The sequence below is a fragment of the Triplophysa dalaica genome, chromosome 24 (assembly GCF_015846415.1).
Source record: "Triplophysa dalaica isolate WHDGS20190420 chromosome 24, ASM1584641v1, whole genome shotgun sequence".
NCBI lineage: Eukaryota > Metazoa > Chordata > Actinopteri > Cypriniformes > Nemacheilidae > Triplophysa > Triplophysa dalaica.
The window spans coordinates 7,982,313-8,106,419 of record NC_079565.1 but is presented as its reverse complement, the minus strand read 5'-3'; the positions used below and the strand labels follow the sequence as shown (position 1 = coordinate 8,106,419).

The following is a 124,107-nucleotide window of genomic DNA, read 5'->3' as shown; positions in this document are numbered from 1 at the left end:
TTGGATCAAATTGATGTGAAATCTTAAAAGGATAGTTCCCCAAAAATGACAAATGTGTTTAACAAGCTTAGGTTCAACTTCTCTGTAAATATAACCAAAGGTATTAGTGATGTGATGTTTGCCATCGAAAACCAATCGCTGTATTCATTTTCTAACTCTACTTTGCAGACAGAGTATGTCTGTGACTCTTTGCATGCATGCGGGGGTCTATTTGCCAAGCAGTCTCTTCAAACAGAGAGTTGAAGTCCGTATTTAATTCTTTTGTTTGTTATATGCTGCCAGATTTCCATTAGGGCTAAAGAGAACATTGCGCATCGACGGAGTGATAATACTTCCGAAAAAATCATACGGCTTAATGTGTCATTATCTCTCAGATATGAATGTAGCTTGAAATGGACTTTGATATCATGTTATATTTACTGTACCCAGGAAGGCTCTTTGAAGCCAGTAAACTTGGTCATTGCAGCAGCGTGTGAGTTATTATAGGAACTTTTTCGACAATCATGCAACTATTTGTATAATCGTGGTGGGTGGAGCCATGTGGTAGATTGTAGTGTAAACAGATGGCATATGTTAGTCATATAGGTCAGGTAGTGATCAAATATGTACTCGGGTAATAAGAGTTTGGGTTGTGTTGTTTTCATCTCTGTGTTCACAAGTAAATGGGATTAGTTAAGTCTGTTTGCCGGGAGTTGATATTGCGGGGTCTGGTCACTGTCACTCTCAAAGACTGCAACACAGCCGTGTGTGTGTGTGTAAGAAACAGCATGCATGGTGATGTGTTACATATTCCCCTGTAAAGGACAAATGACAGTCCTCACAATGTTATTATGAACTAATCTAAGATGAATGATGTGAGCATGGTACATTCACTGGAAATGTTTAAACATTTGACTGGCATTTGTAAAACAAACATGATAGTATGACTGTTGTAAAGAATAAGAAAACAAAAATCCTTAAAAAAAATACTTACAGTTTTTCTTCAGTCTTCCTACGGTCACCTATCTTCACCTTTCTAGCTGATGCCACAAGTTCTTGTTAGAGAGCCCGGGGCATTCGGGGCAAGCATGTGGGAAATATCTCAAGGTTGTGACGAGGAACAGCAATCTTAGAAGCTGTGATAAAATTTGTACCTTCGACAAAGGGAGAGTGTGTATGTTTACACAGTACGTGTTTTGTTTTGGAGCGAATTCTTTGCATGCATTGTGTTTATCATGTGTACCGTAACAAGCACACGCTTACGATAAAAGACGTGTCATAAACCGATGTGCTTTTTTAAAAGTCACACAATAAATCCTACTGTAATCCCCTTAGTAAAATTGTTTTTAGTGAAGGGGAAACCATTTGCATTATAATTTTACAACAAATCTAATGGTTAAACTGGTTAAAGTAATAAATCATGATAAATTTATATAATTCCTTTTTGACCAATTAACCACTGTAATATTTTAATTTCAAATATATGTTTTAATTTAACGTTTTAAAGTCAAAACTGTTGTAACATTCTAACTTTTAACGACTCGCTACCCTAAACACAGCAAAACGTTTGTAAATCACTCTTTAATACCTTATATATGCAGTCAGGCGTCCTTTATCCATCGAATCGCAAGTCTTGGAATAGGTTTGACTGGGCAAATCATCAGTAGCATCTGTAGGACGAGGTGTGCGTCTGTTCTCCTCTGTGCCGGTGACTGTAATGAATAGCGTTCATGTGTAAACTCAAGGGCCAGGAGGGGTGGGCTTCAAACAGGCTTATATGAGGAGGCAGGAAACCTCGTCATATAAAAAAGATCGGAACCTTATAGCAAATGAGGGAAATATGTAACAATTTGGGTGTTCAGGACCAAGGACAGCGTGTATCTAAAACTCAGTTGTTGTGGTGGATAAATGCTTTTATGATACATGACAACACCACCGTGTTTTGTAAACACGCATGGGAGTTTTAACATGTGTTTATCAGCTGAACACTTTAAGCAGCACAGCTTTATCTAGAAAGGTGTCGCCTTGGTTACTCATGCCAACACATTTTGACTCATTGGAGGTAGAAGGGAGTGCCCGACTATACTTCTAGTGGTGGCACCAGACTCTGTAAATAATTTCTTTGTGGTACCCGCTTTGTATACAAGAGTATTGTCATGCTTGGATAAAATGAGCCCTTCCCAAACTGTTGTTCCCAAAATAAGAGACACACTTGTCTACTGCAACTATACTGGGTTAAAGTGAATTCGTGAAAAAAGACGAAAAACCGAGACAAAACAGTAGAAACTCAACCTCCAACTCTGTCCTATAAATAAAAATCAACCATCGCCCCAAAAGAAAAGCTGTTTCACATATAAAACAGGATGTTTTAATTAAAATCATTGCAACATCTACACATACAACATGCTTAATAGACCCCATACCAGCTGATATATTAAAAGAATTACAACCTGTTGCAATTGAGCCCATTTATAACATTATCAACACATCAATTAATCTAGGCCATGTCCCAGGCTCCTTTAAGATGGCCGTCATTGAGCCTCTTATCAAGAAACCAACTTAGACCCCAATGAACTAGGAATCTATAGACTGATTTCAAATCTCCCTTACCCGTCTAAAATACTAGAGTAGTGTCCTGTCAGTTGTGCTCTTTCTTACAAAATGATGACATACACGAAAAAATTCAGTCAGGCTTTAGACCGCATCATAGCACTGAAACTGTGCTCATTAATATAACAAACAACCTGTTTATAGCATCAGATAAAGGTAACATCTCACTACTTGTCCTGCTTGACATTAGTGCTGCGTTCGATACTGTCGATCAAAACATACTTTAAGCTCACTTACACAATTTTACCGGTATTAGGGGAGAGGCAATGCAATGGTTCAGATCTTATTTATCAGACAGATAACTGTTTGTCAATTCAAATGGGGAATCGTCAAATCTATCACAAGGAAATTACGGATTACCTCAGGGATCAGTTTTAGGACCCTTGCTATTTCAAGTTTCAACAAATGAAACTTCCTAAATCACAACTAATAAACTCTGCCTATTCTTCATAAACATTTACTCTTTTAATCAAAGTCACTAAGTGCAGCTGTGACACGTCAGAGGAGATCTGGCCCTCCCGGACTGGTTTCCCCGAAGTTTTTTTTTTCTCCATTTATTTATCATTGGAGTTTGGGTCCCTTGCCACAGGGCAGTGTTTGCTAACCGGGAGACTGTATTTATTAGATATTATTTACTAGAATGATCTTGCTTGTTCTATAAACACCATGCATTGTGCTGTGTTTTACATTTTCTGTGTTTTTATGTTTTCTCCTGTAAAGCTGCTTTGGAACAATCCTGTATTAAATAATATTGAATTGAATTAAAGTGAGCTAGTCCATTTAAAGGGACCGTTCACCCAAAAATAAAAATATTGTTATTATTTACCTTATTGGTATTTCAAGCTTCTATGACTTCGGCAGAATACAAAAGAAGATATTTTGAAAAACGTTGGTAACCAAACCATGTTGGCCCCTATTGACGTCCATTGTATATGGACACAAAACCACTGAGACTTTTCTCATATCTTCTTTTGTTTTCTACAGATCTACATTTGAATATTTGTTCTTTTATATGTAGCGTCTTTGAACATCACAGCACCATTGTCTGCCATGATGACAGGACTACAATGAGAATATTCATCTCTGTGTTAACAATAGAGATCAAAGAAGTATAATATATTATAAGCATGGATATAAAACTAAAGTCCTAAAGGGGAACCAAATAAATACCTTCCTCTATAGAAAGATCCTCTCTTTGAAAGTGTCTGTGTGTTTAGTATATCCAACATAGTTAAACTATGAGCCTTTGAATGATGGAGTCAAAAGATTCTCCGCCAAATATTTTTAGATGTTTACAAAAAATCAGTTCTTCCAATAATTCCTATAGTGATGTCATTGAAAGCACTAACCTGGACATTTTTTAAGAACTCATGGCTTAGACAAAAGTGTTGTATGAACGCGAGATTTACTGCTGGATGTGTACTTTCGAAAATAATGGATGACTTCAAACTCTTGTGAGGAGTGCCAGCCGCCCAGTGGAAACTTTGTCGGATTGTGCTGTCAAACACCTCATTACAAGCACCAAGAGACAAAGCGCAGTCTTAGTTCCTGTTAATAAATTCTTTAGTGTGGCCTTGATGTCAACAGACCATAAATGATCAGGAACAACAACTTTGCCAAGCTACTGTCTTTGCAATGTCACTCGGTGACGGTGTGGATAAAATACTTGTTTTTTATAGTTTTATTGAGTGCATTGAAAGACTTTAAATGGAAAATGCGTAAAACATGTTTTCTTAACCTCTAAATTTGTATATTTTTTAAAACAGACATTGGAAACATATGTTCAAAATTGGACAATTCTTGGAAAATCTGATTAGTTCAATACAATTTGGTGTTTGAGGTGTTATGACCGTTCTAAAATTGTCTCAAATCCTTCTGTAGATAATTAGGTTAACAAAATCTATTATTGTTGTCTGTATATTGCATTTTTATGTTTTTATAAAATATAAAATATAAATTAGTACAATTAATTAATTAAATGAATTAAACAGACTTTAAAAAAATATTTTTTATTGAAATCAAATAAATGAATGGCCTAAATATTATTAGAAAAACTTAAATTAAATGATAATAAGAAAAGTTGCATTAGACTGAAATAGCTTAAATTTAATTTAAGGCACTAAAATAACTGAATTGGAAAAAAACGAATAAACTAAATAAAAAAAAAAACTGAAATATGACTGAAATAAAAATAAATCAAACCTATATTGTAATATAATATAATATGATATGATATCATATGATATGGTATATGATATGATATGATATGATATAATGTAATGACAAAAACATGTAATAAAATAGCCAAAACGTGCAATAAATGTAACATGAAAACAAAAAAAATGAACTATTAAAGTTTGAAATATTCAATATAAATACAGTCCAAAACTATAACTCTTCACTGCCCTGAATAAAATGTAATCGTTTTTTGTACTGTCTGTTGTCCTGTGCACTGTATAGCCACTTGGTGACACTGCTGAGCAAGTTAAAATTGAACACTCGCCTCATGCCACCAAAAACTACTGAACAAACCTCTTCGTGAAGTGATAACAAAAAAGCTTTCCTTTTGATACTCTACAACAAGATAAGACAGATCCAAACTTCCTTTTTTTTAATAAAGTATTCATTTCATGTATAATTTGTCATTAATTAAAAGATGTTTGCAAAGAAAAGCAGATCATGGCGTGCATTTAATATTGCAAACATGCACATACGCAAACGTTTCCCCCGGGTCCTGATTCAGCAGTGTTTCTGCTCTTATGTAGCACAGCAAGCAATCAGTCTCCAGGTCTAACAAGTCTCACCATGTGCACACAGAACAATTATCTCCATTGTGTCTGTTATTCATCTCTAATAAAGACACCTACTAGACAGCTGTACTGTGCCAACCTCAGTGCAAACCAACATCTAAATATTTGGTATATATTTCATATATAATATTTATTTAACTTCACATCAGCACTTCCTATAAACATGTTTTTGATCTACAGAAATAGTGTCGGTAAAAACAAAAGCAACACTTTCAGTGTAAATAAATAAAAAGTATCTTCTTCACTTCCTTTCAAGTTAATTGTAAAAAATGATAGATGCGAAATAATAATTTTGACTAAATGAGTGCCTGCCTTCCATTGTGGCTCTTTAGGAAAATACAGCAGTCCTGGATGTGAGGGGAAACTTTGCTCTCTGGTTTGCATGCTCGTGACATTTGACATTTAAATAATATGTAAAATAATGAGGCTGTGTATGATAATATTTATAAAGCCTCTGCATGAGCTCATCTTATGATTTTCTCTGTGGTTTTCTTCCACCTAAGAAAATCTCCCAAATCAGGATCTATTTGAATATGGGTAGACCTTTGACCCAACCAACCAGATGTGGCCTTATTCAGCTCACCATATGGAACTATTGCCTCCCTAAATGATGATATCTTAAACAATATTGTTGTTCTTGAATATAATAAATTATTCAATTAAGATGCAAACATATATGAGCAATTACTACATGAATTATATTTTATTTATTATAGCCTTAGTAATTTCATAGCATTAATAAATATTGAAATATAAATATTTTAATTTTAAATATATTTGTATTGTAATCCGTTCAAAAGAAAGTATTTAATTTATCAGGGCAGCAAAGCAGCTGAGTCGATTTGATACTCATGTTTCAGTACAGTACAAAAGAAGAACAAATATAAATAAACCAACCAAAATTATAATAAATGCGTGTTTTCAAGCTTTTAGAAATACACGCGTGCGCATGCGCGAGGGATTGTGCGCTTCCAGGCGCGCGCCCGTGGAGGGGGAGCTTTATGTAGGAAAAGAAACAGGAAACTCGATTTGCTCAACACTTCAGACGGCGTCGGGAGAAGCCAAGCGCGAGGCTGGACGTTAAACCCAAATATCACTTTATTATACTTCAAGAATGTCTGTGAAGACACACGACTGACATTCTCGTCATCTTTTATATCGTTATAATTCTCCAACTCAAGTTTTGAAAAGCTGCACGCGAGCGCGTGTGTCTGCGAGAGTTGGGCGTGAGATTTCGGGGTGACTCCCTCATCTCACTTGTGCGTGAGACTTTTTTCTCTCATTTTCGGCTCTTCCACTCTTTGTATCGTCCGAACGCTTTTTTAACGCCTGGAAGATGGGGTGCACCCTGGGCACGGGAGACAAGAGCGCCAATAGCAGGAGTAAACTGATAGACAAAAACCTCCGGGATGATGGAGAGAGGGCATCGAGAGAAGTCAAGCTGTTGCTGCTGGGTGAGTTAGCCGCTCCGCCGATGACTAGCACAACAAACTTCATTTACATGTAAATGTTTGACAGATTACTGAAGAATACTGAGTGGGAAATTTATAGTGTGTGCACAATGAATGCGAGGAGAATAAAACATTTGAATCTTTATTTAGGGACTCCTAACTCTTAAACTTGTTGTTCTTAGTTAACGTTACCTTGCTTACTTTCCCGACTAGCATAATAAGCTAAATCACTCCCTCGTTGATATTACTTAAATGATATGATACTCCGCACTTTTTTGATGCCATTTTATATTTATATGTCACCGGATATTAAGACATCCCTTGATATGTATTTATATGTGTTATTAAACATTTAAAATGTTCAAACTAATTCGCGTGTTATGCTGGCTTTGACCTCTTCGGAGTTTTGGTTTATTCGTTAAAGGGATGGTTAGAAGCTCTCGAATAATCCCACTAAAAAACACCAGATTTTAATCTAATTTAATCTTAACCGGTTTACAGAGATAGATTACTAGATCAGCGAGACGTGATCCAATTATGATAAACGAACATATGGAGGGACATACGGAGTATTTTGAGTAAGCCTGGTTGTATGGTACTAAATGGTGTTACAGGATCTTAAAATGTAGACTATATAGTTTCATTCTTGGTTTTGTGTCCATTTATATAACCTAGCAGGTTGAAGAAAACGTAATAAAACATTGACAATAGCAACCTATTTATTTTTTGCCTAAGGCCAAAGCATTTGTTCATCAATAGTCCTAAAAGACTATTGTTGGACAGTCCCTGGTCTTTCACACAGTTGCTGTGTCCGTTCTATTACTTTAAAACAGTAAAATTGTAAATTCATTGTGATTTACATGTAAGCCACTTGCTGTTCACTTTCCAATTGATGCTTTGCATGTGTTTTCACTGTACCTTCTCTGTATTTGTGTACAAAGTCCTGCACCCAAAGTAATGACGCCAGGCAATTTATTCACTTGTGGTGTGTAAAGCATTTGTTTATTATGCTTGAAACGTCATTATGGATAATGTCTGTCTGTGGCTGAAAGCACATGGAAATTTCCATTGAAAAATGCTTAAAGTGTTAGTTCACTCAAAAAGGAAATTTCTGTCATCAATAACTCACCCTCAGGATGCTTTAATCCTGTATACATTTCTTTGTTCTGTTAAACACAAAGAGAGATATTTGTAAGAATGTTCGGTTCTGTGACATCATCGTCACTATAGAAAAAAAATGTTGTATCTATTTTTTGTTCTGTTGTACACAAAGTGAGTTATTGTGAAGAATTTAGCCTAACAATTTAGGATTCTTGGGGACTTTACTACCATTTAATTTGACCTACTATGGAAGTCAATGATGTCACAGAATCGAAAATGGCCAACATTCTTCCAAATATCTTTCTCTGTGTTCATCAGAATTTATAAAGGTTTAAATCAATGACATGCGGTTGAGTAAATGATGACATAATTAACATTTTGGGGTGAACTATCACTTTAAGGCTTGGAATACATACAATGACATTCAATTTATTGGGCCCGGTTTCAGTGAAAGGGCTTAGCTTAAAACGGGACCAACCCTTTGTTAAAATATGATATTAAATTAGTTTCATGGCACGTCATTTTCAGTTAAGACTACTCAAACTTTCATTTTTAGTCTGGGACTAGCCTTAAGTCTTGTCTATGAAACCGGGCAATGGTCTGATAAACCAGAACCACATTTTTTCAGAAATAACACTGCATTGTCTTTATATACGTAAGCGAATTACTCCTTGTCATGTCTGTCTTGTGCTGGGTGAATTGTGTGAATAAGAGCTGGTTTTATGACTTGGGGAATTGGCTGTCTAATTGACCGGTTAACTGGATTGCCCCAAGTGCCGATTCATTATCCAACCTCTGTGTACCTCGCCCTCTTCCAAAGCATTGTATTCGCAGGTTTGTTTGCTTTTTGATGCGTTGAATCGTCTGCATATGTGTTCATGCTTGCTGTAAAACAAGCTGGACTTCCTATTTAGACGGGACAAATAGAGACTGCCTTGCTGCACAGTTTGACTCGTGGAGAAGTGAAAGTGCTTTCACAGTTAGTTTCTTTTCTGTAACAAATGTAAGTGAGCATGGCAAAAATGGGTTTGATCATGTGAATTTCAGGCAATGGCCGGTTGCTCAGTAACCAATGAGCCATTTCAGATTACAGGCATCATAAACATGGCTGCAGGACGCTAAACAAAACCAGGAGTCAAGTTCACAATGTGGCCACTGTACACCCTTCAATTATAATCCATAACATTTTATGGAAAAATCATTTTACGTAAGTGGGACCTGCAACCCAAGCATCTCTATTGCAGTTCATCAAAATTCATACTCATCATATATTTAAAAGAATTTATGAAAATAAAACGGGAACCTGATCAAGTTATAGGTTCCATCATGTCTTGAGCTGCGTCTGAATTCACTCAGTCGTTCACTCATTCACGGTTCTCTATATAGGCAAATTAAGCGAATGCTAAATAGTCCACTATATGTGGAAGAAGTGAATAAAAATAACTGAATAATTTTGGACAATGACGTAATATATCCTGCGTCTGACAGTACTGTCACAGACATTTGTCATAGCGCTTTTATTACACCGGCGTGGCGTTGTAGATTGTTTTGTAAATTGTTAAGTTAATTTTCACCTAATTTGTCACGTTTATTGTATAAGTTAACAATAAAGAGAAAAAAACAAATGTTTACTTCGTTCATTGACTATTATGTTTAATACAATTATTTAGTATATTTAAAACAAAAGGCTACTGTATAACATTCATTTAATCTGTTTATTCTCAAAAAGTAGAAAATAACTGTCAACAAGAACAAACACAAGTGTATAAACGTACATTCGTGGCATTAACAGTCACTATCCTCCAGCTGATTCTAATCAAGCGGTCGTCTCGTGTTGCATGATGGGAAATAGTGAGTAAGCAAGTGCACATCGGATTGTTACACTCAAAATCAGAATGCATTGTGGGTAAAAAGTAGGGAACAAATTTAAAATTCGGACAACACCACACAATGACGAACACCAGATATAGTGCACTTCATAGGAGATAGGGGCGAATTCAGACACCGCTATCCACCCGATTTTTTTAATGCGGAAGTAAACGATGTGACCTACTTGTTGAGACTTCCATTTTAGTTGCCAGCCGGTGGGAAACAATGGAAGTGGTGTCGCGGGAGCACGCTCAAAACACTATTCAAAAGCGTTCTGGTAATGCGGGTAATAACCGCAATGTATTATATGGTGGGAGGATGAAGTGGCCTGATGTATCATATGAATATATATATTTAATTATTTCGTATTTTCTCTCAGAGTTGGTGGGTCTTCGATGTGCAACTATAAAAGCACTGAGACATACCAATACAAGCACAGTGAGAAAGTCTGTTGAAATTTGTACATGACAAGCAGATGTGAATCCCAGTCAAGGTGGAGAAAACATTCCTGGATCTCTACAACTAATAACGGAAGAATGGAAACGGCTGGTTGCTCTTGTATCGCCTGTACCCACCGAGCTGCAGTATCCATCCCAGCTTTTTTTTACCACTAACTATCTGTTTTTATGTCTATTAAATAAAAATGAAAGAAAAATCATGTTGTTTTTTCTCTCCCTTGCTTACTTCAGCTCTATTTCTCAAAGTAACTTGTAAACGAAGATATCAGTACTGTTTAGTGTGTTGACAAAATGTTAAATGTGCTTTGGATAAAAGCGTCTGCCAAATTACTGAAAATGTAATGTAATGACAGGGCAAGTGCTGTAACTGTGAGTCATGCAGCTGCGATCATCTGGCAGGATGGTTGGCTAACTTTGCGTTGGCCTATTACGTTTTAAACTGCTAAATACATATAAAAATGCTGACCGCTAATTACTGCTAATATGATTATACCTCTATTTGCATACTGGTTATTTATTCAAGCTTAATATGTTTTATATAAAATCAGATTTTTGTACATTTAGTGTCAGCCTACCCATAAATGCCTGCCTTTGAACGATGTTTGTTAGCTATTGTAGTCAAGAAGGTGAGTTGTCGAGGAGAAAGTGCATCCAGTAGACTAAAATAATGAATAATTGATGGAGATCATAGGATTTAGTTCAGGTGCATGGATTACGGTCAAAACAAATGTTTTTTGTTTTTTGCGTTTGCATCAGTTATTATGGCCATCTCTTACTGCACACATTAAGCTTGTACCTTTTGGTTCCATAATAAATATGAACTAGCCAGTCAAAACAGCACACTCGTCTCAATCACCGAACGACTGCAATTAGTTATGGTGGCTCCCCGGATGTCTAAACACCAACAGCTCAAAAATGACAGCGCCCACATTTACGCCCAAAAAACATGGATGTTTGATTTGGGATTATACACAGCTGCATCGCAACATCCTGGCAACCACACGCAAACACTTTAGTATCAAAGTAGTAACTTTTCTCCACTTATATTTGGTGTTCTACTTAAGTCAACACATCATGTATGTAAAGCTTTTGTCTTAAGATAAACTGCCGGACTTAATGTACTAAAAACTGATATTTACTTCTGGTAAAACACACCGCCATTGAAAGCAGATTAATGCCGTGGCACTGGCACAAATCTCTCATCCCCGCTTGTGGGATTTTTGGGGGTCTCTGGTGTAAACTCGGTGCTCCCGTGTTTGGTCTCCTCACAGTAGAGTTTGAGTCTGTGCGAGATGCTGATGTGGCCTAATTGCTGTGTTGGTGCTGCTGTGGGATCGAGAGGAGGAGACATCCACCCGCAGGGACCTCCTCAACCACAACTGAGATGCTTAATTGAAACGTTCGCCTAGTGATCACATGAATTTGAGTCTGATGGCAAGGCGGAGCTACTTTAGTAATACAATTTTGCTGAGTGTGGATTTAAATACTGGCTTGCCTTATTTTAGAGATTCGAAAGACGTGGATGGGTCTGCAGATTTTGTTTGTCACCTGCATGAGTCTGATGTGCCTATTAAAACAAGTATCTTCTGTTTACAGACAACTGCCTGTAATCCCGTTACACCAAGATCGTGTTTAATTAATCCATTCAGATTAACACATGCTATGGTTTAGACGTTGGCGGTGAGATGATTGTTTGGTTGCATTCGGTGTTGACATACAGAATTGAGAAATGTCCAATTTCAAGTCTGTAAATCAACTGAAAAACATCAGACTAGTCCTATAATATCGCTAATGTGCATATCGCAATGGTTTGCAATAAATAAATTTATAACAAAACGAAGTTCCAAATTGATGCAGTTAGCAAAATGTCTGAAATAGGATCAATAATCCAAAATAATTTAAAACTATGTATACTGGTTGTGTAATTTTAAGTTTTAATTATATTTTCATAAAGTTTAATTGTCTAGTGGCGAGGTTGCAAATTGCAACCAATGGCTCACTCCACCCCTCCCTTTCAAAGTACTACAGTGGCTGACACAGAACTAAGATGCCGTTGTGTTTTTGCTTCTTTGCCGAAGGAGATAACGTATTCACAAAACACTTTCTGTAGAGCAGTTTGTCCGTTTAGGGCTACTGTAGAAACAACATGGTGAAGTCCATGTTAGGGGACCCGTGGTGTATGTAGATAGAAATAGCTCATTTTAAAGTAATAAAAACATAACACTTCATTATATAAGGTCTTTATACACCTTAGAAGACATACTTATGTATATTATATTGCATTTCTGTCAATAGATAAAAAATAACACATTGATTGAAACATTAAGTTGATGTTACAGACTTAAGTGTTGTCGTATCACATATTTAGAACAACTTGACATATACCACATTTTTCTTAAATTTTGCACAGCCCTACTTCAGAATAGCATGTTGTTTTAGTCACTTGGATGTTATGCAACGTGATGTAAATTTCAGTTAAAATGGTCGTATGTGTTTGGTTTGAGTGGAATGGTCTCTGTTATGGTTTCAAAATAAGTCTTTGAGAGAATTCATAGGGTGAGCTAATGTGAAAGTTAGATTTGTACCATCAAACCGAAGCGCTCCATTTGTGGAGCAGGGAAAGATCTGGAATGCTTGGGTGTGTATCCATCTGGCTAACACACACATGCTCTCTCTCTCTCTCTCTCTCTCTCTCTCTCTCTCTCTCTCTCTCTCTCTCTCTCAGGGGCTGGTGAATCTGGAAAGAGTACAATTGTTAAACAGATGAAGTAAGTCCCCCCATTATGATACGGCCTATTCATTATTTGTAAATTACATCATTGACATAAATAAAAACAATGTCATCGTTTGAAAGCAAAATAGTTGAACAGTAACTATATGAAATGTTCGTTGCTTCGTAGTTGTTACTAGGTTTTGTGTAGTAAGGCACGACTGAATTATTTACCCATTAGAATCCAAGATTAGAAATGTATTACTTTAATGACTTTAAACGTTGTATTTCAGAATCATCCATGAAGAAGGTTATTCAGAGGAGGAGTGCAAACAGTTCAGAGCGGTGGTCTACAGCAACACCATCCAGTCCATCATCGCCATTATCAGGGCCATGGGCCGTCTAAAGATCGACTTTGAAGATGGAGTACGGGCTGTAAGTGCTGCTGTTACGTACTTAAATGAGCAAGCAACAATGCATTCAATGCCTGTTATTGATATCAGATGGGAAAAAATACTTGCGAAGTAAAAATAGCTTCTAAGAAAGAAGCTGAAACATCAAAGAGAAAGCCTGTTGTGACATCATAAGGAGGAAAGTGATTTGCGATGTGTTCCATTGGCTGTTTTTTCAGGATGATGCACGGCAACTGTTTGTGCTAGCTGGCTCAGTGGACGAAGGGTTCATGACGCCAGAGCTGGCCGGGATTATGCAGAGACTGTGGAAGGATTCAGGGGTGCAAGCTTGTTTCGCTCGGTCCAGAGAGTACCAGCTGAATGACTCTGCATCATAGTGAGTTGCCACCACTCTTCCCCTTTGCCGCCCAAATTCATTCCCACATGATGACCTCAGCGCTCTCCACATAATCTTCCCCTTCCACCCATTTCCATTGTGGCCACCAACCACGTCATCAGCTCGTTCTCATTTTCTGAGCTATAATCAATGTTATTTCATCCATTATGGGTCAAGATTCAAATACGCTTTATGCAAAGTTTTTAAAAATGCAAATTGGTACAGCGTGTTCTCGAGGCATGCGGCAAAACCGTACCTTTTGCATACGACCTTGGTGAACAAGGCATATTTGTCATAAAGATTTATAGCAACTCTTATAATAAAGAGAGAATAGAAATGCATTGGAAGGCTGTTGGGGGAAAAATTCAAGTTTTTTTGTAAGTGGTCCAAAAACGTATTTAAACTGACTGATGTGATCAGGCTTAAAACGATTCTTTTCACTTTTTTCAGCTACCTGAATGACTTGGACAGAGTATCCAATCCGTCCTACATCCCTACTCAGCAAGATGTCCTGAGAACAAGAGTGAAGACTACTGGTATTGTGGAGACCCACTTCACCTTCAAAGATCTTCACTTTAAGTAAGGGCATCTTTCATTCAAACAGACTATAATTTCATGTGAATCGCAATGTGTATTCATTATCTCACCATCTCTGCTTTCAGAATGTTTGATGTGGGTGGCCAGCGATCTGAGAGGAAGAAATGGATTCACTGCTTTGAGGGTGTGACCGCCATCATCTTCTGCGTGGCTCTAAGCGACTATGATCTTGTCCTTGCTGAGGATGAAGAAATGGTGAGCACTCAATGTAGGGAATGGAATTATGGGTGAACACATTAAGTGTGGATTCAAGACATTCACAATGCCACCAATAATAATACAAAAATAAGATAGCTTTTTATAATCTATGTCGTTTGAAAAATGAAACAATTTCTTCGATAGGTATGAGTCATTGTCAAAATACTCCGAGACGCTACGGATGATCCTAGTCTCATTCCCGATCTCGCTCCCCCTCTCCTTTAATGTTGTTTTCTGCCTCTGCATCCCCACCTCAAACACTTTCCCTTCAGTATTATTGTCCCACTCATATTACCGCTCTACCTAGAAATGTCAAAGTCTTTTAATGTTCTTGTCAAGTAGTGTATTGATTTTTGTATTTCTCTGGGCAACAGAACCGAATGCATGAAGCTATGAAGCTGTTTGACAGCATCTGCAACAACAAGTGGTTCAACGACACTTCCATCATCCTGTTCCTCAACAAAAAGGATCTGTTCGAAGACAAAGTCAAGAAAAGCCCGCTTACAATATGTTTTCCAGAGTATACCGGTAAGAACGGCTTTAAATCTCTGAATGACCTAACTGATCGGCAGCACAAGTTCTGATTTTGGGAAACTCTCTTTACAAGGATCCAGCACTTATGATGAGGCAGCTGCGTACGTTCAGTGTCAGTTTGAAGACTTGAATAAGATGAAGGACACCAAGGAGATCTACGCACACTTCACCTGTGCCACCGACACCAAGAATGTGCAGTTCGTCTTTGACGCCGTCACTGATGTCATCATCAAAAACAACCTGAAGGACTGCGGGCTCTTTTAAAGGAGCCATTTTACCGGTAAGCAGGAATTTGGTCAAGGAATAGTGTGCAAAATCCCCCAAATTACAATTACAATACTCTCAATTGATTCATTATCATATTACGTTTGATCTATTTTTTCCAATACAGTACCGAGTGGCCTGACAGAAGGATGAGATGCAAGGATGGGAGGTGGAACCATGAAGATGAATGTTGAAATTACTTCACTTTTTTATTTAGCCTATGTTCTCTGAACATTTAAACATTTTTAGAGCATTAGAAAAAAAGCCTTTTGTGTAAAATATTTGTACAACTGTACTTGTTGCTGACGTTTTCATCATTTTTAGGATTTTACTTTACAGGCCCTTTCAAAGGGGTATTTTTAACTCTAAGGGTTTCGGGGAACATATTTTTATTTTACTATGAAGGTGAAGGTCAAGCGCTTTGCATTTTGTTGCTGTTAAATGTTGCTGTGCTTCAACTGAGTTAGTTGATATTTATCCATGCAGCTGTTACGAAAACCTTTTAACTTATACACTCTAGACTAAGGACACAAGATAAGACCAAACAACTGTGTTAGAACTGTGAATTTGAAGGGCAGAGCCACCTTATGAGGTCAGTCTTGTTTGGTCATGTATTTATAAAACTGATCTGAGCACAGCCATTATTGCAAGGACAGTGCGTGCCGATGTCAGATTTGCCTGTCAGTGGAATGATGGAAAAACTGTGGTGAGGCTGAAATCTGGTGACGAATTTGGTTCTCTGCACCTGCAAATCATGAACTGTTTTAGTACTCTCTGAAAGGGTGAGGAATAGATTAATTTTAATATGTCTTTTTTTATTGATCGAAGGGAACAATTGTTAAACTATTAACGGACCAAAGGTTTTTTATACCTCAGAATTACTAAAACACATTTCCATTTTTGCACTACAGTAGATCCACACATCCATGCTATAGAACAAAATCTATCTGTACCATGGTGTGAAACCTTACAGGAGTATACACTGCTTTACTGATAGTAAAATGTTTGATCAATTAAAACTACACTTTCCCAAAATGTAATTTCTCATTGAATGGAAGCAAATGTTGACGACTGTCCACTATTTTGCTAATAAAACATGCTGTTGCAATGATGGCATCCTTAAATATACTATTCATGTGTCAAGTGATTGAGCCATATGATCTGTAGATGCAATCTGTATGTCTTATTACAATTAAAACAGATGAATGAACGTATGACCTATACTGGGTTAGAAACCAGAGGTTTGCTTAGACTGTGGATGCACAGTGCACTCTTGTGGTGACAACAAGAAAAGGCATGTTTTTCTGTCTACTAGCAATAAAGTGAGCATTAGAGTATTTCAGACTTTGCAGTGATGCTTAACACTTAAAATGTATCTTATATGTCTAAACTTCCTTTATAATTTAATTGGACTGTTAGAGACGGTTTTTTGTTTCAAATTAAAACTGAAAGCTGAATAACATCATCATAATATCAGTTATGATCCACACATTTCCAGTGATTTAAAACGATGTCTAGCCAGTTTCATTTTGGGATACCACGAGATGAATGATTACTTGGCAAAACTTGCATGCAAAAAAGGTAACACAGCCTGTAAAAAATTATATATGATAAAATCAAGAAATTGTTTACTTAATATTATGTTTATATTATTGTAAAACAATAAAATATAAATATCATAAAATAAATAGTTGTTTTGTTAGTCACTTGCCAGACCGGAAGTTAACTTTGGACCAGGAGCGTCTGATAAAACCATCAGTAGTACCTGATCAAACTAACTAAACCAAAAAAAACCTTGTTTGCTCGTTTCAAGGTGCACAATTGTTATACCTTCTCACCTTTCTGCACATCTTACACTTTTTAAAGCCAGTTCTTACACTGTTCTGTAAAATTGTTACAATCACATAAAATTTGTATTTTAATGCTAAAAAATTAAAAACCAAAGAATGTTAACAGCCCCCCATTCCCTAGCATTGGTGTTGTTGTCATACAATAGAAGTGAATGGGGAACTGTACTCATATTTTCCAAATATCTTCTTTTGTGTTCTGTAGAAGAAAGCAAGTCATACAGGTTTGAAATGACAAGAGGGTGAGTAAACAATGACAGAATTTACATTTTGAAGGTGAACTGCTCCTTTAAAAATACACTAGAAACACCTGCTATTATTGTCTCACCTTTATCACCTCTCAGTTTGCATCTCATTTAAAATTTCATCTAAGACTCCCTTCCTCCTACTCCATTTTAGACTGGAAATGTATATGTAAATAGAATTGTATTGTGTTTGCCTTTATTCCTGGATTTGCATTTGGTGTCATGCGCTATAATAAACCGTAAAATGACTTTGTATTGAAAAAGCAAACACACCAAAAATGATTTCTCCCACCAATTCATCCACAATATTTTTACTGAGTCAGTATTTTAATACTGTAAGTGATTTAACTATCTTCAATGCCTTGGAGATCAAACAGATCCTAAGTAAGTGACTACAAAGCGGATCCATATTTTACTGCACCGAACATCAAATATCCCACTCAGATGACACGAAGCTGAAGCATGTAATATCACATGATCACATATCAGATCTTTTATAATATCTTATATCTATAACTGTATAGGCCTAGAGGAAAGAACCATTTAAAGGGTAGCATTCTAAGCTCCTGGTAGGTCATACAACCTAGCTCACTAGGTCCATGGGTGCCGTAAAGGGTTGGAAGGTTAGGACGATTCTAAGGGCCCAGGCTGATTTAGGGCCCAAAAGAGCAGACCCCCTTTTTATTTTTCAATTTGTAGGGGGCCCAGAAATATTGGTTTCCATAGGGCCCAGAATTTCTGGCGGCACCCCTGACTAGGTCTATGCCATTGTCTCTGTGGCAGGGTTTCTCAACCAAATTCCCACATCATAAATGAATAATTTCAAATCATGCATTTCAAAAAGCAAAAAATAAAATAATTTCTTACTGTTTGGTTATTTTCATAAGTTTCAAGTTATGACAAAGCTCTAGAATATTATAAAGCTAGAAATAATGAGTGAGGAGGCTTAAGATCACATAAACGATTGCGTCATGTCTTATTCCACACCTTTATTTATTTCTGCAAAGATAGACATTTTCGAAGCCTCTCTGAGGAATGCGCTCTAACGTTCGTGCCGTCGCGCTCACGCCTCCTCCTCCAGACATCACATCCGGGTCACTCGCCAGTCAGCGTGTGAGCGAGCGTGCTTCTCCACACAGTTGCGTACTGCTGCCGCAGCTCCCAGCGCAACTCCACCGCACGCAACATGGACACTACGAGCAGCGGCCAGCCGCGCAGGATCTGAGGGAGCACGCGTCGGGACCGGCCACGCTGGGGCAGGGATGTGGTGCCATCCGACAGACGCACGTTGGTAGGCGAGTCATCTGTCAGCGATGTCAAAGAGTCTCAAGAAGAAGAACCACTGGACGAACAAAGTCCACGAAGCGGTGCTCTCCAGAAACAAGGAGGGCGAGCTGGGGTTCGAGGTGAAAGGAGGCGCCGAGAATGGCAATTTCCCTTACTTTGGGGAGGTGAAGCAGGGCAAGGTGGCCATCCAGAGCGGCAAACTGTCCCAGGACGAGCTGCTCTTGGAGGTCAACGATACGCCGGTGGCAGGGCTCACCATCAGGGATGTGCTGGCCGTGATCAAGCACTGCAAAGACCCGTTCCGCCTGAAGTGCGTGAAGCAAGGTGAGAACAAACGCCGCGTCGCAAACATCAGCGCGAGCGACCCCTCCGCCGTCTGCGCGTGCTGTCTGCACATTGTTCCATCACGCAAATCAAACCGAATTACGCGCAAAGGTGCGTTCAGATGTGGCAGCGCACTATTGTTGCCGTTTACGCAAAGCCGACGGCGCGCGTGGCGCGTTTATTGATACGCACATCAAAAACGCGAACGTTCCACCGTCGCTATTGGCAACAGAAGTTGCGCTTTTAGCGTTTTGTCACATAGACGTGTTTATGAAATCTGAGCCTTGTTTGGATCGTAAGGCTAGCGGTGTCGTTCGCAAGGGGGCGGGGGTTTTATTCCGCCCCATGTCGGAGATATTTTGCCCCGAGGGTCCGGCATGGGCAGACAGCGCGGATGTTTGTTGGGTATGTCACTGATGTGGTTATTAGCACGGTGAAAAGAACCGCTTTTAGGTGGAAAGCACGAGATCGGACGTGCTCGTGAGAATGGGAGGAGTTACACGCATACCGTTCTCTTCACAGATGTTACAGTGATGGGATTTGAGGGCGTGAAACTGTCTTGCCATACAAAGTTCGCAAGCTTGCTTATAGTGCAGTTGTCACCGTTGTTAGAACCAGACAGACATCAGCTGTAGGCAGTGTTCGAATCGAAGGGGGTCTGGGGGGTTCCGGCACCCCCCATAAGGCATTAGGGACCCCCCTTACGAAGTAAAAAATCGACTTTGGGGGGCCCTTAGATATTTGTATTTGAGGCAAAATTGTAATGACAAATGTGATTAAATTCGTGCAATGGATGTGGTACATTTTGTGAATTATTTACAATAATTTTGTTTATGGGCTAGTTGTCATGTCTCTTTAAAGTGGAAACGCCCCGTGTCTAAAGACCACTAAGCGCAGGACAGTGAAAAAAGCCTACTCTTCTATGTAAGCCTGTTTTAAAGATAATAGTATATAGTAATGCATATTATAATCAAATATATTTTGTATTTTGTATCAATTGGACATTGCGAGACCACCAAAAAAAAGTCTTATGAGGTGGACCCCCTATAAGACTCGGTTCAATTCGAGCACTGGCTGTAGGATAGTGCTTTGAAAAACATGGCGAGTTTGAGGTCAAAGCAAAGAAATGATCTAAGCAATGACCGATCAGTACAATGACTGAGGTTCGAGTATCTTTCCCTTGCTTTTGAAGTCTATTTAGTGTGTAGTACTTGAGGATCTATAAGGGAACGTACCATCTGCATTCTCACCCTGGTGTTGTTCCAAACATGTATGACTTGCTTTCTTCCGTGGATCACAAATGAAGACGTCTCGGTCACCATTCGCTGTCATTCTGTGGAAAAACATACAATGAGTATGAATGGTGACTTAAACATTCTGCCTAACATCTCACCAAGAAGATAAAAAGTCAAGACGGGTTGCAACAACGTAGGGTCGAGTAAATAAATGTTCAGTTTTGGCTGGAAGAAGTTGATGGAGAACCTCCAATCTGGAGGACGATGAAGGAATTTGGCTTTGTTTCAATGGAGGAGAGTGTGTGTTTGTTTGTTTGTTTGGCTGTTTAGGTCTCACTTATCTGCCTTGTTGTTGGTTAGAAGCCACTTTGATGCCTGGCTTTCATAATGACCCAATTCAGTCAGTTATATAAATATCAAACTAAGTTATCAACCAGAGCGGCCTTCATATCATCACCACCACCACCACCGTGTTTAATGCATAAATCATGTCTATATCTGTCTTATTTAAGAACTAGCTGCTCGTGTTTTCATTTAATCTACTGGGTCGGGATTCTCGTAATCGTGTGTCACTTTGGTGCCGCGACCTGTTTTTAACAAGACTGCCTCCATACAGTTAGTTTTTAATATCAGCAATATGATCTCATTAGTTTGCGGTCGTGCACTGCAATATTTGGTTACATAATGTGTTGTGTTTGCACGTGTGGATTCGCAAACCGAATAACACAAACATGATAACACTGAACATTGTTTCTCTTTGATGTATCATTTATCCGTTCCAGCCATTATTGTGTCGTCATGATTGTTATTGTCCTTGGAGACGTTTGATTGGTCCTGAAATGTGTGAGGTTTTACTCTCATGTACTAATTTCTAAAATAGAAGCCATTTTCTTTTATCTGTGCCTTTTTAATATTTCATCATCTCCTTTTATCTCAAGCGCTTTCATTTTGGTCTGCATCTACATCAACATACACGACGCGGTTCAACATCATTTGATGAATTCCCATCTGCACTTGTTAAACCATATGATGCCTGAAAATTAAACGCACAAAACAATGCCCACCTGCCTCTGGTAAAGTCACCAAACCGCCATGTCTACGTTTTCATAATTCTAGAGGCATCTGCTTGTTTACATGTGTTTCTTGGTGTGCTTAAACGGCAGGCAGATGATGTTTGTTTTTGCAAAAGAAGCGAAAAATGCCAAGCAATATTCCCTAAACTACCAGTTTGATGTTTTTCAAGCGCATACGCTCCAAAAAAAATCCTTCAAAGGGATTTTCTTAGATTGCATGGTTGCGGACCTTTTCAAAATTTATGCAAGGTTTAAGCTGTATCTGCCATTTTATTGTCTGGGTAATAACGCTACATATTTATCAGATGCAGACTGTCTCTTGGCTGGTTACAAATGTTGAAACGGTTCCCGGTGAGAGCTGAGTCTGTTGCCTGCTAAACCCACATCAGCACATTAAAGACTATAACTTTTCTTATTTATGGCTCTCTATCCATTTTCTGATCCTTATTCAACTTTGTGTGCAGTTAATCACAAATAAGAAATGTGCCATAAACCCTAATAGTCGAACATTAAGTTCTGCAGTCTAACAGAGTGTCACCTAATTTCTAAAGCAGATCCATCTGACGTCCCCCCGGGCCGCTATTTGGGATTATGATGCTGTTAATGTGTTGAATTTAGGAGTGATTGTAATCAACCGGACAACCGGAAGGTGCACGTTAGAACGTTAAACTGATGTTGAGATTGCCACTCGGAAGGAACCAATCATGACGCAGAAGCTTCTTGATCCATTATTAAGTCACGACTACAACTGTGCGGGATGTCAGAGACAGCTGTCTCGAATGTTAACATGACAAACACGGGTGCTGGTGCGTGTGAAGCAAGATTCGTGGTTTTATTTAACAGTTTCTTGCTGGTTTCTGTGCTGGGTGGTTTACTTTGATAATCCGCTGGAGAAAGCGTATATGGTGTATAATGAATTCTGGAGTTCTTATCGTGTGCATAAAAATGCTTGGCCATCTGTTATGATGTGAACAGTAGTGCGGTTCATTTCGTCTCTGTGCACCGTAGGGGCCTCGGAGAGCCCGCTTTGCCGGATAGCCTTTTTAAAAGAGTGCCTGTAATTTTCTTTAATGCGGAAGCGTTCACTCGCTCTTACTCGGCTTCTTGCATTGTGTTCTTTTCTTTGATACACACATAGCCAGTGTTTTTCTGTGTCATTTTGATGCTCAGTTCTGCATTAATTCAGCTGAAAAAAGGCCAAGGACTAATGTGAGCGGACACATGTTTTTTCAACTGTAATACATTAAATCTTCTGATTTTACTTGAATTTACTGATGTTATTTTCTATGAACAGCGTAGAACATTTCTTGCTTTTTAGTTTATTTCAAGATAGTAGCTATTTTTGCCAGGTGAAATGGTTTGACGAACAGTATTTGTTGAAACTAAGAAAATGAAATTAGATTATTGTCTTCCTGCTATGATGCTTTTTTGGTGTCAAAATCGTATGTTTTTAGAACTGGGCAGACAGTGTTGCATACAAACGGTGAAACACAATTTTAGGCTTGTAGTTACTAAAGTAAAAATTATATGAAGACATTTCATAATGTTAACATTCAATCTGGGGGTGTTGCAATATTCCGGTATTGGCAATAATCATGCTATTTAATAGTGTAATACTGCATGGTAATATTGTAAATATAAAAAAAATTGCCTGGAGAAACACAATGTTTACATTTTCAATGTAACTTCATTGGCACAAAAAAGACACAAAACAAAATCACACATTTAGATTTTCCAAAAAATTCTGAAGTTATCACAATAACGATAAAATATCACGGATATCGTGCGTTCCTCTAGGCATGGTAATCCTGCAGCCAATATCTGATATCAAAAAGTCCTTATTTTATTTAGCAAACGCTTTTATCCAAATCCATTTCTAAATGAAAGAGCATGGAACATTTAGTCAGTATGCTTGCATTATATTCTCCTTTAAAATGGTTAAAATAAGGTCTGTTAATAGGGCCGTCACGATTATGGATTATGGCTGACGGTTAATTGTCTATTAAAGCGGGCGTAACACACAGGTTTCTACCAATCTCATATTAATGTTGAGTACCTAAAGAGTAGCATTGTATACTTTGTATCTTCAAAGAGTATTTAGTTTGATCACATTTATAAAAGATAGATACAGTTTTCCGATTGTTTCCGAAAACATACCGCGTGCGAGTATGGGGGGAGGGGTAGGCTGAACCAAAGCACGTGCGCAACCATTGTCAACAAAACACAAACATCAGTTTCACTCACTGCATGCGGTTCATGTCCGGCATCTTTTAGCGCCGGGACGGTTCTATATATCCGTTTCAAGAGATCTCCAAATCCAGCGTTATATCCACAGTTTATGTAACATTCTTTTCCCAAATGCAGTGAACAAACAAACACCTGAACTTCACAAACTTATGCTCTCTCTCTCTCCTGCACACAAGTGTAAGTGACGTCTGCGCACTGTTGCACGGCCGCTTTAAATAATTGCAGTTATGGCGATTCATTGTCTGTCTAAAGGGTTTGAAAATGATAACGATTAAACACAATTTATTTATTCAATGAAAAAAATATAGATACATAAAAAATGTGAAAATTCTGTTACTAGTAACATACCCTTTAGAGTGACCTTAACAGAAAAAACAGAGAGATGAGGATGATGTTGTCCTGCTGTGCAGATGCAGGAAATCTGGAATCACTTTAATAAAACTCATAAACACAAGAAAACAAAATCTGATAAAACACAAATGATGAAGAAATGTCAATCGAACGAAACAGTAAGTGCAGATCAAGGACAGTGGATGTAAAATGCTGCAGATTCCCCTTGTTTGCGGTTATCTGAAACAATTGTGATTATGTCAGCTAATTGTGCTGAGATGATTATTTAATAATTATATATAATAATCATCCAAAATAGTTATTTCAATTAATTTTTTCTTATTACACCGGGGTTGATTTTTGTGATATATAATAACAGTTTCCCTGACGTCAGCAATTTGTTTTATTTATTTTGTAACGTTTGCATCAGGGAGATTCTTTTAATCAAATAACACAAAATAAGGTCTTCTTTTCTTTATAAGAAGTATTCTCAGTCAAGTAGATGTACATAATGCACACTCATCCTGTGTGTTTAACCAGCGAATGCAAAACAATGTCCACGAGCAACTAAACATCCACAGGCCTTCAGAGTCAGCCAATAACACTGTATTAAAGCGCTTCACTGTTATACATTGTGTATGAATTGTTGCTTATGTTGCATTCTATGTTTACTACAGCCTACAGTTTCTGTTTTTTCACCGTGGAGGATATGAAGATGAGCCAAGTGTTTGTTTTTGTATTAGAAACGCATGCAGAAATTAAAGAGGTATAGGCTGCTCTTGTGGAACCGCTCGACAGCGGGATGCAAAACAAAGGCGATGCTTTAAGAGCCTGGAGTCACAGGAGCTAGCAGAGAAAGGTCTTTTTGTGCAGTAATCACTATGTGGTTTTGGGCTTTTAATGTCTATTTCAATGCCCCAGAGTGTGTGCTTTGTCACAGAGATCCAGAATTGATCCCCGAAGTGTATTTACCTGAAATTCACACTGTTGTTTTTACTTGCGTTGGTCTGAGTGGGAGCGGAAAATGCTTTCAATCGGGACTGAGGAAAACAGGTCGTATTGGTGAACTGAGATATACATTGCAAATTATGTTTTTCTGTTGCATTCACATGCATATCTATACATTGGCACTGGCATTTTTAACTAGGATCACCTCTTGGGGTCATCTAGATACAAAAAATTTTGAATTTGTAAACTACGCAGACACCTTGAAATTAGTCCGTTTTTGTTCACAAGAGAACATGCTGCAGCACGAATCCAAGATGTTTTTCAGAGAAAAATAACAGTTGCGTTCCTCCAGCAGATGGTGGGAGAAGCAACGGTTGGGTGGGATGCAATTCCAGATGATTCTGCACGACCAGGTGACATATTTGACATGACATCGACATCTTTGAAATCTGTGTCTGATCTTTCTCATGAGGGCCAGTCACCCGAGCAGTGCTGTCAAACAAGTGATGATCCATTGGATATGGACTAATAATTTTATATTATATAATTTGAGAAAAATGGAAATGTTTTGGCCTTCTGGGTGGTTTTCAGAGTATTACTTTATTTTGCTTTGCAGTCGGATGGGTGTTCTGAGTTCTTGCTATGGTGATGCTTGGTACTTACTTGGTACTTACTAAAGAATTATATTTCTTACCTTCCTGTCAAAAGAGTTGTATGATTTGGGGTCATATGGACCATATTCATGTTATCTGGCGCCCTAGATAGAGCCTTCTTCAATGAAAGTCTATGGAACATTTTCAACAGTTTTATAGTCTACCAGGCAAATGTTGTAAGTTAAATTGTTTTTAAAAGTAATAGCACACTTTTCCCTTATAAGATGATAAATTGAATTTATATAATATTTGGGAAAACATCCGTAAATAAGAGCAATAGTAACGCTGGTCCTTGCTGTTTTAGTTATTGTGTTTTTGTTTCTCTGAAACACTTGCAGGCGTAATTTGTCATAGAAATGATTTAAGAAATTGAAACCTTGAACTGAAGCACTTAGATTTAACTTCTATATTTAGAAGAGGTGGCCGCCTAAACTCAGTGTCTTTTGAAGAGTCTTTGAGAAAGAAGTTTTAGTGGTTATTCCTTTTCAAAAAGTCTTAAAACCATATTTACATTTATGCATTTGGCAGATGCTTTTATCCAAAGCGACTTACATTGCATTATCCTATACATTTATACATTATACTATGAAAGAAGTGCGCACGTCATAGATATTTTTATCACTCATAACCGAAAGATCCAAGCGAACATCAACAAAATCTTTATCTTTGTACCTCCTGCTCTTACTTTTGTCAGATGTGTGATGGAGCATCAGCTCATACAGGAAAGACTCATTGGTCTTGGCTGCTTTTAAATGACCTCGTCGTCATCCAAATTATGGATAAACTCAGAGCTGTTCAACGATTATTCGCATCCGGAATAAAAGTTTTTGTTAACATAATATATGTCTGTGCACTGTGTGTGCATATTTATTTTGTATTTATAAACGCATGCATGTATATGTTTAGGAAATATTTGCATGTATATATTAATGTTTATATATAATTTAAATTATAGATATATACAGTACATGCATGTTTATGTGTTTATAAATGCAGTTAATATGCACAGTGCACACACATATATTATGTTAACGCTAACTTTTATTCAGGATGCGATTAATCAATCCATTTTTACATTTTCGGAAGAAAGGCGGGTAGATCTTGTCGCTTGCACAGATCCCCTCCCGTTGCTGTGTGTTCACCACGGTTGCTTAAGTCTCTCAGGTGGTTGCTAGGGTGGTGTGGGAGTATTCTGTGTTCCTGTAGCTCAACAGGTAGAACATTGTGTTAGGTTAGGCGTCATGGTTTTGACATATACTCATAACATGTATATCTTGAAGGCATTGTAAGGCTTTGAATAAAAGCATCTGTCAAATGCATAATTGTAAATGTCAATTCTGTACAAGCTTTTAAGATTTTAATCATTTGCAAGGCAAAAATCGCTTCGTAATCGTAATGAAACACCTTTCAGGAACAAACCACACAATATTAAGAATTATTTATGTGGTGTTCATAAATGATGCATGATTTTGCATTTAAGTAACTAATAGTTATGAATGTATATGCATTAAATTTTATATATTGCCATGTGCTGTTACATAAACATAAATGTGCTGCCTGCCTATGTGTTGTGTTGTTACAGTTAGAGGTGCGAGTGGTTTTCTGTTGTGAATCACAGTAACAGGATAAACAAAGTGAGTCAGATCTTCAAAACCATAATTAGCATTTCTCGCTTTTCTTGATTTTAACAAAGAGGAGAGATTGATCGCTCCGGAAACGTGCTGTGCGAACACGCCTGGTAAATGTGAAGTGTTCATGTCAAAAAAACCTAATGCTGTCATACCTCACGAAAGGGTTCAATGCAGTACCGCGGGTCATTTGGTTTCTTTGTGCTGATTGGGGGATTTCAAGCTGCCGTGTGCCGAGGAAGTACAATGTGCCCTAATGTGTTCTCTCTGTTCTTTTTTTATATTGTTCGCACACATGGTTTGATTCAGGATGGGGAAAATGTGCGACTGGGAAGAGTATGTATCTTATTTTTTGGGTGTTTTATTGATATAGATTTTGGCGAGAGGACAGAAAACAATAGGAAAAGAAAGGGAAGCAGAATCGATAAATGTTGTAAAACTCATAATGTTGACATTAGCTGTAAGCACAAAGTTTTTGATCAGGACTAAGTTCTTTAAAAGGAGATAAGCTGATTGGACTGGTGTTCATAAGAAAGTGTTTTAAACTTTTGTTTCTTTCAGATATCAGTGACCTAAATGAGGCGAGTTTACTTCTTTATTTCCCTTAAGAAATATGACAATAAACAACTCTGCGAAGTTGGTACTTTATATAGTACCCACCGAATTATGTTTCATTAACGTTATGGAAGAGTAACCAGGGAGCACTGAGCAAGGTACTACGAAAATGTACTAAGAAACAGGGAAGGTTTCCCTTTGTTTGTCACTTTTTAAACAATCGTATGAAGCGCTTGTGAATGACATCAAAACTTTTTGTTTACACATAGTTTTTGTGTACAAAACTGTTAGTGTTTTGTAAATTACACTTGTACTAATCGAAAACAACTATTAGTTGTTTACAATAACATTTACATTTTTTAGACCCCCAAAACATAAACACATTTTTCTGTTTATTTTTATTTTTTGTTAAAAGCAGTGTAGTGAAAATGGCCCCTAAGAGGGCTCCCTGAAATAACTGGAAATATCTTTTACATTTCTTGGAAAATCATGAAAAGCAGTATAAATTCGTCAACATTCTATACTACATTAAATTAAGTTTTGCCAACTTCCAAATATATTTGTGGAGAAACATTCATTAAAAATCCTTGTTCAGTAATCATGTCCAGTTACAAACGCCACAGAAAAGTCATGAAATGATTGGAAATAATGGTCTGAAAACTCTTTATTTAAAGTAAAGGAGGAACATTGTGTGTTGTTTATGTTTGTGCACATCCACTTCAAGACGATGCAGAATCTGACCTCTTGTAGGAGTTGGTGGCATAGAATAGGAGATATTGATTGGACAACATCACACACGGTTTTCCTCTCCGTGTCCGCGGATTCATCGGGTCTCTCTGTGTTCTGTCTGCGTTTTATCCGATGGGCTCCGCTGCTAAATAACTTTCAGAAAAACTTTCAGTCAATCGATAAGCTGCTCGCTTATTTTCCGCGAGGGCAACAGTGTCGGGTGGGATTATGCCGTCAAAAAGACACAGTTCAAACTCATTGGAATGTTTTATTAACCTCTTCTCCTGCGAGGAGAAAAATCAATATGGTGACATATTCCAGCCGCGTAGTGTTAACCAAATCGCACGGCAGGTGTCCCAGATATTCCCATTAAAAAAGTACAATTCTTTATTGTCTGGATTGTTATTCTTGGGTGGTTTGAGAATAAATTGAGAACAAATTGAGACTAGTCTCAGAATTCAAGGTCAACGGAAGGAACGTGGAGGAAAAAGTGTGCGTATGTGTGAACCAGGTTAAGTGTGTGCTTTGTGTACTCCTCCAAAACAAATGTGTGTTTTTGTGTGTGGATGCATTGATTGATTAATCAACAAACATCTGTCATCACTTGAAGAAGTGGCTGAGAGGTGTCAACAAAGAGGTGCCTTCTGGGATTGCGCGAGAGGTGGAGAGGGAGCGCGAGTGTGTCTTTAACAGCTGTCGAACTCGCCCTCACCCTCATGTCACGCTTTGCTCATGAGGTCACTCGATGCGCTGACAAATGATGCGACCTCGCTCTCTCGTGAGTCAAAGGTTCGTCTTCCTCCACAAAATCTCATCTGTGCCCTCAGTTTCTCCTTGTTAAATTGACTAAGTCATGAAGATTTATACTCAGCAGGGTTTTTTCTGGTCTCAGATCAGTTCTAAACATCTCCTGTGCATTCCTAACCCCAATTTCATCGCTTAATTTTCTTTGGCAGATGTTTGATGCACATTTTACTCATACCAGCTTGGATGGTGCTGTCTTTTGTTTGCCCAAAAGAATGTCATTTTTGAAGGGTTATACTATGGTTACTTGTAACTATGGGTTATTGTTGCTCCTGTGTGATGTGTCATTTTCATTCTCACATTTCAAGAAGTCGGACAATTCAAGCCTCACCCTCTTGAGAAATCAGGGGATACGCAAGAACGTCCTTGAAGAGTGACATTAGATCTACCAAACAAAATGTCGACCTTAGTTGAACATCAGGGTTTTCTTACGTGCAAGATTGCAGAGCGCCATTTTTCGACCTTTCGCTGTTTTAAGATTTAAAAAGGTTTGTGGAACTTGATTGTGACTAATATAGTTCACGTATGTCCCGTGAAAAAGTATAACAAGCCCAGTTTGTTTTTTTATCTGACCTTGTTTATGTCACAGTCTTGCAAAGTTGTTGGAGTAATATTTTTAATCTAGATTTTGATTAAATGAAGTTGAAATTATATCACTTGTATATTAATTATATATACAGAGGATGTACTTTATTATGTATTTCCAGTCAATTCATTTAATACATTATACAAGTAAACATTTCTTTTATATAGACATATTTTTCACACTAATTGTATATTTAGGTTTTGCTTTTCATTTAATTCTTTGCCTTTTGTGATGATATCCAATGTTTTTTTGTATAAGATGGCCATACAGATTTGACATGATCTTAAATCCACAAAACAAAGTGATTTAAAATATCTGAAAATTTAACTTATGATCAAACTTACTATTGTACATATATGATGTTTAATATAATGATTCTAGCTCTGGGAAGCAAAGTAACTTGATTTTTTCTCTGTAAAAATTGTGCATGGTTTTCCACCAAAGACTATAACAAAAAATCCTAAGGGCAAAATGCCGGTTTAATGGTAGTTTTTTCCTCTAACATATATGAGAAGTGTTAAATAGCCTATACGCAAGCAACTTGACACGACGCTACAACTTGACACGATTTTTCTACAACACTTCAAATGCTATTAGATTGTTAATGATAATCTTAAATCTATAATTTAACTTATTCGTAAGTTTATTTATTTTTTATTTAGCCTTGTTGTGCAAGCACTGTTGAGCTTGTTCAGCGGCAGAGGGGAACTGGAATCCCCTGGTTGGGCCTGAGGTTTTTTTTCTCGATTGGAGTTTTGGGTTCCTCGCCACCGTTTGCATATTGTTTTGCACTATTTGCCTGGCCGGGGGGGCTGCTTTAGAATTTAGAAGTTAGACATAATTAATATTGCATATAAGAAATTATAGTCTGTTTAATAGTTGACCTGTGGTTCTTTATCTCAAATGTGTGCTTTCACTGTGCGAGTGTGTGTGCGTCTATGTCAATGTGTGTAAGCATGTATGCATATTGTGTGTGTGTGTGTGGAGCATTTGTATGTCTGTCTTTTGTTGTTTTCACCTTTTTCTTGTTTTTACAGGTTTCCTTTAGTTGTTTTTCTTGTATTCAATGTGTCTCATGTACAGCTGCTTTGTAACAATGAAAATTGTAAAAAGCGCTATATAAATAAAGTTGAGTTGAGTATACCCTATATTAGCCAGGGTGTAACTGTAGCAACCGTGGATGTATATATTTATTGATTTATAGTAAACCTATTGTAACCACAAATTAAGCGTAGTTTAATGATATTTGTAGTAAAACTGGTTTTACAAGTGGTATTCAATTTACTATAATCTGGTCAATTTTCTTAAATGGCATTTCCAGCTTAATTTCCTACTCCTATATACCCCTTTGCTCGCGACACGGATGTCTTCACGAGGTCAACAAGTTCGCGGGTTGCCAGCTAGCAGGAAGCATCTGGTGTGAACAAATTGGCCTTTTCGGTGATGTGTCCGACAGCATCTGTATCACAAACACAAGCATCGCGATACCATCGCGCGCCGACAGGGGGCGACGCGAGACTTCAGTATCCGTCAAGCCAATGAGAATACAGCCTTTATTGTGACAGGCTTTTCTCCGTTGTCTCCCGGCTGTCTCATCATCTCCTCCTCCGTTTCTCCAGTGGACTGAATTAGCTCCATCACCGCTGCATCCAGTGATGTATAACGGAGCGCTTTATAAACGGGATCGACACTATAAGGGGGAATGAAAAGAGGATTTTTGAAGGGGTGAGTAGAGCCGAGACGGAGACATCATCTGGACCGCTGGAATTGCGAGGGGGAGACAGCGGTTATAAAGGAAAGGGATTGTGATAATGGATGATGAAGACAAGTGAGATATTTATTAAGGATTTTTAAAAGAAGTTTGTCGGTTGTGATTTTTCTGATGATGTGTGTCGGTATGTCGAGGTCGCAGCGAGCGTCATCGAGGATCGATTATTTACCAACATCGAGTGGATATCTGACAGTGTACCTTTAAGTTATATGCATTTTTATAACTATTATATGTTTGTAATCGTTGGACGAAAATGTCTAAATATTTACTTATGCATCAAAAATGGTTTGGACTCGATCGTCTCTGAAGTGATGCTGATGGAGCCGCGTTTGCCTTTGTTAACCGGTGACAATAAGACATGAAGTTGTGAAATGATTTAAGTTGATTTATATCGTAACAAACACTTATTTGCGCTTGATTTGTGCATTTTCGAGCGTGCTTTCTCATGCATCTTCTCAAAACGGTCAAGGTTATGACTGGAGCTGAAAACGGAAAGGGTGAGGAGACCGTCTCTCTTGTGGCATGGCTGAAAGACAAGATTTGTCATTATGTTGTCCTTTGTTCACCTTAAAATACCTCAAGAGCTACATTTTATTGCATTTGTATGCGTGTCTCTGGCTTCAGACAAACATCTGGTCGGATGCATCAGTGACACATCTGTACTGTATGTTGTGATGCATATGTGCCCTTTCCAGTCGTAAGATAAAAGTCACTGACAGTTCTCTCTTTAACTTAAGCATTGTTTATTTGTGCTTTTTCAGGAGGTGTTGTGGATAAAGATCTTCGGCATTATCTTAACCTACGGTTCCAGAAGGGTTCGGTGGACCACGAGCTTCAACAAATCATTCGTGACAACCTCTACCTCCGGACGGTGCCGTGTGAGTGACACGTTTTATTTTGGCGAACAACTTGGACTTCTTGGCTTTTTGGTATCGCATTTTCATAAAATAAAAAATAGTTTGTTTGTAGTCTTGTTTGGTTGGCAGGTTTTGGAAATGTGCTAGCTGGTCAGACTGGTTTTCGGCCCATTTTTATAAACAATCTTTCAAGTAAATCTGAATTTTTGATCTAACAAGATGCAGCAGCATCATGTGCAAGCCACTGGATGTTATGCTGATAAGCCCCGCCCACTGTGCAATTTCATTGGTTCAGCATCCTGCTCCTCAAAATAGTAACATGTAGTTTTTTTCTCTTAAGACCTTTCAGATGAGCTGTTGGGGAAGGTAGATGAAACTGAAATGAGTTGACCTATAGTTTTATGGATGTTGTTGTTGTTGGTGGATTATGGGAAAGATGTGCAGACAAATCCACCCCCATATGTCTGGGTAATGTCTCAATGTATGATGCAACCAGATAGAAAGAACCGTTATGGCTTATTTTATTTTTTTTGAGACAAATGCAACTTGAAATGTGGGATTTTGTGGAAACCTTGCCTGCAGGTATAGGTAGATGACATGAAGATATAACAGTCTTGTGTTGTGCCTCAGTTTACACGCAAACAGTGTTGACCTCATATACAGCTGCAGAAAAAAATGCGTGAGACCATTCGGGTTTTGTGGCAATTCCAGCCAAGTTCTGTTGCATCTCCCAACAGACGTGTTAACATAATGCAAAAATGGAGGAATGTTGAACAAATCTTGCTTATTCCATCATTCCATGTTTGTTTTCAACTGATCTTAAAATATGTGTTGTATTGTACCAATTAGTATTGTGTTTTTAATAACGTATATAAACTTGTTTTCTTCACAGTATTCAAGATCTGCCAACGTGGCATCTTTTTGTTATTTTGGCCAGTTTTATCCACTTAAACAAATCGAAATATTTACTATTTGGAATATAGGAGGACACTCTCACAGAATAAAATAAAAATGGTGATTTTACTTGGAGGCCGTCCACACGGAGACACGCTTATATAGCAGTATACGTAAAGATTTTGTGTCTGATTTTTTTTCTGATATGGCATGTACACTACATTGTTTTGAGTCCGTTTAGCGGTTTCGTGCGTACGCAGAATCGTGATATTTCTTGAAACGACGCTGTGAAAAGGAAAAAATAGATCAGCTAGGGGAAGTGTGGATGTGGGATTAAAGATCATTTTTAAAATTGTAAATTCAGATAAATTTAAGCTATTCTGGTGTTTTATTTTCTGTATTTACTATGAAATTATATTTTATTTTAGTTAGTATATATTGTCACCTTAGCGATTCTTACACAATGTTTTAAGCTCTGTAGGGCGTATAAGTAATTGTGAATGTTTTTCAAGGTGTTTGGTTTTGGTCGCTTTTTGGGGGGTCAAAATGCGTTAAAAGGAGACAAATGATTATGAAAGAAAATTTACGAAAAACTATATGCAACCCTGACTAGTTGATAAGTGTTTTTTTCATGCATTACCTTAAAATGACTTAACCAGTTAAATACACAAGTGTGCTGTTCATCAATGCAACGGCATTACATATTTGATCTGCAACAACTACACAGTGAACTGCAGAGATGTCATGTGGAAGTTTCCTTGAAAACAACTGCTTATGTTTGAGGACATGGTGGGGCGTATAACCGAATGAACACGGTGTTGTTGATGTTTGTGTCTAGCACTTGCTCTATGACAATGTATCAGACAACTTCAACATATTGAACTGGAGAACAAATTCAGAGACACTATAGTAGTGGTGTCCTGGTGGTTGACACATTGATGCATTAAACAGTGGTGATCATGCAGGCAATGCGGGTTCGGACCTGGCTTGCAGCATTGACATTTTTCCCTTCTCGCTATCGATATAAAACAGACATAACTTGATTTGATAATTTATTCTAGTCTATTCACCCCAAACTCTTCTGTTACCTCCGTTCGCACAAAACAAACCAAATGGAAACAAACAAAAACCTACTAAATGGAAACGAACACAAAACATGATGCATCTGTTTCTATAGCCTCCTCACCCTTTCCCTCGTTCCTCCTTCCCTCTCTGGCGGTCCTCTCTTCCTCAGCCTAGGGTTTCCAAGGCAACCACCATTTCCTCTCCAGGCTTGCCTGCTGATGTTTCCCCCTCCCCCTTCATAGCGGTGCACAAACACATCACAATCACCAACCGGCTGGATAAAATGATGCCTTTGATTTATGCCCGTGCGGTTCAGTACTGTTTCTCCCATACAGAGAGTCATTAGTGTATCCCGACAGCTTGACATGAGACGTTACAAAGGCCGGATTGGAACAGACATGGCAAGAAAGGCGATGTTAAACTGTTCATTTGTCTCTCATATGCTAAAGCAGAAGAGGGGAGCTGGAACACGGCCTGTGTAACCGAAACTGTTAGCTGTGGTTTATTATAAAAACACGTCAGATGGAGTTCGACTATGGTTGAACAACACCACAGGGCAGAAAGAAATGGGTGCATTATTAGAATAAACAGCGGTGTGGGGGTTGAATTTTTGTTAGTTGGTTTTCTGAAAAGTTAGTTTTAACAAAGTTCTTTCGGGGTGTTGGGAGCCTCCATATTAAACCCCATGGGTCAAGGTACCCAGAGACGGTAGATGTGTGATGTGTTATTTCGCTCTCAGCTGGGGTGCTCTGCATTGACATAGCAAATGTCTGTCTCATTTCACAAGTCTCTTTACTGCCGCACTTAAAGTCAATCATTTCATGACTGGGTTTGTAGAACTTGCCGTTTATCATTCACAGCAGGCGTGCATGTGTGAAAATCTGTGTGAAACACATAAAGCACATATAGATATGTGTAGAGAAAGTCACATATGGAGAGTATTTTACAACCTCATAAACTGCCGACGTGCCGACAGTGCCTATTTTTTGCAATGTCATGCTAGAATAAGTTCTAGTGCAACATTATGTATGTCTACTGTGTGTAAGGATGCAAATTATCTGTATGTGTGGAATACCTGGATGAACTTTACCGATCATACTGTGGCCAATAATGTATCCTTGCATCACCAAGAAAATACAATTCTGTTATCATTTACTCAGCCCCAGAACTGTTTGGTTGCAAGCATTCTTCCAAATATCTTCTTTAGTGTTCAGTGCAACAATAAAATGTATACAGGTTTGAAACAACATGAGGGCGAGTAAATGATGACAGAATTTTCTTATTTGGGTGAACTTTGAATGCAATGGGATATAATTGTATTTAGTCATTACGGTAGGACTGGAGTATATATCAAAATATTGCAAATGTGCATATTGCTATGTGCAAGAAGACATGTCTCTGAGTGTGGAATATGATCAGAAAGAATGTGAAATGTATCTTGGTTATACTTTTTATTTCGCATATGGGCAATTCCAGTCTTATGGATGTGACATTATCAGTCAAGACTTGAACTATAAATTCTCAAAGAATGTATCTGCAATATATTGAATCATCTGTTTATATTTTACTAAACCCCTGAGTCCAGACATCAGAGAAATCAGTCTATGCATGAGTTTTCTATTTTAAAAGAGAGGAAAAAGTATGTGTTACGGATGTGACAAGAAAGGACGCACGTTTTTGTGACCAACACACTTTCTAGGATTTCTGTCAATTAAAATGTGCAAATCAGAAGCAGTAATACCCAACAAATGGAGAAAAGATGAGTTAGTAATGGGATTTTAATTTTCACGTGCCCATTTATGAGGAGCATGGAGCATCACAGATTTGCAATTCATATACCAGACTAAAAAAGTGTTTTGAAAACTTTGAGACTTCACAAGAGTATTTAAAGCATCAAATATTGACATCTAACCATCAGTTTGGTGAAAACCTTTGGTTAAAACTGGATTTTGTCATCTTGAGGTCGCATTTTTCTTCAATATTGTGCAGCCCTATCTGTTAGTCTTAACTCTTATAAATTCTTAAAGGCACAGTGTGTAATTTTACCCCTAGAGGTGGCAAAATATCACAGGCGTAACTTGAAGACTGTATGAAGGAGCATGGAATGATGGGAGCAAGACCGCCTCAATTGTGATTTTGACACAACAATAGACATGTCTTTTGCATTGCGATTCTTCTGGTATTTCTGTGTTTCCGCATCAGCTGTTATTTCCACCAGCCAACCAGTGACAGTGCAAAATCCTTCTTTCCTCTGACCGCAGGCCGCGGCGCTGTCGGATCACGTCAGTCACTTTGATGAGCGAATGACAGGACGCATCGCAAAGGCCTCGTCCTTCCTCAGGGCAGCCGGAGCTCTGGATTGTACAATTAGACTTTCGTATACAAACACCCCCCCCCCCATGCGATCTTCAAATCCCACTGCTGGTAGGCTTGTACTTCCATATCAGTATCTGCCAGCAATCATCAAATGATATATAATCTCATTAGACAGTAAGTTGTTTGTGAATTTGATGATGAAGGCACGTTTGCGCGGTGGTAACGGAGGGGGTTTTGACTAGACTGTGCTGCTTTAAAGTTGAAGAAATGGTGTAAAGGTAAACAGAGGACCTTCACGAGTTTTACAGAAGTAAGAGTCTTACAGGTTTGTAATGACATGAGGGCGAATAAGCCATGAAAGACTTTTATTTCTTGTGTGAACTAACCATTTATTAGAATAGTTATGATGTTTTGTGAAAAATCATATTATGCAGATAAGATTTTGTTGGAATGAATGTGGGGGTCTCATGGCCTGATTTAAGTCATGTTTTTGTAGTTGATCCTGAAATGTGGTAACTCTTGCCTTTGAGAGTCGATGTTTTTCAGAGTTATAGTGATGCATAGAGAACGATCTTTCATTGGATGTGTGAATTATGCATGGCGCTGCTTTGCTCTATCGGACTGTCAGCTGGGTAAAATTTGGGCCTGTGTCTCACACTGAGAAACACTTCAGAGTGAAAATTGGCATTTCCAGGACACAGAAGCAGGCTGCTGTGATAAACCTGTCATATAATCAGTGGTTTTAAGGAAATTGAAAATGGAAAATAAATGAAAATGAATTCCAACCACAGGAGATGATTGATGGTGTCAGGCAGGCGACATCATTCACATGAAGTTCACATTAGGTTCACCCAAAAAACAAATTGTATCATCATTTACTCACGCTTATGTCATTCCAAACCTGTTTGACTTTCTTTCTGCAAAACGCAAAAGAAGAACGTTAGCATCCAAACAACAATGACCAACATTGACTTCCATTATGTGGACCACTGAAATGTTTCTCAAAATATTTTTTTTGTTTTACACAGAAGAAAACACCCATGGGTCAGGTTTGAGTTTGCACAGGTGAACCGTGAGCCTTTGATTTTTATTTCCCTGCCTCTTCAAAGCTCTATAATATTATCGAGCAGGACATTTGAGCGGTCTGTTCTTGGATCACTGCCTCCATTTTTTAATGTCTGAGTGGATTTAGGTCATCCATAAAATTTACAACAATCGGCCTCATTAAGGTCGTGTCTGCGCTCGCGTGAGCAGAGGACATTCCTTGTGGCCGTCAAAGCCAGGGGTTAGTGAGAGAGTACGAAATATATATTTTTCTATATTTTAACTGAGAATCCGTGGACAATAGATTTGCCTTGGCTTTGAATTTACCAAGACATCCTGTTTTCAATCTGAGGTTCTTTGCTTAATTGACCAAAACACAGAAGGAACAGCAAACTTTAGGGCAAACAGCTGCGTGTCATTAATTTAATTTCTTGTAGCTGCTGTTTCCTTACTTAGATGATAATTAGTCTGAATGGCAGATTTGTTGAGAGATTTTGTTTACAAGAAGTAATATTGGACAGGGATGTGTTGACCTTTTTAGAGTCTTACACCGTGTCTATACGGGATGTGACGCGGCGTGATGCGATGTGGCACAGGTCTTGTTTTGCTGGGACTGTCGTGCCGCACCACTTGCGGACAAAATGTAAAATTATAATGGGTTCTAATGCGTTCTATCATCTCTTGTCACGCGCATCCGTTGTAGAAACTGTGTAGTCCAGGGGCGGTTCTAATGTGAGTGGATATCCGGGGCTTAGCCCAGAGACCTCCACATATGTGTTTGAAAACAGTTGCGTAGCAAGTTATTTCGGGGCACATGTGCCAAAAACTTTTAACGGTTCACCTCTGTCTGTTCGTGACCGCTTTGCGCATTACTCGACATCGGTTGTCTACTTAGGTTTGTTATTTAAATATTAATGCACGTCAATCAGGCTAAAATAGTAACAGCAGACCCCAAAGAAGCGCAAACTCCCACGCGCCAGAAAGAGGGAAAAAGCATCGGCCCTGTGGTTAGTGCGCCGTTTACATATGACTTGTATTGCAATATACTATACATTTGTTTCCGAGTATCTGCAATCCCTGGGATGGAACATATGACCTTGGTGTTCCTAGCGCCATGCTCTAACCACTGAGCTACAGGAAAGCTAAACAGAAGATGTTAAGCAGATATTTTTAAGATATATATGTAAGGTTTAAAACATCAAAAAAATTAAATCGGAAGTGCTTCTTGACCCTTGTTTACTTCTTGCAACGTCAACTTTAATCCGTTTCTCGAAATATTGATAATGATGAATTTGGATTTGAATCTTAACATTATATTGTGCGCCTGAAAATGCACATCTGAGTGGTAAATTATTGCTTTTACATGAATGCAAGTTTGTTATAATCCATATTTATTCACTCGTAATTTTTATGTTTTATAATCCCCAAACTTGCCCTGCGATGGGTTGGCACTCCATCCAGGGTGTATCCTGCCTTGATGCCCGATGACTCCTGAGATAGGCGCAGGCTCCCCGTGACCCGAGGTAGTTCGGATAAGCGGTAGAAAATGGATGGATGGATAATCCCCAAACTGTTATTGTCAGTTGTAGGTGTTGTAAAAAAGTTCAAGTCTTCTAACAGTTAAACATAGCAACAAACTAGAAACTCAAGCTAGCTTAAAGTGATAATAATAAAAAAAAATATTGGAAGTATGCTTGTAACCAACAGATTCCGCCCCCTATTGACTCCCATATAAGAAAATTTGCTTTATATTTTCTTTGTTCTGTTGAAGACAAAAGAAGACATTTTGAAGAATGTATGACAGCAAATAGGTGCACTTTTGAGTACCATTGTATTCTTTCATACTATGGTAGTAAACCGCAAAAATTAATAGACCAGCATTTCTAGATGTATCGTTGTCATCCAGTTCGGAAAACAGAAAATAATTTTGAGATGGATTCTTATTGATTTTTTTAATCTTTGCGTTTTTATTTACATCCCCAAATCAGTTTGAAAGAAAAAATGTGTCTATGTACTTGCTTAATAACTGTTTATTTATCTTAAACCCAAAAAATGTACAGAATGCGACTTTAAGCATCTCATCAAGTCAACTCCCAAGGTTGTCCTAACAACTTTTGCTTGTACTTTTAAGTGAGAAAAACTCGTAGATTTCACTTTAAGTAACTCACCTCCACAGCAGTAAGCATCGGCCTAAGGCAGGGCATATTCCCAATACGCCAGAGATCTTGTGTGGTTATGTCATATTGATTATTCCGTTTGTGCTTGAGTTTATTTATTCCGCTATACTAAAAAATGGATGATGTGCGCGTCGTAAGCCCTCTCTCCGCATCTGCGGCGTGTTACCACTCCTGGTTCTGCAGATCCACTTTGATGTGCTCACGGGCTCCAGCTGTTTGATTGACAATCCGGATCAGTGTCAGTAATCCTCAGCAGCGGCTATTGTAACAGTCAGTGTCGTCAGTAATGTACGATGTCCTAGTTGTCTCTCTTATGAGCTGACCAATCAAACAAGTCCTTAGTATTTTCCTTAAACTGTTGTGGGCGGAGCTTCCGCGCAGCTGGAGCAAACCCACTGCTTTTCTGGAGTTTGTTGGGTTTTTTGATGAAAAAACGTTTTATTAGTTTCACATCTCTCCTGTTTTAGCTTCCGGCGAACGTCTGTTACATAACATACACGAGCTGTGCGGATGACTCACGGTTTAGATACTGAGAGCGTTATTGCATTCAGTCTACATATGGATGTAATCAGGGTAGTGAAAGCCACAGATTGTCATTTCCTCACAGGTGTGAAATGTACTGAAAACAATAGCAGCTATACTTTAGAACTGATTGCACAGTGTACCGACACAAGTGCTGATGTGCTCTTTGTTGATTTCTATAGGTATTTATCTATGATGATGAAGAGACTGTTGGGTAATGTCACATCTCAGAATTTGACCTCTGTCTGAAATGGTGAAGATTCACTGGTATTGGTTTCGACTGCTTAGACTCCGGTTTTACGAGTTCCGACAGCCGTAGACGAAGAAATTTGATCAGAGCTTATGCGAGTTCTTCTCCATGAGAACGCGCAGCTTTTCCATTCGGGTGTGCATGGCGGTTTGAGCCGGCTTACGGCTGTGCTGGGTGATGGAATGAAACTTTTAAATGGCCTTTCAATCCACCAGGGGCTCTCTGTCTCGCTCTCTCACTCTTGCTGTCTTTCTTTCTTTTTCTTTCTGTCTATCTCTGTCTATTTGTCATTTTCTGTCTATTTCTTTTTGTGGTCTCTCTCTCTTTTTGTGGTCTCTCTCTCTTTTTGTGGTCTCTCTCTCTTCCATGTCTGTCTGTCTCTTTGACTTTTTGTCTTGTATATTTCTGTCTATTTGTCTGTCTATTTTTGTCTGTCTGTCTATCTCTTTTTCTTTCTTTCTCGGTCTGTCGTTGTGTCTCTCTCTCTTTCTTCCTCTTTTTTTATTTCTGTCTGTTTGTCCGTCTTTTACATTCTTTCTCTTTTTTTCGCTTTCTGTCTTTTCATCTCTCTCTCTTTCTTTGTCTTTCTGTCAATTTTTGTCTCCTGTATTTCTGTTTATTTATCTCTCTTTTTCATTCCGTCTCTTTCTCTGTCTGTCTTTCTTTTCGACTCTCTCTCTCTTTCTCTGTCTGTCTGTCTTTTCGACTCTCTCATTCTCTGTCTGTCTGTCTTTTCGACTCTCTCTTTCTCTGTCTGTCTGTCTTTTCGACTCTCTCTTTCTCTGTCTGTCTGTCTGTCTTTTCGACTCTCTCATTCTCTGTCTGTCTGTCTTTTCGACTCTCTCTTTCTCTGTCTGTCTGTCTTTTCGACTCTCTCATTCTCTGTCTGTCTGTCTTTTCGACTCTCTCTTTCTCTGTCTGTCTGTCTTTTCGACTCTCTCTTTCTCTGTCTGTCTGTCTTTTCGACTCTCTCATTCTCTGTCTGTCTGTCTTTTCGACTCTCTCTCTCTTTCTCTGTCTGTCTGTCTTTTCGACTCTCTTTTCTCTGTCTGTCTGTCTTTTCGACTTTCTTTTTCTCTGCCTGTCTGTCTTTTCGACTCTCTTTTTCTCTCTCTGTCTGTCCGTCTTTTCGACTCTCCTTTTCTCTGTCTGTCCGTCTTTTCGACTCTCTTTTTCTCTGTCTGTCTGTCTTCTCGACTCTCTTTTTCTCTCTCTGTCTGTCTGTCTTTTCGACTCTCCTTTTCTCTGTCTGTCCGTCTTTTCGACTCTCTCTTTCTCTGTCTGTCTTTCTTTTCGACTCTCTCTCTCTTTCTCTGTCTGTCTTTCTTTTCGACTCTCTTTTTCTCTGTCTGTCTGTCTTTTCGACTCTCTTTTTCTCTCTGTCTGTCTTTCTTTTCGACTCTCTTTTTCTCTGTCTGTCTGTCTGTCTGTCTTTCTTTTCGACTCTCTTTTTCTCTGTCTGTCTGTCTGTCTTCTTTCGACTCTCTTTTTCTCTGTCTGTTTGTCTTTTCGACTCTCTTTTTCTCTCTGTCTGTCTTTCTTTCGACTCTCTTTTTCTCTGTCTGTCTGTCTTTTATTGTCTCATATATTTCTGTCTGTTTATCTGTCTGTCTTTTTTTGTCTCTCTCTATTTCTGTCTCTTTTATATTCCAGTTTATTTGTCTGTCTATTTATTTTACATTCTGTCCATCTCTTTCTATGTCTGTTTTGTTGTCTTTTTTGCCTATTTCTCTTTGTCTCTCAGTCTTTCCATACCTTTGTCTTACTCTGTCTCTCAGTCTTATCCATCCGTTTTGTTATTTCTCCCGTGAAACTCCAGTTTTTCAGTTTCTCCCGTGAACGCAATCGTGGAACCTGGTTGTGTATCAAGCCGTTCCGCAATCATCTGCTCATCTGCCACGCTCTTTATATTCTATGTTGTTGTAATCCGAATATTGTTTTTCATATAGTACTTTGTGCTGCGAGATGAAGTGCACTCAGACGTCATCCTTGATTTGGGCGCTTCCTTGCATGGTGGATCTGAATTGTCAAAACGACTCGTAAAATGCTTGCTACGGATGCGAAAAATTTAGAAAATTGAACCCGATCCAAATTTTTACATGATTGTCAAAAATATTGTGCATATTTTGGACCCCATGTGCAATGACCTTTATTCTGTCGCTCTATACGTCTCTTTGCCTCTCTCTCTTTCAGTTTCTCTCTGTTTATGTCTGTCTGTCTGTCTTTTCTTCCCTCTTTTTTGTCTTATTCTGCTATCTCTCTATCTCTCTCTGAGAGAGCTTTCCTTTTTATTATGTCTCTGTTGCTTTGCATCCTTTTCTTTCCCTCTCCATCTCGCCGTCTCTCACTCTTTCTGTTCTTGGTACCCTTTCTTTCTTTCCGTCTCTCTATCTCTCCCAGCCACGGTCTCTTCCGACGTCACCCTGATGTATGAGTCCCTTCATCCTTCATGGCAGCCAGGCAGTACACTCAGTTAGTGATGGGCCTCTGTGATAGGGCCAATAGACACTGATGCTGAATCTGTTCAGCCGAAACATAAATCAAAACGAAGGCATTGAGATTTGGGATTATTTACGCCTTTTTGAGCGTATACGTGATGGAGACTATAAATACTCATGAATATGGTGAATAAACAGTGAAATTGAATGGAATTTGATGAAGTCTGAGTTTTTGGGGTTTCTGTGATTTCAGCTTCTCAAACCGCTTCATTCATGCCAAAGCGTGTGTGCTCGGTTGTACGACCGGCATGAAATTCTTTAAACCATGAGAGAGTTAGTCACAGCTAGTAGCTCGCTGCCACATCACGACCCTCGTTTTCCGAAGCCCAGGGTTGAAATGTTTCTCTGACGCAAATATATTCCTTAAGCGTTCTGTGCTTTCAGCCAGCCTTCAGACTCTCCTCTCAAAGGTCAACTCAAGAGACCATGATGAGTTATTCAAAATGACGATGATGTTTGAAGTTTTAAGGCGATGTAGACGCTACTATGCTAGTCAATGGTATCCAAGAACTGCTTGGTTACAAGCATTCTTCCAAATATCTTTAGAAAAAGTAATTTATACAGATTTATGATTTGAGGGTTAGTAAATGAAGACAGAATCTTCATTTTTGGGTGAACCGTTCCTTTAAAAAAAAGTTTTGTGTGTCCTTCCTGAAGTTCAAGTTGATCATATTTCCCTCTGGTTCCTCAAGGCATTCAATCCTTTACAATCTATAATGTGATGAGTCATTGGTTTTATCGCTCGGAAGAAACTGCGCTGTGATTGAAGTGCCGGTTTTCTGCATCATGTTGAAAACACAACAGAACAAACAAACAAAACACAAGTCGCTGTCCTCATCCCCGGGGTCATCCAATAAGCGTGGCTCATTCGCTCCAGCGCTGCGGTATCTCCGATATCCCTTCACTTCTGCCCGCCCTGAGAGCTGTTTACCTCCATTTAGATATTAGAGATTCAGAGCATCGCCGGCCTTCAAGGTTGGAGCGACCGCAGATTAGAGGGAACACGGCCCCCCCGTCTGTGTGTCAGCGAGGGCTGCAGAAGATTACAGGCAAATTTCAACCCTTCAGCCACAGTGCTCATCCAACCCTCAAACGGTTTTCATCTGTGGTACACGAGGGTAGGACCTCAGTGTCAGTGTCCGGCAGACAGAAAGTCACAAGTGCTGACTTGATATTGTACCCTCTGGACTTCTTGAAACTTCTGAATGTTGTTAGTGTTTATGTATCCCATTCCAAACCTGTGTGACTTTCTTACTTTTGCAGAACACAAAAAATATATTTTTAAGAGCGCTGTCAACCAAACAAAATTGGACCCTATTGATTCCATTATATGGACACAATACAACTGCGATATTTCTCAAAATATCTTCTTTTGTGTTCAACAGAAGAAAGACTAGGTTTTAATTGAAATTAGGGTCAATAAATGATAACAGATCTTTTTTTGGGGGGGGGGGTGAACCATCCCTATAATACAGAAAGGGGTTCATGTTATTTGCCATTGAAAAGGAATGATTCAATGAACATATTGAACACGTACCGTGAACGTTCTTACAACCAGGCCCAGTTTCTCTGTAATAAGCAAATAAACCTTTTGGAAAGGAAATGGTTTTGCTGCATCTCAGATCAATCTCATGAATACGGTTTTGCACACTGTTGGCGGTGTGACTCGACTGAGAGTCTCTCGTACATTAGTTGTCGGAGCTTTGTCTCGCAGGTTGGAATGTCACTCGCATTTCGTGTGATCCAAAGAGACGCTGCCGCTGAATTTAAAATGGAGAAATGCTGAAGAGATGAATCAAGGCAGGAATAGGCAAAAAATGAGCTGGGATGGTAAGCTAGCACATAATGACAATGGTTTAGAAGGTTTTTTATCCACTACTAACATCTGGAGTTTTTCTTCCCTGAAACAGTTGCTTGCTCACTGGGGACCTAAAGATAAGACAATCTTTAAAATCGCTGTACTGCTCAACAGGGAATCAATTGCAGTATTTTTTGTAAAGGCGTGTATTGTAAAAAGTTCTATTCAAATCAAAATAGTTTGACATTTGTATTTTCGTATTCCTGATGTTGATTGGCTGTGCCAGAGGAGGCGGTGCCTCTTGGTGTGAGCCGGTTGTATCCAAAGATCAATTTTGCGCCGGGATGCTTTCGTTGGAAGATGAAGCTGATATAAGGAGGTAATCAAGCAGAGAATCATAAGCAGGTAAAGCTGGACGCAATATTCCCTCATCATTTCTCATAATCACATCAGCTGTAATCGCATGAGCGAGCGAGCGAGCGAGAGAGAGAGAGAGAGAGAGAGAGAGAGAGGCGGTTTTAATCAAATTTACCCCATGACTGTATTTAATCAGCGCACTGATCAGATGTGTTAAAAGGACAGATCAGTGGCCAGCTCATGTCATTTTGTTTATCCGTATTTATAATATGACTCTTTAAAGTATGTAATTGAGTCATTCTGCTCTTCTTTAAACACACGGATGATTTATATTACATTTATGGCCAGCACAGGTTTACAGATTGAAAACATGGTTGTGTATATTCTCAACATAAAAGCCTTATGATCTCAGGGGGAGCCATTGAATCTGCTAAAAACATTCACACGTTTTTCATTCAGCCCCATTTTGAATGTGCTAGAAAAATGATATTGAGGTGATTCAGATGTTCAAAAGCACGCAGTCATTCCTGTCTGCAGATTACGTAAACTGTGTGTGATATTCTGGTCTCTCATTCCCAGTCTCTCGTTTCTGTAAAAATAAGTTCATTTTAGTTTTATGCCTCGCTTTTATAATTCAGCGCTACCTTTGACTCTCCGAGCATCGCATGTGCGCTGTCATTTTAGCCCGAAAATCCAAATGGACTTTTCTTGTTCAAACGAGTTCACACGAGCTGAGAAATACATTCCCCACTGGCTTTGATTTTAAGATACGAGGTAACTCCTATCTTTCCACTGAATCTGTAATGAGCTTCCTGATGTGAAAAGTGTTATTTAAGCGTAACAGAGTCTCACATATAGGCGACTGCATTTGATCAGAACTAGCATGAACTGCCTTTTATATAATGTAAGTTATATAAATGTATATAAATAGAGCGCTGTGACATTCGAACAGACTTTGCATGTTTGAGTCCGGCTTGTGTCATTTGTGTGATTTCATTAAACTGAACCCAGTTGGCTCATCAGCTGGTGTTTTTGCTGGTTTTTACAGTGTATTTGGGCGTTTTTTCCTGCTGGATGAACATGTGAACAGCTGAGCACCATCAAAGAACCTGTAGTTACGTTTCACATTTTTGTTTCACTGCTTTCTATTAGGTTTTCTAGTCATGGTTTGAGATGATATATTATTATCAATTTTTCCTCTGCTGTAATGAGTTTTTCGGCAAAAAACGATGTCATCCCTGACAGTTTTATTGTGGTGGAGGAGTGTGTTAATTCTGCTAGCATTAGCTCATGACAAGCATTAGCGATTGCATGGTAATACTAATAACTGATGTCTAATCGGAGCATTGTTATTTCTTATGGGAATGATAATGTGTCTGCTACAAGCGCTTTTATAACAGCTGACAGTTTAGCATCTGTGTGAAAGACTGTGTCTGTGCAGTTCACACAAACACACACACGCGCGCGCATGGTTAACTTCCGGTCTCTGTTTGGATTTAGACGGTTTAAGAGGCAACTACATAAACAATCGTTTTGTGGCCCAAAGTTTGCTTCTGGTAGACCTCCACAAAGCATCAATCACTGTTGAGTAGTGTTAATTGAATTGAATACAATTTGAAAGAAAACGTCATCTTTTTATTTACAAATTTAATTACCCACAACCCATTTAAAAAGTTGATTCATCTATATGGTAATTGATTTAAAAAACGGTAGTTGACAGAAAAAAAAGTGTGAAGGTGCATCTCTCTTATGCTATTTAATATAATAGAAACAGATTAATGGTCCTGTTGGCCCATACTCGGAGAGTTGGTACCACAACTAAACTATATATGTGCAAATTCAAAAGTACTTATTGTGTATAAGTAAGATTTTAGGCTATACTACATGCTCTTAAGGGCTGAATGTTAACTTTTTTGGACATAGCACCGGTGCTTTAGAGGTTTAAAGTTTTGTAGCACAGGCCAAACAGTTGTAGCACAATTATACGTCTGTTATCGTCAAAAAACATAAATGCAGGTCATCACATAAATAGAAAGGTCACTGAAAAAGGACATTGGCATTATACAAACGGACATTTTTTATTTTTTCTGAGTTCTGTATTTTCAATGCTTTACTATACGTGAATACATTGTCCATAAAAATAATGTAGTGTAATACAGTATTTACTACAGGTAAACGGCAGTAAATTATTGTATTCTATAGTATATTTGAACCTCACTAGTGTTTACTACAGTTTTAAATTTACTACAAGTTGATTATTCTATCATCTGGTTCAAATCAAGGAGACTTTTATTTTGGCGGGTGGGCGTGAAGACACTTGATTTTTTTGTGTGTTCGACAGCAGTCTGTCTAATGTACCTGCCAAACATTATCACACAGGTGCTACACTGTCAAATGTATTCTAAGCACAGACCGATTTTTTGTAGCATGTGCGACATTGATGTCTTATTAAATTGCCTAATCAGGTGCAGTTTATTAATGATTTATTGTGCAGCCCGTAGTACTATAGATGTCTAACTTTTAATAGGGACCTTAAAACCACCAAAAGGACTGTTGGGGCAAAATAATCACTTTTTTCTCTGATGCTGTTTTCTGCTGCAAGTGTTGCAGCAATGACAAACGTCACTTTCAAGGGCAGCGTGTTGGCGTATAGAGCAGAGATGACTCTCCTCGGAAGTTCTTAACCCAATAATGATTTATCAAACCTTTTTGAGCCGAGAGATTTGGAAAGAACTCAAGGGATTGGATTAAGATTTGGTTGCTAAATATATGTCTTGCAAATCCCCATGGCTTGATGTCTTAAGTATTTTTGATTCCCCTGAAAAGTCTCCGTCTGAAAATGCTTTAATTAAACACAACATTTAAATAAAATGGGAAATATGGATTATTCTCAAATACATTTTTTCAATTTTATTGATCTTGATATGTTTGTCATTTTCTGTTTTGAAAGGGCTGTTTCACAAACTGAAAACATCAGAATACCAATGTTTGGTATATTATATATATTTGATATATATATATATATACAGATGTGCTCAAAGTTGTTGGTACACTTACAGCTCATTGATATAATGCTTCATTCCTCCTGAAGAGTAATGAAATTAAAATCTATTGTGTCATGTATGCTACTTGCTCGCCTTTGGTATGTCATAGAATAAAGCAAAGAAGCCGTGGAATGGCCTTGACACATTTGTTGGTACACCTTAGAAAAGAGAATACATAAGTGCGAATGCTAGAAAAAGGATAACTGCCAAAGAGAGACAAGCTAAACTCCAAGGTGAAGGTACGTCAGTTTCTGATCGCACCATCCGTCGCTTTTTGAGCAAAAGTGGGCTCCATGGAAGAAGACCCAGGAGGACTCCACTTTTGAAAGAAAAACATAAAAAAGCCAGACTGGAATTTGCTCAAATTCATATTGACAAGCCACAATCCTTCTGGGAGGATGTCCTTTGGACAGATCAGGAGGAGTTTTATAGCAAGTCACATCAGCTCTATGTTCACAGATGAATAAAATCAAGCTTTCAAAAACATACCTCATGTTTTCGGGCTGCTTTGCTGCATCTGGAATTGAATTTGTGCAGGGCACAATGAAATCTTAAGACTCAAGGGATTCTGGAGGGAGACGTACTGTCCAGTGTCAGAAAGCTCAGTCGCTGGTCATGGGTTCTCAAACAGGATAATGACCCAAAAAACACCCAAGCTAAAATCACCCAAGAATGGATAAGAACAAAACATTGGACTATTCTGAAGTGGCCTTTTGTGAGTCCTGGTCCGAATCCTATTAACAAGTCGCATTGAGAGCTACAGAAGAAATTTCTTGCAGTGATCGCCTCTAAAGGTTGTGCAACAAAATATTAGCTTAGGGGTCCCATCACTTTTCTCCATGACATTTTCATTGGTCTTATCCTTTAAAATATTATGTTGAATAAAAAAAATCTGATTTCTATTAAATATGGAATAAACAATGGTGGATGCCAATTAATTTTGTCAGTTTCAAGCTATTTCAGAGAAAATTGTGCGTTCTTCATTTTTTGTGGAGGGTACCAACAAATTTGAGCTATATATATATATCAAAGTAACATTTACTATTAGAGTTTGATATCTTCACCGTGCTTCACTGGCCTCCGCACTAAATGGCTATTTCACTCCACAACTTAAATATTCTGACAGATGTCATGTGTTTTTTCTGCAGGCACGACGAGGCAGCCCAAAGAGGGGGAAGTCCCAGGTGTGGACTACAACTTTGTGAGCATTGAGCGGTTTATGGAATTGGAAAAAAGCGGGGCCTTATTAGAAAGTGGAACTTATGAAGGTAAGACAAATTCACTATTAAGCCTACAGCATCTCAATAAATGATTGCCTTTTTAAATAAAGTGTGTCACACCTGTTACACTGGGACAAAATATGAATTTTCATAAATACGCTCGATGTTACTGCGAGGAGGAGCGCGTATGCCTTTGACATTGCGCAGAGGTATTCAGAACTGGTGCAGTCGAGTCCCCTGAGAGCCGACACGGAGGTGTGTGGACTAGTTTCACAGGCAGGCAGACACAGGTTTCTTGTCTGTTTGAGAAGAAAAACCTTCCCACGAATACAGCATCATAACAGCCTCTGTTCAGGTAGACGGAGAACAGTGTACACATACACAAGATGGGTCTCTGTTCCCTTTTGTACACGTTCTTTTGTGTCACTTGTGTCTGGTAGTCTTTTGCATATTCGCCCGAAAAATGCAGATAAGCATAAATGTGAGATTTTTAAAGGTGTGACATTTCATAGAAATGTCAATGCGGAAATTTCAAGAGTTAAAAGCTTTGACACGTTCAATGTAGATGTTAATCTGAGAATGACACAAAGTGCCACCTCACGATGGGCATCACTGTTCAATCGATCGATTTAAGGCTTGTAATGTGAGCTGTAATGTTGTGTTTCGATTGTATTGCCAACCGATTCAACTCAAATCATTGCATTTCCATAGATGTACTGGATTTTTGTTGATTTGTGCCATTGATTTTGATGATTTGCCCATTCACAGTCTTTTATTCTGGGTCACTGCATGTGATTAAAATAAAGCTTTTCCCCAATCTATGAACTTCACCTCTCCTGTTCTGTTCCCCACAGACCTGCAGATGAATTTATAAAGTCAGTGCCGCAGTTTTTAATCATTAAACAGATTTCCCTCGATACACATGATTTCTTTTCAATCTTCAATGAGACGATTGGTGAGCCGGCAAGTGTAGGTTCTATGAAGGCAAAAGTCACACAGAATAAAATAACTTAAGCAAAGTTATTGAAAACATGATTGAAAAGTTTAAAAAATCACAGTTTGTCGTTTCGGCATGTCAAGCCGCTATGGAAACGTGTTTTGACTTGTTGGAGTGTTGGGAGAGCCACCAAGTCACTATAATGACATTTCGTCCAGACCTTGAGGCTGCACAACTGATGGAATGAAACTGAATGCATTGTATTTGTTAAAGGGCCAGTGTATGTAATTTAGCGGCAGCTAGTAACCAACGACTCACTCCACCCTTCAACCCTCCCTTTCGACTCATTTGCACTATGGTGGCTGACACAGGACAAAGATGTCATTATGCTCATGCTTCTTTGCCAAAGGAGATAATGTATTTACGAAAAAGCGCTCTGCAGAGCAGTTTGTCCGTCGAAACAACATTGTGAATTCGTGTAAGGGGACCAGCGGTGTGTGTAAATAGAAATAGCTCATTCTAATAATATAAATACACAACGCTTAATTATGTAAGGTTTTATACACCTCTGAAGGTATAGTTATGTATATGATATTGCATTTATGTCTATAGACCGTCCAAAAAATCACACATTGGACCTTTAAGCTTTTTATATCTTTACATCCTATGGCTTGCATGTGATCAACTAAAGGGATAGTTCGCCCTAAAATGGAAACATTGTCATTATTTACTCAACCTTGTGTCATTCAAACCCTTGGATTTCTGTGATCTTCAATTCCAAAGTGGTGATATTTTTAAAGGGCGTTTTGGGGCGCAGTGGGAGTAAATGGGTACCCTCCTCTCAGACTTCAAACGGACAAAAAAACTTTATGAAATAACTCCACACGACGATTTCAAGATCCCTGAATGCATACAAATAGGTTTGGTGAAGAAATATAAAAAAACAATCTGTTATTTTATAAAGATTTTGATCTCTTTGTGTGCATTCACAAGAGAAACAGCTGCCTGTTTGTTGCCATAACAACCAGGATGTGTCAGCAAGATGCAGAGAAATTAAGGTACAAACATCAAAAAACATGTGAAATTGTTTTATTGTTCTATACAAGCCCATTTATAGGCCTTCAGGACACTTGAAATATACACCATGGGGTGTAACTCTCTTATAAAGTGAGCACAGGATTCCTATTCACTCCTATTGTAACTTGAAAACCCAAAACAACAAATGATTTGAATGATACACAGGTTTTAATAACATGAGGTTGAGTAAATAATGACATTTTTTTATTTTGGGTGAACTGTTTTGTTTATCTTTAAATATATTTTTTTCTCACCAAAACATTGCTTTTCTTTAAAAGACTTTTTTTGGCCAGCTGGATTACTTTACTGATTGGTAGATGTACTTTTCGAAGCTATTTGGCTCCTATATAAAATAAAATGACATCATTTTAATATAAAAAAAATTCTGTTTTCATCTGAACAAAGTCATAAACGTGGTTAGTAAATGTTGATAGAATTTTCATATGGCACTATCCCTTTTTTACACCGACTACTATTACTATTACTATTTGTATCATTGAAATCCTTTTATTCTTCAGATTTGTTTTTCAAATGTCCAAAATGCACAAACCTAAGCTCAACATATCAATACTAGCATAACCATAAGGTGACTGTTGCTAAACCTGACCGCTGATGGAAAAGATACTCTTCTCCAGACTTCCTTTTCTTTCAGGGGTCTTTGGGGAAATAGGAGACCTGTCTCTTTAAATTACTGATGGTGAGAATCTGCCGAACATACACCGGGCTCTCTGATCATGTTAATGAACGGTGTCCTCCGTTGTCCCTAGATAACTTCTATGGCACGCCGAAGCCTCCAGCGGAGCCCACGCCCATGCTGTTTAATGTGACGGACCAACTCTTGCCCGGCGCCCGACCCAGTGCAGAGGGGAAAAGGAAGAGAAACAAGTCCGTCAGCAACATGGAGAAGGACAGCATCGAACCACCAGAAGAAGAGGAGGAGGACAGCCCTGTCGTCAATGGCAACGGCATCGCCATCACACCAGGTTATAACTTACTATTTTCGCTTAAAATGTATTAAAAAAAAATATATATATATATATATATATATAGAGGACATCACATGGTCAAAGTTGTTAATTTCCCTATGCTGCCTACGGTATGTAAATTGTCCAATGGTGCCCACTACTTGACACGCTTATATTGACGCCTGCACATGGGGGACGGCGCACCCATCCTGCAAAATCCTGACGTCCCAGTCGATCAGCGAACTGCCTTTCAGTTAAAAGGTAACTCCCGACTCAGATTCGTTCTGTTTTACTCACAGAATCAAGCGAGCATGAAGACAAGAGCACAGACGCTTCCGGGGACGTGCCCCCAGGGCCGTGCCCACCTGAGACCCCCACCCTCACCGCCACGGACGCTCCTGAAGAGGAAGGAGAAGCGCCCAAGTCTCCACAAGACTCGCAGGAAAACGATGAAATGGGCCCCTTGCCAGACAACTGGGAGATGGCGTACACGGAGAAGGGGGAAGTTTACTTTATAGAGTGAGTTAAGTGCACTTCAATGCATGCTTCGGAGTGATGGAGGCGTAAACGGGTGCGCTGCTTCTCACAACATAAGTTACTGCGTTCAGTCAAATTTGTGTCTTATTAAAGTCTGAATTCAAATTTTTTCATCAAGCATTATGGGATTGATTTATTCAGAGCGTACCAAATCCGACACTTCACAAGTTTTATCGTTATAAACTCTTTTGCAGATTATAAAGGACACCTGAATTATTAGTGTGCATTGCACTCCGTTTATTCGGTTCGGTGTTTATTACATTTGGCCATCTTGACGCTATTTGTTTGTCTTTAGTACACGGTGCTGCTTTGATTGTGGATAAATTGACGCATCGCATTATGCTGATCCTCGATTCGGAAGGATGAATGAATCATCGTTAATCTGAATCTGACTGCCACAGTTTCAGAGGAAGGAAAACGGTCTCGAGAGCGAGAGGAAGATGTTTTCCTCCCTCCCACTGTCTCACAGCACTTAATGAGAAGCGAGGGACTCATTATAAGTATTGATTGTTACGCCTACTCCGGCTTGAAGCCTTGTGGGATATTTGTCAGGAATGTTTTTTATTCCAAAGTAAAGTTTGTCCTGATTAAATCTATAACACGTAGAGGGGAGGGGGGTGGTAGGGACCTGGAGATACTTGGGTCATTATTCGATGATACGGTGATTTTCTTTTTTAGTAAATTATCATTATCTGTAATGCATTGCGATTTTGTTTGATAATTTGTTTTTCTTTCATCTGGATTATCTGCTCTATAATATTCACAGCTTGTTGTTGAGTTAAGATTTTGGTTAAGTAAAGATTTAACATTTATGAACGAATGCAGTTCAACCGTACTTCAACTCTACAGCTGCTCTGAGAGTTTATTTTTATTTCACAAACATTTAAATTGAGAGAAGCTTTTGTCAAAGAGACCATTATACTCAAAGGTTTTCGCCATAACAAGCCAACACAAAAGTCTTATAATAAACAATGATGAAAAATTCTGTATACTTCTATTAAGTTGACTACATTTGATACATTTGTATATTATGCTAATTATACTATAGCATAATTATTTTCCTACACTAAAGTATTCTCCAGTATTACTATAGGAAATTTATAAACTGTAGTAAATACTGTAGTATACTTCAATATTTACTATTGTAAAGTTCGAAAGCACTATATTATCTAGTCTTTTTGAAGTTGGCAGTTATGTAATTATTGTAAACACAAAGAATAAAAAAAATACTATTTATTAAATTATTAAAAAATTGTGGGGTTCTGTAATTAATGGTATTATAAAAGAGTCCTTCACAATTTTTCTTAGTAATAATAAAGTGTATTGTTTAAAATGGTGGTCAAGTTATTTATTTTTATTTATAAAGTAATAAATTATTTTATTTGATATATTGTTATATTATTTTATTATTTGAAGAATTCATTTGCAAAAACAGATAATTTGTTTTGATTACGTAATAACAATAAATACAGCTAACACAATAAAAACATGATAACATAATAAGAAATTCGATTTTGAATGTTTATAAATGGTGTAATCTGTTTTTGCAAATAAATTCTTTGTTTTATTTTTTATTAAAAGTTATTTATTTATTTTTATATCTAATTTAATAAACAATTCTACGCACTGTAAATGTTTGCTATAGTGAATTTGCTCTCTCTTTTCTCTCTAGTCATAATACCAAAACAACATCATGGCTGGACCCTCGACTAGCGAAGAAAGCCAAGCCCCCAGAGGAGTGTGAGGAAGATGGTAAGTGTACTAACATGTTCTTGTGTGTTTCTCCTGTTATGTGAGGAGAAGTGAGATGTCGTGACCTCTACTTGTATGGTTCCCTCCCGAGAATGCATGGAGGCGTATAAGAGCACAAGCAGGGATTTCCATTTAACACTTAACACAGGATCAGTTCCTTCATGATGTCAGGACATGCTCAGGATCTGGTTTCAAGATCATTTCATTCGATCATTCTCTATTAGATCATTGCAGATATTGTGTTTCTGAGTATAAGCTTTATATTCTGAACACAAGCTATGAAACCCCATTCATACTTTATGATATTTGAGTGTTTATTCATTCATTCATGCACATTTTTGCTTGTGTTTGTGAACCATAGTATATCATTTGTAAGCGTGGTGTGTTCAATCGCTTGCATCGAACCTCTGCTTTTTGGTCTTATTAGCTAGTCTGATAAACATGCATGGGTTGTGCTCTGTACCAAAATGCACCATCTCTAAAAACCCTCCGTTGAATTAAAATGCAGTGTAATGGGGCCAAAGAAATCAATATCTCTTTCCACAGGCCTTTTAAGTGCCACCGTGTGACATGACTACTAATACCCCTCTCCCCTTTAAAACAACAGGCTTATTTTTTGGCATGTCAAGTCAACAGAATCAACTCAAATGAAAGTTTTTAAGTATTTACCTTGTGTCCAATTATATGATGTGCGGAAATCACTCCGTGTATTGCATAGCTTATCCAAGTTTATTATGTGATACAGAATTAAATCTAGATCGTTGTTTGTTTATCGCTTTCGACTATTTCTGTATTTTTCCGTAGAATTTCCAAGGCCTGACAGTGTAGTTTAGTCGGAATGGAATACATTTGTCATTGTTGTCATGTCCTGAAATGACTTGTTGCCTGATAATCGAATGGATTTCTTTTTTTTCTTGCAACCTAAAATTTGCAGGTCTTTTAAACATACGACCAGACAAAGATACACACAAATGCATATTTACACTCATGCATTCTATGCACTCAAATATACATAAGCCACTGAATGAAAGAGCTGGAGAAAAAGACTTCTCCCATAGTTGCCATGGCAACTGTCGATGGAGGACCATACATTTAAGGAGGCTTAAGAAAGGATATTTAAGGTGGTGCAGGTTGCATTCTAAAGCATCTTTAAGTGCGTCAGATATACATTAAAGTAATAGTTCACTCAAAAACGAAACTTCTGTCATCATTTACTCAGCCTGCAGTTGTTTCAAACCGGTTTAAATGTAATTGTTCCCCTGAACACAAAGAAGATAATTGGAAGAATGTTTAAACGAACAGTTCTGGGGCACCATTGACTTCCATAGTAGGAAACAAAACTACTATGTTTCAGGACACCAAACCAGTCCGGGGCACCGTTGACCACCAATCTAAATATCATCTTTTGTGTTCAACATAACGAAGAAATTTATACAGGTTTGAAAGAACTAGAGGCAGAAATTTCGTTGTTGGGTGAACTATGCCTTTAAGAAACGTATTTGGTCTGCTGTTTTTAAGCAGTAAGCACAAACCGATTATTGTGATATTAAACAGAGTCAAATTATCGATTTTGCTTTAATCAGACATTATAAAAAAGATGACTTGCGTATAGTAATGTGACACTTCATCGCAAGTTTTATATTTTACATTGTGAAGACAAACAGTTTGATTGATAAACCTAGATTTCTTCTTTTAAGATTACACTAACACTACAGTAAATCAAGCCATGGTTGTGTCACACCTCTTACTTTTTCCCATTAAGAAAGTGCCACCGTCTGGAGTGCCACTCGCCCGCCCATTCTCTCACTCTGTTAAAGCTGTGCATGTGACACACATATAAGAACCTCTTTCAGCAGCTTGTTAAATGACACTTTGAGGCTCTTGGATGACAGCCAGCGAAGGGTCTCTTCTTAATATAAACATCAAATGAGATTTATTTGTGATGTCATGCAACAGGGTTGAGCACTAGATGGTTGGATGAGTACATGCTTGTGTGTGTGTGCGTGCATATGTTCATACATGTGGGTGTGCGTGTATGTGTGTAAGAGGGAATTGATTGCTTGAACCCTCCTGGGGAGGTGTGAGAACCAGGTCGGCCATTGCACCTGCTCCCACCTTCTTCTGTTCAGATGCTCCCATTCATTCCCATATTGCATGTCTGACTCTAAACACGGCACGCCTTTGTTATTATTATTGTGTAGCCTGCAGAAGTTTGTGGTTATAGAAGTTTCCGTTTTTTAAATACAAAAAAGCTGAAGGATGTGAGCTTGATTTTTTTTCACTTTTACCGAACAATGTGATCGGCAAAGATGTCGGCGTGCAAACCAGCGAGAATCAACTTAATCCATCTTAGAACAGCAAGCCATTTTAAGTTTTTGACAACCTTTTTATAAACCCCTTCGCTGTGAACAATAAGGCAAGGATGAAAAAAAATGAAAGTCTTGTGTGTTAACCAGCCTTGATGTAGCAGTAACACACAACAGCTGCGGAGCGTCTTGGGTTTATCAAAAAACAATTAGTGAAGTTAATTAATGTAGAATCGAGGCGTCTAAAACGATACGAGTGATCTGAGCATCGCGTTTGTTTGCGCGTTCTTAATTTGCATGTTTTGTGCGCATTGTTTATTCACACGTGGATATAAGTCTTAATCTGCATTCGTGTTTGTGTGTGCGTGATTGTAACAAGGCCGCCAGAAAAACTCCTCCACGTCCCACTGGTGATGTTTAGACAATTACTGTGCGTTTTGTCTTTATTTTTTGATGTTGTAACAATGTCAAATTTGGGTGAAAAAACAAAGCAGACGGGAAAAAAGAGCCTCGCACATGATGAGCCCGGGGTTGTCATGGTGATCTCGCCAGGCCTTTAATTTGTTTCGGTCGTCTCCGGGGGATTGAATCGCATTAAAGTATGTTGGCTGTAACCCCAGGGCTGCCAGACCTCCTCACATTTACCGCTGCGTGTCCTGATATAGGTTTGTTTAGCGCATGGACTGCCAGCACAAATGGTCCGCCGGATTGTTCAGTACACAGAGTCAAAATTCCTGCGTGTGGAGAGATGTTTGTTTTTCAGAGACTGATTTTGATGCGTGTTATGACTGCAGGGCATCCTCGGGGTTATTGATTCACCGGATGGGCTTTACTGTGATGAAAAATATAAGAAATGGTTCGTGCCATGCATTAAATAGCTTATATTAAGAATGTTGCTTCTGAAGGGTGCTTACTGTAGGTGTCAGAGGTTTAGAGATTTGATCTTTCTCTCAGCGTTTACTAGGTCGCAGTTATGTTGCGTTTAAAGTGATATTTCACCCAAAAATAAAAAATACTCGTCATTTCAAACCTGTTTGACTCTCGTTCTTCTGTAGAACAGCGACGGCACCCATTCACTTTCATTGGTTTTGTGTCTGTACAATAGAAGTGAAGGGGTGCCGTCATTGTTTGGTTTACCGACATTCTTCAAAATATCTTCTTTTGTGTTCTGCGGAAGAAAGAAAGTCATACAGCTTTAAAATGACAAGAGGGTGAGTCAATAATGCTAGATTTGTTTGGGCTGAACTATCACTTTAAGTGTAAGAAATCATTTCTACATTACAGAATACGTATCATAAGGAGAACAAAACATTAGTCCGACTTTAACATTATTTCGTTCAACTACACAATCCTCCAAATTTCTTTCTACAGAACTTCCGTACGGCTGGGAGAAAATTGATGATCCAATTTATGGCAGTTACTATGTCGAGTAAGTTGTGAAATTCTCCCTTGAACCCATGTGAAATTCTCTTAAATAACTGCACAGAAAGAGGGTCCCAGCGTGCTGAAGTGTCTGCTCGTTCTACCCCGCAGCCACATTAACAGAAGGACACAGTTTGAGAACCCCGTCCTAGAGGCCAAGAGAAGAATCCAAATGCAAGGTCAAGGTCTTTCAGCGCTACCTTTGCCCACCATATACAGAGGTACTGCTTTACTCTGTGGCCCAAATATTGCATCTTCATTCCATCCCCAGTTGTTTTGTTGTCTCGCTCAGGTGCGCCCTACTTTCATACCAGTTTAGCATTGTTTCCGAAACCTCCCAAGACCATAGAGATCATGTTGAAAGGGCTCGTGTGGAGCGTTCCTCTGATTGTTGTGTGTTTTGTGTTTACAGAAAAGCCAGCGTTCACACGGGACGCCACACAGCTCAAAGGGACGTTCCTCACAACCGTTCTGCAGAAGAGCAACATGGGGTTTGGCTTCACCATTATTGGTGGAGATGAACCGGATGAGTTCCTGCAGGTGAAGAGCGTCATACCTGAAGGACCTGCTGCTCAGGATGGCAAGATGGACACAGGTCAGAGAGTTTGGACATCTTTGGAATACGTGAAGCTTATGATTTATGGTTGTGGTGAAACAGCGTAGGTTTTTAAAGGGACAGTTCACCCCAAAATTTGATTATTTTGCATCATGTTGATCGATGCCTGTATATGACTCTCTCTTTGGTTAAACACAACAAATATATTTTGAGAATTGTGACCCTGGACAACAAGTTTCTTTTTGCCAAACTTCTTTAGGATATTAAGTAAAGATCATGTTCTATGAAGATATTGAATAAATTTCCTACCGTTAATGTATAAAGACTTTCTTTTTGTTAGTGAATGGCCTGCTACAGTGCCTCAGATAAACAACTTCAAAGGTGATTTTCTCAATATTTGCTTTTTTTTGCACCCTTAGATTCTAGCTTTGTAAACAGTTGTTGTTCCGACAGATAGTGTCCTATCCTGTCCTTAAGACTGGTTTTGTCATCCAGGGTCACAATTGTGGTTTTGTGTGCATACAATGGAAGTCAATGGGGGCCAATGTTGTTTGGCTATCAATTTTCCTCAAAATATCTTCTTATGTGTTCTGCAGAAGAAAAAAGTCATACAGGGTTGGAATGACATGAGGGCGAATTAATGATTAAAGAAATGTCATTTTAGATGAAAGATTGAAAAATCAGTTTATGGTCAGGTTAGATGTTTTTTCTCTATGCAATGTCACTTCTTTCCTAAATTGAGATAATAGCGGATTAGATATGTGTAATAATTTAGTGTCACATTCCAGTGAAAATCTATTACCATGCCACACCATCCATGCTAAAGTATTCAAATAAAGCCTGCAAAAATGTAATCACGTATTCTCCCATGGAGTGAACTGTTAGTGTCCACTGAAATTCCCATATCAGAATCCGGTTACTGCCCCTTTTAATATGCTGACACTCAGCACAACAAACAGCGCTCAGCATTGACCTCGCGTCTCAGGAGAAAACCAGGAGCTCATGGGCCGGGAAGCATTGTTATCTCTGTAGCCCCCGCTACACAACAGTCCCTAGCTTGCAGAGAGCTAGCGGAAGGTCACGGCTGTCGCAGCGTGATTTCCCTCTGATGAAGAACTCTGTTTGAGTGAGTCATCACAGGCGAGTGCCTCGGGCTTATTTGCTCTATTTCCTTGCAAAAGAACCTAGAATGGAGAATTTTTGTACTTGATGTATGTTCATGTTTCTGGATGGCTCCATTGTTTCTTGTACATTTAGCTTTAGAAGAGGAGCGAGGACACGAGGCATCCTTGAGCTTTGAAAGTGACATCACTTCCCAAGGCCCTAGCAGATAATGATGCTGGCACGGGCTTTATTTGCATATGCCTGGAGCTAGTTTCGCAATTTGGGGTTTAGTGCGATCGTGTGTGTTTTATATCTGCGTTTGATGAGGCGACCAGGGTCCTTTCGTGATGGTTTTGCCATTTCCTTTATTCTCATTATCTACACTTGACTTGGTAGGTATCTGTAGCAACATCTGCCATTGGAATGACATACTTTGTGCTCCCAAGAAGACCAACGGAGATGATATCAATACTGTATTTTATAACATATTTTATTTGTACACTTTTACTCCAAAAAAGGAGTATGATGTTCTCATTCTCTCATCGTTTCACCCGCAGGTGATGTCATCGTCTACATCAATGACATTTGTGTACTGGGCACCACTCACGCTGACGTGGTCAAACTCTTCCAATCCGTTCCCATCGGTCAAAGCGTCACTCTGGTGCTGTGCCGCGGTTACCCCCTCCCCTACGACCCTGGGGACCCCTCCGCTAGCTCCTCCATGCCCCCCTTGGGTCTAGTGGATCATCCGTTGCTTCTCAACGGGCGGAACAACTACGAAAATTACATGGAGTACATGTCTTTGACTGGACGCTTGGTACCGGAGCACGGCGATGGGCTCGGCCCGCTTCCCCATCCCGGAGACACCCACCTGGACGGCTCGCAGCCTCCGTCCCTGAACACGCCCGGACCCCCGCCCGACGACAGCGTCTCCATGGCTTCGTCTTCAGGAGCGACGGCTGGGGCCCAAGTGGCCCCTGAACTCCTAAGTCTCACTATAACCAAAGGCGCAGAAGGTTTTGGGTTCACCATAGCGGACAGTCCCACAGGGCAGCGAGTTAAACAGGTGACGTTTGAGTTTTATTACAGTGGTCTTAAATCTGGGGGCGGGGGAGTTTTTAGAAGAATTAAAGTGTTTTACAGCATTGAAGTTTACTTTATAAAGTTTTGATACATGGACAGATGTTAAGAGTGTAAGAGATTTACCCCCTCTATACCTTGCATGCTGCTCTGCGTGTTCTGCGTATAAGTAACGATGTCTAAGAATGTTTTCCTTGAAAACTGCCATTTACTTCTTGCAGATCAGACAGGTTTGTGGAAAGACCGGAAACATGAGGATTGGGGTTATTGTTTCATATACAAAATATGTTTTTTCATTATATAATATGAGTAATACGCATAATAATATATTATAGTAATTTATTCACAAATAATGTAATAATGATCACTTCAAGGGCTGCAAAATATATAAAAATTGTTATAATATGCGTAACGCAGTATACCTTATTCAATAGTTTGCAATAACTAAATGATTGTAATATTTTAAAAGTATCTTTATTGTGTTGTGTATTGCAGTATTTAGCCAGTTACTGCATATGACAGACTTCATAAAGCGGAAATTGTGATTGTCCTTTTTCTCTATCGTGATGTTTATTCGACAGAAGATGCTTCTGAAATGAAAAAAAAAATGTGGGCGGAACTTGATTTTGTCCGTCAGTAATTCAATGTATTGTTGGAAATTGGCAGTCAGAAACAAAATGGAGGCGATTTGAATCTTTTCGGTTATATGTTGCTGATGGAGAGGGGCTGAAACAGGTCGCTGATAACCCCGCCCTCACACCATAACTCGTGACAGGAGGAAAAGTCATTTCGAGGGGGTTTACATTTTTTATTAAAGATTATTCGATTATGAATGATTATTTATTAAAAAACTACAAAAGTAAATTTTGATTTCATAGTGACTTTTATATACAAGCTTTATCATTTTTATGTATATTAAAGTAGGGCTGTCAAAAACTCAACCGCGATTAATTGCATTCAGAATCAAAGTTAGGTGTTTATGTAATATATGTCTGTGTACTGTGCAAATTGTATTTATAAAAACATACACATACATGGATACATTTGGTAAAATATTAAAGATAATTAAAATTAGTGGTAAATATAAAGAAATACATGTAAATATTTCCTAAAAGTCTATGCATGTATATGTATGTTTTTATAAATACAAAATTAATCTCCACAGTACACAGACATATATTTTGTAAACACAGACTTTTATTCTGGATCCGACTCGTTTGACAGCCCTGGAAAAAGATAATAATATAATAAAGTAATAGTATTATAAAACATACTAATACAGATATTGTGTTTGCATGCAGGTTGTTTATCAAGCGTAATATATGTCATAAATGTTTTAATATGTTGTGATCAGGTTCTGGAACCTCAGGGCTGTCCGGGGTTATGTGAAGGAGACCTGATGGTGGAGATTAATCAGAAGGGTCTTCAGGGACTCAACCACACGCAGGTGGTACAGCTGCTCAAGGACTGTCCTGTGGGAACAGAGGCTACGCTTGTCATTCAGAGAGCAGCGACAGCAGGTGGGCAGTCATACACCTCTCCGATTTTAAAACGGAAGATGGTCAGATGCTTTTTTTCTCCATTGAAATTTGTCTTATTGACCTGATGTTTAAATTGAAATGATGTCATTTACACACCCTGATGTCGTCCTAAACTTGTGATGGCTTTGTGCGAGGAACTGAAATTTTGTTATTCGTAGATTTGCCGATCTTTAATCTTGCATGTGTTCAGAAGCAAATGAGGTTTGAGATCTACTGCAGATGGGAAGATTTTCAATGACAATATTGTTACTCCAGTCAGAACAGATAGTGTTTAATAATTCATTTTTAAGAGGAATATATTCCACAGTTTGGGCATCGGAGTAAAGTTTGAGTTGAGTAAATAAGGACTGAAATGTTCCTTTTAAAGTTTGTTTTGTTTTTGTTAATTTCACGTGCAAAGATTTTGTATTTGGTTCTCTGACTCGAGCTTAGCTTTGATAGTAGACAAATACTTACCAAAGGGTACACCCCCCCCCCCCCCCCGAAATGACCCTCACAACACTAGTTTGTCTGGTTTGAATACTTTCGAACTATTGATGTTTTTTTTGGTGGGGTGTGTGGGTCAGATGAGCAAATCCTTTGCAAGTTTTTGTCCTGTGTCATCCTTTGGCAAGAGCTGTTTAGCTATTAGCATGTTCATTCCGGAGCCAAACTAATCTGCTAATTCCATTCGAGCACACTTATCAGAGCGCTTACTTTCATTAAGACGTCAATGCGGCGCTTTATACTTTATCGCCTTTCTTAATTACAATGTTCTCCGAATGAAATTGAATGAGGCAATTAAACAAAAACATACTACAGTCACTCTGTGTGTACAGTTATCCTGGTGTGTGTTCTTAAGACAGTCACAAGTCATTATAAGCACTCAAAGTCATTACGGCCAATTACGTCTGTTCTCACTTCCTTTCATTTATGGCCATTTCGCGGACTGCGACCTTAAAGGACCTCACAGAAAACACTCTCGTTACAAAGCGATAGACTGTCCAGGATGATTCACAGGAGTGTGAGACCATTCAGTTCCCGACCCGGCGTTCTGCCAGAGATCCAGCCACGACGGACATGTTCACAGCGCTTTCTCCCCAGCTGTCTAATTAAAGCACAGCGCTGAGCTGGTGAATATAAACAAGGAGCAAATGTGACCAATCAGAATGCAGAGTGGTGCCGGGGGCGGGATTACGAAAGAACGGGCCAATGGGAGAGCATAGCAGGGAACGCTGAGGGAAGATTCTGAAAGAAATGCTGATTGAGGAGCCGTAATTTATTCTTGGTGACGTGAAAGGTTTATATTATCATAATTTACATTCATTTACATTCGTTGAGCTATTTTAAGCAGCAGGATGAATGGCCAAATAAATGTCAAGACAAGCATAATTTTACTTCGGAACAAGGACGCAGTCACATTACGTGGAGAGTAATATTTCGGGCACTGCGACAAACGCGAAATACAGGATATGATGTAATGTCCGATGGGCTTCTGTTTTTAAATAAACTCAAAATTATAAAAAAAGGATAGTAGTTAAAAAAGGTCTTAAAGGGACAGTTCACCCAAAAATAAAAATTCTGTTATCATTTAATCACCAAAATTAAATCTGAATACATTTGTCTTTTCTGATGAACACAGAGAAAGATATTTGGAAGAATGCTTGTAACCAAACATTTCGTGGCCACCATTGACTACCATAGTAGGAAAAATGACAATGTTAGTCAGAAGTGCCCATGAACTGTTCGCTTTCCTACATTGTTCTGTTGAACACAAAAGAAGATATTTGAAGAATGTAGGAAAGCAAACAGTTCATGGGCACTTCTGACTAACATTGTCATTTTTTTGTCATAAGAAACTTCGCAACAACACGATTAAATGAAGAATTTTCAGTTTTGGTGAACTTTTCCTTTAAGTCTTGAAATGCTCAATAGGAGAAATGACTATTATGATCGAAATTAAATATATTTTTTTCAGTCAGTGTTTTTATCCAAACAATGCAGCCTCAAAGTACAAATATTTGCTTTTTGTTAGTATTTGTACTTATTATGTAATATTATTTAATATTATTGGGTTGTATAAAAATATGTTAATGCACCCTGTGCAAGAATTGTATGAAATATATAATACTACTATTTCGATTTTCTGATCTCTTCCTCCTGAAATAATCTCATCTTTCGCCCACAGACACATAGCGGAAAATACAACAGAAATATTTCCAAATGTTGAATAGGCGAACCGTAACCAGAATTGTTCATTTACAGCACACTGTACACAAACTCCTCATCCTTCTTCCTCTCTGCCGGTCTCTTGTCAGGATTATTGACATCTCAGGTACGAGTGGACAGACAAGTGCGCAGCGATAACTGTACTCCTCTGACTCCTCCGATTGTTGGAAGTATCAGAGCCGGGGCATTTCAGCAGCGCTGACAGCTCCCTCACATCCTCTTTACTGTATTTCATATGGGTCTCAGAGTAACTCAGAGCTGACAGTCACCCCGAGTCTCTGGTGATTCTCTCTGACTCACCTTTCAGACTCCACCTGAGAGAAACACCCGCCTCCGTCATGACATGAACTAACAGCCCTGGGTTTCAACCCAGGATGATGCATTGACATAACATGGCATTCGACTTGAATTTATAAATTTATAAACGCATTAAAGAGACCCAAAATGAAAGTATTCTATTTCTGTTTATTCACCCTCGTGCCATTCCAAACACAAAAGAAGATATTTGGAAGAATGTTGTTAACCAAACAACACTTGGCCCCAATTGCCTTACTTTGTAAGGACACAAAACTAAAGAATAAATATGGACATCATTTTTTTTCTGATCTATTTTCTGCGAAATTATTGCAGGATTACATCTAAACTACTGCAAGGTTCTTCATTCTATGTTTCCCATATGGCATTTATAGAAGCGCTGGGGGAGGATGAGGTCCTATGGAGCGGCACATGTTTGCCAGGGGCTTTATGTTCAGCCCCACACTGCCAAGTCCTGTCCTGGTCATATAGCGTCTGATGTAATCCTGTTAGTTAAAGTAGGCATATAAATGTCTTGCCCCTGAGTTCTGTTCAAAACACACACATACGACTCATGTAAACCACACATGGTCATGCACATTTGCATGCACACAAAATTACAAGCGGATACATTATAGTCCATAATAAAATGAAAAGGCATACAGCATCATTGTCAGAATGTGTGAATTTCCTCACATTGAGGATGAATCACAAATAGTAAGCTTTGCTTTTTCACAGGTAGGAGAGATGATATTAAAATTCATCTTCTAGGCTGAAAAACTGAATCTCTGTGGTAGATTTTTGCATTGCAGTTGAAAGACCTAGACATATATGTATTTATTGTTGTAGATTTCTTCAAAAAGTGTCCTCGTAACTTCAGCTTCTTTTCTGTTCCAGACATAAGAGATGTTTTGAAAACATCACCTGGCTTGTCGATTTACAGTTTTTTATCTCGTGATAAAACCTGGAAAGAATTTCCATAGATTTACACTCACCTAAAGGTTTATTAGAACACCATACTTATACTGTCTTTGACCTCCTTTCGCCTTCAGAACTGCCTTAATTCTACGTGGCATTGATTCAACAAGGTGCTGAAAGCATTCTTTAGAAATGTTGGCCCATATTGATAGGATAGCATCTTGCAGATGATGGAGATTTGTGGGATGCACGAAGCTCCCGTTCCACCACATCCCAAAGATGCTCTATTGGGTTGAGATCTGGTGACTGTGGGGGCCATTTTAGTACAGTGAACTCATTGTCATGTTCAAGAAACCAATTTGAAATGATTGGAGCTTTGTGACATGGTGCATTATCCTGCTGGAAGTAGCCATCAGAGGATGGGTACATGGTGGTCATAAAGGGATGGACATGGTCAGAAACAATGCTCAGGTATGCCGTGGCATTTAAACGATGCCCAATTGGCACTAAAGGAGATGGTGGTCTAGTGGGTCAAACCAATGAACTGGTAAATCAAAAGGTTGCTGGTTCGATCCCAGCAGCCACCACCAGTGTATCCTTGAGCAAGACACTTTACTCCATGTTGCTCCAGGGGGATTGTCCCTGTAATAAGTGCACTGTAAGTCGCTTTGGATAAAAGCGTCTGCCAAATGACTAAATGTAAATGTAAAGGGCCTAAAGTGTGCCAAGAAAACATCCCCCACACCATTACACCACCACCATAATTGCATTAATGAGAAATTGAACAGGTGCTCCTAATAATCCTTTAGGTGAGTGTATATTAAAGGAGAAATCCAAGTATATAGGGACCAAAATAACCTTGAAATATAAGAACAAGCTCTTACTTAGCAACCACACAGGACACCCTAGAAACCATTTAGAAAGATGGAACTGATTGCCTACCTTGATTATTCCGGCAAACAAGCATCACCGTAAAGCCTCGCAGTGGCGAATTTTGCTTAGGCAAGCATCATCCACGTTTTCTTGGGAAAATTAATAACCATTGTTGGAGGCAGGTTTCACTGTCGTCTTTATAGTAGTAAGTGCTATTTGGACGCACATTTTGAGTGCATTCTTTAGGAAAGCTGGGCTTCAAGCTAATGATGTATTTACCTTAAGTTAATGGAGCAAACATAGCTCACATTAAAGCATTGCAGAGAAAAAGGACCAGCACTGTGTTTACTATATTTATTTCATTATATAATGTGCTGCCTTTTATATAATATATTAAATTTTTTATTAAATTCTTAAATTTAAAACTTAAATTCAGTTTTACCCACTAGTGAAAAATAAAGGTGCATCAACTTATATTCATGTTTCTCTCTCCCGTTTTCCCATAGGTCTCTTTACGTCCTGGGATCCCACAAAACAGGTAAATTGGTATTTTCTTTAGCTTATTAAATTAATCTTTAATTATGAAATAAATAATAAATTAGGGCAGGTAAACAATGGATTGTGATCGATGGCGATTAATCGCATTCATTTTATTTTTACTGTATATACAGATGTGTATATTTCAGAAAAATATGAAAATCGATACATTTTTATATATAATTTTAATTATATATAAATATTTACATGCAAATATTCTCTAAATATATACATGTATGTGTACGTTTATGTGTTTATAAATACTAAATAAATATACACAGAGATATATTATATAAACGCAAAAAAGATCACAATTCATTGTTGAAAAGCCCTATAATAAAGGATTTCATTTCAAATTGAATTGAATTAAGTTTGCAGAATTGTTTTCCTATCTTTGAGTTGGAATGACATTGGGCTGCCTTAACTTTATATTTTCGTAATATACATAAGTGCACACTTATGTAACATGTGTATCTTTCTATGCTCTTTATTTAGCTATTTCTAACTCAAAAATTGTGTTGCTATCGTCATCAAGTGACAAAACATCATTAATATTCCAGTCAGGATTTTGTTCAATACTTGCTTTTTAATATGACTCAGTTGGTACATTGATGGCATTTTAAAAGCTGTGATTCTGCGTCAGAATCCATCGAGGATTTATTAAATCATGTCACACGTAAGAGGATTTGACCACCTGCACACCTCAGGGTAACCGTCGCCCTTTTTGCACTGATCTCAGACCAGCTTCTGATGCCGAGAATCCCCCAGCGGCTAAAAGGAACAGCATCAATCTGGGATCGGCGTTCAGGAGAAATCGCAGTGTGCGCGGCGGGCAGAAGTTCTTAGTCTCAGCACGTGTTAAGTGATGCTCTAGGTAACACTCTGATGAAACCCGACATGGAAATGTCCCGGGTGACAGATGCATTAACGCCATCGCCATGGGTGGCCCGCTTCATCAGTATGCCTCTTGTGCTTCCGTGTTAGGAAACAGAGAGCCTTAACTGACAGCAAAGAGAGGCATTTTTAGCATGCGTGTTTGCGGAGCGTGGGGGAATGTGTTTATCAGGAAGAGAAATTATTCAGAGCAAAGATTATGCAGGTGATACTCAATTTATATTCCTGTGCCTCTGTCCCCAAGACCCACAGACTCAATCATGCTGTCGTGTGTTTATTTATTTATTTATTTGCTGTTGCTCTGCTGGTTTAAAAACAGAACTGCTTGTTTTTTTAAATGGAATTCGCAGATGTATGTCTTAAAGGGACAGTGTACCCCAAAATTCTATACCTGCTCTCATGTCATCCTCAAGTATGTCTGTTTTTATTGTGATATACAGAGCCTTTCTTTCGAATATTGAGTTTGCTTTTGAGCAAACGTTAAGAGTGGATGGTGACTGGTGGCCATAAAGATCAAATGCTCCCAAAAACTGGAGAAAGAAAATCTCTCTATTTATCGTTTACTTACATCATCCATGTTTGTGAGAATATGAGAGTTTTTTTTTTTTATTTTGTGACCCTGGACAACAAAACCAGTCTTAAGTAGCACGGGAACATTTTTAGTAATCGCCAAAAATACAGGGTATGGGTAAGAATTACAGATTTTTCTTTTATGCCAAAAAAACATTAGGATAATAAGAACAGATCATGTTCCATGAAGATATTTGATAAATTTCCTACCGTAAATGTATAAAAACTTTTTTTTTGTGAGTAGATGGCCTGCTAGAGTGCCTCAGATTAAAAACTTCAAAGGGAATTTCTCAATATTTTGCTTTTTTGCACCATCAGATTCCAGCTTTGTAAACAGTTGTCCGCAAGATAGTGTCCTATCCTAACAAACCATATATCAATAGAAAGCTTATTTTTTCAGCTTTCACATTATGTAAAATTCTCCATTTTGAAAAATTGACCCTTAAGACTGGTTTTGTCATCCAGGGTCATATTTGTGAAACACCAACGCATATCAAATTTCTATATTGACAGTGGATGGGGACCAGAGACGACAAGTAAATGATGACAGAATTCAAGTTTCGGGTGACATTTTTTTTTTTTTTTTTAAGAACCTTGCATCGCAGGTTATCTTCATCTCACAAATGCTTTACTATTGAGTGACATTTATTGTTCTTTGCTAAAATTATGAACTAAGTATTAAAAAAACTACCAAAATAAATGAAAATTAGAGTAGTTGGCTAATGAGTTTAATGAGTTAAGTAAGGCGCTTCAATTATTAACTAAATGTAAATGAAAAATAAGATAAACTGAAATTAAATAAAATCAACATACCAGAATAATAAAAGACTAAAGCACCTAAGAAAGTTGCTCAAAATTAAACTAAAAATAACATGAAAAGTAACAATGTAAAAAAAAATGGTTAATTCAAAATATGAATAAAACTACAGTAAAACTGAAATCAAAACTTTTATAACTAGATCATTACTCTACATTATAACATTTTATTATCACTTTTTTTAGTATTTCTTGAACCGAGCATATGTCATTTCTTTTGCGTTTACGTTCATTCCATTATAAGATACAATTGTTTTAGGATGCTCTCCAGGGGTCGGCTGGATTCAGGGCTTGTGGTGGAGTCAGCAGGTTAAGAAGGGCACCGGAGGTGAAATGAGCAGATCACAGGAAACAGGATCCATTAGCCGTCGGGGCTCATAACTAAAGCGCAGATACTTAGGTTCACACTTTGGTCCCTCTATTAAGGCTTAATTCATCTCTCTCCCTGAACCGTCAGAGAACGACTCAACTGCTAAACTGTCGTCTCACAGGAACAACGTCAAGGATGATCATCTTTATCCTACACAGAATGTGAAAGGGTCTGCGTAAGAAATGTTAAGCATTTAGTTTTTTGTCCCCTCAGAGCAGGAATTGGTGACGATTGGTCCTTGGTTTTAAGTAAACCAACAATTTATGCAATTTATATTTATGCATCACGTTAAATATGACGTAAAATATATTGACTATGTTCTTAAGAAATCGTGAGGATATGCCATCCAAGACATCTTAAATGACTTGGTTATTAAGACTGTTCACCGTGTATTTGTTTGTTTTTCAGTGGGACCCTCAAGGAAGCCCTCAGACCAGCTTGTCAACCACGCTTCACCCCCACGGTGCACCACATCCAGGCCAGACGCTCCATCGCTCCTCTGTTCCAGACACAGAGGGCTTCCACCTGGGCAAACCCGACCCCTATGACCTCTACGAGAAATCACGTGCCATTTACGAAAGCAGGCGTAAGTAGAAGTTGTTGTGTGTGCTTTTTATAGCGTTGATGTACTTTTACTTACAGGGGTCATAAGGCTCGAATATGTGTTTTTACGTGTCTTTGGTGTGTTATAAGTTGCCCATGGATGTGTTCGACACGTAAAATTGCAAAAATGTAATCTGAACAAAAGATGCATTCTATCTAAACGCGCATGCTCACTCAGACATGCCTGAAATGCCTCGTGTAACCCCCACAAATCTACGTCAGTTCCAGGTATGATTTGACTAAGACCACCCAAATGTATAAGCAAGTCAGGTGGGTGTACCTGTCAGTACAATTACGTAGGAACCTGATGTTCCAAATATGGTAAGAGGCGTAACATTTCCGTCACACGCTTGCAGTATTTGACCAATCACTACTCTCTGGTTGACCGGCGAATCATAGCACACCTCGCTTTTCAGAACGATGAGCTTTGTTAAAAATCTGGGCGTTTCAGAGAGGCGGGGCACAGAGGAGATACAAACATGCACGGTAGATGTGGGAATCTCAAGGCACGTCACGATGTGATTCGATGATAAAACGATTCCCGATACATATTTTTTCCTATACAAAGTTTATTTTTCTTGCTGCGTTTTTATTAATACAACACACAAAAGTGATTTCACAAGTCAGCTGGAAGGTTACATTTGCCAGCATTGCCCTGTAGTGGCATACAGAATGCAGTAAACTAATGCAGACTTTGTAGCACAAGTATAATACGTCTGTTGTCATCATCAAAAAAATTATGCAAGTGAAGTTCATAATGAATAGGCAGGTAACTGACAAAAGACATTCATGTTACATACAGATGGATAAATTAGGCCTGTTACTGAAATACTTCAGAAACTAAGTTTGATTACATCTTACATTTGCGAGTGTTGATAAGCAAAATATTTCTAATTTCCGTCTTCTATTGATGTTCATGATTGGTTTCATGAGATTCACTTATAATTGAACTCTATATCAAGAAATGCAAAATGATACCAGACGATTAAACAAACGATAATTGAATACTTACATTTATTGACGCTCGTTTCTCTTGACAGAGCCAGCTCCACTTCGGACATTAATGGACTCTACAGGCAAGCTTTTGCATTATGTAACATAAAACACAAAGCTGGAGATGACAGTTTGATCCAATTATGCTGCACAAATGAAGGACCTAGAGGTTACAGCTCTTCTTTTTTATTAGTTCCACTGCGTTGCGATCCGAGAACAAATCGGTAAAGAGTTTATTTATAAATTCTCTAATCTCGTACTGGTCTTGTAAATGGTTTTTTGGCTGGTTGCTAGGGTGTTGCTATGGGATCAAATGTTATTCTGGTCCCTGGACATAGCCTGCGTTCATCCTCCAACAAGCCCCCTGTATTCAAACAGACGTGAATCCACAGTGTATGATCTCAACAGATGTTCTTGTGTCTCAGGTGTGGAGTATCAGGAAGTGGAGGTGCACCTGCTGCGAGAGAAGACCGGTTTTGGCTTCAGGATTCTGGGTGGAGATGAGGCGGTGCAAGCAGTGAGTCCGGAGGCCCGTGACAAGGCTCGTATGGGGCAGGATAAACAGATACTAGTGATGGACCTGTTGGTTCATATCTGTACAGCTCCACGAGCAGTAAACGGAAACAGAAAACTGAACATTTCTGTTTCCTGTTTCAGTTACTGCACTTTACAAAAGACATATTTTTTGGATATGTACTATGGTAATACCATGTTTGTTTGGACAAGTGCTATTCGGTTTGTTTTCTGAATGTACCATTGTTTTTCAAACATGGTAATACTATGCTTCTTTGTAAAGTATCACAGTGATATTAATGTACAAATATATTAAGTGTTACGATATTCATATTTGCATTTCATTATGATTTAACAGATTTTAATCCAACATTAATATCCATATCGCTGCTGTCCTTCTGAAACCTTGTATCTCCATATTTTTTGTGATTACATTTTTCTTCCCATAAATTATTAATATTAGTAACCGTTTATGTATCAGTGGGTTTTCAAGTATCTAACCAGTAAAATGTTTTATATTCATGTTTTAAGATGTACATACACTACCGTTCAAATAAGAATAATAGTAAAAACGTCAAAATTATAGAAAAACTAACTTGTAACTATAGGAAATTTGTGTGTAAAGTGTCCAAAAGACATGAGCTATTTTATATTCTAGCATCTCTTCGCCTAGAAATTGCAAAATTGTACAATTGGCATTTTATCAGCCAGCTCTAATAGGAGCTCTTATTGGCTTCTTTTTCTTCATTATATGGCCCAAGACATCCATTTCGATTTTATTTTAAATGACGTAATTTTCTAATAAAAGTCTTTATTATGTTGACACAATTATATTTTTCTTTACAAACGTAATTGCAAACATTGAATCATACACTTGCGGAATAAAACATTTCGTATTTCTGAAACCCATATCAGTGGAGTGTGTCGAGTGAAACTTTTCAACAGTAGTGTACATCCAATATAGACTTTTTCTAATAAAATAGCCTTTTTAATGTAAATGCACCTAAAACCAGACAAATTTCACATTCAAAGAAGACAATTACACTGATGAAAGTAATTACAATGGCTTTGAGACATAATTGCCTCTTTATTAAATGATGAACAAAGGTTTTAATAACTAGCAGTGAGCCTTATTACATCTTATACAGGTATTCAAGGGAGCGTCTAGATGTTATTGTGTGTCTGATATAGCTCCATTAGATCCAAATGATGCAATGTATGTGGATATCGTAACAGCATGTAGATATATTTCAATTTGTTGGTGATGATTCTTGCTTTTGATTTAAAGGGATACTTCACTCAAAAATGAGAAATCTGTCATCATTTACTCACCTTTGTGTTGTTCCAAATCTAAATAAATCTAATCAAAAATATTGGGAAGAATGCTCATAATCAGACAGATGTTGACTACCATAGTCCTACATTCTTCAATATGTCTTTTGTGTCCAACAGAACAAAAAAACGATAAAGTAAGTTTTAGCTACTATGATGGGGGGCAAAAATCTGCCTGGTTACAAGCATTCTTCCAAATATCTTTTGGAATGTTAGATGTTAAATCGCTTAATTGTATGACATTTCTAAGAAATGAAACGTGTCAAATTAATGCGAAGTATAATTGAGACTGAACGTCTGTTCACATTAACTTGACGACTAATTTCCCCTCACAGATTGTAATAGGAGCGATCATAGAGAACAGCCCTGCGGAGCGGGACGGCAGGTTACGACCGGGAGACGAGCTGGTCTCCGTCGACAGGATGCTCGTGGCGGGGAGACCGCACCGTTACGTCATCGACCTCATGCACGCGGCTGCACGGAACGGACAGGTCACCATGACCGTGAGGAGGAGAGTTCTGATGCAGCAGGGTGAGTAGGTGGCGATGCTTACTACATTAAAACCTTCGAGTGACAACACAACCAGATTGTCCCGGAGAAGTTTTATACCTAAATCCAGTTTTAAAAGTAGAACATCATTCTTGAGAGATGAAACATTTGGATTGCTTTTAATGTAAGCAGGCATTCTTAAAGGGACAGTACACTCAAAACAAAAAAATCTGAAAAGTTGGTCCCTATTCATTGTCATAAAAATCAATTTCACTTTATATTTTATTTTAGACTATACATAAATTCTATACAGTTGTGTTTGGTTATAACTTGAGTCACATTGCTATGTCATGTCATGTCACATTGCTATGGTTCTGTCAGTGGTGACTAACATTGTATATGCTGCCACCTGCAGGTCAGCCGTGCGAGGAGAACGGTGCGTTGGGCAATCAAAGCAGTTCCCCCCGGGGTCACGCCGTGTGCCCGGTCAACCTGCCACCCACCACTGATGTAGTTATCCATCGCAAGGAAAGCGAAGGCTTTGGATTTGTCATCATCAGCTCGCTAAATCGACCAGAGACCACAACCACGATAAGTACGACATAACAGACCTGATGCTTTTGTAAACATTTTGATAACCTAGAAAGCCTTTTTTATATGCAGACGTATTATAAGTATAGAATCAGGCTCTGAATGTGTCACGGATGCCAGTGTTTTGACACATCAAGGTTCATATAAGATCTACAACAAAGCTTTGATAGTCAATTCCTTTCAAAGGAAGTATGCGTGATAATAGATGATGGATGTCAAAACACAGCCAGATTACATTTCTCTACAAAAGCAGAAGACGGAAGAATGTTTTCCTTTCAGATTCACATTATATCTTATTTATCGTTTTGTTTTTTATTTTCCATCTATTGTAATGGTATCAATATTTATTCATATTCATAATTATTGCAATATAATGTTTTTTATTGAAATACGTAATTTAAGTAATATCTTAACACCCGCCCAGGGGGGCCGGGATGCGACAAAAGACAATAAAACGCATTAGAATCCATTATAATTTAACAATTTGTCTACGCGGCGTCCAGTGCCGACATGGTGTTTCATCATGATACATTACATATAGTAATTTATGTACATACATTATTTTAAAATAATTGTTTAATTTTATATTATATTATGTATTAAATATAAACCAGGGAAATGTTCCCAATTGTCCAGAAAATAATGCTTAAAATTAAGAATATAATTTTCTGTATGAATAATGATTTTGAATTATTTTCTCTTTATTTAGTTGGCACTTGGTAACATTTCACAATAAGGTGCTAACTGTTAACAATTGGTTAATGCATTAGCTAAAATAAACGAACAATGAAAAATACTAACATTGCACTAACACTAACATAACACTAGAATTTATTAATGTTAGTTCATAATAATTTTAGCATTTACTAATACATTAAATCAAAGGTTGTGTTTGTTAACATTAGTTAATGCACCATGAATTAACATGAATAACTGTATTGACATGAAGTAACATCAACAGGGATTTATAAATACTACAAAACTAAATCATTCATTGTTAGCTAATGTTAACTAATGCATTTACTAATAATTAACAAATGACCAATTCCTACATTTTCCAGCTGTGCCACATAAGATTGGTCGCATCATTGAGGGCAGTCCGGCCGATCGCTGTGGGAAACTGAAGGTCGGTGACCGTATCATGGCCGTCAACTGTCAGTCTATTATCAACATGCCTCATGCTGACATTGTCAAGCTGATCAAAGACGCTGGACTCTCCGTCACCTTGCACATCATCCCCGAAGAAGGTGAGTTTTATTGGTTCGAATTTTGCCAAACCCACAGACAAATATAAAGCTTGACCAATAATAATGATTTATGGCAAAAAAATCACGAAATATGGAGATGCAAAAAAAACATATAAAAACAAAACATCGTCATTACATCTCACATTTTAATACTGACATATCAAAAATCATGATACTGTCCCTTTAAGACGGATCAAAACATGTTCTTATGAAATACTGTCTGTGTCCTAGATGTAAATGGTGCTCATTCCGGCCCCGCGTCAGAGAAGCAGAGCCCTATGGTGGCCCAGAAGCACAGCCCTCAGACCCAGTCCAGCCCTGCAGCCCATCAGAGCCCCTCCATTACTCAACCCAGCCCACCTGCTCCTCATCCCAGCCCTGCCACTACACAGCCCAGCCCCCTGCTGGTGGAGTCAGGCCCTGGAGCGCCACACAGCAACCCACCAGTGACTCAAAGCAGTGTCCCTATGAGTCACCCCAGCCTGGAGGCCATGCAGTCGGGTTCAGTGGTAAATCAGGCTGGCGCAGCTGCCGCTGTGGATCCAGGCATGCCGGGGGCTCAGCCCAGCTCCATCGGATCAGTGACAGTACCGCCACAGCTGTATCTACACGACACACGGTACTGTTTGCATTAGCCAAATGATCATGTATAATATTTAATAATTGTAAACCAAACAAATACAAACATGTGGGATGTACATACAGTGCATGCCTTGGCTATTTAAGACTGAAGCATGGCACGTTTTTTAAAAAGCATTGCGAAATATAACTTCCTCTTGATTTTGGAATCAAATCATCCCTACAAGCTTTTTCTCTCAGTCTATCTTTAAACCAAAGTGCATCGAGCAGTCTCACATTGCACTTAATGCACCTCCTGTCCCACCCTCACACCGGCACAAGTAGCATCACTTAACACCTGCTGATAAATTATTTACCTGTAGATATCTCCTCAATAATAGATGCCTCGCAGGCAGGGCTTGTCGGTTTTCTCACAGGGTCGGCGCTGGAACGCTCTGATTTATGCGCTGGGAAAAATGAGCCTAATAACCTGACCAATAAGCAAAGCCGTGTCACATCAGTCACATGAGTGAATAGTTTGATCTGGAGTTCATAAAGAAACAAACAAGTTGCTGTTTTAGGGAAACATTCCCGTAGAGTTTACTTGATGGTGAGTTTTGTTGTCTTGTGGGATGGCATCTCTTCATTCAACCTTGTTGGTGGCTACAGGTCGGAGGTGAAAGCCAGACAGGATGTCAAACCCGACATCTGCCAAGCCGCATACACAGATTACAGACAGCCGCCGGTGGACTACAGACACCCTCCTGTAGCCGACTACAGACAGCCACCGACCATGGAGTACAGACATCCACCCGCTCTTATAGACTACAGACAACACTCCATCACTGACTACAGACCACAGGTACCCTCACAAAACCTAGTGACCTTATTATGTCACATAAAGCATTGAGATTGACACTAAGCATTAAGAGTAGATAATTAAGGGCATTAGGTTAGGGGTTAAGGGTTAAAGGTGAGGTTTTTATTACAGGACTATGACTATTTCACTGTGGAACTGGAGAAAAGTGTAAAGGGATTTGGCTTTAGTATCCGTGGTGGACGGGAATACAAAATGGACCTGTTTGTACTGAGACTGGCCGAAGACGGACCCGCAATCCGCAACGGAAGAATGAGAGTGAGAAAAATCACAAACATTTGTTGTTTTGTATGGTTAGCTTTGTTTGTTTTATTTTGATACGGATAAGTCTGACGGCCAAACTGTTTAATTTTATTTAAAATGTTTCCTGCATTTACGAATGTCATTACGCGTGTTTTTCTGTACGTGTATATTTGAGTTTTTGTATTACACAACTTTCTGGAATACTTAGTTCTGATTGGTCGGTTGCGACATTCTGTAAAATATTTGTATTAGGAATTCATTAGGATATTTAATTGGCAATAATTGATTGCAATACTATCCCCATTTTATATATGTAATGAACACAATATTAATAATTGTGAGTTTTAATTTCACAGTTGATACCGGTATATTGTGACACGTCTCAATTGTATATTGTCCAATAAACCGACAATTGCATATAACAGGGAACTGATTTCTCAGGCAATAAAATATTAAATGTATTCTGTCATAATTCTGTACGTTTGTAGGTGGGAGATCAGATTATCGAAATCAACGGTGAGAGTACGAGAGACATGAGTCACACCCGTGCCATCGAACTCATCAAAGCCGGTGGTCGACGCGTGCGACTGCTGTTGAAACGGGGCACGGGACAGGTGCCCGAATATGGTGGGTATCACATTCAGCCTGAAGACCCCAAACGATTTCTTTCTTCTGTGCATTATATGTTTTGCTCAGACTTCCTCCACTGTACACTTGATTCCTGAATTAATAATCTGCTTTATTATTTTAATAAGCGAAGTCTAACTTCATTTTTTTAGTTTACAGTCGGGGAACAATCAATCAGAATGCCCAAGTGTTTTACAGCACACCTGACAATGTGATTTTTTGTTGAAAGCTGAAAGCATTTGATGACTCACTTTAGGAATTAACCCTTTAGTCATAAATGGACTAGTAACCACAGTTCCCTTTAACTCCTCTATTCTATTTGCTAACTCTTCTGTGACTATAATGCTGTAGTTCAGATTTGTACTTCCTGTTCTGTAGGAATGGTACCTACCAACCTTTCCATGTGCATGAAAAGTGACACTCTAGCCTCACCCTATTTCTTCATAATGGGACACACTAAAGACACGGTTCGTGGAAAGCTGCATGTCTTTCTGATTCAGATCTATGCACTCTGTGCTTTTGTTTTAGTTTGCATGCGTGTATATATACACTTCGTGAATCTGAGTATTTCGCTTTTTCACGCAGCTGGCTGTACCTTCTCTTTTAAGTATGTGTGTGCATTGGTTTTTGTCATATATATATATATATATGCATGTGTGTGTGCTTTGAATCTTAGTTTCTTACATAAGAAGAGTTTATTTCCAAAAAGAGAAATCATGCTTTTTTATTTGTGCATTCCAATTAATATCAATCAAACTGCAGTTGGTTTGTTCTGATTTCAGCCATAATAACAAAAATATACAGCTTACTAACACAATAAAACATGATACATTTTAAAAACAGAGTTTTTTGGAAATGTACTCTTCATATATCCATTCATGTGTTCATGCTTTTAAAGGGATATTTCACAAAAAAATAAAAGATGTTTTTATTTCTTCACCCTCATTGTGCTCAAAACCTGTATATGACTCTTTCATCTGTGGAACACACCAAAAAAGATATTTTGAGAAATGGTTTTGTGTCAATACAATGGATGTCAGGCCAATGCTGTTTGGTCACCAACGTTCTTCAAAATATCTTCTTTCGTGTTCTGCAGAAGAAAGATAGTTAGACAAGTTTATAAAAATGACACACGAGCGAGGAAACAATGACAGAATTTCTTATTTTGTGTGTACTGTCCCTTTAAGTCAGATGTCCACAGGTGCTTTACAGGGTTTTTGTTTCTCGGCAGACTGTGCCACCTCCTGGAGTTCTCTCTCTCCAGCCGCCCCTGCCTTGTCGGAAGTAGTCTCACCCCACTAGCGTGACACTCGCCCTTCGCCGTCGCCCATCATCCAGCCTCGAACCCTGGACAGGCCTCATGGCATTGTGTGACAGTCTGGACCAATCACGCTGCCCCTCGGTGGTCGATTTTGGTGGGCGTTCGCCCAAAGAACAGAGGGTGGCAGGTCCACCTAGCTGTCTGAACAGCCTAACAAAAATGGATCGAGACGGATCAAGATTTCGTAGAAGTGGAAATATTCACGAACAGATGTTGTTATATCAACTTCGGCGTGTTGTCGCATCCCACTTGCTTTATTGATCCACGTTATTTCTGGATGATCCGATAACCGGTCCAGATGAACGGCCAACCGTCATTTTGGGTCCAGAGAAAATGCTTTTGATGGAGAAACAGGCCGAACTCTGAAAGCCTTTTTTCTTCTGTCCAGCGGACCCAAGTTCTCTATTTGTTATCATGTGGAGGTTGTTTATTTTTTGTATAATTTCAAGTCGTTCACACCATCGCCCCCCAGTGGTGCCGGGGGTCGAAAATTGCAAAATATATGTGTAGCATGAAAAGAGATTTCCGAGGAAACCAAGTATACATGACTTGAACACCACATGAGTATTAAGTTTTGTTATCTGTCTGGTGGGAACAACATTTACAATAGACGTTGTGAAACGCTGACAATAAACACACAGGACACGAACAGACCGATAATGGAGATAAAAGGTAAAGTATGACGCCAACCCATTCGGGCTGAATTATGGGAAATACACAAGGAAGTAAATGCATATCAATCGCCAAAAATAACGCATGGATTGATCCCTTTAGATGCCAATAATGAACCCGTGAAGATATGTTATATTGGTACGAATAAGGTCTGTTGTTCCCAGCTGAACAGCCGGCTACATATCACAAACTGAACCAGGCAAGGACTGCTATACTGTCTTTCTCACGAAGCTTAAATGCGCTTTCAAGGCCTCAGTACTTCGTTCCAGCCTCATTTTCACTGTACTGTGCCGCCGATGGAGTCGGGTACCATTCCCATTTCTCTGATGGTTTCGTAGTTCACAGAAGCGAATTAAGTGAGCTGGGATCACAATTTTAAGGACTGTTTGGTATGAGACCAGGAGTAATGCAGTCACTGTGTCCTAACCAGATTTCAGCAACAAGCAGTTTGTTTGTTTCGCTGGGAGCGAAAATGATGCGTGACGGTATGTAATCACAGGCGAACGGAAGAAACAAAATGGTTTATATGCAGTTATGTGAAGCAGAGTTTTGGATTAATGAGATGTCACTGTTGCAGTTTTAAATCCATTTATTTTCGTAATATACATTCTTGATATTTTGTGACCAATTTGTTGCTCTGTGTTATCTCGATGAAACAAGAATAATCATAAAATGTAGCAACTCGAAATGTTGACAGTGGCCAAAAGTGATGATTGAAGGCCTTATAAATCAATGCCCTCCTTCTGAAACCTCGTATCTCCATATTTTGTGATTTTTATATTTTGCCATAAATCATTTTTATTAGTCGCCCTTTATGTTTGTCACTGGGTTTTGCAAATATCTACCCAATAAATTAAAAAGTTCTTGTCAACCTTGAAAACACAGTGCAGTGTATTTTCCATTTCCTGAAAAACAGTGAATTTGGACATCGGAGACTTTGGTAGGAAAGCAACAATATAGAGAATATTTGCTATTAATGCTTCATGTTTGACTAAAATATGAAGTGTTTAACAAAGTAGTTTTTTCTTCATTTTGTTCTTAAGTATAATGATTTAGCAAAAAATGCAAACAACCGCTTTGTAAATATATAATAATATTTTATTCTAATATACAAAAAATCCATAGAAAAACAAAAAGCTCACAGAAACGAATGCATACACTGACTACAATTTTATACATTTTATATTCATTTATATTAATATTTTCTTTTTATTCTCCAGGGCCTTGATTCAAAGCTTTGTGCATGTGTTCTGTTGTGTATAATCGTTAAGTTTTCTCAAACCTGAGCTTGGGTTTACACTCAAAGCACAACTCTTCAACACAGAACATTTGTAATTCATAATTAAATAAACTAATAAAGAGTTAAGACATAAATTTTCCAAATTCGGATGTCACTTCTGGTTACTACTTTACTGCAAGTAATTTTTCCTAATCTAATTGATCCACATTATAAAATGAAGTCCCATCCTACATTTTAATTTATCTTCCTTGAGTCGTCATAGGTTGCTAATGTCAAAAGAGACTTGCAAGTTGTGGGAAGTTGTTTACTCGGCTCCTTTTTGTCATCTCAAAACACTCCGTCATACCTATTGTAAATGAACTACTACATTTAGTTTGTTCCTTCACTGTCAGTGTAAAAACCCCATTACATTTACATTTGGGAGATGATTTATGGATTTAGTCTATACAGTGTATGGGTCCGTGCATTCCCTAACAATGGAACTCAAGATCTTGGCGTAGCACCTTACCAGTAAATTATGTTTTTTCTGATGCTTTGTTGCTTCATGTCTGGTTAGGACACAGGTTAAGCTGAGAATTGAGAGATTGAGAAATTATCTCAAATTCTGGGTCTCTCTAGCACGAATAAGTGGGATCCAGTTGTATGTGGCAGAGTGCCTTACCGGCAGGACTAAAGAGCAGTATATAATATGCATCCTACATTAAATACATCTTAAGAGCTGAACTTTGGGTTTTCACTTTTGTTTTAAGTAGACATTGCCAGCCTAATGTTTTGATAAAGGCAGAAAGGTGATCAATATCACACCTGAAGACATAATCATAACAGAATATGAAAGAAGACATCAAGATGTTGTCTATGCTGGGTATTAAAAGGAAATGTGATATTCATACCTCCGTCATTCTGACTTTTCATGAGATGGATGTATTGCTGTGCTGAAGAATTTCAAATTGTTCGGGTTCAACAGAAACAATAATGGTGAAATCTCATCGTGGGTATTGAGAAGAGGGTTTTATGCCATGCAGTGTTCTTGCCTCTTTGTGTTAATTTACTAGTGAAGTTATTTAATGCTGCTCTCCACCTGTCATTTTAATCACAGGCTGAAAACTGTGCCAATGGAAGCGCTTTGGGGTGTGTGGAATGTAATTTCGTTGAGATTTTCAGGCAGTTTGGTGAACCGCCGAATATTCGGATACAGTATCTGCACTGAAAAATGTTGCATATCAATTTAAGCTGATCACATTCCTTCTTAACTCTAAAAAAAGTGTTTTCTTGATTAGTATTTTGTCTTGTTATTCAGTACAAATATTTAAATATCCTTGAGAAAAGATACATTTATGAATTTCAAATAGGATTTAAGATCGTTTTGTTTACTGATAAACAGGGGAAATACTGATTAGGAAAATGTTTTAGGCAGTGATGTGTGCCACAATAAAATACTGTTCATATCTCCCTGATGTTTTTTTACCCAGCACATTATATTTGTAGATCCCTGTAGATTCCCGTCATTGGGTGCAGTGAGCTAAACGAAACTGCTGTTTACATGAAGACACAGACAGAAGCAGTGAAGGAAAAGTGTGGATGCATTTATTGCACAGCTCATAGCTTTTACTGTTTGAAGCTGTATCCTGCCTGCTGTGTAAAACAAAAAGAACAAAAACAAAAAACATTTTATATTATTGGGGAAAATATTGAGTCTGTGAAAGATGGCACATACACGGGCCCATTCAGATCAATATTACTGTCTAGTGTTAGATGTGTATTTACCTTGTACAGCTGTACGCCTATAAATATGGTTTAATGTATTATTGATAGTTTCAAAGAATAAGTGATCAAATATTTTTATGAAATGCAACAGTATGGATATAATAAATTTTGCTAAAATCTTGTTTACCTGTATGATATTCTGATATACTGTTAAATAAACTCTTGACAAGGTTTAAAGTGCATTTCGTAATTTTCATTTTACTCGTTTTTGCAAATCGAACTGTTACATTGGTGAAGGAATGGAAAGTAATTGAAAACAATGTTATATCAAAAATTATATAATTATATATATAATTGTTGGTGTCAACAGGACGAAACTGGTTTAAACTGGTTCTCTCAGCCAGTCAAATGCTGGAGATTTAAGAAAAAAATACTAAAATATTTTTGCTAAATATTTCTGCTATTAAATAATAAATATATAATAAATACAAATATATTTTATTCAAATGTGTAGTTTATTAAGATTTTTTGTAGTCTAGTGGTTGTTTTATTGAACCACTATAATACTTATTTACAATGTCCTTTTAGTGTCCTGAAACCCATTTTTATTATCAACAAAGTACAATAAAGTGATTATTTCTGTTAAATCTGTGAACATTAACGATTCTGACACTCGTCGATGTTCCGCTCCAGACCAACAGAGGGCGCGTTGTAAAACATTCATTATCTAAACAGCAGCCAACGAAGAGATTTACATTATTTTTAATTTAAAGAAACTATTTCACGACGTACATTTGTACATACTTATACATAATGTCTGAGAGGCATCGAAATCTTCCTATTTGGATGGTCAAATCCGACGATCAAGTCACCGCTGCAGTAAGGAAGAAAACGCAAAGGACCGCAAAGAATCGCCCCAGACGGTATTAACACTTTTATAAACAATCATTGATATATAATGCGCATGTTTATGTACGTTTGCTATAATGCTCGATATTATAGTGTCATCGAGTACTGGATGAACGAGAGGGAGCTCGTGGAAACAGCCCTGTGTGTTTTAAAGAACAGCAAGGTACGTTCTTCACGTCTACTTCCTATAAATGCCCAAATTTGGCTCTTCTGATGCATATTTCTTATGTGCTTATGATTTCTAGGCGTGTAATAGAGACCAAAAGAGCATCTCTGATCATGTGGAAATGGTGATTCCAGAGACATCAGACTCAGAGGTATCAGACACAGACTGTGACGTTACAGAGCAGGAGACCGTCCCATATGCAAACTGCATGAACGAAGGTATCAGTACGTCGGACACCCATTTAAAACCTCATATTGATGGTTCAGGAGCCTATGAGAAGCTTGAAGAGCCTTTACAGAAACATGACGCTAGTGATGATGACGCTCTCGAGCTGGTCCGAGAGATATTTTTCAACTGATTCATCTCACAGTTAATTTAAAGTATTTTACATTGAACTTGAACACTGTTATGGCAGGCATTAGTATTTTCTTTTATTGTTATCAAGCTTGATGCTTGAACAAAGGTGATCCAACTAAAGCAAGAGGAGTTTTTTAAGTGTGACATCATTTTGTCTGGATTGTCAAGGTTAATCGTGACTGTTATGTGAATGCATTGTCTCCTTATAGCACAACAACAGTGTTTTGTCATAGTGTTCGGTAATTGTGCTTTTTTTGGGCACTTAAAGTCTGACCTCAGTGCATGATTTGTATTCTGTTTGCACACTTCTTTAATATTACCTTTGGTTAAGAAAGCATTTGTCATTGACAAACTTGACATTATCCATGTACAGTACAACTGTAGCTGTTACCTAAAGATTCAGAAGACTTTGGATACAATGTAAGCTTGCACTATAATAGGAAGATCATTTGAATATAAGAAAAGTGTGTCCTCTGTTATTTTAGTGCTCATGTGGTTAGAATTGACAGAGACACTATGGCAAAATAAAAAAGGTGCATACGAAAGTCAAAAGGTTTTATTTGGACATGACTGAATACCAGTTAAATGTACGCCAATCATAGAACGGTATCGAGGAAGGATCGTATGATTCATAAATTAAATTAAATCCAATGACACAAGTGATGATCCTTCATGAGAACGATCTGAAAATATATTTCTTATCTTAATACACACTTGAAAGGGTCTTGGCAAATTGTCTTGTTAGCAACGGATAGATTAAAAGCCAATTTCAAAATCATAAAATCAAACCTGATAAATTTACATAAAGGTTTTTCGCTTATTAAACTTGAACTGGATTTAGCATAAAGCTGCACATGCATATACATTGTATAACTGTATGTGTAGGCAAATATTTATAAAAGGTCAGACTTTTTAAGATTTAAATGTGCTTTAATTTCTTTAACTGATTCCCCTAGTTAGTAAAATGAACAAATCAGTCTTAAAAACAAATTGGAATTCTATCCCACTGAACCCTCAACGATCATTCTTTTAGCGATCAACGATCAATAATATTGAGAGCAATTGCTTCACATACACATGCAACACATATGCTAGAATAGTGACTGTCCTTCCTGAGGTGGGTATCTTGGCTCGGCTTCAGTCACTGAGCTTACTTCCCTACCAAATATTAGTACTGTGATAGCTGCTTGTGCCTTGTTAAATGTTCCTGTTTCTGCATCCATATACAACCTATTTGTAGTTAGATTTGGATCAGACCTGTTTTTAAGGAGGTTTCTATACACTTAGGAAAAGTCTGTTTGACATCAGTGCATTTAGAAACATCCCCCTTGATAACATGGAAATATTTGCTTCATCTTCATCAAAAGGATTTGAGATGCTTAGAATAAAATAACTAGATTTTCTGAACTCAAAAACTTGTTTCCATACAACTGTCTGGTAAATATTCTACTATATAATTTAAGACCCAAAGACTTTTTTCAAATGGTACAAACAATAAATTTTATAATCCTGTTCTGGAAGTTGTTTTGATACAGACAGCTCTTTACAGTACCACAATTGACAACGAACTGGGTAACAAAGTACCTAGATGGCACGTGTATACATAAGAGTCCTAAAATGTACACCGGTTTGGATTGAAGAGCCAATGAAATGGTTTGTTAACGTGATGGGAAGGACTGTCCTGCTAGTGTTCCCCGTTCTCAGTAAGAAGTGGCGTTAGACTATTCACATGCCCATCCAGGATTGTCCTCTATAAGAAAAAAAAAGGCGTCAGGTTCCAGCAAAGAACTGTACATTGCAAAACAATAAAAAACTTGACCAAACTTACACTCTTTGGTTTGTAAACCCCCAGTTTAAAACGGCAGCAGACCACATCTATGCAGGAGCCAACTAGACTATGCAGCATGCCTGCAGAAACATATTACATCTAACATTTAATGGTGCTCCTTGCATTTAAAAAACACAGCTATGTTTTATATCATAACGGCTATATCAAGTCAACCCCGTATCCCCAAACCTGTTGTTGAGAAAATGCCTCCTACGATGCCACAAAGTCGCACGAGAAACTGCCAAAGCGGCATGTGCTGTTCAGTCACCTTCACCATCAGAGAGCTGATGTCATACTTCATAAAGATCCCAGACACCCCATGACTTCCTGCTGCGTGGTTTATCACTCGCTCCTAAAGGAAACAGACGAGGTTGGCGACATTGGTAGGATTTAACCTTGAAAAGTAGGTGTACTTTACGAACAAGATCTTTTTTTAACAATTAGAGAATTTTAAGGAGAGTAAATGTAATGTAAACAAATTTTATTTAAAATTCCTACGCAAGTTTCACTTACACGCTCAGTGACTGAATACTGGTGTGTGTCTGCTGACAATCTGTACGTCTGCAGTTTTGTGGGCACAATTGTAATAAAGTACTGAAACATCTGATTATCTAAAAACAAACAGATGGAAATTATATTTTTGAATAAAAACAGACTGATCAGTAATTAAACATTATTACGCACAGTGTATTAAACATTTATGATCATTTTGCTGGCAATGTAAATAAAAATTCGAATTCACTCTCCACTTACGATCTGAGGACACTTTCTCTGTGCCATCCAATGGATTCAGAATGCCTGGAATTACTTCTCCAAATGACAGATGGTCTATCCGATGGGAGAAGTTATATGCTGAAACATAAAATGTTAATTTGCAAATTGACTTCAGACATTGAATTCATGGCATAATTTTCTTTTAATAGAGCAACAGATGTTTCCTTCTGGTGTCGATTGAGCAGCACACACAACGTTTTGCATCAAATCTGGCATACAGATAAAACCATAAGCACCACTTCCTCTATTCTACAGCTATGTGTTTGTGAGCCGGCAATTATCGGATACTCCAAATACTGACATCGGCACAAAACAAAAAACAGCTGGTAATGTAACACCAATGGGAGAACAACAAAACCGTGTTAGCAATGAATTAAAAAGATCTTTAAAAAAGCTTACTTTCATGACTAACCAGGGCAGCGAGGTGAGCATGACCTCGTGGATGTGGAATAGCCCTAGAACCAATAAATGAAGCATTTTGAGAGAACAGAATATATACAGTCTTGAGTAGACTAGTAGTAATGGTGTTGACTATAAATTATCTAAAAATCGCATTTTAGAGGTGTGAAATGAGACATACTTGCCAACAGTGATGTGGAAATTTCCTGCTACTTTATTGACATAAAGATGTCCATGTATTCGGCAGGCGTTTAAAGCCTGAGTGGGGTCATCTTCCCTACACAATGACAAATACAAGAATTCATTTCCAAATCCATATCTAGTTTTGTATCTTTGCATTTTATGACATGCAAATCGGATTATAGATCAGATGAAATACTGACCTGGGTGGAAGAGCAGTTGGTGAACCTTTCATGACATTTTTAAAAATAACATCTTGAAGTGAATGTTCCTCACGCAGACGATTCTGAATAAGCAAAAGCGTTCTGGTGCAAAAGAAAAAGCAACATACTCAACGGCATATTCTTCTTTATGTATGAAAATACAGCTCTGTTTATACTTAAGACCATAAAACCACTAACATTAACTTTTTACAGGCTTGGAAACATAGCCAGTATAAAGAAATGAAACATACCTTTGCCAGAGCCTCTGCTGGGGGGATAGGTCAAAAACAACCTATGAAAGAATCATAAAACCTGTTATTGAATCACCATAAAACCTAACTTCCAAACAGCTAACATTGTGCTTAACAGCAAAATACTCACCGGTTCGTACTGCAAGCCATCAGATGCTACCATTGTCTCAGCAAGATCCAGCACATCTGCCCCAACAACTAAAGTGAAGACATAGTAAGGTTAAAAGTAGAATCAAAGCATTTACTATAAATAACATAACAAATATTTGCTGAGACTGACTTACATTGGCACCTCATGGCGACTGTAATATCTATATTAATTCTTAGTTTACTGCAAAATAAAGGAATAAAAAAAATCAGTGCGTCATGTTTCCATAACACATCTTTATTTAGCAAGTTGTGAAAACAGTAAAGAGTTACCTGGTAAAATCTTTATCCACTTCATATTCATACTTCATCCATGTGTCCTGGTACACAAAGAATTCAAAAAAGGCCAAGAGCGCCATTGCCGTGAAAGCCAGAACTGAAACTGATCAACCACAGAAAGAAATGATTAATATTTTTTGAGAAATTTGAAGCAATGCTGGGGGTCAAAGATAAAATACATTACTCTGTATAGTATTACATATCTATAATCATTATAATTATTGTTATAGTTGCTTAACTGTGTGAAGACAAATCAGACTTCTATTTTTTGTCAATACACCTATAATCTCTCTCTCACGATATACATACATGGATTTCTGAACATGTTCAGGGTATAAACTTGAGACATGAATGTCAAACAGCCCTGTGTTTTACTGTCTATGGATGCTAAGCTGCAGATCTAAATGTTATATTCATGTGATCACATCTCACCAGTTCCTCCACTAGCTGTTGTCTCGACATAACTCTCAGGAACCTTTGGAAAAGCATCCAACTCCTTCACAAAGTTCAGAGCTTTCTTTCTGTTCAGCCTCCTCATCGTCACAGCTGTTCGCTTTTATATTCTTCATTCATTTAGGCTGTCAATTCAAGTCATTCATGCATGTCAATGTACAACATCGTTCTGGCGCTTTAAGCCACGTTAGTCATCATAACCATCTGTGAGGAGTAATATCCACTTCCTATGTCATTACCTTACAATACTAAAACAAAACGTTAACATATTGATTTTATTTATGTAGTTACGTTTTGCTTTTGCTGGTAATCAAATTAAAATAATGTGAAGAATGTGTTATATTTGCCCAAACGTGATTACTTGTGTCTATGGTTACACAGGCTGCTAGCTAACGTTACAGCTAGCCGTATATTTGTATTGGTTATCATTTGCACTTTATTTTGTTTTCTACCTACCTTGTAATGCTATTTTAAATGTCCCATTCTGCTTTCGGCAAGTTACAAATGAACTATCTTGTTTTACACGAATAAAATAACGGACAAAAAAATATGAAGATGACTCCAGAGACGCTAGCGCTTGGTAGTAGATCGCTTCCGGTCCGTTGCATTGTGGGAAATGTAGTACTTTCTTTGTAGAAAAAACAAAGCGTGTATCATTTTTTATTTCAAGTAATCATGTTTAACAAATTTTAGTTAAATAAATACAGTGAATCTGTTAAAAACTGTAGTTAAATAGATACAGTGAATCTGTTGATCAAAAAAATATATATTTATAAATTCACTCCAAATATTGTGACAATGCATTTATTTTATGACATGTTTATTTTATTTCTGCGAATAGTACCGTCTCAATCATGGTGGATAATAGTTTTGATCTTGCAAAGTTTCCCATTTTCAGCACAGGAATATTTTAAAGAAATAGCTCACTCATCAAAAACGATATTAAACAATGTCTTGAATGGATAGTTCACCCAAAAATGAAAATTCTAAGTTGTTCCAAACCTATAAACATGTATTTGTTCTGTTCAAAACGAAGAATAATATTGGAAGAATATTAGCAGTTCTGGGACATTGTTATCATTCTGTTGAACAAAAATTGAGATATTTTGAAAAACGTAGCAAAGCAAACAGTTCTGAGGCACCTTTGACTACGATTTCCATTTTTTCATCTATGTAAGTTAATTCATTCTCAGTTGCTAACATTCTTTGAAATGTCTTTCTTTGTGTTCAACAGAACAAAGAAATGTATTCAGGTTTGGAACAACTTGATACTTTTTCATTTATATTCCTAGAATATACTCATCTTTTGTGACAAAAATAAAAAACAACAGAGTGAGTAAATAACAGAATCTTCATTTATGGGTGAAAAACTACTTCAACCATATAAAACGCAACAGACAATTTAATAACATCCACCTACAGGGCCACATTGGTGCCTTGCACCAAAATGTTAACAATCCTCTTTATAGTAAACGTCACACACAACCGGCTGTAGGATCACATAATTTAAGCAATATCATTCTAGATCTCGGCTGAATCTGGACCCTCATCTCGCAACACAGCCTGTTCAGGACTATCGGATGCTGGTGTGCCATCGTTCTCTTGAGAGGGGTCTTCAGAAGAGCAGCTTATGGTGGGAGATAATACATCAGGGCTTGTGTCACATGACTCTGTGCTCTGTTCAGATGTCGCAGTGGTGTTGATGGTCGTGGCCACGCTTGGAGGGATGGGGTGAAACTCATCGTCATCATCCTCTATGTTTGAACACTCATCGATGTCTGTGAAACAATGTGCCAAAAAATCAAATAGTGTTCCTAATTGCTATGATCATTGTAAAGTATAACCCCCAAAAAAAGAAAACAGATAAAAACGTAATAAAGCATAAAGAAGAATAACAACTTACTCCTAAAGGCCTCTGGATATTGCTTAGAAATTTTGCCCTTTAAAGTCCTAGAAAAACATTTTAAAACCATGTTACTTATGAAGTGTAACATCTTTTACTAAAGTCTACATAATAGTGAGAGTAGGTTATCTAGGACATTTGTGTAAGTGTTGTCCTATAATTAATTCATACAATATGACTTTAAAATCACGCTGCTTGCATAACAATCTGAATCTTTCTTCTTGAACTAACGTCTCAAATTAAAAAAACAATAAAAAATACCTTATTCGCCTAAAGATGCTGTCCAAGTCCTTCTTCATCTCGATTAAAGTGCGGGTGTGCGTTAGGAAATGTTCATTCATCTGTTGTAAACGAACGTTTGACAGCCCGTTGAAGTTGATCAGCATCTCGTTGGTCTTTTCGAACCGGTCCAGCCTGGAAATTATGAATCTAGTTCAATTCAAAAGCCTACACAATGTAGGCAGGTTAACATATTTGACATTTTACAAACCCACATGTGTCTCTGAGCCTGTATGATAGCGTTCACGTCCTCAGAGTTCACCATGCTGAGCATCCTATTGCAGAAGATCCCAGATGCGGTCGGCTCCATGATCGTTTGTTTGAATAAGAACTGTTTGCTTAAAAAACGATTTTGTAAAAACAAATGCGTACTATTTTCTAACGATAATAAATTGGGAAATGACAGCTCTGTTAACACACTGAGGAACAGGCAGACATTTTTGTTGTGGTGTTGTCATATGATAGCGACGTCATTAGAGAGGCGGGAACATGACGCTTGACCAATCGTTGATTGGTTCGGAAGACCAAGAGGGGCGTATGTTTTGCGTTTCATCCAAATGTAAGAATATTCCACTTTTACAGCTATGAAATGTAATTTATGTGATTTTGTTAATCAAGGGATAATGATTCTTGTTTATTTATTCATAACATACTATTGCATTTTAACACACTATTGCATTTTATTTAAATTTATATCAATCAGAATGAATGTCTGCTTAAGTGTTGAATGTAAACATAGGTAAACTCCTAATCTGAACCATTTCCCTTAAACTGGAATGAATAATTCAGCTACTTTACAATGAAATTAAAAAAAATGAAATTTAGGCCTAGGTAATATTATGTTTTTCGATGGCCCATGCCTAACTAGCTTTGACCTTCTCAGCTCACATGTAATACTGTAAAGCCAAATTACTAAAATGACCCCTTAAATAGACTTCTTTATACCAAAAGCCACCAACAAGTCAGTAAATTCATGCTTACTGTGTATTGAATTAATATTTAAACATTAAAATCACTTTATTTTGAAATCAGTAGTATTTAAACTGTAATGAACAACGTGCATTCCAAACGTATGTAATGCACCTGTTGTGAGGTAGGTGGCAGTAGGCACGACTTTTAAACCCACACTAGCTCAGTGAATCTCACAGAAGAAGCTGTTCGCGTAGTCGAGCTCTTCACTAGAGTGTATCAAAATTCATCACAATTTACTGTTAAATCATATCTTCTACTAGATTTAAAATTGAAAACAGGTAAGAAACGCACTTTCTTAGTCTATCAAAACCGGCCACGGATAGAAAAGGTATTGCTATGTTTTGTCTTCCTAGATGGCTAAGCTAGCCTGTAGCGTGTGAAACTTGATTTATTCATATGATAATAGTCAACATACGACTTTTTTATGTGTTTTCCTTAATGTAGCTCGTTAAAGGGTGTTTCTTAATTCACGTGAAGACTGAAAACAGCGTGTACGCTTTTCTCTCGTTGCAGCTGGTCGAAATGGCATCGGACTGGGTTGGTAGTCTTGTTTCAATCCACTGTGGACCAACACTAGGAGTGTATCAAGGACAAGTATCTTCAGTAGATCAGACCAGTCAAACCATCTCTCTCAGACATCCCTTTCACAATGGAGTGAAGTGCACTGTGCCTGAGGTCACCTTCAGGTAAACACTTTGCAAGCTTTTATTTGTAATGTAGGCCGTGAAAGTTTTCACCGTATGATCAAAAGATAAACAGCGTGTCTGTTATTTATTTTTCATCATTTAGTTGAGATGACACGAGCCATATCCTCACATTTGATTTATTATGTTTAATAAAAAAATTTGTGAAGTTTAATGGAAATGTTATTCAATGTTTATTTATCAAAGTATATGTAATATAGTTTTTTTTAAAGAAACATTTTAAAGGACCTTTTTTACATTTTTAAGGACCTATAAAAAATATGGGCAATTCCAACGTTTTGGACGTGACATTTTGCGTTATGGACGTGACATAAAAATGCTCAGAGAATGAATTTGTTACAAATATATTGAACCATCTGTTTTATTTTACTAAACCCTTTTTGAAAAAAGTCAGTATATGAACAAATTTTCTATTTAAAAAAAGGGAAATAAACATGCATTATGGATGTGACAAAAAAACGGACACGTTTTTTGGGAGGCGCCAATATTTGTAGGATTTTTGTGAAATAAAATGCACAGTCCTGAAGCAATAACACCCAATAAACGGAGAAGGGATGCCTCTTTATAGAACATAAAATAGTTATTATATTTTAATTTTTTTTGTGTCCATTTAGTAGGAATAAGTATCGTTATGAATGTGACAATCCTGAAAATGGCACTCACCTGACTATGAAAAATCATGCACTAAAAATAAAAAGAATGCTTTACAAATTCGATCAGAGATCTCACATGGGTATTTGAACCACCAATGTTAATATCTGTGGTGTTACCAAAGTGAAGACCGTTGGTAAAAACTGTATTTTTTAATGGTAAGGTTGACATTTTCACAGAATTACCTATCTCTTATGATTGGCTTACATTTTAACCGTACTTAATGGTTGTTCGGTGGGTCCAATATCAATTAAACTTATTTATAGCAAAAAAATCTGTTTTCCATTATGTACATATTATTCAGCATAACTTTCAGAATATAAGTGGACTTTTATTTACAAAATACAATAATTAAGAAATACTATATTATCTCCCTCTCTGGTTCATAGTGCTATGGACATCAAAGATCTTAAAATCCTGGACTTCCACAAGAACCTCAATGATATTCCGAAACAGAATGGCCCCGATCCCAACTCCACATCGACACAGCATGGTGGACGTAAGGACAAGGGTGGAGGCGTCCCAGTAAACATTGCTCCCGTCACAGTACCTAATAAAACTGAGACTAAACCACAGGAAGAGGGGGTCTCTCCAGTTCCACATTACTCTAAAAGTTATGGTGACCGTAACATGGACATGACTGTCCAAAGTAAAGGCTTTAGACGAAGACACAACTCCTGTAAGTTAACTGTTTTCAGTTCTTGTTTTAGTTTTGTACAGCAATTTATTTTTTACAAATACATATTATGATTTCCCAATTATGCTCTAGACAACTGAGTCGGGCCGAGTACCAAAACAACCTGTAGCCAATCAGCAGTAAGGTGCACAGGACGGACATTAGCCGAGCGCTGACGAAAGCGAAAGATTTGGTGTAGGGGTGTGTTTGTTTTGGTGATTTGAACATCAAAAACGGCTTAGAGAAATCGGACACACTGCCTTTAACATTCGCCATTTGATCAAACAGTTATTAAAATATATTGACAGCATTTTTGACGTCTTTTCTTGTACCCAATAAATATCACCCCTTTTGTAGCAATTGAATTGTTTTATAAGAGAAATAATCCTTTGTTAAATTCAGTTGTAAAATCAAGTTTTTACCAATTACGAGCGCTGGCTAATGTCTTTTCTACTGACTACTGTAATTCACTGTATCTGGGTATAAATAACTTCATATCCAGACTACAAATTGTCCAAAAGGCGTTTGCAAGACTTTTAACTGGTGTTCGTAAACGCAAACATATTGCTTCTGTTTTAATGCCCTTACATTGGCTTCCAGTCCGCCCTAGAATTGAGTTTCAAGTGCTTTTGCTTGTTTTTAAATGGTCTTGCCCCCTTTATCTTTCTGATCTGCTATGTGAACACCATCCGGGTAGAAGTCTTAGATCTTACTTCCAAAATCAAGGGGTGATCTTTTGCGTTAGCTGCACCTTAACTCTGGAACAGTTTACCTATCCACATTAGAACTGCACAAACTTTATACTCTTTAGATACAAGTTAAAAACGTATCTTTTTGCTTCATCGTACGTTATGACATGTGATGTTTCTTGTATGTTGTTGTTTTATTTGCATTTAAAACATTTTACAGCACATTTGCCGATCTGTGATTGTTTTTAATTTTGCTTTATAAATGAATTGAGATGAAATATTTCTAGGGTCGTCTAGTAGAGCTCCAAATCAGGCCACACCCAAAAAGAACGGGGGTCTTAAGAATGGGGGTCATATGAAGAATAAAGACGATGAATGTTTTGGAGACTGCAAAGATGACGTTCCCGACGAGGACTTTGACTTCGAGGGAAACCTCGCGCTGTTTGACAAAGCGGCGGTATTCTCGCAAATCGACTCCTCAGAGCGACGAGGCAATGGGGCGAGATCCCGAGGAACGCCTGGGGAGCAGACGCAATCGCGATACCGTCACGACGAGAACATTATAGAAGCAAAGCCCGTCGTTTACAGACAGATCACAGTTCCTCAGCCCGGAACAAAAGAGTATAGCACTGGTGAGAATCTGAGATAGGCACTATAGACACATTTATTGTGAGCATGTAAACTAACGTGCCTGTTTCCCATTTCGACAGATTCAGGGTTGGTGGTACCCAGCATCTCTTTTGAATTACACAAGCGTTTGTTAGCAGCAGCAGAAAGCCACGGCCTGTCTCTGGAGCGCAGGCTTGAGATGACCGGTGTGTGTACTAGTCAGATGGCCCTCACGTTACTTGGAGGCCCAAACAGGTTAGTGTGTGATTTTAGACTTTTACAAGTCGACGCATAATCAAAAAATCCTCAATGAGTCTGGTTATCATTGTTATTTTGTGGGATCTCTCATTTTAGACTTACCCCAAAGAACGTGCACCAGCGTCCCACGGTGGCCCTGCTGTGTGGACCACATGTCCAGGGAGCTCAGGGCATCAGCTGCGGACGCCACTTGGCCAATCATGAAGTAGAGGTCATCCTTTTCCTGCCCAACTTTGTCAAGATGTTGGAGGCCATTACCAGTGAGCTGGCCCTCTTTAGAAAGACAGGGTTCAAATTGGTGTCTAATGTTAAAGGTGAGGCACTATTGCGTTATGTTTAACTTGTAGGATTTTTTATGAAAGTTTCCCTCCACTGTGGGCTTAAAAGATCTTCCGGTGGGTTTCTGTTTTTCTCATACATTCCTCTCAGACACCCACTTGTATGCTGTTTAGATGTGATAAAGTTCACCTATGAATTGCAAGAGCACTTTTTGCACCCACCCTCCCTATCCACATGGTATAACGAAACGCTTCTAAACATTTGCGGAGGTGTATGTCGCCTTATGAATGGCTTTTTTGCTAACCACATCAGACACCATGGTCAGACCATCCACTTATCAACCTTTTTTTTTTCTTTCCCCAACCTCAGACTTGCCCGACACACCAGTTGACCTGGTCATAAACTGCCTCGACTCTCATGAAAACGGGTTCTTGAGAGACCAGCCGTGGTACAAGACCGCTGCCGACTGGGCCAACCAGAACCGAGCACCTGTGCTGAGCATTGACCCTCCAGTGAGCGGACAGGCACATGCCGTGGAAGCTAAGTGGTCGCTTTCGCTCGGTCTCCCCCTGCCGCTGTCGGAGGGGGCCGGCCGGGTCTACCTTTGTGACATTGGCATCCCCCGGCAGGTGTTTCAGGAAGTTGGAATCAAATACCACTCCCCCTTCGGCTGTAAGTTTGTCGTCCCGCTGCACTCTGAATGAACCTTTGATCAGGTCACAGAATCTGAACCTGCCTTAAAGATTTGGAAATGAAGGCCTGTTGGGACGAATCAGCTATTCTACTGTGTTAGAACTGTAGGAGAAATCCAATTGAAGGGAAGTTATGGGAGGAATTGCTCTTGCGACATCCCTGACGTGTTAAAAGTGGAAGAAAACACCTGTTTACTTGCTATGTCTGCATTTCGTTGTCTTACGATAAACTTTCATCTGGATGGATTTTCATGATCCATTAACTGTGCAGTTATTTCACGAAAACATCAAAACTGCTTACTTGGGTCACACTTACTGGGACTTGGTTTTCTGTTATTATTACGTTGTTACTTAGCATCTCAAATTGAAGATTTCGTTTTAACATTATATACCGATGCGCTGATGTATTCTTACTTTTATTTCTTTTCCCTAGTCGGAATGGGGTTTTCGTTTTTCCCATCTGTTTGTGCCAGAATGATCAAAGTCAGTGTCGAAGCACTGAGAGTAAGGCAGTTTATTTCGTAATTTCTTAGATATTAAAACAAAGCATTGTTTGCTTTGACTGTTGACCAAACCCAGTGTGCTGTAAATATATCAGAGAGTCCTATCAGTGATAAAATGTGGCACACTTGAACGATATAAGAGGGAAGTGAACTATAAAACCTAGTTGGTATTGGACCAATTCTGACCAATTTTAAGCAGTCGTTGGCTGATACTATTAAAGGCAACCCATAATATTGTGCATTTGTACTCTGCACAGGTTTTCTACTGCTGGCAATGGCTTATGCTAAACTTGAAGCGTGGCTGTACTTTACCTCATTTTCAAGTTTTTTTTTTTCAATGAGCCGTGACTCGGATTAGCATAAGAGTCTGATTTTCTTCTCGTTGCTCAGAAAATAAGCAGTCCTGGGATTTCTTATTGTGGAGTTGTCTTGTTTGGTCAAATCAAACAAGGGTCTTTTATTAGGATCGGTGCTCCGTTGCTTTAAATCTGCTTGCTGAAATTGATTCAGAATTTTAATCAAGATTGTATTATTGTGTGCACAAGTCCGTTACAAAGCCGCTACTGGATTTGAGAAAAATGGAAGTTTATGTTGCACACGCAATTCTTTTGGGTAATGAATTATTACAAAAGAGATTGTTTTTCAAAACAAGCACTGATAGAGAACATTCAAACCAGCAGATTACCATATGCCTTCTGAATTATATGCGAGGCACTTACGATTCTAAAATACTCTTGGTTGGGGTATTTAAGACGCTTGTTGGAGAATAATGATTATGAACTTTGAAAATCTTGATACAAGTATGTGCTGATGTTATTCTGTACAACCAGTTAACCGAAGAAGGCAGAAACAATGAGGTACTCTCAGCAGACTGTTTGGCTTTTTACTAGAACCTGTTTTTATGTTCCTTTTGCTTGTTTGTGTCGTCTTCCAAATTTCACGAGCCAATATTTTTTATTTCAGCTTCCTCCCATATACAATTTATAGGAAGCTTCTTTTTCTTTGTGTTAGCCTTTTTAGTTTAGACTGTTTTTATTGTTAAGCTGTCTTTGTTATGCCATCTTATCTTTATCCTTTGTTTTCAATGAAGCCTGCACTCCAATGTTTATTACTGCTGTGTTCATAAGCCACGTTTGCAGTTCAGGTAGCATGTCGGAGTTGTTCAGTGTTTTTTCTGTTCATTTGTTAAGCTTTGTGTGACATCACTAAAAGCGAGCGCCCTAGTCAACAGTTTCTGTCATGATGATGGTGTTAAGAAAAACCTGCTCATTGGCTGTTCTCAGTTTGGAAATGTTACATTTTTTTGTGATGTCTGTCTATACGTTTGCCTGTAAGGTTTGAGCTTACAAAGATTGAATGAATCAGTAAGATGATTATTAACAGCATTAATATGTTTATTTATAACAGGTTAATGATGCTAATGAGATTGCACGGTTTTTGAGAACCAAGCACACTGATCTGTCATTTTAGAAGATGAATGCAGACATACGGCAGGTATTGGGCAATAGCAGCTCTAAAAGAACTTAAAATGGCGCCAAAATCATTTGTTTGTCTTTAAATTTAAGCCATGGTAGACTTGGGAATTATACAAATCTTTCAGCTGTACAAGCCATTTGAAACAATATTTGTTTGCATTTAGCATGTTTAATTTACCATAACAGCTGTTAAGCCCATTTGGCAATATTCATATGAATATTATTTGATATCCAAGCATCAGTTCACTTGCATCTGTTAAAATGCAGTTTATAAAATCATTCCTCTGTAGTCAACCTCAGTGAGGAAATTTTCTTGGAAAACAACTACGCCACTGGGAAATTAAGTTGTGAATATTTTTAAACGTTATCTCATTTGTGTGGCTTTATTTGCCATTTTGACATCATTGAGCATGTCTTAAAGCTTCCAAAGGGTTTTTGTTCAGTATCTTTTCAGCTTGTTTCCATTGTATACTTTTTCCTTCACAGAAGCATGAAAGAGAGGTCGCTTTACATTGCGCAATGTTATCAGTTAACTTTGCACCTGCTATAAAAGACGTAATTCTGTGAATGATGACTGCTCTTTGACTAGTTTTCAACAAGTGTGCAGTTGTGACATATCTGTTCAACATAGTTCTGGTATCACTGGCAACCGTACATGCTTTTAAAATGTCAACCGTGAAGTGAAAGGACTGAATAAAAAGGATGGAAATAACAACTCGCTGTCGTGTTTTATGTCCTAATGAAAGATTTAGCTATTGAAGGTCTTTGTGTCAAACTACTTTTATGTATTTGTGCACACAAATCTGTTGTTACAGAACATAACACACACAAAAGTGTTTCAAACGTTGTAATACCGCGTTCTACAGCATGTTGTCGCTGCAGTCTCGTCAGCTAAAGGGTCACCGCGAAACCTACCACGGTAAAGGCGTAGCTCATTAATATTAATCACGTCAGCACACGTTGCTTGGTAACTCCACGCACGTAGCCTCCTTAATAATTAAATATGTATATTCATTCCCTACCTTTCCGCGAATCAGCAAGCTGAACGTCACGTAATGTTGGAATATTCAAACGCCTGTTGTCCTCGCCATAGTACGATTGCGTGCCTCCCAGTACGTAACGACGCATGCGTAAAACACACGGGCTGTCTGAAAAAAATTGCGTTTCCTTTTCACGGCCTGTGTGTGTGTGTTTGTGTGTATGTGTTAAAGACAGCTGTAGCCCTTGGGTGTGCTGCGCTTCCGTAACGCTTAAAAACTGCTCGCCGTGGGCGTTTAAACTGGTCAAGAACACGGCGATACGCCGCAACCGTTGTGTTTTTTGCGTGGAAGTGTTCGTTTCCGTGCGCGCGCTGTGTTTTTAAATTAAAGCGACACATCCGTCGTCGCCTCAACGGTGTAGGGGTTTGTTTCCGTACGCGCGAGTCGTTCATCTTTTGTCTGTATTAATGTTTGGAGGAAAGCTTTTGGAAGATTATAGACAGTAGGTGACCACATCTCTAACGTGAGCTGTCTGCGTTCTGGGTTTGAGCCGCATGCTTTATTCATACATGGACTGAGTGGACAATCCAAAAACACCAACTTTACGACATTCGTTGGATCTACAGTAAACAGGTATAGTGTTCTGTATGTCAGCATCTTAACCTCCCTTCTTCCATTTACTTTCTTGCTGTCGCTTGCTCGATCCTTTACAGAAAGGACGCATTGTGTTTCCGAGCATTGGATTGATCTGGAGTGCAATGGCTCTGCCTGTTTCCCAGCTGTCTAAATAAGAGCCACTTGATGCTTGAATGAAACGAAACATGCCTCTGGTTCTCCATCATGTTTTGGCACTGAAAATGAAGCACGGGTGCGATATCCATACGAGAGCATTTCTAGGTCGAGACCCATTGTTCTTTCTCATCTTTGGACCTTCAATGTTTTCTGTCTGACTCCCAGCACCATTGCTGGTTTGTTAGGCTGTCATTGTTCTTTAAAAGTAAATGTGATGCGAAAGCGTTTGAGCAAATCATTGAAGTGGAAGGTTGGTTGTGGCCAGTTACGCCTTTTTCTGCAGCACTTGCACTGTAACACAGAGCCATTATTGGACTCCGAGGTAGTACATTTCATTATGTGTGACTAATTCAGTTATGATTTGATAAAAATGAGAACTTGACGGGTACAAAAACAGGGCGGGTATTCAAATCCTGGTGTTTAATATTGTACAGGAGGAGCTCTGTGTCCTTTGGATTTATTAATATTAATGATCAAGAGATGGGTTTACCATGGTCGACATACAAAGGTCACTTCCTTCTGCAATAGTGCAGACTTTCACCAGGCGGCTAAGGAACAAAGTTCTTCTGTATTGCCAACATGTATATAACACTGATACCCTTATTTAGTCATTCTTCTTTTACAGGTGCCTAAAAAACATATCAGCTATACTTGATGATTCATAGATGCTGTCTTTGCTGTCCACTTCATTTTTTACGCCTGCAAAGATCTCCCCAACTGGACTTTGTATCAGAATCAGTATTTTCAATTTTTTTGTGTGTCGGTCTACTCTGTCATTTGCAAAGGGGTTTCCCCTGGTTTGGAAACGCTGTGCCTTCCTCTTGCAGAAAATGGTTTTGTGGTGTACTGCACAACTTGTGTTGATCAGTTATCTGCACATTTTACCGGCATCTTTCTCATGTAGCAGCCAACTCTTCCTGACATAATCCTTTAGATGATATTGACCGCCTTCATTGCCGTCATGAACTCTCAAATTATTTAAAAGGGACAGTCTCTCACACTGTTCCAATCCTGCATCCTCTGAAATATGAAAGCAAATGTTTTGCAGAATATTTACATTGCTCATGCTAATAGTTTGGTTAAGGAATGCTTTTTTTGATGTTTGTGGACCTGTTGACTCCCTGCTGTCCCGGTGGTTCGCCTGTTTGTACGGTCCAGTCCAATTAAGCATCAAAGGAATTTGTAGAAGATACTTTGCCCAGAGGGGAGATAGTTCGCAGGGTCAAGCTGGTGATAGATGGCGCTCGCTGGCATGAAACTTAAAAGGCCTTCTAACTGGAGACGGCGATAAAAGTGAGCTCTTATAAAGGCTAATGATATGGTACCCATACGCCCAGAGCGACTCTCATTAACTGAGGTCGAAATACATTCAGATGTATTTGCATTTCTGTCCTGGTTAGTCGTATTTTGAATATTTTTAGTTATGTCAGATATTGTCGTTGTCCGTTTGTATTTTTTGCGAATGAAAATTCACATTTTGGACATTTGGTTATAAAGTAGGACTGCACTATATCGAACAAAAGAATGTGATGACATTATAAATAATGCGAGACATCATGTGCAATACAATTAGAGGTGTCACAATATATATTGGTATTGGCTATAATCGGGATCTCAAAACCATGATTTTCGATATCATGCTCATACTTCACATGTGAATAATTCAACACGCAATAATTTTTTCCAAAACTCTTTTTCCCTCTCTAAACATGTATTTTGAGTCTGATTTATCAAAAAGGAAATAAACGAATGATGATTTTGACCAATATAATTATTAATTAAAGCACTATAAACAGATAATATTGTTATTGTAAACTAACTGGGCGATGATAACCATTTAGTGGAAATCAGATGTTTTGGCAATAGATTAGATAATGCTCTATGTCTGTAAAGTCCATTACGAGACATTAAGGTGCATTTTAAAACTGAAATTGCATAACCAGCGTACAGGTTCCACTTTCTTTAAGGTGAAGAAGCGTCAATTCTTCTGTCTTCCCAGTCTTTCTGTTACATAACGTTTTGAAGTATGAAAATGAGAGGGTTATTGCAAAACGTTCTGATATTTTGATAATTTCAATATATTTTGCATGCCTATTATTAAAGAGATGTATTCTGTCATCTTATCCATGTAATATCTCAAAATTGAAAGCACTGTTCACCCCGGCTATCTTCATTGCCTTGTGCCTGTCATAGGAATGCTTTGTTTCCCAACGCTGAGGAATTTGACGCATGAATATTAATGACATTCCTGAGAGTTTTCTTGGTGCTAAAGTATAAAAGGCCTGCCATAGTTATCGAGAACATCGCTTTTGCTGTGAGAATGTGTCCAGCTAAATGCACTTTATTTGTAGTTGCATAGAAACTGATTCATTGTGAAAATGAAAAGACTTATCTTATAATCTTATTTTACCTACAGTTTAATTTGTGGTCATGCGTGCATGCTCTACGCCCACCAATAACGTTATTGCATGCAACAGTAGGAACCTGTGAATTCTGTAACCTTGACGACCCCCATCAATTAAATTGTTGAAGACTCCTTCGCACCTAATATACATTGTAACTGAGTGGTTCAATGTGATCCTCTGTTATAAACAGCAAAATGTGATGTAAAATAAAATGGATGCTTTGTGCTGATTGCTTGTAGCTTGTACGCAGTTTCAAATTTGTTGAAATGATAGCACGACCTTGTTAGAAGATGCTTGCAGTGGCTTCGTCTCTATCTTTTGGGATTGCGAATGATACAGTGAAATATTTGTGTCTTACACTATCATGTTCTGAATGTAGAGAAGAGAGCAGCTGGGAGAAACACCTGAGGTCAGAATTTCTAAACTTGTTAGATCTTGCCCCAGTAAAAATGATCAGATGCGCATACCATAGTGCTGCTTTAAATATTTGAACAGTCCAAATATGTATTTATATTATCTGTCCAGATAACCTTAATACTATTACTAGTAAATGTTTAATGAACATATCAGTGTACGTATCGCACATTGTAATGCAAAAAAAATTAGCGCAATGGAGAATATATGGGGGTTTATAGGACAGAACAACACAAACTTATAGTGAATCAATGCGATGATGTATTATGAGCATGTGCTCTAGTTCCACCTGCACGCCTCCAGGCACTTGTCTTTTTCCAGAAATAATCGTACAGTTGTATCTATCTTTTATAAATTTGATCAAACTAAATACTCTTCGAAGATACAAAGTATGCAATACTACTGTAAAAGTACTCAAGATTATTATGAGATTTGCTGCCTGTGTTACCTCATCATTAACTGTGAACATGGTACAGTGTATTAAATCACGATCTGTGTATTGTTACATTCCTAAATGTTAGCGTAGTAGAAAGTTCATAGCTTTACCTACATTGACATTTGCATTTAAACATTTGCCCGACACTTTTATACCTCCACTTTCTGTGCAGAGAGTGACACAAATTCAACCTATTGATATCTATTATTGATGGGTTTTAAACAAGGCATAGTCAATTTTAAGGTATAGGGACCATCGATTATATAAAGAGTTTTAGTTGTTGCCTTAAAGGCGTCTTTTTAGGGTGCCAGGTGAAAAAACTGAATGTTTTATAGGGTTCTTTGTTTCAATGGCTGTTGGTTTAATAAATTGTTCTTAGGTATATTAATAAAGGAATTTTGTGTATTTTTTGTAATTATCATCATTATAAATAACTTTTATTTATATTGTATTGTCCATAGATAAGGGCTGCACGATTATGAATAAAATGATGAATCCTAACCTTAAATCACAATAAACACATTTTGTCAGTTCGGAACTTTGGTTTTTAATTTCACTTCAGCATGTTTATTAGGCCTATACTTTACAGCCAATTCATAGGTTATAATCCGCTGCATTTGAACTTCTTCAAGTATTTCAAATGATCTAAACACTCAACCACAGAAATGAACAATTTGTGACCTTTGGAGTGAAACCTTGCAATCACATTTTTAATTGCTTGTTTTTTATATAAATCATTACTATTGGTCACCCTTAATGTTTGTCTGTGGGTTTTGAAAAAAGCTTGAAAAATAGTACAAATTCAGTAAAAAAAGGTTGTGCTTTTTAAGTGGCAGTTTAAAAGATACAAGTATTGCAATGATTTTCTGACTTTATCTGAAGTTTTGTGCTTGCTTTTTAAAAATTAATTTCACAACGTTTATGCTCCGTAAATTGGGGGAAGCATAAATTGTTATCACGATTAAAATACTATTAATCGTGCAGCTGCTGCAAAACTAGTTCCCCCTAACTGAACATTCAGGCTACATTTTTGACCTATAGTTTTTTCACACATACACGCTCACGGATGCATTAATGCTTTATAGCTGATCTAAAAATGGAGCATGTCTCCCTGCCCCTCCCGAAGCTTACTGACTGTACTCATTAAATTGTTAACACGTAAAGAGATGCCCCATTTATGTTTGACCTGGAGAAATGAAAAGCATCCCATCAGTTGTTTTGTACGATTATTTCGTCTGAATTGAATCGGCAGGGTCATGGACTGATCCGTGCTGGGTGTTTTGCAACTACTAGTAAGGTTATTAAAAAATCTAATATGCGTGAATTAGATGCGACTATGATCTGGATTTTCCTCTCTATCTCAAAGCACATCACATCTCTGTTCTCTGTCCTTGAAGTCGGTTTCCTGGTTCCTCACATAGCCTGCAGGCGATTGTCATGCCTCCCCTGCTGAGTCTCGCCTTCCACATGCTGTTCTTTGAACGTGACGAAATAAATCAGAACCTCTGACGTTTCCAGTGACATTTAAAGGTGATGCTTTAGTTTCATTAGCCGGTGGGCTTTTTCACATTCGTGAGGATAATTCTGTGCAAAAGTACAGTTAATAACCTCTCATTTGCAAGTGCAAATGAGATTTTTTTTTAGGCACTAGGATTGAAGTGGTTCTACACCAAACCTTCTGGAACTTCTGTAGTCCATCATTTGTATAGCCACCAGAGCTGACCGGATTCTGAGTCGCCCGCCAGACTCCGGGCGTCTGCTGCCTGGTTGCATTCTGAAAGATGACAAGTCTGTCTCGGATTTGAGGAATGAAAAGTCCTCTTGTGTAAGGCGTCGCCCTGTAGATGCTTTCCCCTAAACAATGATATCATTTGTAGCGAGGGATTACTAAAAGGCACGCCCCAAAATTGTTGCCGATCGCAGAAAAGACTAAAGCTCATTGATTCTGATTGGTGAACGCGTTCGTCTAAATGTCAAGTTCTCACTGTGCAGTTTTTCTGGTTGGATGTTGTTCAGAATTGGCAGTGTTCCGCTTTTTTTATTTGGGGCTCATTTAGGGGTTTTCATATGGTTGCATCATTCTTGTGCTGCCAGTGTTGTGAATATGTGTGCGTTTTGGTTAAATGTGAACTCAATACTGTCTGGTTGACTTTATAAGCTCAGTGTCAACACAACAGACAAATTAGTTAATGAATCCAAGCTTCAGATATTTTCTGTATACCGTATCGTTGCTTATGAACTATGTAAAATAATCATATGAGAATACAGTATTTTGACCCTATGACAATCGGTTTCCTGTCTTTTCATGAATCATGTTATTCCTGTGCAGGGAGTATAAAATTAGGTGGTCGGGGTAGGTGGGGGGAAGGCTGTGTTTTTAAAGGGAAGTGTGTTATATCCTTGTTGTAAGGGCTTCTGTGTATCACGCCGTAGTTGGCGCCCCTTTTCCATATCTTCTGCTCTAGCCAGCCCACTTCATCCTATAGTGCTCATTGCCCACTAACGCCTACATGCCAATACAGGAAGACTGTTTTAGACTCTGTAGTTCAGACAGGAAGTGACATTATTCTGTAGCTGCAGGGCTTGCAACGCGTTTTAAGCCAGAGCTGTTTTGCATCAGTGCGCCAGCAAGAGTCGGTTGACATATTATTGAGGTCAAGGCATGCTGTGTCATAAAACATCTAGTTCATGAGTGTTTTGCATACATCGGGCATCTGAAGAAAGCATGAAAATAGTCACGGAGGATTGAGTGTGAATTTCAAGTAGTGTGAAAACAAAATCACTTTCGGACGAAAAACTATTGTCATCACCAAAGTAAAAGTGCCGTATTTACTGGTTTAATAGATGTTCTTCTGATCTTACCATGTCATTCCAAAAAGAAAATTTGGTATTAAAGGAGACATCAAATGAAAGCCCCACTTTTTCTATGTTTAAGTGGTGTAATCGGGTCCCCGGTGCATCTTACAACCCAGAAAACGTGAAAAATAATAACCTAGTAAGTTTGTTTTTGTGTGCCTTTCCCTGAAGACATGTGAGATATCAAGCTGTTCAGATTTCGCTCCGATTGTGACGTCCAAAGCAGATTTTATTATAATGTTACCGCCCCTTAATCTACACTGTTCTTCCCATTGTTGTTTTTACAAGCGACAGCGGTGTACATGACGCCATGGCTAAAGTTCGTGGACAACATGCAATTTAGTCGCTGCTTTTAGATAGAATGCATCTTTTTTCCCGACACTTTAATTTTTGCAATTTTAAGTGTATATTCCATTCATGGGCAACTTATAACACACCAAAGACATACAAAAACATGTGTTCTTTACCATATGACCCTTTTTCTTTTGCTGCAAAAAAGCAATAGAACAAATGTTTACTATGTTTGTGTTTTGTTTATTTCACTAACAAAGCTAGTATACCTTCCTATTACAATAGATTTATGTGATGAACAGACCAAGATTGAAGTTACTGACCATATCACATTTGCTGTAGGTTAATTATTATGAACGTGCAGTTCTGCATGTTTTTCAGAATTTTTTGCCACAATAACATACCATGATCAAAGCAGATTGTAGTCCAACGCTTTGTTGTTACTTGTTAGATATCTGTTGTCAATTCTGAAGAACGGCATTACCTCAAGGTTTAGATTTTTAGGTGTAGTCCCAGCACAGGTACATCTGTAAGATGTCTAGTAAAAATCGTGAAATCTGCATAACATATGCTGTGTAAAAACATCTGCAAAACATCTTTTAAAGGGAGGTTTATCATACATTCTAAATAATAAATATCATACAGACATTTTCTAGATGTCTGCATGACATGTGACAGCAGACGTCTCGGAGACGTATTGCAGATGAGAAATAAATCAAAAAATACGTCTTGAAGATGTAAATGCAGACATCAAATAGACATCTTCCAGATGCATGTGTGAGTATTATTCGTATGAACAATTGTCCAACATTTAAGTTGTCCACATATGCGCAACAAGAATGCCAAACACTGTCATTTTAAGTTCAAAAGATTTCTCTCTTTCTAAACCTTGTCATAGTGGAAAGTGCTATAAAAACGTCAGTTGCTCATCACCTCATGAAAGTGAAAATCATTTCTGCTTTTGGTATTCTTGAGCTGTGGTGTGATTTTTGACATACTTGTGGTCCTCTGGTCATAGTGTATATTTGTGGAACGGTGTTGCTTTTTTAAACTTTATGTTAGGAATTTGATGTGAAGTTGTTCCGCAACCGAATAAGTGAAATGGCCGAATAAATTTGAATGAACATGACGTGTGCTTTGATAAACCAGCGCAGCAAACATGTTGGCAGTGTGTGTACCATTTAAAAGTGTCAGAGAAAGACATAGCACAGAACTAGCTGTGCCGGAGTAAATTCCTGAATAAAAGCACCTTTACCGGTCCGTAACTTGTGTTCTTCAGAGTGGAGCAGGCGGTCTAACAGACTATAGCCCCACTGCTCGTGACATCATAAAGTGGTCCGTGCAGCCCGGCCAAGACTGCACTGTCTGAGAGAACAGTAACAGTCTGCTTTTGTGGGCGGAGTTTGGAAGAGACATGAACTGAAATGGTTGTCAGTCAAAATTGCTTGCATGGATGTTTTGCATTTTAAATCGTTTTGCAGTGTAACCTATAATAATCCAACAGTTTTTGTTTATTCATATTTTATCTTATAATGTTCAATGACACTTTTTAATGAATTCTTTTGTTGTAGTCTTACAGAGTACAGTACATTCTTTCAGCAGTCAGTTAAAGGCCTAATATAGGCTATTTTGTTATTTAGCCTACTTGTTTTACTCAATTTTTTAAGCTATATTGTATCATATTGAAAAGCAAGACAAATATAAAAAGCTAATTTTGACCATTCAGTTTATGCAATAGTGAAAAAATTGTCTACACAAATAGAAGAAATACGAATAGATGTATTCGTTTCATTTTTATTCGGCTTCGGCCAAGAAATTTAATTTCGGTGCTTCCCTACTTTATGTAGACTCATTTTACATTCTCTAATAATGACCATTAGAGCTCATGAGTAATTGAAGATGTTTATTACTGACCGTGAAGAAGCTACCGTACATTTAGTACAGTGGTGTGTTTTTTCAGAACATGATGCTATTTGAGGGCTTCCTTAGGTGCAGGATTTGTTGCCTTCCTTTCACACTGAATATTTAACAAGCTTTTTGCAAACTTTCTGCTCAGCTCTTCCTGTCTAAAGCATCGGAAAATCTAGATCCGCCACTTCCCCTTTGAAAGTGTGTGTGTGTGTGTGTGTAATTTAACAGTATCTTTTGTTGAACTTCTAATTTATCATTCAAAGAGTTGGTTTTGAGTGAACCTCTTAGAGAATTTGCAATGTTAGTGAAGTGGTTTTAATGTTATTCTGTTAGCACATTTGTTAAATAATAATGAGTGACATATTATTTAAGCACTTATTTATTTTGCTTGGTTACGTACAATTGATCATTTGTTCATCTTAGTTTATTGTGCATTTACTCATGTAAGTGTTACAATAGCTCCTTTAAAAATAAAACTGCATTTGGAAATTGTGTTGTTTTTTGCTAAATGCTTGTATGTTGTCAACAGGTGTTTAGCCGGTTTTGGCTGGAGCTGTACGCCACAGGGCTCAGCTCTGATGTTACGGGTTGAAACGGGTCGACAGTGAGAGGCTTTCCCTCAGCTATGTCTACCTGTGAGGTAACGCAAAAGACATCAATTTTATGTTTGCTTCAGGATAAAATGTAAATTCCTTTAAACTGCTTCCTATGTTCTCATAGCAAAACAGAATGAACTTTATGGTCATTTTAGTACTTCCTCACTGTGATGTTTTGATTTGAGGTCAAAGGCTTTTCCTCATATTTTGCTTTCAAACATCTCCATCCCCCAGACCACCTGGCCTGCGGGCACAGAGTGTGTGGCCAGGTACAACTTTCCGGGATCGACAGACAGGGACTTACCCATGAGCAAAGGAGATGTGCTTACTATCATTGGAGTCACAAAGGTGAATTTTTAAGGAACTTCCTGTCAAATATATCAAAAACAAATATTATACTGACATTCACAAACCAAACAAAGGCATGGTATATGTAGATTAAGAGTATTTTAATGTTTGTGGGCTGATGTTTTTTTTTCAGGATCCAAACTGGTACAAAGCAAAAAACTCAGCAGGACGGGAGGGGACCATTCCAGCGAACTATGTTCAGAAAAGAGAAGGTGTGAAGTCGGGGGGCAAACTGAGTCTAATGCCGTAAGTACCCCAGTTCATGTAAATTTACGAATTATTATTATTATTATTATTATTATTATTATTATTATTATAAGTATCACTCTTAAATGTCCAGTGAATGAAATTTGAGGGCATCTAGTGGCGAGGTTGCAAATTGCAACCAACGGCTCACTCCACCCCTCCCATTGGAAGCACTATGGTGGCTGACTCAGGACTAAGACGTCGTCATGTTTTCGCTTGTTTGCTGATGGAGATAACCTATTTACAAAAGCACTCTGTAGAGCAGTTTATCCGTAGGTCTACTGTAGAAACGGCATGTTGAATTCCATGTAAAAATTCCATGTCCAAAAAAATGACACACCGGATTTTTAACTGGTCTCTGCATGCTTTCAGACTGTTTGTTACGGTTTTGTACATACAAACATAACAGCGCTATATTTAGAAGGTATCAGCCATGCTATCATAGATCATCTTCTATATCTATAATAATACACAAATATTCTCCTATCAACCACTGTGACCCCAGCACTCATTTGAATCGGCCTTTAAGAGGCGGACTGTCTAAAATAGGAGAAACCTGCAGCCAATAGACGAATAAAGGAAGTGGAAAAAGTTTGTCTCTGGGTATCTATCTGATATGCAAAAGCCAGAAGCACACATCACCATTGCTCTTTTGGTTGTAAGAGAGCATGTGATGTTCTTCAATTACTGCCTGCTTTTAGAAGGAACAATAGAAATGATGACGCAGGCGTCTCAATTACATTATCGCAGTTTTATTTTGCAAGGCAAAGAGAAGGTTTGCATCTTTAGCATTCGGCACATGCGTTGATTATGAGTTCTGAAACAAATGCTGACATGATGCACAAGATCTTGAAGTGTAGAATAAATGAGTTCAGCTGTGGTAATTTTGTGCCGTCTGGCCTTTTGTACGTGCACGGCTTTGGTTTATTTTAGATGTATATGTGAGGGTAATTGAGAGATACAGATTGGATGGTTGTCATGCCAGGGAAGCCACAGAAGGGCCAGGCGAGGCCAGTGCTCTTTTTGGAAGCCTGTAATTTTTCCTATTTTCTCAGTCGTGTGCTTTATTCGGTTTGAATCGCAGTTTCTCAAAGAATACCCCCCTCTATTGTCATGCTACAAACTATGTATAAATTAAACCCAATACAATGCAATACGGGTTATTAGAGAAAATTGTGATGTGTTGCTGATGGTACTTGAAGGGACAGGTTCATCCAAAACTAAAAAAGTCTGGTCCTTACTCACTCATGTTGTTCCAAACCTGAATGATTTTCTCTCGCTAACACGCAAGAATATAATGCAGAATGCGAGGGGCTGATGGCCATAGTCACCATTCATTTTCACTGCAGTGAAAGTGAATGGAGACTGAGGTCATGTGTTTTTAAAACTACTAATGCGAGTTAACTACATCATAGTTTAATTTTTTTGGGTTAATTATCCCTTTAAGATGTGATTTTATCATTAAAATCATTCCTGAATAGTTAACATGCCGAAAACATCTTCTTTATCTGTGGTCACTTCAGGTGGTTTCATGGAAAGATCACACGTGAGCAGGCAGAAAGGCTCCTCTATCCCCCGGAGACAGGCCTCTTCCTGGTGCGTGAGAGCACAAACTACCCCGGCGACTACACGCTGTGCGTCAGCTGCGACGGCAAGGTGGAGCATTACCGCATTATCTACCACAACAGCAAACTGTCCATTGATGAGGAGGAGTTTTTCGACAACCTCATGCAGCTCATGGAGGTGAGAGTTGCTGTTTATCATTTGCTGCAAGACCTTATATAGTGTGTGCATTAGGGGTGTCGGCACTCTGTAGTGCTGGGAATGGGAGAGATTCATTGGGGAGACTGTAGTTAGGGACATATCTTTTATTTAAAAACCATAGAAGAAAAAAATGCCATAAGATTTCTGTATGAAATATGCAAAGCATTTGGAGGCCATTTCATGCATTAAAGATGGAAATCCTCTACATTTTGAGATGAACCTCCATCCCACCTTAAAAAATTCACTACCTAGAATTTGTCCCTCTGCATCCCTCCGTTTCCATCCATGGGTGTCACAGTATACCGGTATCATCGATAACTGTAATTATTGATATTGTTTATAGTACGTTTGACGTTTTGCCTTAAGAGCCACAATGGTTACAACCTCTGCCTAACTACTCGTATTTTGAGTGAGATACGTTTGCAAAAAATATTTTGTGATAATTGTATAGAGGAAGTCTGATATTTCGAGTACGTGTTTATATTCCATATTGATGTCTTGAGGTATTTCCTTGAGATGCTTTTTAAACGGTGTTAAAAGTGTTTCTATATATTATTCGCTTATTGACTGCTTTTTTATTATTCGTCATCCACTTAAAAAACATTAATGTTTGCACAATATTTGTTGATCTAATTGAAAAATTTTAGATATTTGTTTTTAGTTCGATCAAAGGGTTTTTTGGATCATCAGAAACTTTTTAGTCAATCAAGTGACCCTAACTGTCAAAACTTTTGTATATATGTCATATTTGTGACTCATTTTCCGTGATAAAAGAATAATAACCACAGTATTTTTTATCAATTTCATATTATTTTTCGTTTATAAGTGTGGTAGAAAAACGTAACTAGTGAATTTACTAGATATACAAAGCCCAAGCACACAAAGTCTGCAGAGCATGTTATGAAACTGCCAAGCTCCTTCCTGTAAGTCCTTTTACTGCCTTCGTCAACATTTTCAAATTGATCACCACACACGGTGTTAAAAATAGACATAAAAGGAAGTCCACATCAGTCGCGCAGGCCAGAGCGATGGAGCAAACGTTTACCATAGACTCCAGGAAATAATTTCACACACGCACACCTTGTGCTGTCAGGTTAAAGGTTCAGTCCAGGTTTGTTGGAGGATGTGACATGAGTTAACAAAAGCCATAAGGTGAAGTTAGCATTTTATTGAAATGTGTTTGTGCTTCTTTTTTATAAACTGTCTTTCGCTGCACTCTTGACGTCAAAATCGTTCAGAATTCTAACCTTAACCCATAAGATACATACATAAAAAATAGTTATTCAAATGAAAATGCTTTCATGATTTACTCACCCATCATTCCAAACCTATAACCGAATATAGGTTTGGCATTGGCCCCCATTGACTTGCCTTCTGTGGACTCAAAACCACTGAGACATTTCTCAAAATATCTTATTTTGTGTTCCACATAGGAAAAAGTCATACATGGGTTTTGAATGACACTAGAGTAAATAAATTATGACTAGCCACTAAGCAACAAAATTACTAAAAAAGGCCAACTTTTGTTTTAGACTCAATAAAATATGTATTGGATATGTATTTCCGGGATGACTGTTATACACACATGACTGATATGTTGCTTTTCATTAAAGAGGGATTTTAAGAGCTACTAACTGCCCCTGAACACTTTAGTGATACATGTTCTACATTATAATGCTTTTTCTTATCTTGAAGCTCAGACTGTGGGATGACTTGGAGTTTTAATATCAACGTTTTGTAAAGTTTCTATTTATATAGTTCTAGATTGGATTTAGACACAGAGGCTTTGGTGGTCAGCCGAATCTTGGTTTCTTAAACATCTCTTTACGCTTTCTATAATGGACTCCACACATTCTTATGTGTAATTTTGGCCTTCTCTCACCCTCCCGCACTTACCTTTATAGACACAGCTAAATAGTCCACTTTCCAAAGAATTAGATACACAGTCTACAATAAGTCACTATCCTCAACCAAGTGATTAAATTACCACATCAGGTATTCTCCCCACAATAAATTCATTAAAAGCCAAGACCAGAATATTGAAACCATTATGATCTAATTTGTATGTTATACAACGATTGTCAGTCCACGGTCATATGAACGTTAGCTTTTGCTTGCATGGCTGCACATTGCAGCTCTGGGTTGTCTGCTAGGTCTCATTATGAACATTAGATTAGAGCTCATCTCATGAGACTGTCAGTCTCTTAGACAAAGTACCATGGTTTTATTATAGTGTGGTAACCATTTTTTTGCAGGAGTGGCTACGAATACCTTTTTAAACTATGGTTACTGTAGTAAAAGCATAATTAAAATGGTTAATAGTTCATTTACGTAACTTAAAGGCATAGTTCACCCAAAATGGGAAACCCAATTGGTAGTCAAAGGTGCCCCAGAACTGTTTGTTTTCCTGAAATCCTCAAAATATCTCGTTTTGTGTTCAACAGAATAAGTCATTTTTTCCTACTATGGTAGTGGATGATGCCCCAGAACTGCATTCTAACATTCTTCCAAATATCTTTCTGTGTTCATCGGAACAAATAATTGTATACAGGTTTCAAACAACCTGAGTGTGAGTAATTGAGGACAGCATTTTCATTTTTGGGTGAACTATCCCTAAAAAGGCACGTTAGTCTAGGAATTACTGAAGTGTTAGTTTGCCGTCCGTTCATGCAAATGTGTTGTTATTTTCAGCGCTTATTAGAATAAAACGCCTTCAGGCAACAGCGCGGCGGGCTCGCGTGCGCGCGCAGACAGAGTCGCGCCGCTGCAGTTCCTGGAACAGTTGATGAGAAGGAAGTCACAAAGAGGAAACGCGCGCACGTTACAGATCATTTCATCAGTTGAATCGATGCGTCTTATTTATGGACCAATATTATCTCGCCGTCTAGACAAACAATTGTAACATAAAAAGTGTAGTCAAACGCTTTAATTGTGACAAAATGTGTTAAACCGGATGATGTGGGTTCAATGCGGTATACATAAACTGGAGCGCCATCTGCCGGCGTGTGTTGCTTACTGCATCACTTGTGCTTTTATTAGGGGGGAAATGAGCTTTTTTTTTTGCAGTGTAAAACATTTCAGACCTCTTAGATTTTTGATTTTTATATAGATTGCACAGTGGAGAGTGAGACAGGAAATTATGGGATGAGTGCGAGTTAATCAGAAGCCGGGAAAGGACCACGAGCGGGGATTCGAAGTCTAGTCGCCGGTGTTCTGACAATTTATGCTACCCTATCAAATTTTGCTACCTCCTTACAAAAGCGGCAACAACATAAACAAACGTTATGTGGCCCAAACTTGACTTCTGGCAGACCCACCCAAAGAATCAATAACCGTCTAATAGTTTGAGTGTAATTTAATACAATCAATACACTGTAGAATATAAAAAAATAACATTACTATAAATGAAATATAAAATAAATTGTCATATTATAACCAAACAGGGGCGCATGTCCGTTTGTTCAAATAATATTTTTCTGAATAAATGTGAATATGCATGATATGTGTGTATTTGTGAAAGCACATTTGGCAGATACGTTTACATAAAGGTTACTGGGCTTTTTATTTTACTACAATTTTACTTTATAAAAACATGACTAAGCTGTGTATTCACATCTATTGTATATACATTTTTGTTTATGCTTTTTATCTGTTTCAACAGCACTACACTAAAGACGCAGATGGACTGTGTACCAGACTCATCAAACCTAAACTCATGGAAGGGACCGTGGCCGCCCAAGATGAATTCTCAAGAAGTAAGGGCATTCTTTAAACCCCTGTTCACTTCTCTCAAATTCTGTTTTTTTATTTAGCAAGACATCTAAGCAAGGATTTGGTTGAATTAATTTGTCTTCCCTGCAGGTGGCTGGGCTCTGTCTAGGAAAGAACTGAAGCTTCTCCAGTCCATTGGAAAGGGAGAGTTTGGAGGTGAGATAAATTTTTATGTCCACTGGGAAAGCCGTCAAGAGTGTTTTTCTGCTTGACTTTGATTCTTGACGACTGCTTTTGTTGTTAACAACAAACTGTTTATTGATGATGGATTATAACACCTCTATGTAACGGCTCTCAGATGTGATGGTTGGAGAGTACAGAGGCAAAAGAGTGGCAGTGAAGTGTATCAAACATGACGCCACGGCCCAGGCCTTCGTCGCAGAGGCTTCAGTCATGACGTATGTTCTCCTTTAATAATCGATCCATAACTGTCACCAAGACAACTGTAGAAAACATCTGAACGTCCAAGAGGAAAAAAGAGATTTATTATTCACTTGTTGTTGCATACAGGCAGTTACGGCATAATAATCTGGTACAGATGCTGGGTGTGATTGTGGAGGAGAAGGGAAGTCTGTACATCGTCACGGAGTATATGGCCAAGGTCTGTACAATAATTTAACACAGATGAAGCATTTAACATTTTCAAATATGAATGTTTACTTATATACATAAATATTTAATTCAACATATTTTTGTTCTCTTCAGGGCAGTCTAGTGGACTATCTGCGCTCGAGGGGGCGCAGTGTTATTGGTGGAGATCGTCTCATTAATTTCTCCATGTGAGTTTTGCTTTGTCCTCATCAAGGTTATTATTGTTTACTAAAACTATTAAAACATTTCTGTTAATTGAATAAAACAATATATAATCATATACAGCTGCAGAAATATACAGCTTCTAAATTTTCATTTCAAATCAGCATTTCTAGATGTATATAATTTTATATAATATATATATATTCTATGTATATAAATGGCCATTCCAGTCATTTTCTGCAAATAAATGCAAATATCAATTTTATTTGTAATGTGGTAGTAGTTTACAGAATGAATCAAAAATGATAATTTTACCTGAATACATACAGATAATTCATATGGTTAACAGATACAGATAACACTGTACTCGCTCATCACTAATACCTACCTATAAATAGTACATTTGAAAATATGAGAAACGGTCTCTGAAATGGTCCCTTAATTTTTGCCGCGGCTGTATGTTTAAAGTATATATTATAATCAAATTTTGGCCTAAATATTATTTGAAAAGACTTGAAATGTTGCTTCACCAATGAAAATAGGGCACTAAAACATATACATATACAACAACATGTTGTACAACAACAGAAATGGGAAAAAATGTACGTAAGAATATTGCTAAAAATGTAATTTAAATTAAGATTAAAATAATATAAATAAAAGAGCTTTCAAAATATTAATAAAACTGAATAAAAAATGAAAAATATCTACAATTGTTTTTATAGAATATTTGAATTACTAAATCAAGATTAATGATTAATTAAAGTTAATCAAGTTAATGATTGCATGAGATATATTAACATTATAATTAGTACTGTGAAATAATTTCCAAATTAATGCAGAAACAACAGATTTCTTTAACAGCATCATTTTATGAATGAAAGCCAAAATTCTGATATTAGTACTGCAACTGATGTCTCCATAAAATAGATTATTTTCCCTTTATTTAAACACTAAGTATAGCCATTTAACATTGAAGTACAGTATAACTGAGAGCTCTTATGTCTAACAGGTAGGAAATATACAGAAATTGAATTAAGTTCTCAAACACTTTACATTCCTTAATGCTAAATTTAAAATAAAATACAGAATTAAAGCTATAAAATTGAATTCCTCTTTTCTTTTGTTCTTTGATTTACATTAGTGACAGGAGTCACAGCAGCAGGTTTAAGAATGCGTCCCCTTGAAGAGCTGCCGCTCTACTCAGATCTGACGCCCTTTCAAATTGTCACAACTCTTTCCATTCATTTAGGATTTTAGAGAACTTGTTACTGGTGCGCTGTCTGACAGAGATTCACTGACGCAGCCTTAAACTCGCGACTGAATACACTAGACGGAACCATGAATAATCCCATGTGTTAACGCGTTAACATTGACAGCCCTAATTACAATTTATAATTTTATGTTTTTATTTTTAGGGACGTGTGCAAGGCGATGGAATATCTAGAGAATAATAACTTCGTACACAGGGATCTGGCTGCTCGTAATGTTTTAGTATCTGAAGAAAACATGGCTAAAGTAAGTGATTTTGGCCTCACCAAGGAAGCGTCATCTACTCAAGACACAGCCAAACTTCCAGTTAAATGGACTTCACCTGAGGCCTTAAGAGAAAAGGTAGATTGTCTGCTTTTCACTTGCATGTTTAAACAGGGGCACGAAAGGATGTTTTAAAGGATGCTTTTACATTTTTACTTGTCTTTCCTGCATGTCTTATAAACAGAAGTTTTCCACTAAATCAGACGTCTGGAGCTATGGCATCTTACTGTGGGAGATCTACTCCTTTGGTCGGGTACCATATCCAAGAATTGTAAGTCACTTTAAAGACTTAATTAGATTAATATTCCTATCACCACAATTATTTAACATTGGCAATAATAATAATATTTTATGTCATATTATAGGTATACTTTAATTTCATTTCATTTTAATTTAATTTTTATTCTTGTTTTTGTCTTTATTATTTTAATATTTTGTTGAATTATGTTTATTATGAATTTAGTAATTTATTTTTATTTCTAATAATAAAATTGACAATGGATGTTAATGTTTATTACAATATTTAAATCATTCAAATAAAACGTGTTTAATTTTAAAATGAAGAAAATGAATTATTCATTAATAATGTATGCATATATTGTTTCTGATTCATGAAATATATTATAATATTTAAAAATTAAACTAATTTTATTTGAATGATTTAAATAAAAAAACATTATTCATTAATAATGCATGCACAAATTGTTTCTGATTTCTGAATTTGTTTTAACACAAATTCCACTAGAGGGCACTGTTAGTTACTTCAACACATCTTCCTTTCTCATTTTTCCTCCTCCTACTCTTCCTTTAGCCTCTGAAGGACGTGGTTCCACGTGTTGAACAGGGTTATAAAATGGACTCCCCGGACGGCTGCCCGCCAGTGGTGTATGACATCATGAAGCAGTGCTGGACTCTGGACGCAGTGGTACGGCCCAGCTTCAGAGACCTGAGAGAGCAACTGGAAAATCTCATAGCCAATGAGCTCTACCGATAAAAGGCGAGCAAACTGCGAGAGGCAAGATCTAACATCCCATCTGCTCCTACGGGACCATCCTCATACAATCTGACCAAAATCTACTCTTAACCAGTGGACTTGAAAAACATGAGCGGAAAATTCTTTTGCGTGCACATTTATTTTATTTTTTCATGGCTTTTTTCTATTTTTCTTGAGGAGGCTGGCCTTCTCTGAACGTTTGATTGATAAGACACAGCCTCCTCTGATATCTTCTTCATATGCTTTCACAATGTGGACTGCTGATGGGTGTGCACCTGCTGTCATTTCATTTAGTCTCTCAGTCTTGAGTGTTATACCGTCAAAAAGAAATTCAGTAAAGAATCATTATAATGAAACAAATGGATATCTACATATGAATACATCATAAATAGACATCAGGTACCTAATGACAAGTATCAAAATATAATATTTTGCTTTTAAATAGACTGTATGATCATCTCAAGATCAAGCTGGACATTGTCATTAGTAAAGTTCAAAAAACATGTACGTCTTGAGGGGTAGCTGAAAGGAAATAACATAAGGTATGAAGTCTGTCATTGTGCCTTTACACCACAGAAGTCTGTCTTAAGTGTTTTGTTTTAATTTTTTAGCAATGCTTTTTAGCAATGCCTTGTTAAAAAGCTCTTGGATTTAAACTTGCATATCTTCCCAAACAAATGACAAGAGAATATCTTTTCCCGTGACTAGATGTGACCTTTATGGTGACGACATTTTGCCACTTTCCCCGTTCCTTAATGTAATCTAATTGGTTCAAAATTCCACTGCATAATTTTTACACATAATGGTATTAGACATATGTTCAGACTGGTTGTGAATCTTTAGTGCTGCACAGCATCTTTACTGTAAGACAAATTACTTGTCTTAATGTGCCTGGTTAAGTCGCAGTGTGAAAGTTCCAGCCACAGGTTGCCTTTTAACAGAGCTTTGATGGGATTGTCTATATAAAAATCTTAAAAAAAAAAAAAAGACGAAATACAGAACTGAAATATATGTTAAGATGTTTGTTTCCAAGGTCTGTGCATGCTGTGTTACAAGCCTTGATTTTACACCGTGCTTTTGATATTTTCTTTGCTGCCATATTTCAGATCATTCCACTAAAGAAGTTTGATAAAAACAAAAGGTAAACGACAACAAAAAATGAATAAATAAAATGGCTGGAAAAACATGGTTTCTGTGTTTACAATGTGTTTGTGTCCTCAAAGTGATAGTTCACTTGAATAGAAAAAAAATCACGCTTTTGTCAGTCAACTCCTTTGTGACTTTCTTCCTTGGAGCATAAAATCTGAAAACAATAACATCCGTTTGAAATATTTGCAGCACCATAAGGGTGAGTAAACAATGACCCAACAGTTCAAATATTTTAGGTGAACTATCCCTTTAAATGTGTCTCTCTTTAATGCTCCCTCAAAGGTCAGTCAAGGAAACTCTAAACATCCCCAGAGAGAAAACTCATCATCTATGCAAGCGTCTGCTCATTTCGCAGTGACGCAGTCATGATGGATGCTCGCCATAATGTTGAGATGCGACTTTGTTCAAAGGTAATAATAATATCAATACCCTAAGATGTGCTGTTTGTGTGCAAATCCCGTCAGGTGCACCTTCAACAGAATAGCATAGTATCATTTTCTGGTCTATTTATAGAATGCCATATTTCTGGTCTCTTATCAGCAACATGATATGAAGGTGAATCGTGACCGTTGGGCTAGATGGAAGCTGAAACCACTGAAATGCTGTGTTTGTGGTTTTCAGCGAAGGTGAATCCATTTCGGCTCTAAAATGAGAGCAGATTGTAAAAAACAAGGCAACAAGGACATTTTTGTAGTTTTTTTACACCTGCTATGGTATAGAGAATTTATTTAACATTTTCTTAAAGGGACAGTTCCCCCAAAATGAACATGTCTCTTTTTATTGATGTTATTCTGTCTGTTATGAACAAATGTATAAACGTCAATGAGTAAATGATGAGTGAGAGATGACATGAGCTTCACTGCTGTACTCCCATTAGCTGTCTCTCTTGAATAATTTACATTAAGAGTTGAGCTTATCTCGACTTTGTCATGTTGCTTAACACACCCACTTTCTAGCTCCAATGGTCACTATAGCTTCGTTTCGGTTAACTTTCAATTTGCCCACATTAAAGTTTTGAATTGAATGACGGCCAATGGAAATGTTTTAATTTTGCAAAAATGAATATGGACTACTTCGAAGGATGTCTAGAATCACTAGCCCGGTGCTTGCGATGTATGTTAAACCACCAACAATCCCACACGTTTCTTTGCATAACAATGGTTAATTAAAACAACCTCATTTCGCAAAGTTTTGTGCAAATCTGAGATGGAAACCAGGCTACTGTTGCTAGATTCGCTGGAAGTCGCTATAAGCTCCCATTGTGTGAACAGGGCTTTACTTAAACTCTTTTTTTTTTAGAAATACACAGTATGCATTTACGCTAATGCATTTAATTGATGTGTTATCCAAACTATGCCTGATTTGGATGTTTTAAATGTCAAATAAAATAACAAACAAACAATTCTGCCCATTCACCTTTAATATTTCCCATTGAAAGTAAGCTTTTAGAACTTAATGATCCCTCAATTTTGCTTGTTTAACAAGGAAGCATGAGGTAAGTCAGTTACCTCCAGGCGTCCTGTGTGCTTCACGCTAGACTGCTTGACTGTGGATGTCACCGTGCATGTGTCACAGTTTGCTCTGTTCCGTTGCCTATTTGGCAGACATTGCATTAAGAAGGGTCTGATTCAGCCATTTTGTTTTAAGAATTATGCAAGATGGATGGATATAATGACAGCTCATTAGGCTGCAGTATTTCAAATGTCTCCTATCTGTCTGTCCAACCAATGAAAGTTTAGGGGTGGAAGTTTTTAGCTAAAAACACAGAAAACCAAGTATAATACCAGAGTATTTTTTTCTGAGAAGTTTCGTGACAGCAGTCTTTTATCTCCGTGATGCACACAATGTGCGTGTTTCCCCTAAGGAAAGAGAGCAACATTATCTGACATGCTAAGTTTAATTCTCGAAATTATCAAAGTTCCTCAAGCTGTAAGTTCAGATGCGTCGCGCAATGCTCGTCAGCCCACATTTACATCTCTCCTATGACATTTGGGCTCATCCCCAGATCCGGAGTTCACCCACGCCGAGCCTGAGGGAACTCCAATGCCAGTGTAAATCCCAGTCAGCAGGAACAGAAGTGGAATCAAGATGCTCACATGCCTGACTACTATACAACACACTTTTGTGCATCCTTTTGGCCAGAAACGTGCTTGCTGGAGGAATGAGCACATGTACGATACTGTTTACGTGTTTGTGTATAATAAGTTAAAGTTCTAGCTGAATGGAGAGCAGTATGTGCACTTTAAAGTGTCTTGCCTCTGGCGAGAGGAGACCTGCGGCTTTCTGTGCACTAGACATTATTTGAAGAATCACTGAACTTCATACACAACAAATTCTGTGAAAGGTGAAGTCATAGTGGATAAGAAAATAATCTGCCCATAGATGGTTGTCTATGAATGTTTTTTTTAAAAATACAAATAGTTTATAGAGATGAACAGAAAGATGTTCCAAGAAGTCCCTTTGTGGTAAATTACATCAAATTATATTTGTGCATATTTAACTTGCTGCTTATTTTCATGAAGTTAATTAATTATGAGATGTTTAGTTTTATATTTTTACGTTGCAAAGCAGATATCAATTACATACTTTAGTGTAACATACAGTTCAAAACTGTAAAACACACCAATCTCACATTCCATAAACCCTGAAACATCCTCACATTGAATTAAACCGAATTTTACAGTATATGGACACCACGTGAAATGTAATATAATCTTCTCTATTCTTCCCTGGACAAATTAGGACAAACCAACATGGAGCTGGTCATGTTTTAAACATATATGATAATGCATGCAGCGTTGTGTCTTTGAATGAAGTCTCATTTTATCTGAGAAATTACCATCTGAAAACAGTTGGAAGTGAGGAAGATGAATGTTCGCAGCAAATTCGAATGGAACAAAACGTTGACTCACTGGGTCTCCTTAGGAAAGGTTATCACATCACCGAAAGAGGACGTTCACACATGTATTATTCACATTCTCAACGGAATTTGTCAAGGAATCTGAACTATTCGAAATAGTGATATCCTTAAAATGTATTGTTAGAATGCCAAAGGAACTTGTCGCTGTATAAGAAAACTCTGAATTCATGCATATTGATGCTGTTAATATTCATAGCGTTGGGCACAAAGCAACAATTATGATGCAATGCTCATTGTTGCCTCTAAGCTCTAAATAACTACATTTAATAAACATTTAATTCATTTTAAAGCTGACAGGCTAGAGAAAGTGATGCCTAAAGGTAAAGTAAAAACTAGTTATAAAGTATCAGTCAGCATAGAGTTGAGTACATTCTTATATAAATATGTATAATAATAGATATGAATAGGGTATTGCAAGATGTTGTATACAGACAATCTTGAGCTTCTCTTTTTAAACCCACAAATGCCAATAATACTGACTATGGTCACTGTAATTTTTTTAACTTTACACTTAACTTAACTGTATACTAAGTGTACTAATAATTACATTTGATAATACTAATAACAAATCTAGAGGACATGAATAATTTATAGCAGTACATACAGTATTTTGCACTTCAATTTGGTGAAATATAAATGTAGAGGTACAAGTGTAAAATATATTACATGCATTTGTATGATTATATAATTTGATATTATATTTAAAAAATATTTTGCATTGTAGTATAAATGTTGAGCATTACATTTATTACATTATATATAGAATATGCTGCAGTTTATACATTGAAGCACAAAATATGATATGTAGTATGTACATAATAGCAACTATATCATAATATGCCTATAGGCTATACTGAATAGTATGGCT

At 37.9% G+C, this 124,107-nt stretch overlaps 7 protein-coding genes across 15 annotated transcripts; 5 read left to right on the top strand and 2 right to left on the bottom strand.

Annotated features, from left to right (window-relative positions):
* Positions 1-6,392: 6,392 nt before the first annotated feature.
* gnaia (guanine nucleotide binding protein (G protein), alpha inhibiting activity polypeptide a) lies at positions 6,393-16,498 on the top strand. Its single transcript, XM_056739618.1, has 9 exons — positions 6,393-6,853; positions 13,004-13,046; positions 13,282-13,423; positions 13,620-13,777; positions 14,228-14,356; positions 14,440-14,569; positions 14,947-15,100; positions 15,180-15,386; positions 15,498-16,498. The coding sequence occupies exons 1-8, from the start codon at positions 6,736-6,738 to the stop codon at positions 15,368-15,370; spliced, it is 1,065 nt and encodes a 354-aa protein (XP_056595596.1). The 5' UTR covers positions 6,393-6,735; the 3' UTR covers positions 15,371-15,386; positions 15,498-16,498.
* A 1,983-nt stretch (positions 16,499-18,481) lies between these two features.
* Positions 18,482-83,662, top strand: magi2b (membrane associated guanylate kinase, WW and PDZ domain containing 2b). Of its 9 annotated transcripts, none has more exons than XM_056739840.1 (23): positions 18,482-19,073; positions 32,394-32,510; positions 49,603-49,722; positions 52,456-52,671; positions 52,953-53,172; positions 54,863-54,942; positions 58,620-58,677; positions 58,782-58,891; positions 59,083-59,265; positions 60,888-61,396; positions 62,765-62,930; positions 67,751-67,782; positions 70,840-71,017; positions 72,453-72,568; positions 74,208-74,403; positions 74,777-74,956; positions 76,014-76,199; positions 76,431-76,818; positions 77,427-77,619; positions 77,749-77,892; positions 78,366-78,504; positions 78,883-78,971; positions 79,736-83,662. In XM_056739840.1, exons 1-23 carry the CDS (start codon positions 18,776-18,778, stop codon positions 79,790-79,792), a joined length of 3,975 nt encoding a protein of 1,324 aa, XP_056595818.1. In that variant the 5' UTR covers positions 18,482-18,775; the 3' UTR covers positions 79,793-83,662. The 9 variants fall into 9 exon arrangements, with proteins under 9 accessions (XP_056595818.1, XP_056595819.1, XP_056595827.1 ...); XM_056739841.1 differs by having other exon boundaries at positions 18,483-19,073; positions 72,453-72,544; XM_056739844.1 differs by having other exon boundaries at positions 18,932-19,478.
* A 498-nt stretch (positions 83,663-84,160) lies between these two features.
* si:ch211-127m7.2 (uncharacterized) lies at positions 84,161-85,418 on the top strand. The gene is made up of 3 exons (XM_056740643.1): positions 84,161-84,364; positions 84,444-84,513; positions 84,596-85,418. Exons 1-3 carry the CDS (start codon positions 84,255-84,257, stop codon positions 84,872-84,874), a joined length of 459 nt encoding a protein of 152 aa, XP_056596621.1. The 5' UTR covers positions 84,161-84,254; the 3' UTR covers positions 84,875-85,418.
* ergic2 (ERGIC and golgi 2) lies at positions 85,412-89,979 on the bottom strand. Its single transcript, XM_056740642.1, has 14 exons — positions 89,844-89,979; positions 89,367-89,512; positions 88,929-89,037; positions 88,793-88,839; positions 88,639-88,706; positions 88,509-88,549; positions 88,258-88,359; positions 88,056-88,151; positions 87,875-87,930; positions 87,455-87,553; positions 87,215-87,312; positions 86,891-87,053; positions 86,702-86,781; positions 85,412-86,623 (listed from the first exon to the last, which is right to left on the bottom strand). Exons 2-14 carry the CDS (start codon positions 89,470-89,472, stop codon positions 86,558-86,560), a joined length of 1,131 nt encoding a protein of 376 aa, XP_056596620.1. The 5' UTR covers positions 89,473-89,512; positions 89,844-89,979; the 3' UTR covers positions 85,412-86,557.
* Positions 89,980-90,190: 211 nt separating this feature from the next.
* On the bottom strand, positions 90,191-92,046 carry kxd1 (KxDL motif containing 1). The gene is made up of 4 exons (XM_056740154.1): positions 91,785-92,046; positions 91,552-91,704; positions 91,291-91,337; positions 90,191-91,165 (listed from the first exon to the last, which is right to left on the bottom strand). Exons 1-4 carry the CDS (start codon positions 91,877-91,879, stop codon positions 90,909-90,911), a joined length of 552 nt encoding a protein of 183 aa, XP_056596132.1. The 5' UTR covers positions 91,880-92,046; the 3' UTR covers positions 90,191-90,908.
* A 658-nt stretch (positions 92,047-92,704) lies between these two features.
* On the top strand, positions 92,705-99,792 carry edc3 (enhancer of mRNA decapping 3 homolog (S. cerevisiae)). Its single transcript, XM_056740486.1, has 7 exons — positions 92,705-92,819; positions 93,055-93,227; positions 94,286-94,575; positions 95,549-95,893; positions 95,972-96,125; positions 96,225-96,442; positions 96,777-99,792. The coding sequence occupies exons 2-7, from the start codon at positions 93,064-93,066 to the stop codon at positions 97,109-97,111; spliced, it is 1,506 nt and encodes a 501-aa protein (XP_056596464.1). The 5' UTR covers positions 92,705-92,819; positions 93,055-93,063; the 3' UTR covers positions 97,112-99,792.
* Positions 99,793-100,204: 412 nt separating this feature from the next.
* On the top strand, positions 100,205-120,359 carry csk (C-terminal Src kinase). The gene is made up of 13 exons (XM_056740547.1): positions 100,205-100,690; positions 109,692-109,802; positions 109,993-110,106; positions 110,240-110,352; positions 111,876-112,095; positions 115,778-115,871; positions 115,978-116,043; positions 116,186-116,285; positions 116,398-116,488; positions 116,593-116,666; positions 118,059-118,254; positions 118,361-118,447; positions 118,988-120,359. Exons 2-13 carry the CDS (start codon positions 109,788-109,790, stop codon positions 119,168-119,170), a joined length of 1,353 nt encoding a protein of 450 aa, XP_056596525.1. The 5' UTR covers positions 100,205-100,690; positions 109,692-109,787; the 3' UTR covers positions 119,171-120,359.
* The last annotated feature ends 3,748 nt before the right edge of the window (positions 120,360-124,107 follow it).

Excerpts from the sequence above, each read along its gene's own strand:
- si:ch211-127m7.2 (XM_056740643.1), top strand. The coding sequence starts at position 84,255 with ATGTCTGAGAGGCATCGAAATCTTCCTATTTGGATGGTCAAATCCGAC. Across the intron at positions 84,365-84,443 it reads GCAAAGAATCGCCCCAGACG|TGTCATCGAGTACTGGATGA; the intron begins GTATTAACACTT and ends TCGATATTATAG. Across the intron at positions 84,514-84,595 it reads GTGTTTTAAAGAACAGCAAG|GCGTGTAATAGAGACCAAAA; the intron begins GTACGTTCTTCA and ends TATGATTTCTAG.
- gnaia (XM_056739618.1), top strand. The coding sequence starts at position 6,736 with ATGGGGTGCACCCTGGGCACGGGAGACAAGAGCGCCAATAGCAGGAGT. Across the intron at positions 13,424-13,619 it reads TTGAAGATGGAGTACGGGCT|GATGATGCACGGCAACTGTT; the intron begins GTAAGTGCTGCT and ends CTGTTTTTTCAG. Across the intron at positions 15,101-15,179 it reads ATGTTTTCCAGAGTATACCG|GATCCAGCACTTATGATGAG; the intron begins GTAAGAACGGCT and ends TCTCTTTACAAG.
- magi2b (XM_056739840.1), top strand. The coding sequence starts at position 18,776 with ATGTCAAAGAGTCTCAAGAAGAAGAACCACTGGACGAACAAAGTCCAC. Across the intron at positions 32,511-49,602 it reads CTACCTCCGGACGGTGCCGT|GCACGACGAGGCAGCCCAAA; the intron begins GTGAGTGACACG and ends TTTTTTCTGCAG. Across the intron at positions 76,200-76,430 it reads GCACATCATCCCCGAAGAAG|ATGTAAATGGTGCTCATTCC; the intron begins GTGAGTTTTATT and ends TCTGTGTCCTAG.
- kxd1 (XM_056740154.1), bottom strand. The coding sequence starts at position 91,879 with ATGGAGCCGACCGCATCTGGGATCTTCTGCAATAGGATGCTCAGCATG. Across the intron at positions 91,338-91,551 it reads AGCATCTTTAGGCGAATAAG|GACTTTAAAGGGCAAAATTT; the intron begins GTATTTTTTATT and ends ATGTTTTTCTAG. Across the intron at positions 91,166-91,290 it reads ATATCCAGAGGCCTTTAGGA|ACATCGATGAGTGTTCAAAC; the intron begins GTAAGTTGTTAT and ends ATTGTTTCACAG.
- ergic2 (XM_056740642.1), bottom strand. The coding sequence starts at position 89,472 with ATGAGGAGGCTGAACAGAAAGAAAGCTCTGAACTTTGTGAAGGAGTTG. Across the intron at positions 89,038-89,366 it reads AACAGCTAGTGGAGGAACTG|TTTCAGTTCTGGCTTTCACG; the intron begins GTGAGATGTGAT and ends GTGGTTGATCAG. Across the intron at positions 87,554-87,874 it reads TGCCCTGGTTAGTCATGAAA|CATATAACTTCTCCCATCGG; the intron begins GTAAGCTTTTTT and ends TTTATGTTTCAG.
- edc3 (XM_056740486.1), top strand. The coding sequence starts at position 93,064 with ATGGCATCGGACTGGGTTGGTAGTCTTGTTTCAATCCACTGTGGACCA. Across the intron at positions 93,228-94,285 it reads GTGCCTGAGGTCACCTTCAG|TGCTATGGACATCAAAGATC; the intron begins GTAAACACTTTG and ends TCTGGTTCATAG. Across the intron at positions 96,126-96,224 it reads TTACTTGGAGGCCCAAACAG|ACTTACCCCAAAGAACGTGC; the intron begins GTTAGTGTGTGA and ends CTCTCATTTTAG.
- csk (XM_056740547.1), top strand. Across the intron at positions 115,872-115,977 it reads CCAAGATGAATTCTCAAGAA|GTGGCTGGGCTCTGTCTAGG; the intron begins GTAAGGGCATTC and ends TCTTCCCTGCAG. Across the intron at positions 116,489-116,592 it reads TCACGGAGTATATGGCCAAG|GGCAGTCTAGTGGACTATCT; the intron begins GTCTGTACAATA and ends TGTTCTCTTCAG.